Raw genomic sequence first — 135,070 nt, 5'->3', positions numbered from 1 at the left:
TATCAAACAGTGAAGACATAAATGTAATATAAAAATCTTTTTAAAAAGCATATTAAAGAGAAATGTACTTATACTGCATGGATATATTATTTATCTGTCTATGAATATATTTTCAGTAGTTGTCTACTACAAAAAACAAGCAACTGGTGTTTTCATGCATTTCAAAACATGCGATCGACCTTTTTTAGAGTTTTTGCTTACTGCATATTTAATTTTTTTGTCTTATATTCGAAACATATGTTAAACTAGTGAATACGTGAACTACACATTGCTAAAATTTTCATATGGCATACAGTTGAATTTCGGTATCCTGAACATCGATATCTCGAAAACTATCGATATGTCGAAGTGAGTTAAAAGTCAAAATAATTTTATTTCTAACTTTTAAAATAAAATAGCTCGAATCCTCAGGTATCTTGTATTTTCCCTTGATATGAGTTCCCTGTACATATTAATTATGGATTACCTAGAACTGTAATACAGTGAAAACTGTCTAATCCGACACCTGAAAAATCCGACATACTGTGAATTCCGACATTAAATTTCTTTTTTAGTATTTTCCTTATTTTCAAGACTGTGCAATCCGACACACTGTCTATTCCGACACAAAATTTGTCTCCCAGTGCATGTCGGATTAGACAGGTTTCACTGTACCTATTTATAGTGACGGACAGAAAAAATCACCATATACTGGTATGACTATCTCTTTTTAACCTCTTGAGATTGAAAGGTCATATTGCTGGAGGAAGAAGCACATATAAATAAATTCATATCTAAAAACTTTGAAAAATTTTTAAAGAATAGTTTGATCATTTATTTGACGACCTTAATTTCATAAATGTAACATATTGTATAACGATCAAACCAAATATGATATATTGAAATGAAACATTCATTAACACACTAAATCACGCACAGCCCTTAATCAGAAGTCTAGATTTTTTAATTTTAATGATAAACTCTATCTGTGGTATTTTTATAGCGATTTCTCGTTGCGAGGTAATCTCTAAAGATTTGAATTCCAATAAAGATATAAGGTGCAGTTATTGATTTTACTGATCACTTTGGACTTCCTCCTTCAAACATTACAATATAGTGCGAGTGTTATCTCGATATGATAAGCGATATTTCAGGGGCCACATACAGTTATTTTGTTTTATCTTTTAATGGAAACTGTATTTTTTCCAATATATGAGCTCCAATCAAATTAATTATTTATTGCTTATCGACGTAAATGGACGTTAAGTTTATATTATCAAAGATTCTAAGCAAAAAATATGCATTTTCCCTTTGTGGCCCCCACAAACATTACGACATATCAAATACATTTTTGATTGTGAAAAAGAAAGAAGGAGTACTCTTTGGGAATGTTGCTGAAATAATCATTTACTGTTTGGATTACTTACTCTAGAAAAAAAGATCTTTATATTTTTTTTATTATATTGTGAAGGATTACTCAAAGAAAATGCGACTTTTGTGTTCCATGCTGATTTTACATTTTCTCACGGTATCATTTATATCGGTCTCCTCCTCTACTACAAGCACTCTGTCGTCAAGAGCAGCAGCAATAACAACGACTACACCACAATCTACAGCAACATCATCAACAACTACTACTGTCACGCCAATACCACCATCAACAGGACCAACGTCTGATGAAACATCAAATACAACAACAACAGAATCATCGTCTGATACAACGACGTCTCCGGCGACAACCTCTTCATCATCCACTACTTTGTCGATTACAACAGAAAATGCTACAACATCCACGACTGTGTTGACATCCCCCTCCACCCCAAAACCAACAACGACACTCAACTCGACAGCATCAACGCAAAATGGAACAGAAACAGAGAGTTCTTCAACGCCATTAAATACAAGTACAACAGGAAATTCTACGTCATCCCCAAGCACCACTCTTAATTTAACTGCAACATCCACAACTACATTAAAACCAACAGCCATGACAACAACGGTGGGCAAAACATCCACGGCAAAGTCTCTGTTGGAGAAGGAGACAGCTGTGGGCGTGGCGTCAGTGGCTGTACTCCTCATAGCTGTTCTATTTATAGTGATTGCCGTATTGTCCAGCCGACTGGACCGACCCAGTAAAAAACTGGACGGACAAAAACTTCAAATGGGAATGCAAAGAAATATGGGAAATGGAGTTTAGTGTTGATCAAACTGATTTCTTTTAACTGTGATATAACTACTTCAAAATACAACAAACTGTGTATATACCGGTATACTCGGTTTGTATGATATATTCTGGATTGTGTACATTTTTTTTTTTTACTTATTTCTTTACAAGTTTTTTTCCTCATCAAAATAGATTTTCATGCATATTCCTGTCTTTGATTTTGAGCATTTTTTTTTACATTACAAAAAGAACACTCATGTAAAAAGTGCTGAACCGCTTTGTTTGATTTGCGAGATAACCTTGTGTCACCCATGTTTCATAGTAACTGTCGAATCGAGACATCGTGGGTGATTTACACGTATATATTTATAACAAATTGAACATATTTTTTTTATACCAAAAAAAAAAATCGGTGGATTTCAAATTAAAGTGAAAAAAGATAATTTTAAAGAAGGAAATGAATTTTGCATTGTATTTTTGGACAATCCTTAACATTATTTCAATATACATCTACTTTATAAGACACACCAAGACTATAGTACATGTACATTTCCAAGTTTTATATCAAATATATTCCAGTCTCTGCAACAGGTGAATCAGATTTGCATGACTGTATTGTCAAGGTTTTATATTAAATAATTCAGCTCTTATTATATAGATTTCAATAGCTTGCAATAGTTTTGGCCTAATGACTTGATGTTTCTGAAAAAATATATAATTCAGTGTTAATACTTGTTTGAATTGATAAGCTTGACATGTATATACTTATCTATTGTTCTATGCATGTTTTTTTTTAAACAAAGAACTTTAAAAGTTATTGATATTTATTTGAGGATTTGAAATTCAGTAAGCAGCAACAAGATCTAAATAAATTCTACTTTTGAATAATTGTTCAAGTTCACGAAAAGTTTTGGTTTAAGTAATAGCAGCATTTGAAAAAAGTCCAGGTGATACTTCCTCTATGTTTTTAATTTACCTCTTACTTGTTTTTCTTATAATTTATTTAGTAATAATTTTCATTGTTATTAAATTTAAAGCCATATATTTTAAAGATATTGAACTTATCCTGAGTATTGTGAAAATTCCGAAATTAAACTTTTTTTTTCTTAAAATTTTTTACACAATTGTGCCTTGTTGCATTTCTTCGTACCTTTCAAACATGGATAAATTCTAGAGAAAAAAAATGAAGTGTTTCATTATAAGAATGGTAAAGTGATGATTTCATTGTTCTATCTTGCAATCCCTATTAAAACAACTTTATTTATAATATATGATGCAATATTTTGTTGTTGTTTTTTTTTTTTTGCAGAGCTAGCATTTTTTTTGTTAGAATCAAAGTACTTGACAGTGACAGAAGAGTTCGTTGATGTGGCTTTCTTATCAGGTCCTGTTTCATGCCATTTCTTAAGTACATCTGTGTTTGGTTTAAAAAATAATATATTTTTACAATGTGTTTCTTTCCTTTTTCTTCATTAAAACAGTCCTTTAAAAAAGATAAAGTAAAAGGGAATGACACAAAGATGACACTGTTGGGCTACAGGACAAAAATACTTTATATAGGTGTAGAAAAATATAAGACCATATTTGTTTTATAACTGTTCATATCATTTATAAAAATTGCAATAATATGATCATTTTTTTAAAGGAATTCTTAATCATTGTTGTCATTATGACTTTTGAATAAGTTTTTATTTTGAAAAATTTTGGAGCTTTAGTATTTGCTTATAAGGACTAAAAGTTCAAGTCCTGAACCTAGATATTGAAGCACATGCATTTGGCTTTTTAAACCTTTCTATGAACTTAAAATAAAAGATACAACAGACAATTTTATTTTTTATGCAGATATTTTACTACAAAAGGACGTTAATGGAAACTGATCAACAGCACTTCATGGTAAACGTGATGACTTCAACCTTTCTATCGTAAACTTCACTTATACTTATGTAGCAATATACTCATCAAATTGAACATAAGCTTTATGTCTTCAAGTTCAATCTATAAACAAGAGCATACTCTACGCACGAACAATTCCAAAAACGACAAAGACAAAGAACTTGATGTATAAAAGAATACTAATTATTAGTTAGACCATGATCATGATTATTTACACAATTGTCCACGGATATTTACGATGTCCTGATCATGACAAAGAGCACACGGCAGATTGTGACCGGTTGACAGAGGATGCTTACTCCTCCATGGCACCTGATCCTTCAGAGGTCCGTGTATGCTCTGCTTCCGACTGTATTGTTTCAATGAACTTTTTGACTATTGTTTATCTCCATATTTCTTTGAGAAAAATATCACGATAATATTAAGTATGTTGATATTTTTATCAATGAAGAAAAAAGGTTTAAACATCAAGTGCTTGTGTATGGAAGATATTCTTTAGAAATAGGTATTCTTTAGAAATACCATTTTTTGATAATGAATATATCTCTCTTTTTGAAATTTAGCTAACATATACATGCTTTAAGTCATAATATGGACATAATATAGACCTATGATTTTATATTCCAGTTTAGATATGAACCGTAAAACTATACATTTTTAAAATATATGTAATTTGCCAATTGAATTACTTGGGTAATAAAAAATATTTAGTATTTATTTGATAATATATGCCGCTGGCTACGAATTTGAACTTGTGATCAATTTGTAATATTTTATCAATCTTACATTCACCTTTAAATATTTAAATCATTATAAACAGGCTAAAAATAAGTTGTTTTTGCATAATTGGAATTGTAATAAAAATATTAAATCAAAGATGATTCTGAAATATATACAAATTAGTAACTAGCCTACCTAGGGGGAATTAGCATCTTGTCGACAGTTCAAACCTGTTGTGAGCCCTACATGTATGCACTAGTCAAGTAGACGTACAATTTATTTTGAGTTTGAACTAACAATTGCTATGAAATATATGTCAGTCAAAATAGGATCCAATGATAGGTTTTATATGTTAACAAGATCATTATAATAGCCGTAAAATTTACCAAAATGCTGACTTTTAACCAGGTTGCTGAAATTTCTGTGACATCAACTTATTTGACGGTAGGTCTCGTTTTAAAAATTGATCGTTCTCAAAGCATGCTCTTGAGTATCGAATAAATACGACACATAAGCATCTTATGCAGGTGGGAATATAATATTTATCAAAGACGATGGGAAAGCAGAAATAATCTCATTTGTCATTCATGTTAGTTATTATTTGTTTGTATTCAGATTTTGTCCAAAACCTTATGCGTGAAAAGAAGAAAACACTTGCTGTGGACTTCAACTCGACATTTAGATATATCGACGACGTATTGTCAAATAACAATGATAAATTCTATTCTTGTGTCGATACGATATATTCTGGTGAGCTGGAGATAAAAGATACCACGGAGTCTGACAGATCTGTTTTATATTTGGATATTTTACTTGAAAAAGACGTAAAAGGTAATCTAATAACCAAGATGTATGGTAAACGTGATGACTTCAACTTTTCTGTTGTCAACTTCCCTTACTTATGCAGCAATATGCCTTCATCAACTGCACACGGAGTTTATATAGCTCAGTTGATTCGATACACAAGAGCATGCTCTTCGTATGGACAATTTCTAAAACGAGGTAAATTATTGACAAACATGTTGATGAGACAAGAATGTCAACAGTCTCGTTTAAAGCCATCGTTTCAACGGACGATATGTACAATTACCTTGTCAGCAAATACAATTTTATCATCGAAGTAAATGCTGACTGACTTTTTTCATATAAATTGATAGTCCATTATTTATACATTGAATTGACGACGGATTTCTCTGTTATTTCCCGATCATGACAAGGACCACATGGCAGGTGTGACCAGTCGGCAGGGGATGCTCACTCCTCCAAGGCACCTGATATAACCTCTGATGTTTTGGAGGTTCATATTAGCTCTACTCCTATTTTGAATTGTTTTATGGACTTTGATATTGAATATTGTTCGTTATCTCCATATTCTTCACTCATTTATAAATGTCAATCACATAGCTAAAATAAATTGTATCTTATTTGTCAGTTTGTGTACTTTACTCCTTCATATTTTAATTTAATTCTTTTTTTTAAACCAAACGATTGTGTCAGTGAACACAGATTGACATAATTATATGTTTATTTGATAGTCTGTTTGTCTGCCGTATTTAATGGTTAAAATACGGTTATAAGAATGACCAACTGACGTTATGGAAAATTTCTTTTCTGGTGTGAAAATAGTGTTAATAATTAGAACAGACTTTAATATACACCATATGAGGATGTTTCTACATACATGTGACTGATCATTGCTTTGCTGTTCTTGAAAAGATATTTTTTTTTAGATTTCCAATGTATTCCTAATACCGGGTATTCAAAATATTGATTGTCCATAGTGGCCCCACCCTACCTTCAAAGTTAATATTTTGAATAAACTTTAAACTTGCTGATGATGTTTTAACACAAATACGAGTAGTGACCAAGACTATACCGTTCCTATTTGGAAATGTTTTTCTAAAATTCATTTTCGTTTCCCTATGTAAGACAATGGTATGTGGCAACGCACTTTGAAAAAATTACGCACTTTGAAAAAATTTTTCAAAGTGCGTTAAATTTTGGGACCAGGTTAACGCACTTTGAAAAATTTTTTTTTTTCGAAGTGCGTTAATATCGACCATATTAACGCACTTTGAAAAAAAAAATTCTGCATGGCTTAGTCAATATTCCTACAAATTATCATTTGAACCTGATTTGATACTTTTTGTCCCCCGCTTGAAAAGTGGGAGATATTAATTTGGGTCATTTCTGTCAGTCCGTCCGTCTAGCTGTCCGTCCATCCGTCTTTCTGTAACGCTTTCGTTTCCACACGATTTCTCGCCAACCCTTTGAACATTTGCAATGAAATTTAACATAACAGAATCCCTGTGGCCTTAGGAAGACCCCTTTTGAATTTGAGGTCAAAAGGTCAATATTCAATGTCGTAAAGAACTACGAACGATAGTATTGTTCTTCCGCCTATCTCTTAGTCAAATCTCAAAAGTTAACATATTGGAATGATTCTAACAAAAATTATAGATATTTATATGAATTTTCATAAAACCTTACTTATTTGGGATACCAAAGAGAAATAACTCTATAATTTTGGCAAAACTTGTGTTTTTAAATACCTGGAGTTTAACAGAGAGATTATCAGATATGGTATCAAATTAACATCGAAAAGCAGACAGGTACTGTAGATTCCTTAATATAAGCGAGGAATTAATTTCTGCGTAATTTCGCGGGAAGTATCACTCGCGAAAAAAAATATTACTCGCTTTTATTTTTCTGATGCTTAAATCTATGTAAAATCTGTTCATTAACCGTTCATTCGCGAATTATAATTTTAGCGATTTGACGTTTGAGAGCCAGTTCGCGATAAAAAACACTCGCGAAAAATAAGGAATTTACAGCTAGTAATTAATATTCTGATTTTCCTGAAAATGAACAAAAATAGACTTTGAGATTTAAAAGAACAAAATTTCGATTTACTACAGACTTCCTTGTACAGTGCTTATACTGTATTTAGAATGCTCTTTTTTTCAAATATCATTGACACTTAAGGTAACGAGTTATAGATATATCTGGGTGGGAATGATAAAGAGTTGAGCAGATAGACCTTAATTCAGCCAGTCTTTTCTTGTGTTTTCCGTTTCTTGGTTTTCTTCAAAAAATCAGTTTTTAAAAAAAAACACATCAAAGTAAGGGCACCGCAAAGCGGAGCATTCCTTCCCAAAAAAGCATTTTCAGTAAAATCATTTGACATCGATCCCGATACAAATTACGTCAATTCCACACAGAAAAAACTAACATACACATAAAGTTATAACACACATAATCGCATCACTATATCCCATCATACGTTGCGAGGGGATAATACTGTTGTCTATTTCTAAAATATAAGTCTAATTCCTTTTGTTTCATGAAAATTTTTTCAAAGTGCGTTAAATGTTTAGATGGTGTAAAATTATGATGTACAGATAAAATTGCTATAACGCACTTTGAAAAAATTTTTAAAAGCTGCGTCTATTTCAAATCAGACAAAAAATTCAACGCACTTTGAAAAAATTTTTCAAAGTGCGTTAACGTGGTCCCAAAACTTAACGCACTTTGAAAAATTTTTTCAAAGTGCGTAATTTTTCAAAGTGCGTTGTAACAATGGTAATTGTGGCACCATCCTAACCTGGGCCATAATTTTGAAAAACTTGCTTATATACAAAACAAGGTACTTTTAGATAGATGCGACTTGTCATGGATTTGCTTTTGAAGAGATGTTTTCTTACATATATCCATGCAACACTGATCCCAGCTGCACCTCAACCCTACATCTGGGGCCATTATTGGAACAAATTTGAAACTATATTACCTGAATATGCTTCTATATAAACATGATTTTATCATTGCTTTTTTGTTCTACAGAAAGAAAAGTATATTAATCCTTCCAATGTATTCCTTTGTAAAACATTGATTGCTGATTTTGTCCCCGAGTGCATGCACCCAACTATCCCCAAGATATCATAATTTGAACGAAAATTAATCTTTACTAACTTCCCACAGATGCATTAATATATAAATATGATTAATCATGACTTCGTTGTTCCCTAGAAAAAAGATTTCACAAGCCGTTTCCTATGCATTTTATCACCCATGCTAGGAAGCTTTCACAAGAAAGTTTCATCTTTTCTGTCTCTGTGTTTATTTACAGAAATAAATTGTGATCCAATTTGGATCCCATCTACCTAAACATACTCTGTGTTCTGTGTGAATAGCATTGGTCGAATTGTTTTGGAGAAGAAAAAACAAATCAATACAAACAACTTGGTAATGATATATTTCATGTAAGTAAGCATTTTATTGAACCTTCACTACATGGACAATATTCCACTTAAGCAAGCTACTTTAAAAGTTTTTGTTTTTTATATTTTGCAGATTTTATTTTTTCTTTCTCATGATCAAATCATTTTTTTTTTCAATTTAAAAGTATTTTTTAAAAACATTTATTTTATCTAAAATATACAGCATTTAGCAGAAATTGTGAAATATATTTCAGAAACCTCTTTCTCTATTACATTATCTGATGACAAACCCAAGAATTCCACTGAATTTGTTCAACCAGTGGAATGTGAAAAGGTAAATGTACCCTTTCACCATAAAATCGTCTGCTATCTATCACGAATGAAGAAAAGTAAGATTTCGGCACAAATAAATCTTGTTTTGATTTTTAAACGATAATGAAATGACATGTTAGCAGATAAGAGATTTATTAAGGACATATACATATAACTCAAAAATGTATGATTAATGAACTTTCATGTTATTTAAGACAGATGATACAAACAATTTTTTTCTTTGGAGGAGACTAAGTATCATGTCACGAGTTTAGAAAAGTGGATAAGTCTTAGAATGTTTTCTTCTGAGAACTGGAAAATGAAATAGACTAGTAAAATATTACTAATATTTCAATATAAAAACAAATATTAACGAATCATACTCAGTAAAGGTTTACAGGTGAAAACAAATTTCAGAATATGTTAGCTTGGTGCTAAAAATGTAATATAAGCATTAGAAAAATATACTAGTACCAAGCCAGGTGAATTTTATTAGGAAAAGCTAAATGGTATAAATCACCCTATATCATATGGACTGATTTTTACCATTTTGCTTTTCCTCATAAAATTCACCTGGCTTGGTACATTTTTCTAAAGTTTATATTATACTTTTAACACCAAGCTAACATATTCTGAAATTCATTTTCATCTGTAAACCTTTACTGAGTGTGTTTTATCCATTTTTATAATTTTATTGAAATATTACTTATATTTTCCAAGTCTATTTTATTTTCCAATTCTTAGGAGAAAAAATTCTAAGAATTATCTACTTTTCTAAACTTGTGACATGATATTAAGTCTCCTCCAAAGATAAAATTTGTTTGTATCATCTGTCTTTAATAGTAAGGAAATTGTGTTTGTCAAATTGTTTTAGCAATGCTTGAGAAAGTGGTGCAACATAACGTTATGCAATAATTAATCCCAATGCCAAAATCATTACAACTTGATAGTGGCTGTGGCCATTTTCAGATTATATCTATTTCATTTAGAAGAAGATCTCCATATCAAAACATACAATTAAAATGATCAAATTTTGGAATTGATCAAATAATAAAATTTATGAAAACTAAAATGTATGAAAGTTTTCTTTGCCAAATGATAATTGACAGCTCAATAAAATATATTTGAAAAAAATTAAGTAATATCTGATGGCTAATTTGTTAACCCCCTGCCTCCTTAATTTCAATCCAGGTCTCCACACAGTGACCTGATGTCGGTGCAGCTCGCTGTGAGCTTGATCTTGTTGATCAGCTGTGGAAGTTCGTGGGAGGAGGCAGGGCGCGAAGAACCACCAGCTCTATTTGTAAAATAAACGTTTGGGTCTATTTCAATATCATCACTGTCAGTGTTACTACTGCTGATCTCAATCTTTAATTTAGGTGACTTCTTTTTCTTCTTTCTCTTTGGTTTTGATTTCTTCTTTGGCTTACTTGTATTATGAGCTTTTGGAATTTTTTCCTGTGCATTTTCTTGATATGTGTGATTTTCATAACTTATTTGGTCATTCGCATTGTCATTATCCTCTATCATATTGTCTATCATATTTACTACTTCGGGGAGTTTCACCTCTTCTTTGGTAACTTCATTTGAGATAGCTGTTACTGTCTTCAATCCTTCATTCCTTTCCTTTGCTTTAGATTTCAGTATTGTTGGAAGTTGGTCGAATCGGAATTTGTTTGGTTTCTGTTTCCTTAATTTCTCCTCCTTCTCACCGAATTTATCATAATTAATTATAATCTCTTCTTCCTTTTCTTCTGATTCAGGTTTTCCCTTTTTACTAGACCTTGTGTTTTTATTACAGTTGGAGGTCTTAGTTTTCTTTGATTTCTTTTTAACCGGCTTCCTATCTTTTTTCGATGATACCTCTTTTGGTCGTTTATTTGTTCCCTTTGTTTCTTGGTTCAATTTCGTGCGCGATTCTTTTGTAGGCAAAGTATACTTGACACTGTCTGACACTTTCGGTAAAGACATCGAGTCTGATTTCGCCAACAAGTTGGATATTTTAGTTGTCTTCGGCAACTGCTTGGTTTTATTTTGATTTCCAGTGCCAGGCAAAGATGCGTAACTGATGTCTGTCTTTTCTCCCATTATAATATCAGGTAAAGTTACACTTTTCTGTAAATGTTCTATAGAAGCGTTTTCATTGCTTTCTTTCGTACTGGCAGCGAAATTTTCAATATTTTCATCTGTTACATGATCAGAGTTCTTTATATTGTATTTCGTTGCAGAGCTAATATTTGGATCTTTTGAGCGATGCTCCTTTGTTTTATTTGCTGGAAATTTTGTTTCATAATCTTTCACAACATTAGTCTTTATGATGTCGCTTGTGGGCAAATGCTCTTTCGCCATCATTCGTGATTTGTCTCTATTTCCTTTAACTGGCTCGGAGGAATCAGCCTTTGAACTTATAGATTTTAATGTTTGATTTGGGGTTGAAATTTCATCCGTCTTATCATCGAATTTACTAATACTTAAATTGCAATTTCCTGATTCATTTGTATTTTGGACGACTTTGCTGTCTGATATTGATTCATCGTTTAGAGAAGGAAGGTTTCCTTTAGATTTTAAGAATGGCAGTTCCTTTGTTTTCTTGTTTTCTCTATCGTTTATGTCCTGTAACGGGTCTTTATTTGGTTGTTCATACCGTACAGTAAAATTTTTCAGCTTCTCTTTGTATCGTTTTCTTTTATAGTTCCTCCACGGTATTTCCTCTTCCTCTCTATTCATTTCAAGTTTTGTTGGCATGGCAAACGTAGCCAAAGACCACGTATCATCGTCTGTGTCATCCAAGGAAAACTCTTCTACTCGGATTTCCTCGTCCTCTGAACTCGAGTCCAAGGAATCAGAGTATTCCGAATTTGAAATCATTTGAGACTCGCGTTCTTCTTGATCATTTATACCCGGAACATCCGAAGGATCTTCTCTTACAGCTTGTTCCTTCTTCTCTGTTTTGATATTCTCGGAAACATCATCAGATTTTCTTGTTTGGCACATCCTTGTTGGTATGTTTTGTGGCTTTGACAACCTTGGTGTGGGTTTCTGTCGTAAAAGATCAGTGTTTGCAGTTATTTTGTTTGAAATCATCGGCTTTTTATGTAAGACTTTTGAATCTATCTGTAGACTACTTTTTAATGAAGGTATATTTGATTTCAATTCAAGTATTGTTGAAGATTTTTCATTTGACATCGTTTCATTTTGTCTTTGTTTGGGTATATCTATTTTCAATTCAATCACTTCATTTGACCTTGAAGCCACGATTTTACTTCCGTGTTCATCAACTTTATTTGGTTTACATTCAGTGCTATTTGTTGTAGATTGTTCTGTTTCTTCAGTTTTCTTTCCAAGATCATTTTTCGGGCTTGCATTTTGCATGGTGAGATATTTAGTATTGAAAGAATGAAAATTTGGAGGGTTTTGGTTTGGTATACTTGTGAGTTCTTGGCTGAGAATATCTGGAATTCCTATGACTTTTTCGTTTAAATTTGAGGAAATGTCCATGGGTGTTCTAGAAAATATGTTTTCAGACTCATCTCTGCTATTTTGATACGTCTTATTTTCATCACTACACGATTTATCATTTTCCTGTAAACACAGGCTGTTGTTTCTATTTTGAACAACTGTCAAATGCTGAATTTCTGGCTCATTGTTTAGTAAGGGAGTGTGATGTTCGCCACTTTTCACTACTGGTATCATGGTCTGGGTATTTTTGTCTGCTAGGTCTGGCACATCAGTGTTGATCTCTCCGGTGTTACTATAAGTAACTTTACTGCAATCATCATGATCAGATACAGTCTTCTGTTCTATTCCAGACCGATTTTCGGACAGACGTAATGCTCTTTGTGAATACTCGTTTCCCTTTATTGCATTACTCTCTGGTATCTCTGATTTTTCTTGAGAATGTTTGCCAGAATCTTGATTACTTGGACCTAATATTCGAATTTGATTTTGTAATATCTGATGTGATAAAAATAAATTGTCAGTAAAATGTCCTTGATTTTCACCGATTCCTTTGTTATCCGAACTACTGGACTGAGTTTCCAATACTGTAGTCGGCAGCATTGAACTTGATTCGATAATTGGAGATTTATCAAAGGGCTTCGCGCTTACGGATGTGAAATAGGATTGATTATTCGTTACTTTCTCGGAACGTGTCATTGTATTTGACTTATAGGTCTCATCCGTCTTCTCAGATATCTGTAAATCAACATATTTATCGTCCTGAGACTTTTCCGCGAGGATTGAATTTGTCGTATTGTCGATATCATTGATACATGGCATACCAAACGTTTTGTCATCCGTAATGTTTTTCTCTTCATTATCTCTTTGAACTGCGTCGTTTTCAGGACCTGTTTGACTTTCTGACTCCTTATTGACACGAAGATTAAGATTATTTATATCGCTATTTACTCCTTTGATTTGTTCATAATTGCTTGGAGACGCTTCATTATTTTTGTCACTATATATACTTTCAAAGGTGTTCGACAAACGTGTAAATTCTAACTCTGTATTCTCTGGGGCTACACTAATCTTCCTAGACTCTGTCTCGTAGAAATCAGCTTTAATTGAGTCGTTATCAGAAATATGATTTAAAGATTTTGTAGTGAGTTGAGTTGGTGCTTTAGATGAAGAATATGAGTGTGCCTGTAAGCAGTCTTTTACAACCTTGTTAGTTTCACACAATTGAATTTCAGCAGACGGTGAATTAGGGAAGTGATTGTCAGTTTTGTGCTTCTGTGTTGAAGAGGGAGTGTCGATTTCATGTGTAGTATCGTTTATGCACCTGTTTTCTGCTTGTTTTCTATTTGCAGTTGATTGCTGAGCACAAGTGTTTATATTGGTTTTGCAAGTTTCTGACTCTATGCTAAATATGGTTTCAGATGTCATAGAAATATTAATGTCTATTACGAGTTGCTTCTTAACAGATAGTGTTGCCTTGTCAGCTTGCTGTTTGACGTTGGAACCAACACAGACATGTCGGGTGACGTCATCTGACGTGTCATGTTTCACCGTCTGCACATCTGAATCCACATCTTTAAGTGAATCTTTCACTTGTTTCTCTACATTCTTTTCTGCACTTTTTATCAACAATTTACATGTGGAATCGGGTTTCTTAAAGCTGAAAAAAGAAATCAACTTTGCAACCATGCTGGTCTTTGTTTGGTTTCTTTGTAAAATACCTTTTCCTTCGTTTAATACTTCACTCGGATTTGATACGTTTTGGCATTGTTTAGCAAAAACCATTCGAGACTGACCCATTATACCGTCGTTTTGGAGAAATGCGTTGTCAGCACAGCGATGATTAATGCAGTCGTTTTGCTGAAATACGCTGCCATTATCTCCGCTTTCTTGACCAATAGAAATCACCGATACATCACTGACCATGTCCTCATGACCTGTCGGAGAAAAGGACATGATCAGTTTACAAATCTCTCCTGCACTTTGAAATGCATTAAATGGCACATCGTTTTGTGCTCAAAGTACTCAAATGTATTAGTACTTACTGTCTAACTAAAACGGGATAGAGTTGGAAATGAAATCTTCTGGTAATTCACGGTTAAAGGCTAATATGCTATGATGAGAAGGATATAGGAAGGAAGTAGGATGTGGGTAGGATCTCAATAAAATACGATGTGATATAGTTCGATGACGATGGTGTGACGTCATCGACGGTTTGGTGTTTTAATACTAGGTAATTTGGTCAATGGCATTCCTGTGTAGGGGAGAAAAGTTGGAGAAAAAAGTTAATGAAAACAACATCAGAACAAGTTGGAATTTTATTTATAAAACAAACGATATCACATATTATCAGTTGGCAAGGTTTAGAGATTAAATGTAGACGCACATTAAACAAATTCACAAAGTAGCACTTAAAAGCTAATAAAGCACTTTACACTACAAATACATGCTTAAAATTATCCATAACAGCACTAACTTAAAAAAATAGTTCTGGTTCCAGAAACTCGAAGCAGCATCAGACTTACTTATGTCTTAATTTACGTTAATCATAAGATGAAATTTAATACAAACATACATTGAAAAATAAATAAGCAAAATGAATAGGAAACAATTTAAATAACCTTTCAAATTTTTACATTTTTTTAATTTAAAAATTTTATGATAATTTTTTAAAAAATTACGTATGAAGTCTATAGCTTCTAATTGTGAGGCCAAGTGTGAAAGTAGTCCGCACTATAACAAATGCATGGATCAGGCAACAAGACAAACAACATAATAAAACAAAATGATAAGCAACGAAATTCTGCGCAGTCTCATGCGCAGGGAAATATGAGAAAATATACGAAACACATCTCGGACATAATCCATTATTTATCAATTAAAGTTATATGGATTTTCATTTTCATGATCAGGTATCGAAATATCATCGTTTTGTTTTAGCGCCCTTCTTTTTCTTTTTGGTATTTCCTTTTGACGCATGTTTTCTAGTGCTATTCAACATCGACTCCTCATTGCGCAATAAGCTCAGCTGACTTCCGTTAAGATCATTCAATGGAGGCAAGATGCTCTTCTTAGCATCCAAAGGTACGGGAATTTCCACAGCATCGTGCTTATTAATGTAGTTAGGGTGCAATGTACTTGGGGTAAGAATCAAATTTGTACGACTGTCTGAAAGCAAAGTGCTATTGGAGGGTTCGCGCTTCATTGAATTGAATCCCTGGGGTTTTCCGCTGTCCATGTGATGGGAAAGAAATGTCGGCATACCTGTGCTGGTTGGTGGAAGTCCTTTCCTCGGTTCTACTTTTTCTTTCTTACATTTGGCCCTCCAGCAGAAGTAGCCGATGAGGAGTCCCGCTATTGTAAGGACCACTAAAGCGGCCAGAACTCCAGCCACTATAGCGGCCGTGGCAACCGTCGATGTTGTCGTTGATGGAACTGTAAATAAAAATCATTTTTAAGATATTCCGTTAAAAAAAATCTGCTTACATGTTGAATTAAAAAAAATGTTCATCTAATTTCTTTTCTTCATTGAAAATGGTGAAATATTTATAAACAATACAAGTCTGTGAAGAGGGCGCAAAACACGAGCCCCTGGAAATTCAGAGCTGGGATCAGGTGTCTAGAAGGAGTAAGCATCTCCTTTTGACGGGTCACAAGACTGAAATCCCTTTAGCATCAACTTATGTACCAGTAGCTTGAAAATTAACCATAACAGTATTTTTCTAAAGACGAGCCAAATAAGAAAAAATACTTGCTTCTTGTAAAAGAATTTCAATCAAGGAACAAAATGAATGGATGCCCCGTCCCATCATTCAGATAAAAACGTTTTTGAAAAGTATTTAAAGGTAAATTAATCATGGAAGGTAAAAAAAACTGAGACCATTTAAAATGATTTAGCTCCCCAGGTAACTAAAGCGGGTTGTGATTTTTTTTTAGTTAGATAATTCTAACAGATAGTTAATAATGCTATGTTGTCCCTTTTTTGCAAAGACATTGTGGGATCAGAGCACAATTAAAAAGTAAAATTCTTCCGTATATATTGACTGATTTCGAAATCATTTTCCCTATATTACATGTAAAAACTTTCCGTCCGTCACCGCAAGCCCTTTATAAGAATAAGAATATCTTATTTTCGACTTCTGATTCAATATCAAGGTATATGTTGTAATTTTTATTCTCGTCTTTTTTTTTAATAATATAGTTTTCTACAAACCAGATACTGTAATCGAAAGCGTCATCCTGCATGTTTCTACAAACATTGAATTTATCCACAGAACAAAGACCCTGGGACTAATCAGAGTGTATTACCGGTCGATTACCGATATTTATCTTTAGAACAGTGCATGGTACTCACCGCAAGTGACTGAAATGAAATAGAAACAACTATATTAATGATGATTATACATTTCTTAATAATATTGAAATTATGAAATATTGTTCTGTATTAAAAATTGCCACAAACTTGGTGTTCAGCAACATTGATTCAAGATTTAAGATATTACAGTGTCTTGCTTTTATCATTTCGGAATAAGTGCTGATCCTTCGCGATGATTTCATTCTTATCCCGTCACAAATTCAGATTGACGAGGGTTTGACCCTTACCGGAAGCTGTCATGTTGATTGTTGCCCCTGGGGAGTCGACTGACGTCGTGGTCTGGGTACTGAGGCAGTCCTGGGGGTGCTGTGTTCCAATCACTCGGTCTCCAGATTGCTCCAACATCTGAAACCACGTGTTTGGTTCAATGCCATATTATTAGTACAATTCTCAGTTATCCTTGGACTTTTAGTAAGGCGTGGTATTCTCGATGTTACATAATTAGCGCCTAAAATTTTCAGCCTTTCATTCACTGTTGAAATATATGCATGGGATAGAAATTCGGGCAAATGTCAACGAGTGTAGCAATGATCCAATGATAGCGTTTCGCACGGGAAAGTGTCAACAACAATTTAAAGTTGCTGATGCTATCAATTTCTAAACCAATGAGGATCTATATATGGCATTTGAGAGACGCTAATTACGTAGTGCCGAGAATGTCACGCCTTACTGAAAGTGCAAGGACGACAGAGAATTGTACTAATTGTCTTCTTTTAAATCTAAGAAACATTTCAAAGTTCGAAAAAGTGCATGACGTTCACCGCTATCCCAAAATTATAGTTTAAAAATATCGTTATCGCTGATAAGAAACATCTCATCTTTCTTTCTACTAATTGTACATCTCTGGTATAGATATGAAATCAGCACATAACGAAAAAATTGAATAAAGGATGTATTCGCTTTGACAAAAGAATTGACCTATAGGAGAGAACAATTTCCCGGAAAAAGTGACATTGAATAATTAATCTTTATTTGTTGTTTTCTACCGTATATATGTCTAATTTTTTCAAATTTGTATTTTATACCTAAAATTTATTATTTATAACTTTACAATACACCTCCAAAGTTGGCCTAAACACCATTTTGTCCGAAAAAGTGTCGATTTTTGCATGAATTTTGGCCTAGAAATCCTTCAGGGCAGGCCTGCCCCTAAATAAAATTGTGATATTTTGATAGGTTTGGATGTAAGGATTAATTTAAGATAGGATTTTTTTAGGGGCACCCCTGCCCTAGGGTCGAAATTCACAAAAAACCTACAAAAAATAAGGAAACCTGATTTTGATAATCTGCTTCAAATTTATACCGGTAAATGGTATAGTCAGACTAGCTCAGTTGATATATACGATGATTATTACAGTGTGCACACTAACATTTTAAAGTCGGGGGTTCGAATCCACCTGGTACTACACTTTTAAATTTTTTAATGTTCGCCTTTTCAAAGCCAATTTTATATTTTTTATAGCCTTGTGTATTATCCTTTATGCATGCCCATTCTTGAGATAAGAAACACGAAAGAGATATCAAATCGTGAAAATCCAATATCAGTCAGGCGGAACAAACCTAAGTATAAGCACACTTTCTCCGAGGACAAGAATAACTCACTCTGTGTTACTTAATACAGGTTTTTCGCAGCATTGAGCTGCGATGAATGTCAATTGTATATATTCCTTAGGATTTAATAACATTGATTTTGGCTACATGTAACTGTACTCCTCGGATTTGATTTAGGCCTATATAATTTGCATACATTAATGGAATGTTTTACTACATTCACGGATAAAATTGCCTAAACATAAAGAATAGAATTTCAGAGGCAGTAAACATTACCATTATGCTTATTGAGAAGTTATGACTTAAGATAACAAACTCAGGAAATCAATAAAAGGGTTCCTCATACCTCTCCTCGCTGAAAAAAGATTTAGGAAAAACAAATTTTTATATGTATTCAGCCTAATGCCATTAATCAGAACGGAAATCGACCAGGTTTTTGTAGAGAAAAAACCAAGCCCGGTCCTATAGGTCAAATCCCTATTTATAATGAAGTGATCCTTTATTCAAGCATAATTATCATAATATAAAAATTGTCAAAACGCCCAAACAATCGCTCCACAAAAAAATACCCCACTATACATTATAAGGGAGAAAGGCCTATTATATAGTGGGGTATTTTTTTGTGGAGCGATTGTTTTGGGGTTTTGACAATTTTTTTTCATATTGTACATATAATGAATAAGTGTAATAAATATAATTTGTGGGGAAAAAAATGTCCAATAAGCCCCGGGGTTGAATATCGAGGGGGGGGGTCCTGTCCACAAGTACCTGTGAATTATTCAACTTTTTTAGATACTGTGGAAAAAAGAATATAAAGTAAAAACTAAATGATTTTACTTACATAACACGTAAATCTGTAGTAGGTGGATTCATCTGTGGTCGTGTCCAGATTATAGACATGCACTCTTTCGGCAGACCCAACAGTCGAGGTGTATATGCATTGCACATTACCATCCGCTGTACCATTGATAAAGGAACGTGTATTACATATCTTGTATTTTATATATTTCGATTATTCAAATTATATTTAATATTATTAATATCAATTAAAGTTTTAAAAAGAGTACTTATTTCGAGGGTATTCATCAAGTATTTATAACATGTGTATAAATAGGATATGAAATATACCTACATGTAGTTAAGATTGTTACATTATTACATTGAAAAGAAAGACAAAGATACGATTTTTGTGCATGTATTTTTCTTAACCACCCCTCTCTCTCTCTCTCTCTCTCTCAAATTCGCTCACTGATTTCAAACATAAAAAAGTTGCAATCTACACAGTTGTTTTCAATCAAAGTACTGTTTAAGGTCAACAAATTAATCACAAACAAACCACCAGATTGAACTTAATTTTTTAGATATGAAATCTTAAGCTGTCAACTATCATTTGGCAAAGAAAAATTTAACACATTTAATTTTAAAATTTGACCATTTTTGTATATCTTCATATGGAGCTCTTCTTTTAAAGGAGATCAATATAGTCTAAAAATGGCTGCGACCGCCCCAGCCCTCTTAAACACATGTGCAATTTAAATTTACAATAAGTAATAAAAAGGATTGATTTTATAGCTTGAGGAAACGTGACATGAACTGATTGTTCGCACATGTATATTCATAATTTATAATGGCGATAAAAAAAAAAGAAAAACTTCTGTAAGTGTTAATGTTTTATTCTCTAATTTAAACAATTAGTATTCGATGTAAATCACAAAGATCATTATTATAAAGGAAATATCAATTTTTATAGAAAGAAAAAAGTTAAAAGCTAGTAGAAGGAACATATGACCCCCCTCTCAAGAAATGTTTGCGAGCGAGTGATCAAACCGATTAAACGGGTATTTGACGGGATTAACGGTGATTTAGTGTAGCTTTCAGCAAATCGATATTCTCAATACATAACACAAGTTATTGCGACATTTTTATTTACTTTATATAGACCTCAATACATTGCTTGTGGTACTGTTAGGTGCATTTTTATGCATTTCTGTTAGGTGCATTTTTATGTATTCAATAATACGATGTTCTAGGAAGTTATCCAATGCACATAGCATTGTTAAAGAAATGAATGTAAACAAGGAATGAAAAGAAGTTCTAACAATTTCTCATAAAGTATATTTTCTAATATTTTCTCTACTAGTTTCAATAGCACAATTTTAATTTCAATTTCATTTGAGAAAAAAAACAATATCCTGGAATGGAGACATGAATTTCCAGTTTTAATACCGTTTTAAGGTGCACTGACCCTCCCGAAAAGAGAGATAACTGTAATTGGGATGAAATTCTATTTTGAAAATTGTCAAGACAAAGCGGCCATTTATGAGAATTTTGCTCTGCAAAGGATGCTGAAATGGACATTTTATCAGAAAATATTAATTTTTCTTTTGAAAAACAGTCAAAGGGTAAAGCAAAATTTTATATGAACATAGAGTTGAAGAACCTTTAAAAATCTGACTTCCTTGTTTTGCTTACAGCAACTGTATATACAGGAAAAATTACATATATTTTGAATAGAATCTTGCATGCAACAGTATCATATTTATAGGTTTTGGATATCAAAGACCATCTTCTGAAGATAATGATAAACTATATCGGAAAGAGAAATAATGGGAGACTATATTTCAAATATACTAATAAAAAAAAATTCTTTGAAGTATCAGCAGTTATGAGAGAGAGAGAGAGAGAATGATTACCAAATTATTTGATTCATTAGCTGGTTTTTAATAGTATTTAAAGATGACAAATTTACCTGAATAGGCCTGTTCTGTTGAACAAGCGGTGTAATTAAAGGAAAGAGTATCTAGACTGGTAGTACCACAGGTATTTAGAGAGCCTGTGTCGTTCACACATGAAGTCTCGTTGAAGGTATACACAAATGTTCCAAGGAGAATATCCGGACATTGTATAGCTACGTCAGACAAGGATCCTGGAAAACGGCACCAAAATTATCATTATATACATGGATAATTGGCAGTGCTGTAAACAATTCCATATAAAATTGTATTGGTTACACATATAACATTTAAAATCTTACCGTTTTTAACGAGGAGATGAAATTCTGTATTTGCTGAGTTGTCACAAGCCACTGAATCCGTCACGGTTGTTGAAGTGGTAACATACTTTACCCTCTGGTAATTAGCATCAGCAAGTTTACCTGTGAGGAAATTTTACAGCAATAATATTATTTTGCGGTATAGTTTTAAGTTTTATGTATTTAGTTAAGCATTTGAATTCTACTCACTTGTGTAGATGTTCATTTGATAGAGACTGGTTTTTAATTCGGTTAACTCCACACACAGTACAGCCACTGCAAAGCTGCTGAACAATGGGAAAGTCTCCGACCTAAGAATAAGAATGTTGTTACTTTTAAGATTGTTAGAAATCTTGTCTGGATGTTATTTTCAACATTCACATTTAATTATTAGAGAAAGGTTCCGCAAAGGTTCGGGGAGAACGATGAACAGACATATCAAACCACAGAGATGAAAGTTTACATAAAAATAGAATATTAAGGAAAAAGATAATATAAAAATAGTTAATATAGATTATATAGTTAGCAGCAAATTGAAAAAAAGACTACTATACTGTGACATAACTCACCTCAGAAGATATTTAGTCCCTGTTAACTCATAACATTCGAAAAGGAGGTTTCCCCCTGTGGCCTCCACGGGATATTCCACGTGGGTGGAATTAAAGGTCAAGTCTCCATTGTGGCTACTCGTCCAAAGACCATCCAGCGTCCCAGGAAACGTACACGTGCCATCTAGAGAAAATAGACACGTGTTTGAATATATTACTTGGAATTAAGAATGTTGCATTTGCATTTCTGGAAGAATTGATGAGAAATCAAATTCATTTTTGTCAACTTTCGTGGAACCATTGTTCCACAATTTTTTTGGTTATGTGTTTTTCGGAGGCGCCCTAGGACTGCATACAGTATGTTTTTTCGCATTCAGAAATAGTCTTGAAAAAAAAATCCATTCTATAACTGTATAGTTAAGGAATCACTGTCTAGTTAGTATAGTATGCCAGGGCATCAACGATAGTGGGAAACATGGGATAATTTGATGTCCCTGGCATACTATACTAACAATGATTCCTTATGTTTCCATTTCATTGTGAAATAAACTTGTAGATTTATACTTTAAAAATGTAGACATAAATTTAAATTACACGAGGACTTCCATGCCTATTTCAATAGTCCTCGCCCACTGACGTCTAACACAAAGACAGCCGCTCGAGATTTACATGCATATTTGGCCTCCTTAGCGTCTGACACAGAGACAGATGCGCACGAGATTTGCATGCGTATTAGGCCTCCTTAGCTTCTGACCTATCGACTTGCCTAATTTACATTCCGGCGGAATTATCAAGAAATCAACTCTGCTAATTTGCAAGGAGTTATCACAGGAAAAAAAATTAGAAATGTAAATATTATCATATACATTCTATACTGCAGTGGGGGTTTAGAGGTGCAACCCTCCTCCTTATCTTTCCCACCCCTAAAAAATTAACAAAACTTTTTGCGTTGTGAAAAATTGACAAAGCCATAGCTAAAATCAATGCAATTTGAAATACTGGTTACTAGAACACGAAATAAAGGCATAAAGGCCAGGAGAAGGCTAATTCAAAGGGACTCGATCAAATGCTTTCAGTTTGGAATGACACTAAAACAATAAAGCTTACAATATATACCCCGTCCCCTCTCCTTGATTACTATGGCTATGAGATATCTTTAATTTCCCTTTACTTCTATATTTGTTATCAATCCCAAAACAGATATCCTGGATCATCTATTTGAACTTTTGATTTTCTATTTACGTTGCAGACCAGATCGTGTGTAATACGATACGCTTATTTTGTAAGAAAAAAGTTCAGGAATTCATAATTATTTAATTAGATATTTGAATTTTTTTCGATGTTTTGTACGCATTTTATACTTCCCTTCACTCTTAAGATTTTTTTTATATATACACCCGCACTAGTGTACAAAGGGGGAAACATATTAAAACATTGCATGTGAAGATATTTTTTTTTAATTTAGTGGTTAAAAACTTTTATGCAGTTTTGGGAAATTCCTGAGTAAAACAGGATGTTTTATAACTTTGTGAAAGCTATTTGAATATCTAAAAAGCAAATGATGTGTTCGTCATTTTCTTCTTTTGCAAACATGATTTTCTTTAGCACAATTTTCGCAGAAAGTTTTTGTTATTTTTGTACTCACCTGTTAAACTTATAATAGAACAAATCCCTAAAAATAAGAATATCATGTTTGGATCCGCCACAATATAGACATATATTCCAGTGTACCATCCATTCTAAAATCCCTCTGTACTACATGATTCACTCTTGTTGATGCTAATTGAAAACAAATTGCGATAAAAACTTTACATTTTTCTCCCACCCGATCCTAATTTTTGTCTTAAGCATGCGGTAACCAAGATTAGAAAGGATCATATTCATTACTGAATATTTTTAAAACCAAGCCAAAAATCGGGATCAACCGTTTGATCGGTGTATTTTAGCCAAAAGATTTAATTTGCGATTTTTAAATATCTTTTTGTTAATGTTTTAGAAGGGATTATCAACAGTTCGTCCTAGTATACAAGTAACTTAAGGTTCCTGATCTGAACATTATAGAATCAAATATTAAATGGGGGATTGTTAGCTTTATTTTTTGTGACCGATAGTCGTGAAATTAATTTTTGAAATCCTTATCGTCCTATAATGAACGAAATAAACAAAATGAAATTATAAATGAAAATGAATAATCAACAATATGAGAATGTATTATTTATATTGAATCATGCATGTATATATATTTTTTTAACTTATATGTTACTTGAATATATCACAAGTACTCCTACCCCCCCCCCCTTCCAAAGACACTTACATGCATTTATTATCTATATCAAAAGACAAAGCGGAGAAAATTCCAAATTATACATTTCACTCAAAAACACTCCATAACTGCACATTATACATTTAAATATTTACACGTATATGTGTTAAGTAATTTTGTTATTGTATGTTGAACGATTAAATTCACAGGTGCATGGGTACGGGATTCCCCCGTGCTCCGTACCCCAAGGGTTCTTTGACCTTTTTAATTTATAACTATATAAAAACTATTTGTATATCTGAAATGCAAATGTTAAATCAATTCTTTGTCTTTTGTTTTTCCCTACAAGTCTCGCAGAAAACTACATACATCATATTATATGTGCTTCATTTTTAAAAAAAAAATCTTTTTGAGAAATCTAAAATTTAAGTTCAAACTAGCCTTTTTTAAAAAAAATCATACTCTCTGATAATAAAACAATGCAGTTCTGTTTCAGCTTTAAAAAGTCAAAGGACCTTTAGGTTACAGAACACGGGGGGTGCCCAGTCCCCAAGCACCTGTTATTAATTTGAGGAGTTTCCCGATTTTTCTTATGATGTGCAGGATAAATAAGTTACTGTACTTAATAAACATGTAATTTGCTAAGAAATATCAATAAAGACTCGGTGTTGAATGTCCATGAGAAAGAAAGGGTGGGTGGTGACTGACAGGTCTCGTCCGCAAGTACCTGTTAAAATCATTAACATCGGGTTCGACATTCACACCTTGTTTGTTTGCAGACATTTGGCGGGAAGATGTTCCAAGAAATGGGGAAAAGATATCTCAGAAAATGGTAGCTTTTGCGTAAATTACGAGAAGTTAATCATCCATACAGAAGCTTTTTAAGGTATTTCAATGTTTATAATGTAATATCTGCAAGATCGCCCCATAGATCGACTTGCTGTGTAGATTACGTCAGACCAGGTCTGGTTCAATCAGTCTGTCAATCAAAATGTAGTTTCTCCTTGAATTACCACATATATTTATTTCCTATTTGAAGTAGCTCTTTTTAGCTAGTAAATCAAAAAAAAAATTCTCAAATAAGCATTTTTCTCAGGATTTGCAGAAAATAACACTTTCAGTGATTATTTTCAACTTTTGAGCTTGAACTCGATCTAGAACTAAGAAGATGGGTCTCTCTCACAGTTTCTGTGCAATTTAAATCGAAGTTCGAAAAAGTTATGGGGTTATATACAACAGTACTAGTTAATTTGTGACCAAAAAGTTCCTTCTTGAATGAAATGACAGAGAACAACAGTACGTGTTGGCTTACAAGATGATTGATAATTAATGCAACAAAATGTGTGAAGTAATCTGACATGTATGCCTATCCCTTCCTCACAGTTTGCAAGGTGGTATGCAGTTATACATACAACAAATTATATATTTGCCTACAAGTGTTCGAACACATTAATGTTAAAACTATCTCTGTCTTGGATTGCCTTTTAAATAAACTCCAGGATATATATTTGTAGACATTTGCTTTTGATTTTTTGCATTTATTAAAAAATTTAAAAAAAAAATTACATGTGAAAAGTTGCATTGAAATAGCCAAATAAAGCTACCTGAAGTAGCTAAATAAAACCAAAGTTTTAACTCTAACCAATTAGCTAAATATAGTGATTATACTGGATTTGAAGACAGCGGGATTGTCACACAAGCCAGGCTTTACTACATGTGTATGCTGAAGAGATATAGACATGCCTCTAACACTCAACTAGCAGACTGCTGCAGGGGAGCAGGGAGTCGGCCCATGGCAATAACATACTGATCAATGTTTGTAAATTTTGCAAGTAAATACTGGTAAAGAACCCTGAAAGACTCTAGTGGTGGCCAACCCTTGGGGCTAGGGACACTTCTTGTACTGCTGTCAGTCAGATATTTATTCTGACATTGTTTTAGCCTCCATTTTATTAGTTGCTACTTGCTAGATACTTGAGAATACATGATGATTATGTATGCATTGTTCTTGAATCTTTAAAAATCTTCTTAAAAATCTATGATTAATCATATTTATATGGAAGCATCCTCAGGTGGTGCAGATTCATATTTGTTCAAATAATGACCACTGGGGGTAGGGTTGGACCACAATGGGGGATCAAAGTTTTACATAGGAATATATTGGGAAATCTTTTTATCACGAACAGTAAAGCAATGATTGGTCATATTTATTTGGAAGCGTCCTCAGGTAGTGTAGATTCATCTTTGTTCAAATCACGACCCCCGGGGGTAGGACGGGGCCACAATGTTTGTTCAAACTTGCTGGGGAAAAATCCACAGTTAGCCAAAGAAATATGCAGGCATCCTTAGTTAGTGTAGATTGAAGTTTGTTCAAATTATACCCTCCTCCTCCCTTTTAAGGATAGGTCACCGTCAGGACTACTTATTGATTTAAACTTTTCAATACTGAACTGATTTCTGCTTTTCTCCTAGCCACAGTGCTCAGGTGAGCAATGTGGCCCACGGGTCTCTTGTGTATTTCATTAGAGCCCTCATGATCCCTGATTATGAATGCACAGACGACAATGATTCATTCAATACAGAAAGAGGAATGATGGGTATTAAATTAAAGATGAAGTAAAAATATGCAAAAACTAAAAAAATATAAAAAGCAATGTTTAAGAAAAAATTGTGCTTGACAAATTTAATATATAAATTTTGAGGAAAATGAATTGTATAAGTAAGTGTAGGACAAAAATCAAAATCTGAAAGAATATTGTCAATGTATGCAGTATTTTTTTATTATTTTATTAAATGATTCAATGTCTTCCAGCAGAATTTCTAGACAAGGAATTGCCAAGTCATAATTTTTATTCTAGTCTGACAAATAGTATAATCTTTTTTTACAGGCTTTCGCGTAAGCAGACGTATTGGCTTTAACAAGGTTATGATGGTATGGTATTGGATGCAAATGATAGTGTTGTCCAACACTGAATTTCTTGGCAATAACGGAACAAGTCATATATAAAATGAGATTGGTTTTATTTTGCAGATTCGTGCGTTTACTTGATGTATATTGATTCGGTGTGCATTATGTAAGCCATAGCAACAGTTTTTGTGTGCAATCCTGACTCACAATACCAGATCACATCTGCATCAATTTCTTGATTAAAGGTTGCAACTTTAGTGGTAAGTTGCCATATTTTCTTTTATGTATTTATCCTCTTCATAAATTGAGTATTAGTTTTAACTCATGTACTGATTGAAAATTTAAGATTTGAAATTTCATGTGTAATTTTTACCTATTTAAAAGAAACATTTGACACTCTTGGCTGGTTTATCAAAATTAAGTTACGATAAAGAGGACATTATTAGCTCAGTGCAATTTTTTCAAAATCTGATTTTATCCAGTATCAGGTGTCATATTGTCTGTGGTAATTTTTTTTTCAGTTTCTTCTTTGGAACCACAAACCAATTTCAACATATTTTTGCAAATAACTTCTTTGGGTAAAGGAGAACAATATTTATTTACTTTCTTGGTGCATGACCCCCTGGGACCTGAGGCTAAAACTAACAAAGTAGTGCAATCTTAAAAATCTGCTGCTTAAATTTACTCTTGGACTTCAAGTTGGCTGGATTAAAATTAGTAAGCATTGAGTCCTCTATGAAAAATTGAATTCATGTCCCTAGGGTCAGGGGTTCTGAAGTTGGGGATGGGTCTCTATTGATTATATAGTGAAAGTGCATAAATTCTTTAAAAGAATCTTCTCTCCAACTGAGTATATATAGTATAGAAAGTAAACTTAAGGTTATGTTGTCCCGAACAGTGATTCATTTTGAAAATTGATTGAATGGGTACAGTGTACCCCTCTGTCAGAAAGCAATGGGTCAGAACTCAAAATCGATGGGTCAGAATTTTAACATCAACTAAGAATGTGATATCAAGCAAAGTTTTTTTTTTTTCAATTATCTTAAATAACAAACTGTAAAACTTAACACAAGTTGAGAACATCAGCTATCACTCAGTAATGTCTAATTACTTGAACATGAGATTGAATAAGCCCTACGGTTTTTGGATTTTCTCCATACACCCAGAGCCCTCTCTACAATGTCACCTCTCTCTAAATTGCACAGTTTTACCCTCATCAGTTTCGACTGAGTTTCTACTGTGAGCCTATTTCTCAGTTTAGCCAGGAATAAATTGACAGCCATCTTGATTGAAAATTTCTCTGTACTTTTCTCTTAACTTTTTTTGCATCTGAACTCTGAACGTCATGTTGATCATTTTTGTCATTGTTGTTGTTCACATCACTAACTGTACTGACGTCCTTGTTTGGGTAAAAAAAACTATTCAATTTACCTTGATTTTGGAGCAGTTCTATTACTTTTTTGGGAGGCATAGCGGCGTATAGCACTCTTAAATTGTTACCATGCTTACTTTCGTTTTGTATACGATTCTAGGAATAATGGACGATTTCATTGGTTACCATTTATTGCAGCCAATTGTAATATTTGTTTTACCCTCGTTGCTATGCACCCTGTTCGGTACCCCTCTAAACGCTATTACAAAAGATGAAAGAGGCAGTTCCGAAAAACAGAATGAGCAATAAAAATAGAAACTGGAAACTTCGATTCTATTTTATGTGGGTTATCACTTATGCGTATTCGTGATGCACTGGACAAAATTTAAACCAATGGGTATTTGATGAATGTAATGCGTAAATTATGCAATACGCAGGGTAAAATGAATCACTGCCCGAAATTTTGAAATATCGATATTCAGGTGTCTTGCCAAATGTCTAATATTATCTATACTGACAGATTTACTAAAAGTCACAATCACAAAATAAGCCATGATGCACAAACAGTTACTGTGGAATCATTTTTATTCGTGGGGGTCGTTGGTAAGAAAAATGTGACCTGTTCATGAAAATAATTTCATGGGTTACTCCTAAAATACGATAATTCAATGAATCAAAATGTTTTAAAAAAATAAACTTACTTGGGGATGTTAATTAATGGGTAAGGATGACCGACGAAATCCACGAACATTGGTCAAACAAACAATGATGATTCCACAGTAAATCATTTTGATTCATGTAAATGAGTAAATACTCATTTTGAAATTTTTGTGATAAATTTTTTCTCAATCCTTCAATTTTTAGGTGAGATTAAACATAGAATTAATTTTAGCCAGACTTAAACAAAAATTGCCATTGCCTGAGTGTAAGGAGAAATCCTGGATACACTCAGAACCCAGATCTTTTTCGAAAAGTCAAAGCCTAGAGGGTTTTACATTCAGAAAAGTGTTTATATATACATGTTCATTTACAAGAAATTATTTATTTTGCTGTAAATAAAAATGAAAAGAAGTACATAATAATGGGATGCAGCTAAACTGCATCATATAGATAACATGATTGTACGTGCAACATGTCACATTTTTCTTCACCATGGGACAAATTTACAGTCACCAACTGTCAGATTCTTTATTGTTAATCAGTTTAAAGCAATGTAGAAGTCCTTGCAATGTCAAATTGATAGTAATAGATGATAAAAATAATTCCGTCTGAACTTGGGTAGTGTGCATCTGTCCTGATTTTATGGGAATATAATTGTGTTAGCTCAATAAATCGTAGATAAAGTTATGCTGAAGCAATACAAACCTTTGGGCACTGCAACATTGAGACTGTCGGGTCAGTTCCGTACAAGTTTTAACTGTCATCTGTGATAATCTTTTTAGCGGCCCTCCAGGGGGTTATATCCATAAGCAGATGAGACCCAATTGTTCTTGGACTGGCTGTACATTTGCGAGTTTATGCAATAGACTGGAATCTCATCTCAATTGATTTTCTGCCGTCTTAATTTGTTTAGAATTACTTGATTGCTCTGCGGAATGGATTTGTCAAGTACAATGCGTTGCATATCTTAAATGTTGATTTCAATGGTTTATGGCAATTAGTTCACGATGGAAAGATCATTACAGACATTATTGCACTGATTAACCCTCTCTTTTTACCTTTGATGAAATGCAATACATCTTCATGATCATGCAATACTTGCATTTATTCACTTAATTAAAAGCAAAAACTTAATACATTTGTTAATTGATCCGTGCTGTTTAGAACTACATGAGGTCTTTTGTGATAATGCTCTTAAGTAATGTAATAAGAGGAATTTTTCATTAAGATAAAATTTTTGTAAATTTGCTAATGTTCCTTGAATTAATTTTTAAATATTGATGGAATTGGAAGAGATTCATAAAATATAATCTCCTGAAATTGTTTCAGATTGTGACCTAGGCATCCATGAAGAAAGGGTTTATTTAAATGGTACCTAGGAAAGGAATGCAATGTAAGTAGATTTTTATGTAGTTGTAGTTAATTCTAGACTATGTACATTTGAAGATCAATTTTTGATTGTCTTTATGTTCTCTGAATCAATGATGAAAGCAACACAGTATATTGATCAAAGTCTGTGACTGTCTTCATCTTGAACCTTTCACTAACTTTTGAACTATCGAGGTGGAAAATCATTATAATTAAATGAAGGTGAAGGTCTTTTATGAGGGAAAATGTCCTTTAGCACAAAGTTCAAATTTAACTACCTTGAATTTTCTTTGTCACATATAAGCTTCTGCAGATTCCTATTTATACAATGTCATGAGGATTTTTTTTGTTTAATTTCGCAAGAAGCATCACTTGCGAAATAAAATTATTTGCTTTTATTTTTTATGGTGCTAAAATCTACTTAAATTCCTAATGAAATGGGAGGGATTTGTTATTGCGTAATTTTGCAAGAAGCATAGCTTGCGAAATAAAACTACAGTGAAACTCGTTTAGTACGAACACGTATGTAGTGATTTCACGGATAAAGGGAATTTATTTTTCTCCCCAAGTATATAAATTTAACTTATTCCTTATACGGATACAACAAATCATGGATATATATAGGGAAGTAGTTCAATAGGTCCCAGTGAATTCATTATAACCGAGTCTTACTGTACTCACTTTTAATTCCAAAGTTGCTAAAATCCATGTTAATTCCCTTGATCAACCGTCCATTTGCGAATAATTATTCCTGTGATTTGATGTTCAAGATCCATTTCATGATAGTAAGTACTCGCAAAAAATAAGGAATCTACAGTATGTAAATTCTCTTAATCAACCATTCATTGGCGAATAATTATTCTTGTGATTTGACCTGAAAGAGCCATCTGACAATAATAAGTACTCGCCAAAAGTGAAGAATTTACAGTATGTCTATTACACAAACACATTTTGTACCTTTTAAATAAAAGTGAAGTTAAAAAATTAATGCATTATTTGTTTCCCCTTTTGCTGCCCTTCCCATGAAAATATACATTAATATAGCCCACTTTTAAAATATTGTATGCCCTTTTATTTCAATTTTAATTTTTTTAATAAGCTCACCTGAAATGAATCTCAAGTGTGAACTTTTCTGATCACATGAAAAGATTGCATATGTAAAATTTGTTTCTTGGGCATTTTTTCTTCCTTTAGCTCCATTTGGCTTAAACATCAACAAAAGTGCCCTGGGATTAAAGGTCATCTTTCTTCTTAGGGTCATTTGCTAAAAAGTTTTGGTCACCATCTCAATGATGTCTAGTTAAATTTAGCAAATAATAGAAGAGGTGATCCATTAAAAATTTATCATTATGATAGTTACTTAATCTGAAGAGCCGTTACTGGTATAACATCCTGTGACAAGCACAGAACGAGATGAAAAGCTGTTGATCAGAGCCTGCATGTCTAGTCAGCGTGATATGGCTTTTCAAACCAAATTATTTTAAAAAAGATACTGTATAAATAGAAATTTTAGCGAGATGCAAATTTAGCAATTTCTCCTTAAAAAGTGGTATTTTCTTTTAAGCGAGAAGTAATTTTAGTGATTTTAAGATGCTCACTAAATAAGCAATTATGAATAAAACACAACTAATTCATAGTGATGTTTTATTTCAGTGATCTCAGCACCCTCACTAATAGTGTTAAAATTAAATCTGCAATAAAAATTCTGCTTATACGGTAAATGAACAGCATTGTTGATCATATGTCATGCCACAAAATTTCATATTAATGTTTTCATGTTCTTATGAAGAAATTTATCATAGAATATCATAGCTAGTTGCAGTAAACTTCAGATGTGTCTGTTAACTCTGTATACCTGCAGTTTTCATATTAATTGACTGTTCAGCATAAGGTGAAAGAAAGCTGTATAGTCTCAGTAATGAAGCACTATTTATGGATATTAATTAACTCTGTTTCGTTTTATATGCTCTCTTATTGCTGAATGTCGCATTTAGAGAAGAATTGTGTAGTGCACTTTGTCCAGTAAAATAAGATAAGGCGCCATTGATTTTTTTTTTCAACAATTTTTTTGCTTGTCATCAAAGACATCATAAATCTGCTGCACTGACCTTTTTCAGCTTTTTGCAAGACAAGAATCAATGGAAATTCCAGAGGTCTTGCAAAATGGTCTGAAAGTATTAAGGACTTAGCAAACAATAACTTACCAAAGAAATCGGCATGGACTTAGACAACCAGCTGCTTCGTCGATTTGCAATTAGATTTATCAGAAAAATGAATATGTCAAAAAAAAAAATTTCTGTATGAAATTGGTTTGTATAAGCTTTTGATTTTTATGTATTTCATTTGATGAATTTTTATTATATATCAAAGTAATTTCTTTTCTTGTTTTTGATCGTAAGAGGACATATGATAAATTATCAGCGAAAATATAGGAAAACTATATAAATATATTTTGTAATTCAAACATTGTTGATCGAGTGATGATTCAGAGATCTAGAATACAACCCTCCCTTTTTTTTACAGCACAGATTTTAAAACATTTTTTTTAACAAAATAATTTGTGAACTGATGTCTAAAACCAAAATCATGAACAATTCTTTCTGTTTTCTAAGTAATGATTTCCAAAGAAATGAATTTCCAATTCTAAATTAAAGTACAATCAAATCTCTTTATCTCAAAGGGACTGAGAAAAAACTTCGGGATAACCGAGGGTATGAGATATCCAAAGTAAAATATACTTAAGGAATAAGTAGTTGAGACTTCAAAATGACTTCAACATATCTATGCTATTTGACGTATCAGTGTTCGAGATACCGATAGAGGTTCAACTGTATATACAAGCACAAGCAAAAAACCAGAAATTAGATGTCATAGTGTGATTTAGAAATTTCAATTATTTATTAAAAAAGGAGTTTCAGAAAGGAGTTACACTCCTTGCTTTCAAGTTGGAAGTCATTTTTCAATAAGAAAAATGGTGTAAAAGCCAAAAATCTCCAGCCTGATAGTGTAAGAGTTCAATCCCGAAATTTAAAGTCCATGAAAGGACTTGATGACAGCTATACATAAAATTTCACATTTCTTCAAAACATGTACTTACCTTAAAAAAGGGAGGAGAGAAATTCAGTTATATATCAAACAAAATAAAAATCTTAATGAATTTTGCTCATTTAAAAAATGATTTAGATAAATAAATGATATGCCTGCATGGACATTTTAATATATTCAAATAAACCAGCTTGCGAAAAACAAATCCATTGGACTTTAAGTCTATAATCACCAATATGCAAGTTATTGAGTCAATATTTCATACTTTATAATGTTTTATAAAGGCTGGTGACTTTGAATTAGAATTATGTAACTAGCACATTTTTTTTAACCAAATAAACTGTCATAAAGCTGATATTAAAATAGCTTTTCGTATGTTAATATATAGTGCTTGTATATAGTAATAAAATCGGAATTATCTGTGGATAGTTAGTATACATAAGGCCAATATTGATTATATTTAACTCATTTCTCAGGTGAGCTTCAAACAAGAAGATAAAATTTTGGAAAAAAAAAATATCAAGGCGATGAAAAATGTTCGCTGTATTCTGATATGCTGTTGATTGGCTGTATTCAGAAGTGCCGTCGATGTCTTTCAAGGATTTTCTTTGCCCTTTTGTGATTAGAATTAATATTGAGTCAGATAGCCTTTTAATGATTGTCAATTTTCATCGTTGCATCAAGGTTAATTATGAGGAGTTGCTGTGAGCCTAATGACACGATGTTGGTTGTTTCTGTAGTGTATAATGAGGCTTTCTATGAGGAGCGGAGCGGCTGGCGTTTGCGGTAGGGGACCGGGTATGGACGATTTATTGGGATTTAAAATGGACGACGCCAAAAGGAACAGACCGTCCAACATCACCTCTGCTCTGGCTGATAGGAAAAAGGAACCTGCCACCTTAATTGCCTGCACTGTCAATTTCAGTCCAAGTGAAATTCATTCACCTCAGGTATTTTTTTTTTCTGATTTATATAAATTTTTATGTAATATAGAAAATTCTGTTCATAACTAGGGAATTTCTATACTTGTTTCACCTGTAAGTCAGGACAGGTATAAAAAATCATCAAGAATGAGCATTTCAATTTTGCTTTAAATGCTTAAGACTGCAATTTTATTATTTTTAAAGAAAATTGTGCTGTCATCTTTTTTTGCATGTCTGTTGTTATTGGTAGGTCTTAAATAAAATTTTAGTAAGATGTTTGAAAATTTAAAAAGTGATACTCTTCTGAGTAGGAGGAATCGTACAAGGTTTTACAAAATTATTTTGATTGTGCTCATTCATTTATATTTGACGTTGGATTACAATGCATCAGACTGAGAATTCCTTGTGAGGATGTCTTTGACTTGCATGTTTTTCACTAGACTAGTCCTGCATGATGACTTTAATTTCAAACTTGATCACTAAATGGTTACTGTCATATTGGTGATTAAATGGAAGTCTTAGGTTACTTATACTCTACATATGACGAAAATTTCAAGTTCTGCAGCTATCCAAAACATTTTAGAATCAATAATCATCAAGTTGAATTTCAAAATTCAGATGCCACTATTCAAACTTGAATCAGTTGCCCACATGGAGCAGTAGTTTTAGCGTCTGCTCTAGAGTCACCAAGTAGGGAGTTGATCCTTAGGTCATGGGTTTGAATTCCACTGTGGGACGTGGAGACCAGTCCTTTGGATAAGATCATATATATCAAGGTCTGGTGTCACAGTAGGTGCTGACACAAAAGATCCCTCACTGTTTAATGGCCATAAGTGCCAAGTATATATAAAGAACAAAATTTGCAGCTCTCCGTTTGCAAATGGTGGCCTCTTCATATGAGTGAAATATTCTCAAGAGGGACATTAGACAACATGCAATCAATCAATCAAATTGAATCAAATATTTTAAAAAATACAGAATCGCCAACTACATTAATACTGATATGACATAGTGCCAGGTTCAGGCAATTTTGCTTCATAATATAAACATAATTCATGTATCTATTATTTTTACAATATGTTTAAAAACCATGAGGACTGAAAAAAACACTTTGCCATAAGTGTCAATTCTGTATAAAAGTGTTCGCTCTAAGCATGTTTTACTGTGGTGTTTCTTTTTAAAACAAAATTCAAAATTTTGCACTTTCTGAGTTAGTACAGTAATTGGTGAATAGGTGACATATAGTCACTAAATTACTCAGGTTACCAGAGTAAAGTGTATATTACAAAGCTTTTGCTATATTATGTAATTTCTGTATTTATCTGAATATTACTTTCCTGGGATGAGCTTTTATGTCCTATTAATGCTTTCGCAATGCAAATGATTTACACAAAGGACCCATAGATACCGAATTACATAATTATACTCAGGTCGCTATTATACAAATAAAGTATATCATTGAGGGAGTCGGCAAGATTTCATTTCCCCTCTAGCAAGCCTATTTCCTGAGGCTTTGGAACATCTCAGTCTGTACTTTTCAGAAGATTAAAAGGAATCACAGGGTGTTCCGAATAGGTGTGTATCAGTTCATCAAACTGACACACCTTTTTGGAGGGAATTAATCAGTTTTTTTACGTTTATTTTTCAAGAAATGAGCAAAATATATCAGTTTACTTTTATGTAGTGAAAAATCAGTGAAGGTAAAATAAATATTAATAATGGACAAAACAGAAATATGGTACTGTTAGTGTACCAGTTCAAAATGACTAAATAATTAAAAGTTGTCAGGTGTAGGTGGAGATATTCAGTCAAGGTATAATTGTCAACATGAGGTCACCAACAAAAAGTTCAAATGACAGAGAAAAACCGTTAGCATTACTAAAAAGTGCAAAAAGGGACCACAGCTCTTGAGTTTTATACTAGTCTAATGGGGCTGTTCAAAGACCCTTTACCTGCAACTCGGGAAAAAAGTTTGCATTTTCCCCATTTAATGTGATAATTTTCCCAATAGTCATTTCTCCTCAAATTAAAAAAAATATAGACTTGCTATATTATACTTGTATTCTTCTGTATTTCAAAATAGAAAACAAACACCAAAAAGCTAAGTTCATATAAAGAAATAGTTTGATTTAAAAGGATTTTCCCCAAATTCCCTAAAATGGTGTTAAGGTGGTTCATTACATCCACAGTTTATTTTAGATTTCATTACAGCATCACATATACGTAGATGTCAAATATCCGAATGGAGGTATTGATATCATAAATATTTATTAGAGAATTTTAAAACTTTTTGGCTCACCTGAGCCGAAGGCTCAAGTGAGCTTTTCTGATCACATTTTGTCCGTCGTCCGTCCGTCTAGCTGTCCGTCCGTCTGTCCGTCTGTCTGTGCGTCTGTAAACTTTTCACATTTTCGACTTCTTCTCAAGAACCACTGGGCCAATTTTGACCAAACTTGGTACAAAGCATCCTTGGGTAAAAGGGGAATTTAAATTGTTAAAATGAAGGGACATATCCCCTCGCAAGGGGAGATAATCAAGAAAAGACAAAAATAGGGTGGGGTCATTAAAAAATCTTCTTCTCAACAACCACTGGGCCAGTAAAGCTGAAACTTATGTGGAAGCATCCTGGGGTAGTGTAGATTCTAAATTGTTCAAATCATGACCCCCAAGGGAAGGGCGGGGCCACAATGGGGAATCAAAGTTTTATATAGAAATATATAGGAAAAATCTTTGAAAATCTTCTTCTCAAGAACCACTGGGCCAGAAAAGCTGAAACTTATATGGAAGCATCCTGGTATAGTGTTGATTCTAAATTGTTCAAATCATGACCCCTGGGGGAAGGGCAGGGCCACAATGGGGAATCAAAGTTTTACATAGAAATATAGAGGAAAAATCTTTGAAAATCTTCTTCTCAAGAACCACTGGGCCAGAAAAGCTGAAACTTATGTGGAAGCATCCTGGTATAATGTAGATTCTAAATAATTCAAATAATGACCCCCGGGGGATGGGTGGGGCCACAATGGGGAATCAAAGTTTTATATAGAAATATATAGGAAAAATCTTTGAAAATCTTCTTCTCAAGAACCACTGGGCCAGAAAAGCTGAAACTTATGTGGAAGCATCCTGGTATAGTGTAGATTCTAAATTGTTCAAATCATGACCCCCAGTGAAAGGGCGGGGCCACAATGGTGTATCAAAGTTTTACATAGAAATATATAGGAAAAATCTTTGAAAATCTTCTTCTCAAGAACCACTGGGCCAGAAAAGCTGAAACTTATGTGGAAGCATCCTGGTATAATGTAGATTCTAAATTGTTCAAATAATGACACCCGGGGGAAGGGCGGGGCCACAATGGGGAATCAAAAGTTTTATATAGAAATATAGAGGAAAAATCTTTGAAAATTTTCTTCTCAAGAACCACTGGGCCAGAAAAAGTGAAGCTTATGTGGAAGCATTCTGGGGTAGTGTAAATAATAAATTGTAGGAATCATGACCCCCGGGGGAAGGGCGGGGCCATTATAGGGAATCAAAGATTTACATAGAAATATATAGGAAAAATCTTTGAAAATCTTCTTCTCAGGAACCACTGGGCCAAAAAAGCTGAAACATATGTGCCCATGGAAGGATCATGGGGTAGTGTAGATTTCAAAATGTCTAAATTATGATCAGTGGGGTAGGGTGGGGATGCATTATGTATAACAAGGGTGAAATCTGGTAAAGAACAGAATGGTCAAAGCTTCTCAAGTGAGCGATGTGGCCCGTGGGCCTCTTGTTTCTAATTTTAGTTAAATGTTTTATTGCAAGTTTATTTTTATCAGAATTTCAGAACTTTTAGTGTCAAATGATGGACATCTTCTCTAGACAAATACATACAATGAAAATACCTCATAATACCTAATATTAATTTTATTAGAAAAAATAGTTTTCTCCTAAAAAAACAATAAATGCCAATATCTTTTTAATCTGTGCATAAAATATATTAAGAGAATGAGTTCTGAAGAAACAAGGAATGTGTTTTAATGAATTGAATGTGAAAAATTGAATGAAGAATGTTTTAACGAAATGAAAATTCCAGTTTATAAAATATTTGGTATAAAAAGTCCACTATCAAGAGTTATCTTTCCTAATTACTCAAGACTCAAAACACTTAAAGTAATATACGCTATAACGTGCGCCATTTTAAAATACGGCTGGAAATTTATATATTTTGTTTACCAATAAAAGTTAGGAAAATGCTGTAAATTACACCATTTAAATAAAATTCGTTATAAAGTTATCAAATTATAATTATTTATTATCCTGCAAGGAGAATAATGTCTATTTTTAAGTAAATCCACCACGTGACGCCGTCGCCACTTTTAGATTGATAAACAAACACGGCGTCAAGAAAACGAGGTAAGCCCTTTGAGATACAACTCACTTTTGACATGGATGGCGTGTTACTATTAATATAACTTATCTTTAAATGTAATCAGTATCAACCATCTATACTCTGTTATGACGCATATTAACCTTTTATTAATAATCGTCAAAATGCAACGTGCCTCGTTGTCTATAATTTCCCGTGGACATACGTGTCTATATTTAGACCTACTGTTTACGCACTTCCTTTATCAATATTCATGAAAAGACTGAATTCTTGATTGCAGATATTGCTTTATTGTTCTGTTATTAGAACGAGTTTTATAGTTAAATTTTGTGGAAATATTATTTTTTCATTACACTTTATGTGTTTCAAATCATTTAATCATTTTGTTTCACATACAAATCGGCATCCATATGGCGTATATTACTTTAAAGGAATGTTTAAACATTACATCTAAAATTCAGAACAGAGCTTTAAACTTCCAGAGTATATGTTTAAATCAATAAAGCAGATATATAAATTAACACCAAAACAGTTAATAGTGCAAGTAAATAACATTTTTAATTTCAACAACATTGTAGATTTTAAGTCTAATTTCCTCCATACAAACTTGTCATTGATTGATAGAGCTCAATTGCTTCACTATGAAATTGCACATTACTTGTTTGGCAAAGATTTGGCTGTTTTTCTTTTGTTTCTGTATAAAAGCAACCCTTCTTGGTTTATGCATAATGAATCCATGACTTTGTTTTCACTGTTTATTTAACACCGCATGTTTCTCCTATTTTTAAGATGTTTTAAAGGTCAGGGTCATATTATAGAGATACCTGTACAATTCGTCCTGAGAGGAAAACGGTCGAAACAATGGAGGTTTATTTTTTTGTGTAGTACGTCTTCAAAAAGTGGTGTAATGAGCCTCCTTAATTATCCCTATTTTTATGGCCATGACCCCATGCAGTCCCTAAAAGTACAGTGAAACTTGTCTAATCTGGTTGTTGTGTATTCTGAAATCTTGTCTAATTCGAAGTTATAACTTTAAGTAATTTTCAGTGAATTCATTTGTTTAGAATGTTTTATCCGGAATTTTTTCATATCTGGCCGATTTCTATGGAACAGGGAGTGTACAGATTAGACAACTTTTCTTGGGCAACAATGGGTGGATGGGAGGGGGGATGAAAGTTTGTATGCATTTGTATAGGTGTATGAAAGATCTTTCAAATATCTTCTTGTCATAAAGTAAAAATTGCAGGGGTGTGCAATTAGAAAAATCAATAACTAGCCCACGGACTAGTGGCATCTATAAAGTTACTAGCCCCAAGTGAAAAGTTACTAGCCCAAATATAGGGGCAAAAATTAAAATAAAAAACTATACGTTGAAAAGAAATTAATTGTTGATAAAGTCAGGGTACTGAGGTCATTCTTTTTAAAATTAAAGTTTAATTCTCACTATGAAATTAAATCATGTATAAATTATAATGAAAGAAGATTAAAATGAATTTAAATATAAAATTATCTTTCGTTTTTCTGAACAATGCACTAGCTCATTTAGAATGAAATTTAATTCATTTTGTTTTCATCTTAAATCATTAAATACACTATAAATATATTTTATGTGAGTCATAAAACACTTATCTTTCAGTTGATTGAGTGATCGTAAATAATTTAATGAGATATCTGCATGTATTTACCATAAACGAAAAAATAGAGGAAATTCGGATTAGGAAAAAACGATCGTTTTTGGAAGTAAATAAGTCAGGTAGTGCTGCAAAACAGATAAGATTATGGAGATTTATTGAGAGTAGGAGCATGTTTTCAGAAAAATTTTCACTGGTTGGGAATTTGATAGCAAAAACGAGTGAAAATACAGGTTGTGCTTTTCATGTATTGCGTGTGTAGTTATAATTTTTACTAGCCCAACGGGCTACCTCCATGCAGAAAATCACTAGTTCGACCCCAAAAAGTGGTAGCCCCGGGCGTCGGGCGATGCTAATTGCACACCCCTGAATTGATGGAATATGTCAAAACTAGTATTGCAAGCATCTGTATTGTGTATATATAGAATACCAGAATTTCTGGTATGTTGAAGTCGTGATCGAATGGCCATGAGGAGCCACTAACAGCTAGGATATTTCAAAGATTTACACAGAATTTTTACAAGCTTAAGGAAATAGAGCTAGGGATCAGTCATTATAGTGTATGATAGAATTCAAAATATATAGAGAATATAATCTCAATCTATACTCATAAAGTCTTTGATCAGCATAGTTGTACACATTAAATTGCTCTATCCTTGAATATCTTTACAGAAATGGATGTAAGATTGATTTACATTAAATGTATATTTATTTTCAATTGAACCTAATTGAATTTTAAAGAGCTTCCATAGTATAAAAAACAATGTACCCAAAGAATATGTTCCAACTGGATTATCTTCTTTACAGTACAGAGATGAATTTTATAGGGCTTCATTTTGGCATGAAATGCAAGATCTGGAATCAATTCTTATAACCTGATGTATTTTATGTGTATGCGTTGAGCAGAAATCTTCTTTAAAAGAACTTTGGACCCCTTTTATTGGAATTGGAGCAAAGGCAAGCGAGCAGCTTGATCTTTTGGTCTTGATTTATTGAGAAATTCATATTCGATGAACTTGCAATGTTTTGAAAAATTCTGTCGTAGAAATTATCTTGTATCGAATGCATTTTTAGTGTCAGGAATGTTAATAAATGCAATTACCAAGTTGTAATAATTTTCTCCAATAACGATCGTAAAAGAAATGGTTTAACATTAATTGAATCTATTACTTCATATTGATATTGGATAAGTCTGTCTGAATCACTGGTTAATGTCTTAGTTTGGTTTGCAAAGAGGAATTTAGGGGAATAAGGAGATAAAAAGTGCTTACATTAAAGCCATTACAAGGAATTTTTCTCTGTATAATTAAAAAAAAATTCTATCATGAAATATGACTAGTAAATTGAATTAAATCTATTCATGCAGTTAAGTGTGGTAAAAACTATATAATTCTGTTAGAATATTATGGAGTTTGAAATCCAGGATAACAATTTATTACTAGAATTTTATCCTCTTTAGCATTCTATTTCTGTGATAAAGAGCAGCACGAATGATGACTTTATCACACCTTAGGAATAATGTTTGATTTGCATCAATATAACTCCCACAAACAAAACTATAGGATTCAAATTACTTCGTCCATCTGTCTGTTTCCAAATCATTTCTTATAGATATCAGTATGTGACTCAAGGTTAATATTTTTGTTCTGGTGCCCAAACTTTATTATCCCCTCGCAACAGATTGGGGGCCGGATATAGTAATGCAAAAATGTGTGTTTATTTTTGAGTGAGTTAATTCTGCATGTACTTTGTGAAAAGGAATTAAGTGATTTAGTTTTTTGCTTAGGAATTGATGTTGAGTGCTGCCTTAATTTATATACATATTCTCTTTGTGAGGGGATGCTCCATATTGTTTAATGAAAGTCTGTATATATGCATCTTGAATTTATAAAGTGATTATTGGAAGTACTTGTGAACATTGAAGTTCGTTCAGGCATAGCAACTTTGATGCCTGCTTGGGACAAGGTTAACTTCCTTACAAAAAGTAAGAGAAGAAAACAAATTTTAAATCATTTAATTTATTTCAGGAGCAATCAAAAACAGTGAAAATTAAAGAACACATTTCGGAAACAAAGTCTACTGTATTTCAGTTTGGTGTCTTAATAGCTAACATGGTAACTCAGATATCTGGTGTGTAGAAGTATAAATTCGGCCATTGATGGGTGAAATAAAATTTCATGTAAATGTCAATGTTTTGAAGATTTGTTTTGACTTTTTACAATTATGTTACTGACAGGTGAGCATTTTGGTCCACAGGTTTCATATACAACTAAGAATAAAAAAAATTGTCTTAATTTGCATGATGTAGATGCAAACCCATGTAGACGAGATGAATTGTTGTTTTGAAGAGCCTATAATTTCATTTCATGAGTTGAAGTCAGAATTAATAACCATGTGTCACTGAACATACTGTAATTTCATAAAAGAATGGATGATAAAAAGTACATTTTTACCTGTATCAAGTTTATAGCTTGGTTAACCAGTTAGAATGAACTCCATTTGATACTATATGATATTGAATCCTTTCATGGTGAGTACAGTTAGCCTTTTTATGTCACTTGAGTCGTGTGACTTATATGTTATATATATATATATTTTATCAATCCTTTTGCATTGTGTAATATCCCCATAACTATTACATATATAGATATTTAATTTATTCTCAAAAATACTACTATAGTTTCAATAAAATGTATTTCTAAGAGAGTTTATTTTTGAGGAGTAGCTAGGGGGACAAGAATTATGGATACTGAGGACTCCTTGCCATTGAGACTTTAATAAGCATGATAAAGGTGGTATCAAAACCTGAAATAAGAACCTTGGTTAAAGTTCAGGTCCTCTATATGTCCCTCAATACTGAGTACATTTGAGTGGGTGGGGCTATTGCTTTTATATTTGACTGGTATATTCTTTTTTGGGTACCACTAAATGACCTATTTTCCTTGACCTTCTTTTTTCAAAAACATCACTAACTTCATTGGCCATCACTTTTGAAAAGTTGGCAGTAGGTCTTCCATACTTCACTTGTGTATTCTCTGTGATAAAAACTTTCATTGGGCATAAATATTATGACTTTTTTGACCTTGACCTTAGAGAGAGTTTAACCCAATTTAAAAAAGAAAACTTTAACCTTGGTCATAACTGAACAGATAGAACTAGGGCTTTCATACTTCACCTGTGTATACCTTTTGACAACACCTTCCTTTTTATACCAACAATTTTGACCTTGACCTTTGGAGTTTATTAGACTTCAGCCCTTGTCATATGCTGCCATACAGGGACACACAAACACATTTTGTTTCCTGTATATTCCTATGAAAAATTATCATTTCTATTGTGGCAAATATCATATTCTAAAATCAACAATTGGTCATGAAGTCAATTTAAAGCTCATGACCTTGAGACATGCTTGTAGGTCAGTCAAAGTTGGTCTTATCCCTTGTGAGGCAATGAAAGGTGATAAACCAAGAGGCAAATTCCTAATTGCAGTTTTCAATTAATCTCACAGTCCACTTGGTACCACAAGACAAGAAAATCTATACACAGACAAGTGAGATTGATGTCTTGCCTTTTGAATTACACTGTACAATATAAACAGGGCACACATCAAATTAAGATGTCCCAGGAGAGGTTAGTATTTCACCTTATTTTTGTGAAGTATAAACTTGCCCTTATTGAGACATTGATAAATATTTGGGATGCTGAAGGGGGGAACTCACTAAGACACAACTGTTTCTGAAGTATAAGACTAAAAGTGTCCCCAAATTAAGACTGATGGAAGTTTGGCAAGGTATAGATGAATCTTCCTGAAACTTGGCATTTGGACTGGTACACCCACAAGGGCACTAATAAAATGTAATCTTAAGAAAGGTATAGAGAAAAAGAAAAACCACTCCAAGGTGTCTGTTGAGTGGGAACTGTCTTAAATGATACTGATTTTTATGTTTGGACGGATCTAGCTGAAACTTGGCATTGGGATTTAATAAAGGAGGAATTTGTGATGAGTCTGACTAGGTGTCTATGTTATTATGTTCTATTTATGTGTTGATTGGATTATTGTGGACATGCTTGACATCGATACAGCTGTTTTGTGTGGATTTTTTTTGGAAAGATCAGATGCCAGAGTATGCAACATTATTGTTATTGCTGTACATTTTCATTAAACCCCGGGCAGCGGTAGTCACTACCGCATTTTCTATGGGAGGAGCTTATCTAGATAACACAGAGCAGCTGGATATATTTAGCATCACTTTTCCTTATCAGCTGATAAGCACATGGCTTATCTGATAATCTGTTGACCATTGCTTCTACAGTTTACCAGTGAAAAGGCATAAATACTAACAAATAATTTATTAATTTAGCTTTCAGTTAATTAAATATAACAGTGAAAATGTTTACTAATAAATTATGCATGCAAAAAACAATTAATTAATTATGTTTACCATTTAAATTATAATTCAATATAATGTATTAACAAGATTGCTCCATGGATTTGTAACAGTTAAAAACCTAATTTTGAATCGGACTAGCAATCAGGTACGCAAACACACTATCACACTCGGTAGAGTGAACTGATAATTTTATCCCACAGCATCAGTGTAAATTTATTAGTTTTTGGCACAAGATTTTTATGTCCAGATCTAGCTCTTGGTCGTCTAGCATCCTCATAATTACTTATTGAAGTATACTCCCGGTCTACATTCTCATTCCAGTCTAGAACAGCCATGTGAGATCGTCGTTTGTACTCCTCATCACCGAATTTTATACGCTTATCATGGTAAATCTAGCTGCAGATCTGTAGCTCTCCGAAAAAAAAAATATTAATAGACCGGAGAGCTACAGTGCCACCCATTGAAAAAACTGTATATTTATTGCGCACAAAAAAATGCGCTCGGTTTTCGATTTATTTTCCCATGTTTTTAAAACTGCAATCTTAAAATATTACTAACCGTATGTTCCTAACACATTCTTTCGCTGTTTCCAAAACCAAACATTCCTCATAATTGTTGTTAATAGTCCTCCTGATCCTGATATTGTAGTCATCGAACATATCTTTTATTTATACTGCCATTTTGGTTTCAAAGATAATTCGGTCGAATATGCTTCGTTCAGATGTCAACTACGAGAGTAATTGATAAAGGAGAGAGGAATTTTTTGGAATCTTCCCTTTTTTGCAGTTGAGGTAAGAATTTGGAAGAATTTATCAAGAACCGAGCGCATTTTTTTGTGCGCAATAAATATACAGTTTATTCAATGGGTGGCACTGTAGCTCTCCGGTCTATCAATATTTTTTTCGGAGAGCTACAGTTCTGCAGCTAGGTAAATCAGAAGAGCATTATTAAAAGATTCCACATAATTAGTATCAATACAATTCACATAATCATTCGGAGTTTTGTAAATTCGTAGTTTTCTTATTTCATTTCTTAAAATTCTTTCTGCATCTGAATCCTTGAGAACATGTTTGGATGGTTCGTAGTTGGGATCACATCTACATCTCGATTCTGTGGAACAATTTTCATGATTATTCTTATAATGTTCAACAATGTTGTACAACAATTCTCGCAATTTTTTTTGATGATCCTTGGCAGTTTTTCATGGCATAATAAGTATGTGTTTTAATGGATGCAACTTTATCTGACAGATCTGGATGCCATGTAATACCTCTGTATTTTAATGGGCCATTTGCAATTTTCTTCATTTCTTTGCTAACATTCTTACTAGCATGCCATGTATCGTTTGCATTTGTCACAGATGGCTTATTTACAGACAAAAATTTGTTCACACTTGCATTTCTGTCGTGACCATGGACATTGACAGAAACATCCCTCTCTTCAAAATGGCTGTAAAGAAGTTCAACTCCTTTCATCTCATGTCTTTGACTTACAGGGTCGTCTTGCCTTGTAACAACCTCCAGTCCAACAACCCGATGGTGGGTTTGGCCTATTGCAACAACATCTGACTGGGCTGCATTTCTTCTCCAACCATAGCGGGCATCTGTCATGATATTTATCCCATTATATTGAGTCCCATTCTCTTCTGATTTTAGAATTTCTGTTGCTACTTCTTCATTAATTGCGTCACTTACGGACTCCTCGGCCATTTCTTTAGTCAAAGAACAATAAAGATCATGCTGGCCTTCAAATGCGCTTTCTGGTATGGTCCCTATATTGCCAGCCTCACAGAGTCGCTTATACTGGCTATACCGTAATCCTGTTGCATAGACAGAATGCATCATTCTCAGGTTTGCAAGAAAAATTCCACCTGGCAAATGTTGTGACGAATCTGCCGAAATCAAGTGATTTTCCTTGCAGGTAAATGTCACCTTAGCGGTATGACCAAACCTTTGTAATTTCTTTATGTCCAAAAACTCCTGACAAGTTTGGCTATGATGTTGTATTCCAGAACAAATATTTCTCATTGCAGAATACGATGTTAAAAACATATCCTCATTTGTTGCCTTTTGGTCACATGGTAAATACGGTTGAAAGTTAAGGTTTTCCTGTTGCGGTGCAGTATCTGTTAATCCATGCATTTGGATGAAAAAGTCAAATACATTGTTCAGTAACTGCTCATTTGTTACAGATGACACTCTTTCAGCCAAAAAAAAGTTTTATTTTGTCCATCTTGTTAACGTTGTAGACAGAAACTTTTTCTTCTTCAGATTTCACGTAAAATCTTATACATCCTGTAACAAGTGGGTTTTCTGGGACTTTTCGCCTTTCATTCCTAACTTTCATTTTTTCTCCAGCATCAGATCTTTCTCCCTTGCTGTTCTCTATTCTCATCTCGTATTCTCTTTGTTGCTTGTTCATCCATCTTTACTTACTTCTTATCATGTAATAACAGACTTAGTAAATATGCAAGGAAATTGTCTATAAAGTCAGCAGGTGGTATAAGATCTACTTTGGTCAGTATGGGGTGCGATGGGGTAGTCAGAATTGAATATAAAATTAGGAATTTATACAACATGCCATCATATTGTGCGTTCCTTTTTTAATCTACATATTTTTATTGATATTTATAATAAGTATACATTTATTGTTATGGCTTACTTAAAATATATTTACAAAAGTGTGTAGCTTTGTGACACAAAAATGTGGCCTCCTTTTTGTTACTCAGCATCTCTAACCATAAGACAAGAACACTTCAGAAGATAGAGGGTAATGTAATAAAAACAGTGCATGTCACTGCATGATCTAGACAATGTTATAAACAATTCGGACGTAACATTTTAATAAGAATCGGTAGTATACAAAATATCTAAATTATCAATAAATAAGTTTAGAAAAAAATCTTTGCGGACAGTAATATGCACTACATTTTGATGCCACCATACCCTTGACTTATATCAACTCTTCCAAAGCACATGCTGTGAAGTTTGGCAGGAAGACTTCTCAATGGTCAGTCAGTTTTCTTTGTCTTGACCATTCCATTGGAAGCCATATCAGTGAAGGAGTTATCATCGTGTTTTGCTAATTTTTTGTGTTATGTCTGAAACAAGGAGACAAGTTTGTTTAAATCTTACAGAAGTTGAACTCAATTCCATCCAAGCTTTGTTTTCACATAGTGAATGGGATTTTGATTCTTGTGTTGTTTTCAATAACTAGTCAGAGGGAAATACTGATGAAGAGATAAGACCTGCTGTAAACCAAGAGATAATAGTCTGCAGCACAAGTGAAAATCCTGGCCGGAATGAGGAGCAGCAAGCAGCGGATGGTAATCCTGGACATGGAGATGATGATGTAATCCCACAGGTCAATGGCCAGGAATGCATACATTGTTTTTGCCATCCATGTGTGACCACAAACAGACAGAGCTGGCTTGGAAATGGCGCACCACCCCATGACCGGAATTCCGCAGGAAAACCAAATATAAAAAGTTTTGGACAATGATGTCAAGAAGATATGCATGGAATCATCCGCGATACATTGCCAAGAAAGCAGAAAAACTAAATCAAGGTGGCAATGTGACGGACAATACAGTGTGGACACTCCGAGAAATAATGCCCGAATGTGTTTTGTCTCTAGTGAGGAACTTGTATCCTAATCCTTCAGGGAGACCGTACATGGGACACAAGTGGACATGAAAACTATATTAAAATTATGCAACTGATGTGAATTAACAAACTTTTTTCAGTATTTATTAATTATTTTTGTTTAATTATTGATTGGGCATGGATATATTCAATACAACATGGAATATCACTGCAGTAAGTGGCTAATAAATTTGTTTCTGTATTCACATGGCTCTGTTTGTTTACATCTCTGCTTTGTTGATTACAATTCAGTATGACCTGGGGTCACCATTCCATATAAAGAGCAGAGGTAAATTTGAAATCGGTTCACTTCAGATGTTTTGATGTATATTTTGGCAAATAAAAAAATTATTCAATGAAGATTTTTTCATACAGGGATAGCTAGATAGGAAATGTGTTACTGTGCCAAATTTTGAGACAATACAACATAATAAGATGTGATTACTTTTCAAAACATCTCTGCTCAGCTGAACATGTAGGAGAATATGTGATTTTCAAAATTTAGCTCCTCCCATTTCCTTTTATACTCCAGGCCTGGGTTTAAACCCCGGGCAGCGGTAGTCACTACCGCATTTTCTATGGGAGGAGCTTATCTAGATAACACAGAGCAGCTGGATATATTTAGCATCACTTTTCCTTATCAGCTGATAAGCACATGGCTTATCTGATAATCTGTTGACCATTGCTTCTACAGTTTACCAGTGAAAAGGCATAAATACTAACAAATAATTTATTAATTTAGCTTTCAGTTAATTAAATATAACAGTGAAAATGTTTACTAATAAATTATGCATGCAAAAAACAATTAATTAATTATGTTTACCATTTAAATTATAATTCAATATAATGTATTAACAAGATTGCTCCATGGATTTGTAACAGTTAAAAACCTAATTTTGAATCGGACTAGCAATCAGGTACGCAAACACACTATCACACTCGGTAGAGTGAACTGATAATTTTATCCCACAGCATCAGTGTAAATTTATTAGTTTTTGGCACAAGATTTTTATGTCCAGATCTAGCTCTTGGTCGTCTAGCATTCTCATAATTACTTATCGAAGTATACTCCCGGTTTACATTCTCATTCCAGTCTAGAACAGCCATGTGAGATCGTCGTTTGTACTCCTCATCACCGAATTTTATACGCTTATCATGGTAAATCTAGCTGCAGATCTGTAGCTCTCCGAAAAAAAAAATATTAATAGACCGGAGAGCTACAGTGCCACCCATTGAAAAAACTGTATATTTATTGCGCACAAAAAAATGCGCTCGGTTTTCGATTTATTTTCCCATGTTTTTAAAACTGCAATCTTAAAATATTACTAACCGTATGTTCCTAACACATTCTTTCGCTGTTTCCAAAACCAAACATTCCTCATAATTGTTGTTAATAGTCCTCCTGATCCTGATATTGTAGTCATCGAACATATCTTTTATTTATACTGCCATTTTGGTTTCAAAGATAATTCGGTCGAATATGCTTCGTTCAGATGTCAACTACGAGAGTAATTGATAAAGGAGAGAGGAATTTTTTGGAATCTTCCCTTTTTTGCAGTTGAGGTAAGAATTTGGAAGAATTTATCAAGAACCGAGCGCATTTTTTTGTGCGCAATAAATATACAGTTTATTCAATGGGTGGCATGTAGCTCTCCGGTCTATCAATATTTTTTTCGGAGAGCTACAGTTCTGCAGCTAGGTAAATCAGAAGAGCATTATTAAAAGATTCCACATAATTAGTATCAATACAATTCACATAATCATTCGGAGTTTTGTAAATTCGTAGTTTTCTTATTTCATTTCTTAAAATTCTTTCTGCATCTGAATCCTTGAGAACATGTTTGGATGGTTCGTAGTTGGGATCACATCTACATCTCGATTCTGTGGAACAATTTTCATGATTATTCTTATAATGTTCAACAATGTTGTCCAACAATTCTCGCAAATTTTTTGATGATCCTTGGCAGTTTTTCATGACATAGTAAGTATGTGTTTTAATGGATGCAACTTTATCTGACAGATCTGGACGCCATGTAATACCTCTGTATTTTAATGGGTCATTTGCAATTTTCTTTATTTCTTTTCTAACATTTTACTAGCATGCTATGTATCGTTTGCATTTGTCACAGATGGCTTATTTACAGACAAAAATTTGTTCACACTTGCATTTCTGTCGTGACCATGGACATTGACAGAAACATCCCCTCTCTTCAAAATGGCTGTAAAGAAGTTCAACTCCTTTCATCTCATGTCTTTGACTTACAGGGTCGTCTTGCCTTGTAACAACCTCCAGTCCAACAACCCGATGGTGGGTTTGGCCTATTGCAACAACATCTGACTGGGCTGCATTTCTTCTCCAACCATAGCGGGCATCTGTCATGATATTTATCCCATTATATTGAGTCCCATTCTCTTCTGATTTTAGAATTTCTGTTGCTACTTCTTCATTAATTGCGTCACTTACGGACTCCTCGGCCATTTCTTTAGTCAAAGAACAATAAAGATCATGCTGGCCTTCAAATGCGCTTTCTGGTATGGTCCCTATATTGCCAGCCTCACAGAGTCGCTTATACTGGCTATACCGTAATCCTGTTGCATAGACAGAATGCATCATTCTCAGGTTTGCAAGAAAAATTCCACCTGGCAAATGTTGTGACGAATCTGCCGAAATCAAGTGATTTTCCTTGCAGGTAAATGTCATCTTAGCGGTATGACCAAACCTTTGTAATTTCTTTATGTCCAAAAACTCCTGACAAGTTTGGCTATGATGTTGTATTCCAGAACAAATATTTCTCATTGCAGAATACGATGTTAAAAACATATCCTCATTTGTTGCCTTTTGGTCACATGGTAAATACGGTTGAAAGTTAAGGTTTTCCTGTTGAGGTGCAGTATCTGTTAATCCATGCATTTGGATGAAAAAGTCAAATACATTGTTCAGTAACTGCTCATTTGTTACAGATGACACTCTTTCAGCCAAAAAAAAGTTTTATTTTGTCCATCTTGTTAACGTTGTAGACAGAAACTTTTTCTTCTTCAGATTTAACGTAAAATCTTATACATCCTGTAACAAGTGGGTTTTCTTGGACTTTTCGCCTTTCATTCCTAACTTTCATTTTTTTCTCCAGCATCAGATCTTCTTTTCTTTCTCCCTTGCTGTTCTCTATTCTCATCTCGTATTCTCTTTGTTGCTTGTTCATCCATCTTTACTTACGTCTTATCATGTAATAACAGACTTAGTAAATATACAAGGAAATTGTCTATAAAGTCAGCAGGTGGTATAAGATCTACTTTGGTCAGTATGGGGTGCCATGGGGTAGTCAGAATTGAATATAAAATTAGGAATTTATACAACATGCCATCATACTGTGTGTTTCTTTTTTATTCTACATATTTTTATTGATATTATAATAAGTATACATTTATTTTTATGGCTTACTTAAAATATATTTACAAAAGTGTGTAGCTTTGTGACACAAAAATGTGGCCTCCTTTTTGTTACTCAGCATCTCTAACCATAAGACAAGAACACTTCAGAAGATAGAGGGTAATGTAATAAAAACAGTGCATGTCACTGCATGATCTAGACAATGTTATAAACAATTCGGACGTAACATTTTAATAAGAATCGGTAGTATACAAAATATCTAAATTATCAATAAATAAGTTTAGAAAAAAATCTTTGCGGACAGTAATATGCACTACATTTTGATGCCACCATACCCTTGACTTATATCAACTCTTCCAAAGCACATGCTGTGAAGTTTGGCAGGAAGACTTCTCAATGGTCAGTCAGTTTTCTTTGTCTTGACCATTCCATTGGAAGCCATATCAGTGAAGGAGTTATCATCGTGTTTTGCTAATTTTTTGTGTTATGTCTGAAACAAGGAGACAAGTTTGTTTAAATCTTACAGAAGTTGAACTCAATTCCATCCAAGCTTTGTTTTCACATAGTGAATGGGATTTTGATTCTTGTGTTGTTTTCAATAACTAGTCAGAGGGAAATACTGATGAAGAGATAAGACCTGCTGTAAACCAAGAGATAATAGTCTGCAGCACAAGTGAAAATCCTGGCCGGAATGAGGAGCAGCAAGCAGCGGATGGTAATCCTGGACATGGAGATGATGATGTAATCCCACAGGTCAATGGCCAGGAATGCATACATTGTTTTTGCCATCCATGTGTGACCACAAACAGACAGAGCTGGCTTGGAAATGGCGCACCACCCCATGACCGGAATTCCGCAGGAAAACCAAATATAAAAAGTTTTGGACAATGATGTCAAGAAGATATGCATGGAATCATCCGCGATACATTGCCAAGAAAGCAGAAAAACTAAATCAAGGTGGCAATGTGACGGACAATACAGTGTGGACACTCCGAGAAATAATGCCCGAATGTGTTTTGTCTCTAGTGAGGAACTTGTATCCTAATCCTTCAGGGAGACCGTACATGGGACACAAGTGGACATGAAAACTATATTAAAATTATGCAACTGATGTGAATTAACAAACTTTTTTCAGTATTTATTAATTATATTTGTTTAATTATTGATTGGGCATGGATATATTCAATACAACATGGAATATCACTGCAGTAAGTGGCTAATAAATTTGTTTCTGTATTCACATGGCTCTGTTTGTTTACATCTCTGCTTTGTTGATTACAATTCAGTATGACCTGGGGTCACCATTCCATATAAAGAGCAGAGGTAAATTTGAAATCGGTTCACTTCAGATGTTTTGATGTATATTTTGGCAAATAAAAAAATTATTCAATGAATATTTTTTCATACAGGGATAGCTAGATAGGAAATGTGTTACTGTGCCAAATTTTGAGACAATACAACATAATAAGATGTGATTACTTTTCAAAACATCTCTGCTCAGCTGAACATGTAGGAGAATATGTGATTTTCAAAATTTAGCTCCTCCCATTTCCTTTTATACTCCAGGCCTGGGTTTAAGCGTCTAGATATACACTATGTTGTCCTTTACAATGTATGGGTTATGAGACAGTGATTCCTTAATGCCCTGTCTTTTACAAGTTTTTTTTGGTGATATCAGGCAGTTTTGTTCAAGGCGGAATTTCTGTTTAGATCAAATATTTGTGTTCATCAGTTAAAGCAATATTTTGTGTTTCGTGGGCTTAAAATTCTTGGAATGACTTTATATACAATATATGAGACTTATGGAGAAATATATGAACTCTGTGACAGAGAGGGAAAAGAGGAGAGAATTATTAATTATCAGGTAAATTTATCTTAATTATTGAGGATGAAAAAATGACTTCTTTGGGGAAAATATGGAAAATTGTATATATTGTATACAGTGGAGCCTCATTTATCTGGACGCTTTGGTTCCTAGTCAATTTGTCCGGATATATGTGAAGCGTCCGGATACCTGAATTAACAGTTAAACAATACAAAATAACGTTAAAAAATTTTGTTCCAATGAAAAATCGTCCGGATACTGAAGCATCGGGATATCTGAAGGTCCACTGTATATGTTCTGTGTAAATTTCATTCAATAATGAATTTTACCTCAGCATGTACAGTTTATTTATCCACTAGGTGCATTTAGTTGAATTAATAAAATAATGCTTGCAGTTTCTATGTATATATTAAATATAAATGTATAAATTGCGCAGAAGAAATAAATATCAAGTCTTAATAATATTTGCAGTCATGGATATTTTTAGATTAATCATGTATGCAAAGGGTAATTTTGCAGCCTTGCTATTAAAATTGGAAAAAGTTTCTTTGCTGCTGCAGTTTTATATTCCATGATAAATGTAATTTTCATTGCAATCCAATTGGGTATCAGATTTAGCTTCTAAAGACTGAAAATGACTTCAATTTCCACTATTCAAGGGCAAAATTCCTTGAATAATACTAAAAAAATTTTAAACTTGCATTATTTCAGTGTGGTTGGAAATTTAATCATTTCGCATAAGAATTTGCTATTCTTTGATTTTGATTCACTGATGTAAGCTAGTTCTCCCTTTCTTCGATTGTAGACTAGTTTGTGGATAAAGTTTCTTGATCATCCTTGTTAATTTTTTTTTTTTGAGATGACAACAGAATCCCTAAAACTAATTTGTGGATAACGTTTCTGATCATCATTGTTATTTTTTTTTTTTAGATGGCCACAGAGTCCCTAGAACATCGTGAGGAGGAGGAAGAGGAATGTTCGGTGGACGGTTACGACCCGGGTCTAGAGAATACGGCCCGGTCCTCCCCCCTCCATCTCTCCGACACCGCGCTGTCGGGTCACACAGAGGAACACTGCTCCTGGGACAGGCAGCTGGAATACATCCTGGCCTGCTGTAGCTTTGTCAACGGCGTGGACAGCATTCTGTGGTTTCCAAAGATGGCTGCTTCACATGGGGGAGGTTTGTAATAAGTGAAGAAAATTGCACAAGATGTTAAGTATGGTCATATTTTTGGAAAATCAAGAAAAAGGAAAAAATTAACATGACTTTAAGTTAATAAACTGATTGTTGGGTAAGCTATATAGGTGCCAAAGTTTTAGAGCCATTCAATGTTACGTAGATTCAGAAGTAAAATAAACAAGAGGAGTTTGCTTGATCACTCTCTCTCCCCTGACTGAATTTGACAATCTTTTATGAGAAAAGTGCAAGCAACTGTGGTTTCAGATGATTTTCAGTTGGAAAGTCTGATTCTATAGTTTATGTAATTGTATTACAAATGTAATTTAGTTCTGCTTAGCAATATAATTGTAAAATAGAAATGGAAATCTTCCAAGAAAAGCAATAAATCTGCAAAGCAGAGGAAACTTTTCATTATCTCATCTCATATCTCATTAAACAAAGTACATTAAGTTATGATTAGAATTTTTTTATAGGTGTGTTTTTTGTGATTTACCTGTTGCTGACCTTGACCTGTGGGTTCCCTCTACTTTATATGGAGACCACTCTGGGTCAGTATGCCAGAGGGGGACCAGTCATAGCCTGGGGCGTGGTGCCTTTATTCAGAGGTAAGCCCCAATTCCCCAGCGTTATAGCTTATACTCAGGTTAAGCCCAGATTCCCCAGCGTTATAGCTTATACTCAAGTTAAGCCCAGATTCCCCAGTGTTATAGCTTATACTCAGGTGAACAGTGTTCACACAGTCTGCTAGCTATATAGGCCTGATTTTAAAGCTTGCTAGGTTGTGAAAGGGGGGATTTTGAAGTTAATTTAAATGATTAGTGTGTCATTTAACAATTAAATATAACAGTTACAAGGCATAATAAAACATACAGTATAAAAGTCACCACTTTGACAAAAGTAGGTATATAAACATGTAGAGAAACCTGCCCCCAAAATGAACTTTGTATTCAAAATATAGGAAAAGATATTTTCTGAAGAAAAAATAGTAATGTTTTTCCCCTTTTAAAGCTAGATTTTCAAGGGTTAGAATTTTCAAGTTAAATAAGCCAGTTGATACATGCAATGTCCTTGAACAGCATTGGATTTTTTTTTCAAAATGGCATCCTTTCCGATGGCTTTCTCGACAGGATGAGAGAAGATAAAAGGAGAAAGTAGGCAAGGCATTCTTCGGTGTTCCTTTATAATGTAATGATGAAACGATGCCCAAATGACCGTGATAAAAGTTAAAAGATTTAAATTATCAGAGTGCAGCGTCATCATCATCTCTTAGCCTTTTTTCCTCCATGATAATGCATATTTCAAAAGAATAGATCTTCCTTTGTAGGGTATTGACTCCGCCGCTTCTTTAAGTTAATTCATTGTTTTCACTTTTATTAACCTTAACCTAGTTTTTTTTCTCCTTGACTTGACATCTGTGTCAAAGCATCTGACCAATTCAGACAGTTTGTCTTAGATTTTTTTTTTCCTGAGAGCAGGGACAGTACAATAATGTCCCTGGAGAGCAAAAAAAATCATTAATATCTATTACCATTATAGCATCCTTATAAAAATGTATGTTTTGAGTGCTTAAGTGAATTTTCTTTGTAATATTTACATCTGTCTCCTGAAAGCAGATAAATGAGGTGCATGGTCATGAAGAGCTTGAAGTGTGCCTCTTCTGAAGTATAGAAATTGAATTCATGGATCAGGGTTTCCTGTGTAAGGGTTGGACTTTATTGATCATGCATTTAGTAAAAATACATGAAATTTGAAAATCTTCTGTGATCCAAATATTATATTAAGCAAGCAGACTAAGAGCATAGGGCATCTCTTCCAAAATCGTGACAATCATGGCCCCTGGTCAGGGTTCTATTGACCACTTCGTGAAAATGCATTAATCTTTACAATTCTTCTCCTCCTTAGTATTAAGCAAACAAATTAAGTTCATGGATATAGTGATAAGCAAGGGTGCCTTCTCTGAAATTGAGAAATTTGTGGTTCCTGTGGCAGGGGCTGTGATTTTAGAGCAGGGCTCTTCACCATATAGTGAAAAAGTATTTATTCATTGAAAATCTCTTCGCTTCTCCTGAGAATTTAGCTGATAAAGTAAATGCATATAGAGTTATAAGCAAGTGTGGCATCTTCTAAATTAGTGAATTACATGGCTAATTAATTACGGAGGTAAAATTGATATTTGCAAAGTTTTTGTACCAGATTTGTGAAATATATAAGCCTATGACTGGGTTAGGGGTTCTGGGGTTACTGGAGCAGAGCTTTTTGAATATGAAGGGAAAATTCTCAGAAGTTATTTCCCTTTAGGTTGATTATTCACCGATGAAAATTAATAGGATTATAATTAACCACTATTTAAGGTCCTTATGCTACTTGTTAAAATGAACACTTGAAATCACTTCATAATTAAACTTGAATCTAGTCCGATTGTACACATATAATCATTGAAGGAAAAGATTAACACAATAAAAAAAAAATTATATTATATCTTACTTAAATATGCTGGTAATAAGCAATTTATTAAGCACCCTAAAAGTTTATTATTTTTACATTTTGTTTATGATTGGAAAAAATTATTAGCATATCCAGTATATCATATTTCATTGTTTTTTTTTCACATTAATTAATAGTTAATTAATTGATATGTCTTTAATTAATAATACAACTATATTAAGCTTCTCCTTTAGAATAAAAAATAACATATTGTACCAGGTAAATATTTAGAATGTCACAGTAGGAAAAGATTAAAACGCTGTGTTAGATTATAGAACTTATCATGAGGTATTAAGATTATGATATACAGAGGTCGACCTCTGGCTAACTGTTTACATATGTACGTACTGTATGACTCACAGCACAAATATCTACAATATGGGCAAGATCATTGTAGAAGGCGATATATTTCCTACAAATACACACAAAAAACTCAGCTCTTAATAAAATAAGATTGTTTTTTTCTTGCTTCACATATTTCTGTCCACATGTTAAGACATTTAATCTAGTTTCCGGATGAGCGCATTCACTACTTGAGAGTTATATAGATTAAATATTTGTGTACATAGTATTATGGAAATGCTCAGGTAATTTTTCTGTTAAAATTCAGTACCTGACAGAGTCAAGTATAAAGGAATGAACGAGATAGAGTATGTAGCTCCATTAAAGTATTGATCTGTTTAGCCTCAAGCCGTCCTTTACGAAGTAACGCACGATTTTGTTAGCATATAGTACTTGTCAGCCGGAATAGCTCAGTTGGGAGAGCGTTAGACTGAAGATCTAAAGGCCCCCGGTTCAATCCCGGGTTCCGGCACGGAACAATCCGGCGGCTGACAGCCACATTTTTTTTTCATTTATACGGATATTAAAAATATTTTTGGGTGATCTTCCGTAAGTTTTATGATCATATATTAATTAACCTCATTTAGTATAGAAGCCTTCAAAGCTTAAATTTAGTGTAATGTATTGAAAAAATATTTTCAAAATAAAGCCAAAATAAAATTGTTGTTTACTGGAAATTGCATCTCCTGAGGTTTGTCCTTGAATTTTTTTTTATCAAACTTGTGATGTGTATTTATCACCCCAACGAGGCTAAAGATAAAAACACAAGACTCACTGGATTAAAAAATCCTTTCCAACGTACTACAATCCTGGGACATCCTAAATTTATAGATGAAACTATATATATCCGAATCAAAGAAATCGGACTAAAACTAGATGCTGTATTTTGGACAATGTTTTGCATTCCTTGCCTTAATATGACTTGACGTAAATAATGAAGTAGATGATGCATGTCTTTAAATTAAACCGCGCTCCCCTAATGATTTGATAATTTAAAAATAAAAGAAATTAATTCTAAAAATTATTAGCCAGATATATTATCCCGGTGTGACTGGTTGAAAAGCAATTAGCAAGGGACTGTCCATCCATTTGTCAAGTCCTCAAAATTATGTTTTGGAAAACAATTATATTAAAAATCTTATTCAATGTAACTACTACCCGAAGAATTAAAAAAAAAAACAAACAAACAAAAAACACTGAAAAAAATTTGATGAAAAAAAAAAAAACAAAAAACAAAAACAAATATTGCATGTGATTGTTTTTCAAATTATTACATTTTGATAAATGTTAGTTTTAAAACATGTTTTTAAAAAATGAATTATATCCTCAGCATAAGCATAAACTTTATTTCTCTAAATTAATCAGTTAATGACTATATACCGTGTATCACTTTTACAATGAAACGCATACATGTTTCATAAATATTCGATGGATGGAAGAGCTAGATTTCTGAAACATGTTTATAGGCAGTGTGCAGTAAATCTCTCTCTCTCTCTCTCTCTCGTATTATTATTTGTTTGTTTTTTTTTTTAATCGGCAAAATTCATTTTAAGCGGCAACGCATTTCGGCTTGAAAGCATACAAGTAATTTCTTGTAAGTACGAACAATGTTCATGAGAAAAGCGTGTTAACTGAAAACACTGAGTAGTAGAAATATTTTATGCAGTTTACAGTGTTACTTAATTAATTAACTCTCAATGTGCAAATAAAATAAGAGAAAGCTTAAAATTTTCTTTCCGCAATAAAGATGAAACGGGGTGCTTTGTTGTGCATACGGTCGTGCATAATAAATTGACATATCGTCCTTTTGCTATACATGTATATGTAAAAGAATTAATATTATTTCTATCATTTACATGTACACCTCTATAGCCTACCCTGTCAACGTATAGGATTAACTACGCAATGAAATATATTAGCTTGTCGTAATTTTGTAGTAACATGTACACAGTACACACAAGGAACAGCCCTCGGTGTTAACATTCCAATTTTTTGTATTTGTAGAAGACGAAGCATATACAGGGAAAGTCATTTTAATTTATTAAGATCAGTCTTTTTTTGTGAATTTAAATGTAAAGTTAATGTTTTTGAAACATACAACATTATGTTTAAAAAAAAAGGGAAGTTCATGCAGACGGCAGTAGGAGAATCTTTGGGGCGGGGGGGGGGGGGGGGGGGGGTGTCAAAAATTATAATCCACCCGGTTTATGATTTTATATTTTAAAACTGTCAAAATGTTGCAAAAATCCAAATCCTTTGTCTTTCACAAAGGTGTGAAATTATACCCAGTACAGTGTCACTGTAAGACAGGAAATCCCTCTCCGCTTGAATGCGCACAATACACAGGAATCCACCAGTTACTAAGGAGACCACGATTAGTCCGTGCAGCTACATGTACACTGAGTATACATGTACTAGATCTAACAAGGACAAAAAAATACTTACCAATGAAAAATGCACATAAAATGTTCCGATATTGTTTGTGGTGTTTATGAATTTCTTTTTCAGTAAATTTTTGATAACGCGCTGTAAATAGTCCGAATAGAATTTTGCAGTAATAAGCTTGGTTTTTTTTTTTTTTTTGCACTGTTTGGTTGAATTTTCATACATAAATACAAAATTTTCTAAATCAACTTAGCTTCTATCTACTGATATTTGGAAAATAACCCCCCATCCAAAGTTGTGATTGTGCTGAGTTTTGTGTAAGACACATTAATAGAGTCCAAGTAAATAAGGGGGAAGGGGGGATGAAGGTTACATCAAAATTGACTTTTTACACGAAAGTAATCATGGTAATCTGCATATCGTAAATTTAAATAATTAATTCAAATTTGTATTAAATTATATGATCAATGTAAATGTCATTGTGAAGTATGTTAAACATGTACGACAGTTGAAATTTACTGGCACGGACGTGTACACCAGGGGTAGGGCTGCTGCAGGGGATCGCACCTTGTCCAGTGTACAGCTGTGAGGACCAGGTATGCGTACCAGGTCTAGCTCTAGACATTATGTAATTTTATTTTATCTTCTACGGATTGGTAGGCCATCAAATTACACACACATACACACCCTACTGATTTCAAGAACATTGCCCCAGAATAAAGGAATGACACTTTACAGACGACTCGGAGAATGATGATTACATAAAAATCTTCTGCGTATTATAATATTATATTAATAATTTTAAAACACTTTCATTTATAGACCCACTGAAAGTGACACTGCGATAGATCGTTTCTTTAATCAATCCACTATTAACATTAAAAAAAAAACACGCTACGAAAATATAAATTAATATTGAATATCATGAATAGCATACTGGGTGTTTATCTTCCATTGTCGTATAAATATATCACATACAGCAATTTATATCGAAAGTCCTGGATCTAAATATTAGAATGAATGCATTTAAAAAAAGTAATTCAAGAATTAGTAAACGCTATTTAAAAATTGCTTTGACGATTGTTATAATTATTTAGATACATGAGAGTATATTTTTAAAAAAAAAAAAAATTTTCATTTTGTACTTGAAATATTTTAACGACTATGAATTTTAAAATATCATTAATTTCGTTTTATTTTGTTTTGGTTGATATTTTCAAAGGTAGGTAACTCGCGTTTTAAATCAAGACTGTTTTTTCACCTGTAATCGGTAAGATGCACCGCGACGGTGTGATCTACCTGGATTACTGAACCGCGGGGGCACGCGGTTTTTACCTGAGACACCTGTACTAACCGCGATGAAATTCGCACCGCGGGGGTGCGCGGTAAATGCATAAACCGCGTTGACTGTACTGTAGATGATGCATGTCTTTAAATTAAAGGGAAAAACTAATGATTTGATAATTTAAAAATAAAAGAAATTAATTCTAAAAATTATTCAAGTATCATTATCCCACTGGTTGAAAAGCAATTAGCAAGGGACTGTCCATCCATTTGTCAAGTCCTCATTATGCTTGGGAAAACAATTATATCTCTCTATTAATTCTGCTACTTCTGTACCGGTATCTACATAGTATAGCACTGAATAAAATTTGATGAGGTTTTCTTAGAATCTTTATTGCATGTGATGCTAATGTGCACCTCCTTTACATTTTGATGAAATATTTTGCGTTTCTTATAGGAAAACATGGATAATGCCAATCTTTCTGTAAGATTGGGGATACGCATCTATTATGCGGAACTCCTCCTATATCACTAAATGAACTTTCTCAGAATTTTTATCACAAAGTGGGATTGTGCTACCCCAACTTCATAGTTTGATGAGACACATTTTGGGTTTCCCATTTTTACCATCAACATTAGCATGTTTTCAGAGGGAAAAAAATAAGTAATCAATTAAAAATTAATTTTGATTTGTTTTGTAGGCCTGGGAGTTGCTGTTATCATGGTGTCTACAATGATAAACCTATACTATGGAACCACTACTATCTGGGCAATGTACTATCTGGTCCAGCCTTTATTTTCTGCCAGTACCTGTAACAACACACAAGGTAAGACGGCTTATCTTGGAGGACTGACAACATGTGCACGTTCCTTGATTATTGGGTTTCTATCTCTTTAGCGACAAATTATCCAACATTATCTTCTGATTTTTTTAAAATTATTTTTCAAAAGTGCTGCATTTCATTTCCAGAATTTTGCATTGCATTTCCAACAATTTTTAGTTTCATTTCTGACATTTATATATCACATTTCAGAATCTGCAATTTTTTGCAGGTACATTTCCAACAATTTAACGTAAACAAAACAGATGGAAATCAAAATTATTTTTTGAGAAATGTATCATTTGACCTTAACATTATATTCAACTTACAGATCATTCTGTTAAACAGAAAAAAAAACAATGTTTGGAAGTACAAACAGAATGCTTATTCCAAAAGTCTTTGACCTTGGGAATTCAATTGAAAGAAATTAATACATGTATTCACAAACAGCATAAGTACTAATAACATCTGATATTGAATGCATATTATTACTTTTCCTCCCAATTAGGCTAGCTCAATGAGAATAGATTGTTATATAGTGTCAGGTTCTTTTTTACCTTTCATTATTTTCTGAATTAATAATCATGTTTCTGAATGTCTCCTATGTCATACTTTCATTCATAAGAAAATCATAGGGGTACCATTTTCATCAAATCCTCATCATTATAATTTACTTTTTTGCACTGCCTGATTATAAAGCAGAGACAGGTTGTATGAATGAATGGTACCATGCAGCCTTGCTTTGTGACAAAGGATTGGCTTGTAATGATTATGCTCCAGTTTCCATTGGTCAATTAGACAAATTCAAGGCAACACTTGTAATTAAGGTCCTTTGTATAAGGATGTACTTGATTGAAGAGACCATGAGATTTTTTCTAGATGGTAATGTTGGATCAGGTGTGGTCTTTGCCAGACCTCTGTAAACTGAGCAGTGTGATGGTCCATAATTAAGGACTTCATGTCTAACCCGCATATACGTGTACACTCATATACATGTAACTGAATACGAATAAGGAAATAAACTGGAAGTAAAATAGTATCAAGCAGAAAGCAATATTTCAGGGAGGAATTTTGTACCGTCCCAAGTGAAAAAAATCCTCAAACAAATCACTTTAAGAAATCACTTATGAATCAGTGATTTGAAGATGATTTGTACGTGATGCAAATTCCCATGCAAATGAGCTAACAAATCACTCCTAACAAATTGTAAGCAAATCACCCTGAAATCACAATGAAATCACTTTGAATAAATCGTGTAGAAATCACTTCTGTTGAACAAATCGCAACCAAATCACTCCGAATAAATTGCAAACAAATCATTTCAAATAAATTGCAAACAAATCACTTCAGTTTAACAAATCACTTTCAAATCACTCCAGGTGGATACACACTTGTATGCATGATGCTCATGTAACCATCCCTCAAATATTTGAAACACACATGCATGCATACCGGTATATTTGTTGTACGGTATATTAACAAAAAAAATTTTGGCAAGAGTATTTTAAAATACAAACTTTTACATGTACTAGGATGCGTCCTCATTAAGATAGCATCATGTATTTTAGATACACACATATGTACTTTCATGGCTCCAAATTCAGAATATGATGTAAGCATTCATTAATGTTGACTTTTAGAAGTTGGTAAATGTTTTCTTATCTGAAATAAATATTTGTCTAGACACTTTGAAAAAGCCAGTACTTTGCTGAAGCTTATAGCGTAATTTACATAGATTTTGTTTTAAACATTAATTGCCACCGACTTTGTTGTTGGTAGAAGAACAATAAATTGCATGTAAACATATGGAATATTAACTGAATCTAAGGAGGAAATGATAGCATAGTACAGTTAAACATACCTTGAAACTATATTCTGCATGGTTATGGAAAAAACATCAGTTTCAACAAAAGAAGAGAGGTATGAATCTAGAACAGCACAATCTAGCTCCTTTCATTTCAATTCAAATCTGATGAATGAAAATTGGCGGTAGAGTTTCTAATACTGACAAATCAGCAAGCCAGGCGGAAGTTATGAAGTAAATCATTCTCAAATCACTCTGAAGAAGGACCATGAGATCAACAAATCATTTACAAATCATCCAGAAGAAAGACTAAGTTAACAAATCATCTTCAAATCACTTTGAAGAAAAACTAAGTTCCAGAAATCATTTTCAAATCACCTTGAAGAATGGCTAAGTTCAACAAATCATGAAGAAATCACTGTAACAATTTCCTAAGTTTAACAAATCACTCAGAAATTGTCTGAAATGGGAAAGAAATCACAAACAAATCACCCTTTTAAAACAAATTGTAAGCAAATCATAGTCATCATTTTAGTAGAAAGTGATTTAAGCATGATTTGTTAGATGAATTGCTTTCAAATCACTGAAACAAATCACTTTTAAGTGATTTTAAAGCAATTTGTAGGCAATTTGATAGTGATTTGTTTCAAAAATTTTTCACTTGGGGTCATAATTTCGTGGGAAAGAACACCCCCAAAATAAACTATTCACTTTTATTTGTACAATGCTGAAAAACATACAAAATTTCTAGTTGAGCATCCAGTTTGTGAATACATATTTTTTTCAACTTTCACATCTATGCTTTTCTAATGTGTTAAACTGCTATATTATGACGAAATTCATGTATGAATCAATAATTTTTTTCCTCTCTTTACAGATATTCTTTGCTCTACAGACACCCCTACAGACAGAGATCTGACTGGTGCCAATATTAGTAACTTATCCAGATTCCCCTATGTTCTTACTTCCGTAGAAAGCATATATCTATAGTAAGTATTTAGACATCTTTTCAGGCAGATAAGATAATTATAGTTGTTTAAAATAATTAAAGAGAATAATATATAGTAAAACCCTTATCATATCTTTTATTATATACCTAATGTGTATTACTCAATTTTACTGTTGATTTTATGCAATCACGTGACGTCGTGATCTGACTTTCCGGATCACCACACTGTGGTATTCTGAATCCATATCACCACTCTCTGAAACTGATGACGTAGTACGCAGAAACATGACGTTATTTTTCTTGCGTATTAAAAAGTCCTTTGTTATTATGCTTTATTTTTATGGATAAATGTTGTATAATTGATCTCTAAAGTTTTCTTTTGTTATCTTTTGCTTGTTATGCAGTGGTATGTAATAAATTTATCATTATAACAGTACCCATACCGAAAAAAGTTATAACTAAGTTATAACTAAAGTATAACTTAGTTATACCTAGTACAAAAAAGTTATAACTAAAATGTAACTTTTTTGGACTTTGTCATTTTCATGTATAACTAAAATGTAACTTTTTGGACTTAGCCATTTTCACGTGTAACTAAAACATAACTTTTCTGGACTTTGTCATTTTCATGTATAACTAAAATGTAACTTTTTGGACTTAGCCATTTTCATGTATAACTAAAACATAACTTTTCTGGACTTTGTCATTTTCATGTATAACTAAAACATAACTTTTCTGAACTTAGCCATTTTCAAGCATTACCAGTATAAATTTACAAGTTTTGGGGGTTATTTAATGGATACTACTTGACACCGACTTTTTTTTTTCAAAAATAACATTATAACTAAGTGTTATTACAGTTAATTTGAATGAATTTTGATCATGTTCAAAATGGTTTTTTTTTTCAAACACTGCAGCAGAAAACTTTGTCAATTCCTGAACAATAATTTTGTTTACTACCAGTGATCGACTTCTCATTCATAATAAATATGCTGTCCACAGCCATGTCAAGTTCAACAGAAGGGATGTGAAATAAAATCTTGTGAATTACATCTATAAATGAGAAACTCTCTCTCTCTCTCTCTCTCTCTCTCTCTCTGTGGTGTTTGAGGGTGTGTACACAGTACATGTCATGTGTGTGTAATAAATATTATTGTCTATTTAAATTGATATTTGTCATGTAAGTTTCAACTAAAGTTGAGAATAATTAATTTCTCTCTCTCTCTTTCCCTCTCCTTCTCTCTCTCTCTCTCTCTCTCTCTCTCTCTCTTAGAAAATACGTATTTATTGAGACCCTGATGAGACATAATATTTGTCTTGTAAATTATAATAATGCACTTACATCTGAAGTTGGGAATGAATATATTTCATAATTCTGGGGAAATATAAATGTACTGCAAGAGATATAAACAGTATGAAATGTAATCTCATGAAGTCATGTGAATTTTGCACGGATTCTTCGTGTGCAAAACTGTGTAAATTTCCCTATTGTTTTCTGTGAGACAGGTGTTTGTACTAGGTGACCTTTGTGGCCAACACATCGTAAATATTTCAGCTTGGGTATTACACAATCTCTGAATGGTACAATTCTACACAGGTTGTTTGAAATCTGAAGAAAATCAGTCATAATATGGGTGGCTAAAAAGATAAACAACAGCATAGAGTATGTGCATGTTCATATGTTGAACAGATATTACGATGTTGTGAATAAAGACTGCCAGTTATATTAAGATCTAAGCAAATGACTAGTACATGTAGATTTTATTGTTTGCATAATTAAATAACCCAGTTATAATAGTTATTTTCACAAATAAACAAATATTAAATTCAAAATGGCGGCAACAAAAAATATGGCGGCCTCCGATGTCCGTTTTGTTGATACTAAGATAAATTCAAAATTTTAACACCAACTGGTATTTATATTTTTAATTTAAGTTTAAAATTACACAATTAGGTTTATTTGCATTTAAAATAAATTAATTATGAATTATTTATTTATTTTTTTCGATCACGTGACGTTTTTGAGTTCTATGATTGGTCAATAACAGAGCGCGGATTTTTCCATGGACGATTTGAATGTTTGGATGTTGAAAGTGTTGATAGAAAAAAAGGAGATAAAACCAGTTGGTAAGGCGATATTTATGCTAACATTTTATTGATTTTGGTAAAGTATACTTAGTACCTCTGGAATAACATTCCAAAAAGAAGAAATATTGGGAATGAACAAAATTCTAGGCGTGTGAATCTTAGATTTCTTGTTTGTTTTGATTGGTATGTCGAATGACAAAGACTGAAGTAAACAAATTGAAAGTATTTGAAACGCATAATATTTTTCAGCATTTAGTATATTAATCAAATATGTTGTTCTTTGTCATAACATGATCTAGCTGCAACGTTAATTAATGCAATGAAATGAGTAATTTAACATTAATTTTCTTTTTTTTTATAAAGCGGAATATTGGTACATGATGTTTCCATGAGCTGAATCTGTCCTGACCTGGAGTACATGAAATTCTTCAAAATATTACTTGTTTAAGGTAAAGTAAATTTTTTTTTCATTTCAAAATTCAATAAATCTTTCAATCTAAAACTGATTCCTGTAAGTATAGATCTTAAATTAGTCTTGTATTTTCCATGTTTTGGATGAATTAATGAATTTGAATTAATTGATATGGAAGAGTGTTTTCAATTTGATATGCAAATGAGTGCTGGAAATATACTATCTAAATATCTATAATCTAAATTTTGAACCTTTACAATTTTTTGCAGAATTGAAGAAAAGGTTAAAATTGCAAGCATATTTCAACGAAAACTTAGCCGACTACCAGTCACACTGCCCGCCAGCCAAGACGTCTGACCAGCTAAAATGAGGGACGCAGACCACCAGCCAAGTCCCTCGGCCAGCTCGGCTGACCCAGTGCGGCCTGTCAAGGGATGACCAAGTCCATCAACTAGCTCGGCTGACTACCAGTGCAGCCTGTCAAGTCCTTCAACTAACTTGGCCTATTACCAGTGCGGCCTGTCATTGAACAACCAAGTCCATCAACTAGATTGGCTTACTACCAGAGCGGCTTTTCAAGGGATGGTCAAGTCCGTCAACTAACTTAACCTACTACCAGTGCCGCATGTCAAGAGATGGCCAAGTTCGTCAACTAGCTCGGCTTACTACCAGTACGGCCTGTCAATATAGGGACGGTTAAGACCGTTGACTAACTTGGCCTTCTACCAGTACGGCTTGTCAAGGGACGGTTAAGTCCGTCAACTAACTTGACCAACTACAGATGCGACCTGTCAAGGGATGACCAAGTCCATCAACTAGCTCGGCTGACTACCAGTGCAGCCTGTCAAGTCCTTCAACTAACTTGGCCTATTACCAGTGCGGCGTATTAAAAAGTCCTGTCATTGAACAACCAAGTCCATCAACTAGATTGGCTTACTACCAGAGCGGCTTTTCAAGGGATGGTCAAGTCCGTCAACTAACTTAACCTACTACCAGTGCCGCATGTCAAGAGATGGCCAAGTTCGTCAACTAGCTCGGCTTACTACCAGTACGGCCTGTCAATATAGGGACGGTTAAGACCGTTGACTAACTTGGCCTTCTACCAGTACGGCTTGTCAAGGGACGGTTAAGTCCGTCAACTAACTTGACCAACTACAGATGCGACCTGTCAAGGGATGGCCAAGTCCGTCAACTATCTTGACCAACTACCAGTGCGGCCTGTCAAACGATGGCCAAGTCCTTCAACTAACTTGGCCTACTACCAGTGTGGCCTGTCAAACGATGGCTAAGTCTGTCAGCTAACTTGGTCTACTACCAGTGCGGCCTGTCAAACGATGGCCAAGTCCTTCAACTAACTTGGTCTACTACCAGTGCGGCCTGTCAAACAATGGCTAAGTCTGTCAGCTAACTTGGTCTACTACCAGTGCGGCCTGTCAAACGATGGCTAAGTCTGTCAGCTAACTCAGCCAACTTTCAGTGCAGCCTATCTTCAAATAATAAAGATAAACAACTGTGCACCTGCAAGGATACCTGTGCAAGGAGGGTGGTATGCAGCTAAAAACTGTAACTGAAATCACTGTTTAGAACCTTTCTTTTTTTTGAAATACAGCTAGATCAAAAATAAATAGGGTGTTAATATTTAAAAATTAGTGATGTCTGTTTATACAATTAGCAAGAGTAGAATGCAGTTTGCTAGGTAATTTTACAAAGACCCTAATTGCTATATGCTAAAAATGTATTATTTAAAACAACCAGAGAAATTTCAATCTGTTGTAGATGACATGATGAAAAATAAGGTACACTTGAATTTTGAAAACAATTGCATGTGCATTCATTTAGTTGTATTTGACAATAAACCAAGCTATCTTTATCGTGTTTGTTAGGTAAAATTGTTATCCTCATTCTAGGACCAAGATCTCTGGGAAAAGTAAGATTGCCTTTAATATGTTTTAAATAATCTTTTTTGTATAAATTTCAAAAATCTTTTTTTTTTTTTTTAATTTTAATGAGTAGCTTTTTAAAAGCTTATAACTGAGTAAATCCACAACAGGTTAACATACAGTGTATAATTTCACTGGAACTTTTACGAAAGTTTTTATTAATAGGTATAACTTTTTATAGTTATAACTTTTTGCAGTTATAACTTTTTTTAGGTATAACTTTTCTATAACTTTTTCATAACTTTCTTGGGGTATAACTTTTTTGTAACTTTTTCATAACTTTATAATAGGTATAACTTTTTTTAGTTATAAATTTTTAATGGGTATAACTTTTTTGTAACTTTTTCATAACTTTATAATAGGTATAACTTTTTTTAGTTATAACTTTTCCTGGGTATAACTTTTTCCGGGTATAACTTTTTTGTAACTTTTTCATAACTTTTTTTTTGGGTATAACTTTTTTGTAACTTTTCCACTGTTTATTTGGGTATAACTAAAGTATAACTTTGTAACTATTTTATAACTTTTTGTGTAACTTTTAATAAATATAACTTTTTGTAGTTATAACTTTTTTATAACTTTTATTTACTTGCTGTATTTATGTTGAATAAAAGGTGAAAAGTTATGCAAAAGTTATAACTTTTTTGTAACTAAGTTATAACTAAATTATACCTCACTTAAAACATGCCATTCCAAACTCCGATAACTTAGTTATAACTTTTTTGTAACTTTTTTTAGTTACAAAAGTTATAACTAAGTTATAACTTTTTTCAATGGGTAACCTGTTCGTATCACGTCGATATGACAGGCGCGGAGCATCAGATCAAACGAGACGCTTTGCGTCGAGTTTGATCTGATGATCCGCGCCTGTCAACTAACGTGACGACCCTTTGGATCAAGTTACTGTTATAATAATATATATTTATTTATCATAAGTGTATTGTAACTCAGTAGTAATGCATCTAATTCTGCACTGTGCAATATTGATGATGCTACAGTACCCCATATAGATGACCAATGCCAAAAGCCACATCACATTTAGACTGTATTTCTTTTTATGCACTTTTATTTCAGTTTCTATTAAATTCAATGTTTCTAAATCAAGGTTTCTCAATATGATGTGAATTGTTTTGCAGTCAGGACGTTCTTCAGGTGTCTGCTGGGATAGGACAGAGCGGCCATCTTGTGTGGTACTTTGTGGTGTGTCTTCTGCTACTGTGGGCTGTTATATTCATCATCCTCATTCTAGGACCAAGATCTCTGGGAAAAGTAAGATGTTCTATTCAATGCAGAATTTTATGAATCATTTTCCATATACTAGTGATATATTATATTCCTTTAAAAAGCATGACCTGATCTTTGTCATTATGTATACTTTTCTGACCCCCTTAGTAAATCTTCAAATCTGTTTGGAATCTGCTTGGAGAGTGACAAAAGTATAAATGATTATAGCTATATATGATGCTTGACTTACCCTCATCCTTTTTCTGTTTTATACAAAACTGTAGACTGTTACAATATTTTTTATTTACAGGCTGTGTACATAACGTATGGACTAGCACAAGTGTTAGCAGTGTCACTGATGGTCCACCTCTGTACAGAAGAAGGCGCTCTCCGGGGGATCAAGGGATTCCTGAACATGAAGTGGGACGTTCTAGGTAATCTGGAGGTTAGCTCACTTTCTGTTACGCTAGGCTGAATTACATAAGGATTCTAAGTATAACTACCCTCTTTTTCGAGATTTTGATAATGGTCAGGCATATTATATTCAAGATGACATTGTCTGATTTAGAGTTGATTGATCTTCAGTATCTCAAACACAGATGATCTTCATGCAGTAACTCAAACAGATATCTAAAATACCAAGGATATTTTAAAGTGATCTCGAGTTTACATCTAAAACACATTTTTCGTGTACTTTAACCTCAGTATCTCAGATCCATGGATATCTCAGTTTGCCTCATTAACTCTGAGATAATGAAGTCTGACTTTTACACTCATAATACAATCAAACTCGGCAACTTGCAAATAGTTTGCTTAATCTTGGTTATCAAGTCAGAAATCTTTTAAGAAGCTCATAGCAGATTTTTCATTTCTGAATAAAGATATACAAAATTTTACCTACAGTCAAATCTTGTTATCTCAAACTCAGTGGGACTGAGGAAAACTTTGAGATATCCGATGATTCGATATATCAAGGATAAAATACTTTAGGAATAAGGGGTTGGGACTTTTAAATTACTTTGACATATCCATGGTATTTAGAATATCAGTGTTAAAGATGATACAGAAGTTCAACTGTAGTTGTAAGGAAGCAAAGTTCTAGGTTCAATTAACTACCTTACAAATGATGAACAATTAAAGGAGGTTGTAAGGAAAAAACACCTCTTCAACAGTGTATACAGATTGTAAAGAATTAGATCATTTGCTGCTGTATAGAAAACAGCTAGTGTATAGATACTGATAAGAAGACACCACCCTTTTGCTATGAATCTGAAAACATTTCACCCACAAGCACCTCCAGGCTCAAAATGATGATAACAATATATAGTAATCTTTTACATTGAATTTCTTTTGATGCTTGTTTGCATCTACATGTAGTTGAAAATTGTATTTACTTTAATTTTGTGTTATGAATTTTGGATATTTAAACAACTGAAGATTTTCAATCATTTTGTGAGGTATAAATATGTTGTTATATGTTTTCAATCATTTGTCCCTTTTGTCAGGCCTGGGTTGCTGCTGGGATATTGATGTTTAGCTCCCTTGGCTTGGGTACAGGTACCTTAACTTCTCTGGCTGGCTACACCCATTTCCATAGTCACTGCTTCAGGTTTGTTGAAAGCAGTATGCTTAATATCTATTAAACAAAATAATGTGAATGTTCCAAGCTTCTGTTTTAGTGTAAAGGGGGGAGAAGATTAAATGAAATCAAACTTCTGTATTAGTGTAAAAAGGGTAAAGATTAAATCTTTGAATAGCTCTTCTTGCATATTCTGATTATTTTCACCCTCAAAATAAATGTAGGATTTCATTACTTCACAATCACATTGGTACAGACAACATTATGTAAGCCAGGTGCAGAGTATATAATTATGTTTTAAGGAAATAACAGCTAGTATTTCAGTGCAGTCTTCAAACTCTGTAAAGAATTATAACCTGAATACAGATCAAAGCTCTGACAACAGTTAAAGTTTTCAAAGATGATGTCATAAGATTTTATCAGCAGTTCAATGACGATCAAGCTCTGTCTTTTATTGTAGAAACTGCCTGCTGGTCATCACGGCTCACCTGGCTGGTATGCTGGTCAGTGGCTTCACCATCTTCGCTGCTCTCGGAATCAATGGCCAAGAAGATGACAACTCGATAATTAGTCATAATATGACAGGTTTATACTTTCTTATGAATTTTGTAATACAAATCTTAAAAAAAAAAAAGAGGAAATAAAAGTATCGTGCTTGCTTTTGTAACCTCCACCGGTCTGTGCATGGATGGGTTTTATTGCAGCAGGAAAAAATTTCCCAGCAAGAAACATCAGTACATCAGTGCACATTAGTAACTCAAATCTCATTTTGCAATTAACTTAGGTACATTTGAGGACTGGATGCTGTCTTAAACTTGATCAGCCTGATACCTTAAACTCTCAGATATCTCGATACTGTGAAATCACTTATTTTCAAGGGGACAGGGTGGTTGATTTTAATTGTTTTCATTGTTGAAGAGACCCATGAAATCAAAACCCCCGGAAAATGTGAACCTGCACACTGCAGTAAATTATTTCTGCTTTAACCAAGAAATCAAATCCTGTCAAATGATTAATTTTTTCTTACATCATGGAAATTTGGTTAATAAAAATAATTCATTCTACTTTGGTTTTTCTGCAGTCCTGCCATATGTGAGTTGAGATTTGAAATTATTTGAATTTTTCATTATAAGAAAATTCTGTCATTGCAGCAATTGACCTTGTGTTCACACTGATGACCTCTGTCATAGCCAGAACTAACAATGCCCATGTATGGAAGGCAATCTTTTTCCTGACCCTGATTCTAATGGGCATTGGTACCCAGTGTGCGTACATACAGAACATTGTGTCGGCACTCCTTCACTTCCTGCCAGATAGGTGGCGCTTCAGATGGAAATTCAAATGCCCAGTGCTGGCGGCAGTCTGCTTTGTTGCCATGGTACTAGGACTTCTGCTGACTTCACAAGTAAGTTTTTGTAAAATATAATTTTCTTAAATGTAGAGCTGTCAGAGTGATAAATTGACAAAATAGTCGCAAAAGACCCAGTTGAATTGGAATGGAATTAAGTTAACATTGTATTTAACAAGAATTTGAAATATACAACATCTGGATTAGACAAGTTTTTCTGCATGATGTTTGTTGAAATTCAAATACATCTATTGATTTTATTAAATTGTTGCATTTCTTGTTGCGGCATTGAGAGTTATCACCCTTTCCATATCTTTTTTTTTCTTCCATATATCAAAATGTTTTGATTTTAATCTTTAATGATGCACATGAAGATCATAAAAATACTTTGTAATGTAAGGTAGTTGTGTACCTTTGTAGGGAGGTTTGTACGTGTTCTACTTCTCCCATCACTATGTATGTAAACTGTCCCTGTACCTGATCGCATTCTGTGAGTGTGTCTCCCTGTCCTGGGTGTACGGGGCCCAGAGACTCTGGAATAATGTGTCAGACATGACGGGAACCACGGACAGTCCCTGGTGGAAACTGACCTGGAAGTTCCTCACACCTGTCGTCGTGTTTGTAAGTTTCTTTATGTTGTTCATTTTCAATTGTTTTAATTGATTAGCAGGGGTAAGTCACTTTTAAAGATAGTTTTCTTCAAGAAGTTAAGTTTGGATTATCTGTCTTGAAAACATTAATTAAATTAAAAAAAAAAAAAACTAATGAACTGGCTTTGTATACTTGAGCAAATTTTTATTCAGTTATAATGAAAGTAATTTTCCAGGTCCCAAGAATTCCACTTAAACCACTCACAAGTTATACTGCATAGACTGTGTTAATATTTTACAGAGTTTGGTTATTATGACAGTGCTCTATGTTAAGCCTACAGTATGTTCCTACTTTACAGGGTTTGATCGTTGTGACCCTCATTTATTATGAGCCTACAGTATGTTCCAAATTTACAGGGTTTGATCATTGTGACCCTCATCTATGACGAACCTCTGTACTACAGTACTTACCAGTTTCCTGACTCCTCCCACACCATTGGACTGATGCTTACCCTTCTGCCCGCCGTACCTGTACCTGTATTTATTGTCTGGTGTGTGTGGAAAAATGAGGGCAGTCTCAAACATGTAAGACATCTATATTATTTAGTCAAATTCAGCAATATTTAGTCTAATATATACTGTATACAGTGTTATTTTCGCCCTTTTTAACTTGTGAACAATTTTGTCCCATTTTGAATTGCCCAGTCAAAGTTTTTTTAAGAAATTATGAGATGTAATTTGAATTCGTCCCGTTTTAAATTCGCCCAATCAAAGAGAGGACGAAAGGGACGAAAATAAAACGGGGGCAAAATTTTCCCTGTATACAGTATTTTAAGGTTATCGTGTATGAGAAATGAAATTAAAAAAACAGCTACATATTTTTACATCCAGACTAAATCTTTATTCTGTTTGAGTTTTTGCACCAATAGATAATTACTCTTTCCGTTAGGAAATGACCTATTGATTTTTGAGGTTAGAGTGTTAAAGGTCAAGGTCATCAAATCAAATGTGATCAAACTGGTCAAGATGGTATGAACCAGTACAGTTAATTTGTTTTTGGATAATTTCTTTTAGTCCAACAAACTTTTAACTTCCTTTCAAACTTTAGCATACCTTTCTATGTTTTAAAGAAGAAATCTATTGATTTTTGAAGTAAAAATGTCTATTGATTTTGAGGTTAAAAAGTTTAGGTTAGAAAAATTTTCATCTTCCATTAATGAAATAATTTTTAAATGATAACATAAGTTGTATTTAAGCTCTTGCAGTGAAGTCATAATTAACTTTTAGAGGAAGAACCCAGTCCATTTGTAGGCACCAGGGTCAAGAGAACTTATTCAATGATAATGATATATGAAATAGCCACCAAATTTGCTACAATACCATCTGTAACTAAAACATGACCCCTATTGATTTTTCAGATGGAAGGGGTAAACGTCAGGACCAGAAACATTTATTGTCACAAATTATGTTCAGCTAATATCATAGATAATCTTCTTTCTTTAGGTTGGATAAATAAATTCCACAAATTATTGAGTTTCTGAATTTAAACTAAAAAAAATCAGTGAAAATTAAGATATTACCCACAAGGTGAAATATGTGATGAAAAACTATTGAAAAATGGGAAGAGAAAAAAATAAACAGCATGCTTAGACTAAAATCCTTTAACAGTTGATGTTCATTGCAAACTCACATGTGTCAATTTACAAGTACTTTAAAGTATTTAAAGTAGACATATATGTTCTTAAATAAATGTTAGTTATAAATTCAACTTGCCACTGGATAAGTGTTGTAAAATGTCTGCATGTTTCTAATTATAGATGTTGGCACCATATCAGAATTTAGTGACAGAAATTTCAAAGTCAACATTGTTTTTTTTTAAACTTTATCAACTTATAGAACACAGCCAAAAAAATTATCTAACTTGTACTATGTAACAATATAAATTAACCCAAAGTTTGTTTATCTTTAAAATAAATCTTTTTATGGTCATGTATACATGTACGGGAAAAAAAGCTATGGCATAAATGGTTAAGATTCTGACACCTGTAAAATGATTATTCCCTGTTCACTATCCCCTTTATAAGTTCAATACTACTTTAACAAACATTATAATTACTGACCCTGTTCTTATACTTTCTCATCTTGAATGCAGTTTGCTTCAGAAGTCAACGTATCTGTAACTTCAGAGGGAGACATAGAAAGAAAATAAAATTCATTATTGGATGCAAATTGATAAATGGAAATGAATTAAAAATCTGAATGACATTCTAAAGGAGTTGATCAATATGCTTTCTAGTAGAGAAGCAATCAGTGTACTTTATATAATCATTTCTCACATAAATATTCCCAGTAAGCGTTTATAATTAGTTGTATTTTTACATTTTAATGATTGGGCGAAAATGGTTAAACCATTATCATTGATGAAAGATTAAATCCATATTTGAACTTCATAAATCAACGTCTGTCTTCCAATCAAACTTGAATAAAACTGAGGAATGTTTTTGAAGCTAGAGAACATAATACTGATGGATTAACACTGATTCTGTATTTTTCAGAGAATTCAAGCCTCGGTTGTTACATCCTCAAGCTGGGGGCCAGGTCAATTAGCCAATCAGGAACCAGGGATTGAACTGCCTGACTACGTAATATGTACACCGGACAATCACAAACCGGAAAATGCCCTGGCTATTTTGACAGCTAACCTGTATATCCCGAATCTGACCAATCTCATATCAGCACAGGTAAGGGGCTCAAATCTGACCAATTAAATACCAACACAGATAAGGAATTCCAATCTGATCAATCACATGAGCACAGGTAAGGGACTAAATCTGACCAATCAAATATCAGCCTAGGTAAAGGGCTAAAACTGGCCAATCAATTATAAGTCCAGGTAAGGGGCTCAAATCTGACCAATCAAATGTCAGCACAAGTAAGGGACTCAAATCTGACCAATCAATACAGCATGGGTAAGAGGCTCAGCAAAAGTAAGGGACTAAGACTGAGTAATCAATTATCAGTGCAGGCAAGGGACCCAAATCTAACCAATCAAATATCAGCACAAAGAAGGGGTTCAAATCTGACCAATCAAATATCATCATAAGTAAGAGATTAAAATCTGACCAATCAAATAGCAGCACTAGTAAGGGGCTTAATCTGACCAATCAAAATAAAGCAGCACAGTAAGGGACTCAAATCTGACCCATCTCATTTCAGCATAGGTAAGGGGCTAAATTTGACCAATCAAGTAGCTCAAGTAAGGGCTAAATCTGACAAATCAAATATCAGCTCAGGTAAGAGGCTTAAATCTAACCAGTCTTATAGCAGTACAGGTAAAGGGTTCAGATCTGAATTTAAAAGAATGTGTAGTTTTATAAATAAATTTCACCCCAGCAAAAATTGATTTGAATATTGTCTTGTAAATGTCAGTATTCTTCTGTGTATGCTCATTTTGACAAAGCAGTTATTAACATGCATCTCTGTGAATTTTTTTTACATAGAGGGACCCTATTCTTTTAAGGGGAAATAATAATTAGGCAGGGTTAATTGAATCTTAGGACAATTCTTTTGCCAACGATGAAGTAATATAAGAGAAGAATATTAGTGATAAGGAGTTATATATGTAGTGCAATCCAAAATATTGTGGTGTTTCTCAATAAAATCTTAATTGAAATTGTATTATGCATAATTGTTCAAAATCTTTTTATACCCCACACAACTAGTTGCGGGAGGTATAATGTTTTTGAGTGGTCCGTCAGTCAGTCAGTCAGTCAGTCAGTCCGTCAGTCAGTCCTCTTTTTTTGTCAGCGCAACTCCTCATAAACCGCTGCACAGAATGTCGTCAAACTTTGCAGGTATTTAGGACACAATGTGTAGATGTGCATATTACCAGGAAATTCCGATTCCTTTATTTTTTCCGGGAATAATTTTTAACTTAGGCATTTGGCCATACCTTGAATATAGAGATGAACAGTTTGTCATACTCCTCATAAACCGCTGCACAGAATTTCTCAAACTTTGCAGGTATTTAGAACACAATGTGTAGATATGCATATTACCAGGAAATTCCGATTCCATTATTTTTTCCGGGAATTTCCGCACTTTTAACTTAGGCATTTGGCCATACCTTGAATATTGAGATGAACAGTTTGTCAGTGCAACTCCTCATAAACCGCTGCGCAGAATTTCGTCAAACCTTGCAGATATTTAGGACACAATGTGTAGATGTGCATATTACCAGGAAATTCCGATTCCGTTATTTTTTCCGGGAATTTCCGCACTTTTAACTTAGGCATTTGGCCATACCTTGAATATAGAGATGAACAGTTTGTCAGCGCAACTCCTCATAAACCGCTGTGCAGAATTTCGTCAAACTTTGCAGATATTTAGGACACAATGTGTAGATGTGCATATTACCAGGAAATTCCGATTCCATTATTTTTTCCGGGAATTTCCGCACTTTTAACTTAGGCATTTGGCCATACCTTGAATATAGAGATGAACAGTTTGTCAGCGCAACTCCTCATAAACTGCTGCACAGAATTTCGTTAAACTTTGCAGATATTTAGGACACAATGTGTAGATGTGCATATTACCAGGAAATTCTGATTCCTTTATTTTTCCGGGAATTTCCACACTTTTCAACTTAGACTTTTTTGCCATATTTTGAATATAGAGATGAACAGTTTGTTAGCACCACTCCTCTTAAACTGTTGTACATAGTTTCGTCAACCTATGCTGAGATTTAGGAGATATTCCATTATTTTATCCCAAAGAGTTTTGCCTATTATTCAAGAAAATTTCTAACCCCCCCCCCCCCCCCCACTTCAAATTAATGTGTGGATTTGTATATTGTCAAGAAATTTTGATTCCATAATTTATCTAGAAACTTCATTCCACATTTAAATGTCCTCATATGCAAGACATTTTGATGTAAAGATTTTTTGCAATTATTGTCCTTTTTTATCTATACTATGTATTTAAAGTGCACTGTGCCTTTCATTAAATGTGTTTCACCGTCAAGTTATGGGGGAGCGTGGGGTATGTGAGCTAGCTCACTTTTTCTTTCATTTTAAAATGAGATAATAAGCAAGCAATGGAAGCAAGAAAATTTGAAAATGAAGAAATGATAATTTGGCAATTATAATATGTCAACTTAAAGATCTATATTTACACATCTTTCATTTTCAAGAGGCTGTTATTTGCATGGTTTAAGACCTCTTGAAAAAATATTTATTTGTAACTGTTTAGATGCTTATGTGCTCCATGTTTGAATAAGTGAATGTGCCCCAATGACTTTCGTTTCATAGATCAACACTAGGGGGACTATAGAATAAAACTTTCTACCTGCTAAAGGATTTGTTCCCGTGTATTGATTTAAATTTCCACAATTCAGTGTTAAAAGTACCCACTGCGTTTCACATTAATCAGTATAGAATTAAATCTCAGGTGGATGGCAGGTATTCAAATGAGGAAGATCAGCCAGGAAATTTTTTTTAAAAACTGTGAGAATAAAAGATGTTGTTTTGTTAATTTGTTCGAGGTCGGAAAAAAGATTACCCTAGGTCCTGAGAGATCTTTAACTTGTGATCAATGTGATTTCTTAATTCAGATTCTGCTAGGTAAGATTTTTTTTAATTTTCAAAAAAAGCATCTAGTCAGTAGGTATAAATAAAGTTTCACCTTCATTTGGAAGAGAAGAGAAGGGGGTACAATGAATAATGATATAAGTATGTCAATTATAATTTTATATCTTTGTTCAAAGAAATTAGTTTTCAAAAAAAATATTTTTTAGAGAAAAAAATGAAGTAATAAATATTTTCAATTTTATTTAAATTTGCATGAAAAAATTTGTAAATGACTCAAAGTACAAGAAGTAATATATGTTGTGCATTTAGACTAAAATGAATTTATGATCATTATATAAATGATTTTTTTTTCAAATTTTACTAACTGGGTTTTTTGCACCACTGATAGTAAAATAATCAGCCATTTTCAAATAATGTTCGAGTTTATAAATAAAGCCTAAACATAGCAGACTCTGCTCTAAATCTTTAATTCCATGGGGAGTCAGTCCAATGATTTTAATGTGGTTGAAAAGGTCAATCAGCACTTGCTTCAGAAGATGCCATGGGTATTGAGTAAACTTGAATATAAAGATAAATTACCTCAGCAACATTAAATTTTATAATTTTTTAGCCATTATATTTTGAGCACACAATGAATTCATTCAGTCTGAATAGAATATTCAATATTTAATTACCTAATATTATGACAAAACTCAAGTTGAATGACACCATAAATATCTGACAAGTTTACCTCCACCAATTAAAAAAAAGGGACAAATTAAACCTACTTGTGTTTCTTTTAAAAGCATTAGCTCAGAGTGGATTAACTCAGGTTCATCAATAATATAGGAATGTGTAATATCGATGATTATCACTGAAATATCTAATCCCTCAAAGGTAATTATACTAAATTGTTATGCTTTTCCCATTTTTGCTATTTCATTAAGTTGATTATATCATAGGGAGATAATTCTTTTTCTTTTTGAGGTTGGTTGTGAAGTGAAAGAGTGGAAGGGGTGTGTTTGGGGAGGGGGGGTATGAGCTATTTTATTTTGCAGAAAGTTACACAATTTTAAAAACAGTTTATTAGGATTCAGAAACATACCCTGGGTCAGTGATTGAGACCTTATTCATTCAGTTAAATGACTGCTTTTCACATTTAAATTATTTTCTTTTGGAATTGTGAGGATTGTATTGACACAAAACATGTTTAATTCTGTTCAAATATGGTTGTTAATATTTACATAAATTATAGAAATGGTTTGTCAAAAGGAACTCAATCAAAACACTTTGTAAATCAGAATAATAAACAAGTCCATTTAAGATCTCAGTTTTTGATAAACTTCATTTAAAAATGGCAATGGCCTGTAAAGCATGTTTTCAGTTATTCCAAGGAAATGAATAATTAAAAGAAAGATGAAAAGCTATTTTAGAGATCTATTTTAATTTGAATTTTATCATTTTTTCTTCAGCTGCAAAAGAAGATCATTTGTTTGGCAAGAAGTATCCCCCCTTGTTAAGTAGTTAGTTGTTCCTTTGTTTTGTCTGTGACGAAATTATGAGGGCCCTGCTCTGAAGATTCCTTATATTGATCAGTCTGCTGGTTCATTGACTGTTCCTCCCATTTCATTTTTGTTCAGAGCATATTTTCTCCCTTTGGTCTGTTTAGACCAAACTAGCCATCATGGTATGCATAAACATTTATCCAATTTTTCTAGAAGAAGGATCAATTTTAAAAAAATGTCTCAAAGATTTGTTCTCTGTCCTTGGTCCAGTTGGGCTTATACTTTACCCATAGTGTAGTCCATAGCTACTTGTTAAGGGTGTACACTATACAATGATCTTAAACCAATTAAAAAAAAAATTAGATGAAAGGTCAAAAAATTCTGTGCATTTTAAATTAATAGGTAAAACTTGCATGATAATGAAATTGAAATTCATCAACCATTCTTTTATTATAACATGCTCATTCACTTGAACTGAATATAAGATAGTTATTATTACACATCATAGGAACTTGCAGTATTCACAATCTCCCAGATTATAAAATTATTCAATAAAACTGTGTGGTATATGTGTTTTTTTTATTTTTTTGTGCAGTAGTGATAAACTGTTGTGTAATACTACTGTAATCCATATAAGTGAAATGAACTTAAAGTAACTCACCTGCAATATGATGCTTTGTTTGTACATGAGACTGTTTATGATCGCCAATTTCGATGATTTTGTGATTACTTCCGTGTTGCAGCAGCTGATGATAAGTTGAATTGTGTATAATTGTATGGTACATGTACTTAGTATGATCCAGTATTTTATGTTTGGAATATATATATTAAACCGAGATAGAGTAAGTTGTTTTTAGTTTATGATGAGAAATCTGGTTTGGTCAGCAGTCACTCGAGAACTTGGCCATTGCTACCTGTAACTGCATGATTTGTCCTTCTAGATCATAAAACTTTAAGATATTCTTTGTATTAAAAATACTGTGTCAGTTTAACAAAATCATGCTGCCACAAATCATCATTAGGTGATGGGAATTGGGATTTTATTTTAAAATAAAGAATATACTACTCTTTTCTAAGGAAGATAGTTTTTAAAAAGAGGTATAATTTAAAAGAAATAGAATGGGAAAGTTTAAATTTGAGTGGGTTTGAGCCAGAAATGACAAATTTAGGTTGTAAGGAAGAAAAACTTTTTATAATGTTGATTTGAAATATAACACCTGTTTGCATATCAATTATAAAAATTAATATTTTAAAAAAAATTACATAGAAATATGTAGGTAGAAAAATTTCATTTATTATTTTTTTAAAAAGAGAAAGGAGGGTATGGGTATAGAGAGGGTGGATATACTTTGAAGCATGTGGTAATGTGGATCTGATAGTTACTTAAAGGGATCTGTGAATAAAATGTTCCATCTTCCTTATAGGAAAATGGACTGCAAGCTATTTAAAAAAATGTCCTCATCACGAAAAGTTGATAAAAATGCAAGTACTTTGTGCAGAACATGGGCCTTTTACCAATGATTGAAACATGTTGAAGAGACACATGAAAGAATCCTGTTACTTCCTTCTCATTTTAATTAGGGACAATACACTTAATCTCATTAGATAAGAACTTTATAAAGACAAGTACATGTACTCTATAGGGTGGCTTTTTTATGTGCTTGAACATGCAGATGTAATTTAAGGCTCTAAGGCTAAATAGCTAGGATATTTCTCACTTATATCTGTGAAATTGATTATTTTCTAGAGTTCCAACTGTCAACTAAATAATTAATAAAAGCTAGGGTTTAAGTCTGTTCACTTGATGCAAGGATCTTTGTTGACTAGAGCTTAAATGAAACTGATACAGAGTACACTGTTATGAAATGATAATTATGTTTCTCCCTTTAGGGGTTTTAATATTTTAATCAGTGCAAAGTAAATGTTTACTTTGTTTTCCATGAAAAGACTAGCTGCAGTTTTATTATTTGTCAAGTGGGATGTGTAGAGCAAACAAAAACATTTTTTTTAATTGCATGTAAGTACATTAAAACTGACAATAGGTTAAACGAACTCATTTTTACTTTGCTTTTTAATGGATAACAAGAATTGATTGAACAGAAATTAATTTTGAACCAAATTTAAAATGATTTTTTCATTCTTTCTTTTCTTTGTTAGATAACTTCAGTCTTTGAAACACAGTCATAAAATGTTTATATGTAAGACTCCAAAGTCCGATGGTGACTTTCTAACGCCAATGTCCGATGGTCATGCCAAAGTCATGGCTCGTTTCCTATGAATAAAGTGCGATGGTGAACGCCAAAGTCCAATGGTGTGGATTAACATTTATAACGTCAAATTTAAATTGATTTTTTTACGGATATTGCTTTTTGTTTTCTATTTCTAATCCTTGTACACCAATGGAGTGATAAGGGTTAGTCCTTAAACAGTCTTTTTAAGGGTTAGTCCTCTTAACTACATTTAGTCATAAAATTAGTTTGATACATTGTTCGACTGTATATATATATTTTGTATTTAAAAGAAACTTTCATAGACGTTAATTGTTTTTTGTGCCATAAAACTATATTTTGGCGTGACCATCGGACTTTGGAGTCCCATCGCACTTTGGAGTCCTACATATATATTTAAAAAGAGGCTTTTGAGAATATAAAACTATATTATGTAGAGTCCAAGGAATGCATGTGTGCATTGATTTATAGCCTTAATAAAGATGAAAGTAAATGTAAGGGTATTGGCTTCTAGCATTAGAGTTATGGCATTTGCCTGCAATGTAAATTTTTAAGAAATCCACTGATCATAAGACTGAATGGAACATGAAGAATGACATATACTTAATAAATTCCTTATCTCCCTGTCGAGAGTTGGGCCTTTGATAAGCTTAGAATCATTGAACCCTGTTATTTGATATATCCTATTTGGGTTGTGATATGTTAACCAAAATGTAGGTCATTTTGACCTCTTTTACGGTGTTTTTTAATATCAACATTTAAAAATATCAATAGTGTTTACATTAAAGGCTTTTTTTTATTTAAAAACATGTGTCAATACTAAGAGGCTTATAGAATTATAAAAGTGATAGGGCAGTGCAATTTATAAGAATAGCAGTTCTAGACCTGTAGGCTTCTTGCTTCAATCCACATTGATGCAGACTAAAAAAAATACATTTAAATCCAGGTAAATCCAGATGATGATCCGGAGATGAGTGGTGGTTACCTGACTGATCTGATGGCCGTGGACAATGGGGAGAGTGATGATGAAGACGACACTAATCACCGCGGTAACTGGAGCAGTCGTATGGACTTTGTTCTCTCCTGTCTGGGTTATGTGGTGGGTCTAGGAAACGTCTGGAGGTTTCCCTATCTTGTATTCAGAAATGGTGGAGGTAGGTTTGAAGGGCACAAGTAGACAACACTAAGATACATAATTTAATGCATCAGATTTCGATTTTTGGTGAATGGTGTTGCCTTGGTTACTAAAAATAGAAATTTCTGTGAAATTCCTTTAAAAGGCTACTCCTCCTACAGATTTCAAAAGAACTTGGCACACAAGTAGGCTACATTTAAATACATAATTTAAGGCATCAGATTTTAATGAACGACATTGCCATGGTTATTAAAAAGGAATTTTTTTTGTTAAATTCTATCAAAAGATTACTCCTCTAACAGTTTAAATCTGATAACAATAAATCTTGCGACAAAGCAACTAAATGGAGGACTATTATTTTATTTATTGCTGTTGCGTGATCTTAGTGTTAACTCTACTTAACTCTTCCTCTCTTAAAAATACAAAGCAGTAAAGCTTAATCTTGTCTGGTTTACATCATGATGTCAGACATGATATCATAATTGCTGAACTTTTATTGTCTATCTTACTAATAAAACAACATTTTGAAGACTTAAAGCAGTATTTTGAATCAAGTTCATCAAAAACTGTCATTAGGTGATTCGAGGAAAGTATCCAAATAAAAAAATGAATCAAAATTGGATTTAGCACCATTTTGAAAAAAAACACACCACAAAGTGAAAGGATTTTTGCTGCTTGTATCAGATTTCAGACCGAGATATTGCATAAAACCTTTTAATCAAAAGAAGGAAATAATCTGTAACACAGAATATTTTTGAAGACCCATTTAAAGGATTATGAAGAAAACAGCGGAGAGCCCAGATTTCCTTAATTTAATTCTGAATGAGAAAGGTTGCCCTTTAGTTCAGGGGTTACAATTCAACAGTCACAGAAAACTTGGTAATTACATGTAACAATGCTTGCTACTGTCTTATACTAGAAGTAAGTCGTACAACTCTGAGCAGTTTCTGAGCCCTATATTTCTCTTTCAGGTGCCTTCTTTATTCCCTATACTATAATGTTGATTTTCTGTGGTATCCCCCTGGTGTACATGGAGCTGGCCTTTGGACAGTACGCCAGTCTGGGACCAGTCACTGTGTGGAGGGCTGTACCCATCTTCAAAGGTTTGTGGAAGAGGCGTATAGTGGAAAAAAGGATGCAATTTTCATGTGCAAAGTTTAGTTATAGTCAAAGTACATGTAGATGAAGCACAAGTTCTATTCAAAATAATATGTTAATTCAGGTTATAATTTTACATGCTTAGATATACAAAGAGAACTTGTAGGTTATACTTGAGAAAAGTTGCTGTGACCAGAAAGTATCCATTTACCTTGTTATATTACAATGAGTCAGTGTCACTGGTTATAAGATCAGCTAAAATCTTGTCCTAATACCATATAACTTGTGTAAAAGAATAACATAAGAAGATCATTGAATTTCATTTTTCAAAGAGAAGATAATATTAGATCTCATCTGAGGTCACAGCTAGAGTATGTCATTCGGACAAGCCATGCAAGGTCGGATGGGGGTTAAATTAGTGTAGAATTCTAAAAAGTTCTGAAATTCTTTTATTATCAAGGATTATGAGAGACATAACTCTCTAACATCAGGAGGTAGGTACTTATCACAAAGACAAATTGTGCTCATTGAGATTCCTGTCAAAGATCTTAATCAGGATTGTTTTTATATCAGGTTAATCTTACACAGCTCAACAGTTGAAATCTTGTAAGAGACGTAACTTTTTGATGCTGAGATTATATATATGGAGGTTAAATAGTACTTTCATGCTTGAAACAATTTGATTGTTGTTCATAGTAAGAAGAATGTTACATTCTTTATAACCAATTGCATTTCATAAGGTTAAAAGCACGGGAATCTTAAGCTATAGGTGTCAAAGTATGCCTTTTATTTGAGTGTCCCACATGTCATTTTACGTACTAAGTTAAAAGAATTTAACAGTTCTACTTGAATATATTCACTGATCTTTGCATTTATTACTTTGGAATGCAGGTTCTTTTTAAAATAGTTCTAATATATATGACACAAATTTTAAAAAAACCTCTGTACCAATGAAATGTTTCAGGGGGAAATTATGCCTCACATATAGACATACATAAAAAAAAACTCATGTTCAAAATATATGTTGTTGATATCCAAAATCTTGACATAGAACAATTTGAAAGATTTTCAGATATACTGACAGACAGATTTACAGCTAGTTAAGATGGTATGTAGGCCAATAACCTTTAAAGGTAATTTAATCAAGCAAAAAGCAATCTGGCCATAAAACATCAATGACACGTATTACAGTTAATTCTCGATAAACCGCCACCTTTTGTAATTTAGAAATCATTGCGGTATAACGAATTTGGCGATGAATTGAATTTCCCATCTTTTATAGGAAATAGGAAGTAAACAGAAATACCATTTACATGTAGCATTTCTATTCTTATTATCACATGTATATGTATATAAAAACATATTTCTAAATTTGAAAATACTTCAAGTAATTTTTATATGTACAATTTCGCTAAAACAAAATGTGCAGTTATAAAATAATGACGATTACATGTGTATGCATGTAAATCTGCACATCTGATATTAATAAAAAACATGTTTAACTTATATATAGCCGATAGTACATAAAATGAATTCTTGAATAAATTAATTCTTTATGGCATCATTGTTAATGAAAAATTCACAATTTTTACCGTATAGGCCATAATAAATAAATAGCTTTATATTTTTTTCAAAATCGAGGCGGGCGGGCGGCTTTTATTTATATTTTTTATTTTTTCAATTTTGCAGATTTTTTAAAAGGATGTAATTTTATAAATATATAGTAAAGGTTCAATTATCTCATACTTCACATCATCACCGATCTTTTTCAACCATTTTAAAATATATACGCATGTATAACAGCAATTAGTCAATTACCATCTTTTCAGCTGTCAAATTCATGTCGACTTTTATAAAACGAAAGTAGAATTAAAATGGCACACACAGAAAAACAGAAATAAAAAAAAAAAAAAAAACGAGGCGGGGGTATAAAATCGGGGCGGGCGGGGATGAGAATCTAGGAATATTTTTATTATGGCCATAATTATTTTTAAGCAAACTTTGCATTGTTTAAATCCGAGATCATCAGAATAATATCGTTATTGGTGTTCTTTAACAACGGCCACTTTCCTGGCGAAGCAGTATATATTTTTATTAAACAGAAAACAAAATTATTATAACACTTTACGTTAAATTAATTCTTATTTAATTATTTAATTGCATATACCTCGAATGCTTTAATTAGTGTCAACCAATTAGCCGCGCTTCACTGACCACATCCACCTGTGGCGGTATTATCGAGATAATTGACACTCATAAATGGACGTTTGTTTTGAAAACAGGGTGGCGGATTTCTTTGGCGTTATAAAGAGAATTTTATATAGCAGAAAAACGTTCTTGGGAAATCATGGCGGTATTGCGAAAATGGCGATGAATCGAATGGCGATAATTCGAGAATTGACTGTACTTTTCTCCAGAGAGTCTTAGAGAAATTCAGGTCACAAACAGACATAGTTGGCTTACTTCTTTTTTCAATCTCCATCTTTGATATTGCCATATTCTCATATTGCAATTGATAGTTGAGATCTCCCTTAATAATTTTTAAATTAAAAAAGAAAATATTTCTAAGAACTCTCCGGAAATTGATTTATTAATTTCTTTATATTTCTAGCCCCTCCCCTTTTTTTCCAGAAAAAAGCTTAGTATAGACATTTAGACATCGAACATTGCTTCGTACGTCTAGCCCTGGAATTTCCTTTTTTTTTTTTTTTTGCTTGTCAAAGAATTTCAAATTTCACACATTTATTTATACTACGCCTCTGTTGCAGCTCATTTTCATTGCGTTAATAGCTTGAAACATTGATGAAGCAATTTGAAGAGCAATTCATTAAAGGAAATATTCAAAGTGGCTTGTTCCAAGGCTTTTCTTTTCATCAAGGTGAAAAAAAGATTGAAAAGATGATATTAAGGAGATTAGAAAGAAGTAGTAATTTAGTAAATTGTTCTACATTTCCCAGGAGTTATCTACTAAAATATTAATTTTGGAATAAATATCTTTAGATATTGAGAATTATCCTTTAAGAGATATATCTTAACTTTGCTACACATTTTTTCCATTTCATGATTCTTACCCTTGTGTTACAAACTTTTATTGTGGTTTTATTTGTTTACTCAACCTTTCTGCACTACAGTAGTATCGTAATATTTCAAATTTTACACATTCAATCATATATGCATCTTGAATTTTGGACTGATTTTGGTGAAAAGGAAATAGATTTGACTTAATATACTAAAACTCAGTACTACTTGTAGAAGGTTTTCTTTTGGTCACATATGCTGTAGAGGCTCACTAGTTGACAGTGTGTGGTCTATCAAACATATAACAGACTTCACTTGTTAATGCAGAAAGATTTAGGAAAAGAGAGCCTGAAAGCAGTTTGAAACATCCTTTATTGTATCATTATCTTCTTAAGTGATCTTGTCTACAGTAAAAATCTTAAAATCAGTTTTAAATGTTTTCTAATCCAGAGTGTTGCCTTATCTGGCCAATTTCTTTGGAATCACTGGTGTTAGATAATTTTCTGTATCAATATGATTAAAATCAGATCCTTTGATCCGCTCACATAGATTACTACACAAGGATCTGAAGAAAGCCCATTCAGCGTCATCTCCTGGTGACCTTTCTAATAAAAATATTCATTAAAATTTTGACCAATCAGAGAGATCATACTTCAGCGACATTTGGGAAAATGAATGTAGAAGTGAAAGTAGGTGTGGAGAAGATCGACTTATCGTTTCGTACAAAACAAAGAGCTAAAAAAACAGAACAAAAGCAAGTACTTATTATATTTCTGTACATAAAATACTGTGGTTGTTCTCTTGGCAGGCTACAGAAACTAGGTCATGATTTTTCGTTGGTGTATCATCTGGTCTTTCACTTCTGTAACTGAATTCCGAGATACTTTTAAATTCTCAGAAGTGAACATTTGATTGGATAATTCAAAGGTCACCAGGAGATGTTTTTTCTTCACCTTGTGTAGCTATTTATTTGTGGTATAAGGATATCTAATGGTGCTATTTTACTGTATTGAAATTGATTATATAATTTCTTTATAATTGTGTTTTACTGTAATTATGTTTGACATAAAACAGCTCTACTATAAGTTTTGGTGATATCTATAGTGCTAGTATTTATATAGTAGTTTTGCTATTTATAGGTATAGGGATATCTATGGTGCTATTTATAGGTATAGGGATATCTATATGTTGCTATTTATAGGTATAGGGATATCTATGGTGCTAGCCTCTACACTGGTGGGGATCTACTACAACATGGTCAATGCCTGGGCCTTCCATTATCTCTTCTCCTCAATGATGGCTACCCTTCCCTGGCTAACCTGTAACAATGCGTGGAATCAGGACAGTAAGTGATCGTCCAATCCCAGTATCTCAACAAGACTGGGAAATAATCGGAGATACCCAAGTGTCTGAGTTAATGAAATTGGAACATAAATATAAAATTTTGCAAGCATGGACTCTAACAAATATAGTGTATTTTATTCTGTATGGTCAAAATCTATTCAGCTATTTCTTTTTTCCCTACAGCATGCAGTTTGAACAAGTATGAAATCACCAACTGCTCCTTGTTGAACACTTCCTATCTGTATGAACCGGTAGTGAGGAACATCTCCTGTGTAGAGACCTTACTGAACTGTTCAGACACAGGCCTTTCCCCTAGGCTCTCGGATTCTGTCACCTCCTGTATCAGTGAGCTGAGGGACAAGGTGGGGGACGAGATCTTCCTCAATTCCTCCTGGATCAACTCCCGCAAACTGACCAGCCCCAGTGAGGAGTATTTCTAGTGAGTAACGAATTATCTCAGCTTTTGTAATACTGTAATGATGTACAGTGTTGCTCTAAAGTTATGGAAATTTTGTCATATTTTATTTAATAATTATAATTATAAAATGTTAAGTTTTCTGTCATTCCGTATTTAGTCTTTGTCTAAGAGTTTTATTACATGGAAATGAGAAAAAACCAGGGTTTTGGATTAAATGAAAGTTTTTCTTGGGTGCTTGGTTTGGCATTAAGTTGCAATATGGCAAACTTTGTATGGCACAACATTGTTAAAAAAATATCCAGGGAATAATCATTCAAATACATTTACAAGTTGTACATAAACTGATTTGCATTTATTATTCCATCTTGCACCGAGTTGACAAAATTTGAAGAAAAAACATTTAAACATAAAAGGCTTATTCAAAAAATTTGAAAAAAATTGATTTTGTATATACAGAATATATTTTTACATTTAAACAACCCGTTTGATGACAAGGTTACTTATTTAGAAAAATTTTATGGAAAGGAAAAATTTGCAGTATGAGGAATGTGATATATACAGCAATAACCCAAGTTTTTAAAGATATTACATTAATGAGAGGTCAAAAGCCAAATATTGATGACATGAGCAGTCTTTGAATAATTGTGTCTTGTTTTACTTTATGAAACATTTTACAATGTTATTCAAAAGAGGGTCTTTACAATGTATTTGAACATGTTAGGCATAAAAAATCTTATCAAGAACCACTGGGCCAAAGAGTATGACATTTTTTTTTAAAGCATTAACTTCCAAAGATCATACTCGCAAATGCCCTAAGGGTTATTTTTCATTGCAAGGAATTTGAAATATAATTTTAAGTATGAAGGCAGATTTTTAAAATGTATTTTAAAGCAAGTTTCTTCTATTTCTAGTTGTCTCACTGGAGGTTTTAGTCCTATTAGGCCAGTTATAGTTCTATTTTCTTTTACTGAAAGATTCCATCTACAAATTAAAATGCTTTTAACCATAGAAATGGAAACTTTGTTACCAGATTTATATGTGTGAATTATAAGTCCCTGCTTTTGCAGAAAATTATCTGAATTATTATACATTTAAACAAATGAATGATTTCAACTTAAATAAATGATGAAGATCAGATAATATTCCAACTTGTCTGAGTGCCTCAATTGTCCATTTAGAAAAGCTCTAACCATGCCAACAATTGAATCATTTGAAACTGGCTTTGATTTTCATTAAGACAATAATGTGGGTCATATAGTAAATATTATATTTTTGGAAGGATATATCTTTATAATATTTTTCAAATATTTAGCATTGTCACACATATAATCCTGTATGGCATGAAATTCACAAAAATGGATAATCATAGTTTCATTAAACTAGGTTTATCTGTACATCAAACCGTAAACTTGAACATGTTTCACAACCGTAAACTATAAAAAAAACAATCATTTGCGATTGCAAAACATAGATTATCTGATAAATACAGCTTCACGATTTGTAAACTATAGTTTACAAACAGTTAACTATAGTTAACTTTTTAGTTTCATGATTTGTGAAACATTAATTTCCAAAAATCATACTTGCAAATGCCCTAAGGGTTGTTTTTCATTGTAACTAAAAAAAATTGTAATATAATTTTTAGCATGATGATAGATATTTTGTTCAGTGTTCACTTATTTTAAGTCCATAGTGTTCAGTTTGAGGGGATATGATTTTGTTGTTGAAAGATCCACTTTTTGCTGTAACAGTTGTATTAAATTTCAACATTTCATGGGATACATGAATTTGTGGGTCTCTTTATACAAAGAAATCAACAACAACATAAAAGCCTCAAAAACTAATGATAAAGGCATGCACTCCAATTTTGCTTCTTGACATTTGCAGCAATAAAGTTCTGAAGCGTTCAGGGAGCATGAACGAGCTAGGCAGCGTGCAGTATGAGTTGGCTCTGTGTCTGCTGCTATGCTGGGTCATCGTGTTCATCTGCCTTATCAAGGGCGTCCGTACTTCTGGGAAGGTCAGTAGTCAGTGATTCAAAAATGTCAGAATTCTTTGAAACATGATCAATTATTAATCAAAGGACTGAGTGTACTGAGAGCACTGAGTCCAAATTTAGCTGAGTTGTTTACCATTACGACTTCCATTAGGAACGGATGCGTCACTTGCTTATATAGGAGCATTAGTTAATGATGCAAATAAATCAATGAGATTGTAGTTCATGCATTTGCCAGCTAAGAAAAAATAACAGAATTGCTTCACTAAATGTGACATTGAAATAAAAATAATTCATTAACATTCAAAATTTAGATTTTTAAGTGTACAAATTAATTTGAATAGAATTACAATCTTTCCATCCCCCATTATATCTCTTGCCCTTACATTGATACATGTATAATCCAAGTTAATCTTGAGATGCAGTTCTCACAATTTTATAGGAAACACTCTATTTTTCCTTGTAGAAAATAGTTTCAAAGGTATATATTCTTTTCTGCTTTTTTTCTTCTTTCATTTTCTTGTTATATGTTACTAATGATATGTTCCTTGTTGAATTTTTTTATCTAATATTTTCTTCCATTTTTTCAAATGGAAAAATGGAATTAATATTTTTTGCATGGAGTTCAAGAATATGCATATGGTCATGTATTGTACATCACTTAATTTTGGCACAAACTTATTTTTGCCAGATTTTTATTTGGTAAAGAAATTCTCCTGAAGTTTATTTATTGTGCTACATTTAATATTTGATTGAAGAAATATGAGATAAAATAAAATTTTATTAGCAAGCAGATGGTCTTGCAAAAGATAAAGTTCTCATGAATAAAAAGTGATTTTCAATTTTGTATATGAACTATAATCAATGGCATGCATTTAATTACAGTAACTGCCTAAATTTTGCAAAACGTGCATATGAAATACGATTAAGAATTATCTAGATATTTTTGCTACATAAAGATAAATTGATATAATAATCAATTTATAGATGTTGACAGTAATACATCCACACATTGGCATTTGACTATGGATTTGACCAAACCTCAGTTGTGTCTAACCTAAGTTGATAAAAAATAGAAAGAAACTGTTCCTTTGCTTAGCACTCTGCACTTCCAAGTGAATGTTGTGGGTCATTTTGATGAGGCCTTACAAATTAAGGGCATCATTGTGGCAGGCATTGGCATTTTAAAGATTCATCCCTGCTCGTTGGCTCTAATTTGTGCTGAACAAAGGTCTAAATTTGAAGCCCTTCAGGGCGGTGTCTCTAATTTGAGTGAAAATTTTTAAAACAGGATTTAAAACAACACACAATCAACCAACCAATCTTAATTCATGCCTTTTACTATTTATTCGAATGGCTATATTCTCATCAGTCCAGCAACTTACTGAACACCATCTCTCCGTTATAGGTAGCTTACTTGGTTGTGATATTCCCGTTCCTGATCATGCTGACATTACTTGTACGGGCCCTGACTATGGAGGGGAATATGACGGGTATTAAATTCTATGTTGCACCCAAGTGGGAGAAGCTTCAGGAACCCAGTGTGTGGGGGGACGCAGCGGTGCAGGTCTTCTTCAGTCTGTCTGTGTGTATGGGAGGTCTCACTACGCTGTCTAGTTACAATAAATTCCATAACAATATTTACAGGTCAGTCATTTACATAAAATTTGCATAAAATTTATATTAATTTTACAAAGGAAATATGAATTTATGTAGCAATACACAATTAAACTTTGAAAGAGATAAAGTATAGACTTAACGAAAAGGATGTTCTTTGATAAATTGAACAAAACGTTTCTTTCTCTAACTTCACATTTATTTGGATGAATTTTGATTAAAAAATTTTCTTTCATTTTTTTTCACAGTGATGCAATACTGGTGTGTTTGGGTGATACACTTATGAGTTTGTTAGCAGGTTTTTCTGTCTTCGCCATGATGGGTGTTCTCAGCAACGAATTAGACACAGATATAGAAAAAGTCATTACTTCAGGTATAACCAAGCTTTCACTTTCTTCCCTCATTGTAATTATACATTTCAATACCGTAGGTGGATTTCTTACTTGTGGGATTAACTTACACAATGTAACTATGTAATCAAAAATTTTGTGTGGTTTGATGCAAATTGCTTGTAAGATGTAATGGCTTGAACAGAAATTGAAATTCCACATATGTGTATCCCCAAGGAAAAAGGATCATCATATTTCTGCAGAAATGAATGCATATGGCAGTGGAGAAGTCAAAAAAAAATTTTGTCTTTACTTTCTAGCCAAAAAATAAGTTTTCAAGCAATGCACACAGTGTAACGACACACCATTCTCTCTCTTGCAGGAATTGGTCTAACCTTTATAGTCAATCCTGCCGCCATGTCCTACTTCCCTGTAGCTCCTCTCTGGTCCATTCTCTTCTTTCTGATGATCATCATGCTGGGCCTCAGTACCCAGTTTGTTCAGATCGAGACGATCATCACCGCCATAATGGACGAAAACTTATCCGTCTTCCGAGGAAGGAGAATCGTGGTTCTGTTTTTAGTCTGTTCTGTTCTCTTCTTTCTGGGATTACCTCTCTCCACACAGGTAAGTCGTTCAAATTCTGTGAAGTGGTAATTTTGATACTGTTGAAGAGGCATTTCAAACCAAATAAAGGGAATAAATTTACTGTCCATGAGAATAGAATGGTGTCCTTGTTTAGGTGAAAGAGTGAGGAAAAATAGATGGTAAGCCAGAATAAATAGAAATAGATTTTACAATTTAGTGAATTATTCAATGTTAAATACCTCGTTTTAATTATCAAAGATACGATATCAATATTTTTTTTTTCGAAATGCAGATTTTCTTAGATTTGAAATGAATGACTCCATTGCTTATAGGGTGGAATCTATGTACTGACTCTGATTGATGAGTATGCAGCAGGCTTTGCCACTATGGTGAATGGTGTGTTTATGTGTGTTGCCATTGGCTGGATTTACGGAGTGCGACAGTTCTGTACAGACATCAAGCGTATGATTGGTCACTCTGTGGGATACTGGTGGAAGGCCCTCTGGTGTGTCATCTCGCCTATCATAATCACAGTAAGTATATACTGTTAATCACATATTTTCCTGGGGTCAATTTTTTTTATTTTGAGGTTGGAGAATGTTTAGTAGTATTGCATATGAAAATTTACATTTCATTGTGGTCATAAATTCATGGGATCTCTCTATGCCTGGAAAACAATGAAAACTAAACCCCCACAAAAATTAGTGATTTCACAGTAAATGTTGAGTCTCCAGAATTTTTTTTTTTAATTTTAAATCAGAAGATAATATGTTCAAATTTTAACCAATAATAAAGTTTTGATTTATTACTGTGATTTATTCTTTTCAGTTTATCATCATTTTCTCCTGTATTGGATACAAGTCCCTGTCAGAGAAGTATAAATCCGACAGTTATCCCCCTTGGTCTGAGGTCCTGGGGTTCTTCATTACAAGCATTCCTGTGTTAGCCATTCCTCTGTGGATTATCTGTAAACTGGCACTCAGCCAAGGGGGACTAGTCAAGGTAAAAACTTTGTTTTGGGAGTTGCTTATAGCTCAAGCTGATTAGTCATTAAGGTTTTAGAACTGTGTACATTCTCAAGCAGTGATATTTCCATTGCCAATATGCAGTTCTATCGTGCACACTATACAAATATATGCAGAGAAAACTCTCTATTAAAACTAAATAAATCTTATCACAAGAAAATATTAAGAGTGACAGGCAGTCTACATTTTTTGATGTCTTGCAGAGGCTTAAGAAGCTGTGTCAGGCAGAGTCCAGCTGGGGTCCAGCTCTGGAGAGAAACTGGAAGAATGTGGAGTACTATCCAGCTGTAAACACTAATACCCTGGCAGTGGATGTAGAACACTCCCCTCTCCACACAGTCACAGGTATTACTTGGGAGTATTATTGGTATAAGCACTAACCAGAAAATAAATAATGTGCTGCAGAACATGTTATTATTATTTAAATGCCATTCACAAAAAAAAGTGCATTTGTTGTGCAAGCAAGTCGAAATAGATTATGACAACTGCATAAAAAAATTAATCACCAAAATTCTGATTGCAAATTTATCTTGCTTGTATACATTGTATGAGTTCCTGATTTTTTTTTTCAGACCATGTAGATTTTACCACAGTTGGTGTAAAAGTGCCAAGTCTTTCCTCCCAAGCAAGTTTGTTGCCCAAGTCCCTCTCCCCCAAGAAACCCAGAGACATGAGAGAGCGGGCCATACTGAATCATGCTTACAGCAATCCTCAGTGTCATCAATCTATTGGTAAGCATGGACTAGATACTATCCATGTACTGCAGAATGTTTACAACTTAGAGGATATACAATCATATATATAGTTTGTAAAAATGTTGATATATCTGAGGGGTGGAGATACTGATCTAAATTACCTAGAGGAAAATCAAACAGACTTTGACACATCTGATATGGTATCTGAGGTTTCTATGAGATACTAAAATTGAACTGCAAATATTTGTCACAAAAAATGTAATTTTAACACCTTGGGTATTTCTTATGAATTCTATTGGGTCTTTGGGATTTATATGACAATGTATATAGTTTGGAACATTATTGTTTCCATAAAATATACTGATTTAATCATAAGAGTTTTATTTTTCCTGTACAGTATCAATAGAGAAGGCAGTAGCCTGTGGTCCCAATGAGCCGCTGTATGCTGACACGGATGTGTTGATTGTACAGAAGTGTTCCAAGAGATTCATTGAGATGAAGGACGTGGCAACTCAAACAGAACCCATCATCAAGAAGCCTCCATCTACCTCCATTTCACTTGTAAGTCGTTGTTTCTGTAATGTGTTCAATAGCTAGACAGACTTGGGTCCCTAATGATTCAGTTTTGCAAAATCAAGTAACAGTTTGCAGAGAAATTTTTGCTGTACATTTGCCCTTTGTCATATTGCTGTACACCTTTCTTCTTTACCTTTTTTATAGAGTGTTATCCACAAAAAGCCAGAATCCTTTAACGAAACACGTCCATCTTGTTCAACTGTTCATAATGTCGCCAATTCCACTGATTCAACAGTTCCAAGTAGTTCCACAAGTCCACCAGTTCCAAGTTGTTCAACAAGTCCACCAGTTCCAAGTTGTTCAACAAGCCCACCAGTTCCAAGTAGTTTCACAAGTCCAACAGTTCCAAGTTGCTCCACAAGTCCAGCAGTTCCAAGTTGTTCCACAGATCTTTCAGACTTGAGCTGCTCCACAGATCAAACAAATATGCATTGTTCCACGGAACAGCTTGACTTAAGTAGTTCCATTGATCAAACTTTTTCAAACAATTCACCTGTTTCCAATTGTTCCAATTTCCAAATGGACTTGAATTGCTCCATGGAATCACCAATTTCTTGTTCATTCGTTGACCCTTCTGATTCAGCATGGTCCACTGTTCAAGAAATCCCAATTTGTTCCATGGACCAAAAAGTTTTGGCTCCTTGCACTGATAAGACATGTGTTTCCAGCAATAGCCCAGCAGTTCTACAAGTGGAGGTGACCAAATTTTGATGATTTGTTACTGAATCAGATGTTGGATCATATGAACTACAGTGTAGCATCTAGTGATGGCAATCTAGTTATCCAGTGATTGCGACAATTGATCCAGTAATTGGGATTTAGTTACCCTGTGATTGGGATCTAGCTATTCAGTGAAAATGAATAGCGATCCGATGATTGTGATCATGGTGATCTATTCTTCCAGTGATGGGAATCTAGCTATCCAGTGATAATATATGATTTGTCAAATAGTGCTTCAGTCTTCCAAGTTAGCTTTGTATGTCTTTCTTATGAAAGAAGATGCAAAGTACATGAGCTGTATTTGAAATTTTTTCTGTGGATATTAATATTGATTGCGTTGCAGTTGTTTATATTTTGTGCACATGATTGTTGGCTTTCTTGGTTGTAAAATGTGCATAAGAATGGATTTTATTTGTTCACTTGATATTCATAAAAATATCATATACATGCAAACACTACATATCAGATAAATGTTTATTTTAACACACCTCCTTTGTAATTTTTAACAACGTGTGCAATGTGAAATTGATGAAACAGCTTGATCATCTTGGACTTCAGGTATAATTTGAATAACAGACATTAATGTACAACATCTGCCCATAAATCAGGTTGCTTTGTTTCTTTTGTGTCCATTGACCAATAATTTTGTTACAAAATATTTAGTCTAAATTCTTGGTGTGATCATGATTTGCTTTGTTCCATTGTATTTGTATGCCAATGATGATAAAGTGCAGATTGAATAAGCTAGGTCACTACCTGAAAAAAATTAATCCCACAGTTCAAAATTCCCTGTGAAATCCATTGTATGTGTAACATGTAATAAAGCTTATGGTGATACTTCATTATGTTTTATAAACACTTGTTTATTTAAGGTGAATCGTACTTTTTGGTATGATCACTATGTTGATATATGAAATAAAGCATTTTAAAGAATGGTACTGTTTTCTTTGTGATTTGGATAGTATATATACATGGTATACACTGTGATTGAAATGATGAGTGTCCTGTGGTAATGCATATTGTGAGTTTGATTCAAACTGGTCACCAAGGACAGCAGGGGCCACAAAACACAATGGGAATATGGTATACTGGTTTAATTTTGCCTCGGTATATGTTATTTTTGCCATTGCTTATGTTTTAAATATCCCCAGAATCGGTTAAGAATAGGCTACAGTGACCCATTTTTCCCAACCAAGCTTGTCACAAAGTATCCTTGAAGGATGCAAAATTAACCCTAACATAACCCTAACCCTTACCTTACCCTAACCTAACCATAACCTAAACTTAACTTTAACTTTACCTTTACCCTAATCATAATCCTTAATAGGTGTCACACAGTGACCCATTTTTCTCTACCAAACATCACAAAGTATCCTTGAAGGATGCGGAATTAAGTTGGTTCAATAGAATGACACCCAGTTTCAGGGGAGATGATGAAAATTGATTGTATCTTTTAAATTCTCCTGAAGAATCTGCTGAATTATGATCAGTGATAGTGTATACAGGGTTATTTTGTCTGACACTTGCAAACAATTTTGCCCCATACTAGTTTTTGTTATTAGTCCAATCATATTTTTTTTTTCAGAAAACCTATCCATATTTTTTTATTAGTTTAGTCACAATTCCATTTCAGAAATTATACTCTTATTTTTATTCAATTTGCTCACCTTGTATTTTATGGGATATAAGGTATAATAAAGATTTAATTTTGCCTTGGTATGTTTTTTTTTTGTCATTTTACACATCTAAAAGTAATTAAGCCATGTTTTAAATATGCCATGAATAAGTTGTGAAAAGGCCACAATGAACCGTTTTCCCAAACAACCCTCAACTAACCGTAACTTAACCCTTACTAACCCTAGCATAACCATATCCCTAACTAACCCTATCTAACCCTAGGATAACCCTTACCCTAACTAACCCAAACCCTATCTAACCCTAGGTTAACCCTAACCCTAACTAACCTTAACCCTAACTTACCAAAGCTTAACCCTAACTAACCCTAGCTTAACACTTACTAACCCTAACCTTAACCTAACTTACCCTAGCTTAACCCTAACTAGCCCTAACCCTACCTAATGCTAATACTAACCCTAACCCTAACTATAGTCCTAACCCTAACTAATCCTAGCCTAACCCTAATTAGCCCGAACCCTTACCTTAACCTTAACTAACCCTAACTACCAGGGTATAGCCCTAACCCTAATCTTCCCTAACTAATTATCCTAGCCTAATTCTAACCCTAACCCTTACCTGACCCTAACTAACCCTTATCATAATCTAACCTGAACAAAAACCTGAACCTGAAGAATCTGCTGAACATGATCAGTGATACGTACACAGGGTTATTTTCTCTCTTTCACACTTACAAACAATTTTGCTCCCTATTCTTTTATTTGTCCAGTCACAGTTCAGTTTCATAAATTATGCTTTAATTTTTTTTTTTGCCCCATTTTAAATTCATCCATCTTGGGGTAGGACAAAAATGAACGACTTCCATGGATACAGTATTAATTGCCAAGCATCTGATGAATAACGTATGTTAAATCATTGCTTCCAGGAATTGATGTGCCACAGCAAAAGATACACCTTTACATACAATTTGATGTCAAAAATATTTCCAGGATATTGGCATCAGACCATTTATAAGCAATAGAGCATTAGAATGGAAGCATTCTTGGATGTTGCAGACTATGTTTGACGAAGGCCATGGGATAGGATAGGACCATAATCTTTCATGATGATTGACCAGATTTTTTTTTTATGCAGCTCCACTCCCAAGTAGCTCCGCTCTATACTTGGAGCAAACTTGCACAGAGATGCATGTATGCTACCAGACTTGCAGCAGATGCAGAAAATGAAAGTACATTCTCTGAATGAGTCACAAAATTATGGTTTTTGGAGCAGGTCCATTCCCATTTAGTGAATTTAAGTCCTTAAAATGACTAAACTCCCCTGGATAATGCAGCTCCATATCATATTTTTAAATAAAACAGATAAAAACAAAAACAACCAAAAAAAGCACTTCTTGTTAAATTCTTTGGAAATATTATAAATACAAAATAAAAACTGAATAAATTTTACCAGAAAACATATTAGTCACATAAATATACAGTAAAGAATAAACTATCAATTAATTGATAGAAAAAAAAGAAAAAGAAATGTACTACATAAAGTGTACATTTATTTGATATACAATTTGTTACGATATTATCAGCAAGAAATGTACTACATACAGTGTACATTAATAAACAATTTGTTATCATATTATCAGCACTCTACCCTTGAGACAAATACTTTCTATGTACAAATGTGTCTGAAATTTTTAACCATAATTGTGTATCAAAATAGAAATACATGTAGTACACATCAAATTTTGATAATATGATGCATATATATCAAACTAGTTGTAAACTGACATCTTGTCAGTTGTTTGTTATGAACATGAAATCTTTAACCATAATTGTGTATCAAAATAGAAATAGTACACATCAAATTTTTATGATATGATGCATATATATCAAACTACTTGTACAGTGACATCTTGTCAGTTGTTGGTTATGAACATGAGATTACATTCCACCATTACAAAGCTCCGTGAGTGTACATTGTTTTTCATATTTACCAATGAAATGCAAACAAGTTGTTGCATTAACATCCAAATAATCACACAGTTGTATCTAATACTGTTTTAAATGGCAAAGAAAATTAACAAAATAAGAAAAAATAATAACAGAATAATTCTTTTTCAATCTCAAATAGCACTTGAGGTGATAAAAACATTGGAAATGCATAAATTTCTTGCACTAAGAGAATTTGCAAACTCTTACAAACTAATTTCAGGTAACTTTGCATTAATCACCTTGATATGAGTGGTCTCGCATGAGAAAGTTTCACAATTATTTCAAGTTACATGTGTTTTAATACCTGTATTATAACAGTTATTCATATCATGATTTATGGATAATTACCATAAAAAAAGAATATTACTTTTATTTTGGAATTAACTCAGTTCACATTCTCTAGAAAGGGGGGTGGGGGTATGAAAAGATTTACATACTACTGAAAAAAAAAATACAAGGGCTAATTTAGTTCTACAAGAATAACACCAATACATGTACATAAATCTCTGTAAGGAATTTTATATATAATAATGTAAAATTAAAACAAGTTTCAAAGAATAAGTAAGGTGATCAATAATGTCAAATTATTGTTGCAATATGAACATAGATATGATCAAATGCCCTCCCTTCCACTTCAAAAACATAAAATTTAGAAAATGTTACCTTGATAAAGCATAATTCTTGAACAATAAATGACAGTCATTTTTATCAATATGAATCTTTTTCTCATTCTTATAATGCACATTGAGGACAACAAATATTCCTGATTTGGGATGGTGAAGAGAAAAACACCAACATTTATAAATTCCCTTGGACTTTCACACCAAAAATATATTTTTATAAAACCTCCTGAATCAAAATAGTAAAATGTTTTGAGATTAGTTAAGTAAACATGCATTTCTTGCACACTGCTTAAATTAAATAATAGCTATACATGTATAAGAAACCATAAAAGGACCAAAAGTATTCATTATAACTAGAAAACTGACCAGTCAGCAAGGGCCCCGCCATGGGGTAGAATTAATAGGGTGCAGCTTATGGAATGATTAAAAAATGTACGAAGAATAAGCAACAGCAACAGCAACTGTATTCTTAAAATTTCAAGATAATTCCTGAATATTCAAAAACCTGAAAATAATACCCTTGTATTTACATTAGGCAGTAAAGAACAACTTAACATTGAATGTATATTTAAACAATTATGAAGCTTGTGTTATATAAAATGCCAGCCTTCAATGAATGCAAATATCATGAAGGCTTGACCTTAACTTCAAACAAACAGCAGTTGCAGACAAAGGTTTTCATTAATCTTAAAGTGACAGATAAAGAAAAGCCTACTAAATTTTCTGCAGCAGGCTAGATAATTAATCCCAAAGGATTAATTGTACCTCTCTCATCATTTTCTTCTAAAGTTACAATAAGAACTTTTTCAGTATTAATGATAGAATGGGGTTTTTATACAACTACCCTAAAAATTAATAATATTCTTGAATTAACATAAAGTGATGAAAAAGTAAATCAAAAAATCTTCTTTAATCTATTTCTTGTTATTAGAATTTAATGAAATCATAACTATTAAACAAAAATAAATTATAAAAATTTATATTTAAATCCACATTTCAGAGTGTTCATAGCATTCCAAATTGACTTAACTTCAAAACAAACTTCATTTAGACAGAGGTGGTAATTCATCTCAATTTGACAGATAAAGATAATGCTCTGGATTTTCTTCAGGAGGAAAGCTAATTAATCCCAAGGGACTCATAGCAGCATTCAGTTTACAATGGGAACATCTTCAGCAGTTATCTCTCTTTGCCAATGCTTTCATATATAAAGTTAAGGAATCTACCCCACCACCCCAGCTCCAAACCAGGGGACATAGAGAACCAAACTTAGCATCAAAATATGTATTTCTGCCTACTGAACTACCATACCAAATTTGTACTTGATTGGGCAACCATAAAAAAAGTTGCCCATTCATTCTTATGCATAGTTAAGGAATCTACCCCACCACCCCAGCTCCAAACCAGAAGACATAGAGAACCAAACTTAGCATCAAAATATGTATTTCTGCCTACTGAACTACCATACCAAATTTGAACTTGATTGGGCAACCATAAAAAAAGTTATTAGAAAAAAAAACAGAAAATTTGTGGATGGAAGATGGACAGACGGACAGACAGACAGACGGACGGACAGAGTGATTACTATAGGGCACCCGCAAATCCTTGCGGGGCCCTAATGAAAATGTATGCATTCTTTATAATCAGGCAACTAATTAAGGTACTAATGAGTAGGGTTTGGCACAATCTCTGATGTGCTTAATTTATGAAACATTACAAAGTTTCAATTTTCACTTTTCTTATAAGTTTTAAATACACTTCAATATAAATACACATACAATACATTGTACAAAATTTTCATGAAAGACATAGAAGAAAGCCATTTTTCACATGCTTAAAGAAATGAAACTGGAAAAAGCTAAATGCCAAGCAAATGACAAAAAATATTTTAAAGTGAATAAAAAAAAAATGACATCTTTAGTCATCAGAACTTTCCTCCATTTGATTCTCTTCTTGGGAATTCTTCTTAAAAATTTGAAGACCAGCCAAGACTTGTTCTATCACAGTGTGCGCTAATTTCTTTACCTCACACAATGCACTTGGATTGGCTTCTAGAGACTCTAACATTTCTAAGCCTCCTTCACTTTTCAGCAATCGGCAGTATCTTTCCGCTGTCATAGAGAGAAATACAGTAAGTCCTCTATTTACAGACTGAAAAATGCACACTGAAGTAATTTTAAAAAATCTAACACTAAAATAAATCAGAAAACTAATCAACAAGCAAAATGATGGAGCTTTTCTGATCAATGCCTGTCCACCTCCTTTTTAAAAAAACAAGAGGCCCAAGGGCCTTGAATCGCTCTTCTGATGAATTGTACAATCAATAACTTCTATTAGAAGCCTCCAACTCTATTAGAATCATAAGACCCAAAATGCATCAACTTACAAAGTTTGATAATATTTAGCCAGTTAAGACTGAAGATATTATAATATTATTATAAAATGCCATAAGTAGGTCACAGTGACCTACCTTTTGATTGAAATTTTCTGAGGACTCAAGATACATTAATTGACAAAGACTGATGATTCTAATTAAATAAGTACCTGAGATATTCAAAAGTAGGTCATCATGACCTACTTTTTGGTCAACATTCTCTGAAAACCCAAGATGCATCATCTGACAAAGTTTGACGATTCTAAGCCAATTAGTACCAGAGATAATTAAATATAGCCATCAAATGTCAAAAGTAGGTCACGGTGACCTACTTTTTGGTCGAAGTTATTCAAAAACCCATAATAATGCCTAAATTGACAAAATTTGATGATTCTAAGCCAATAAGTACCTGAGATATTCAAAATTAGGTCATCGTGACCTACTTCTTGTTGGACATTCAATGAATCCCTAAGATGCCTCAACTGACAAAGTTTGATAATTCCGAGCCAATAAGTACCAGATATAATTAAATATAGCCATAAAATGTCAAAAGTAGGTCACAGTGACCTACTTTTTGGTTGACGTTCTCCGAAAACCCAAGGTGCCTAAACTGACAAAGTTTGATGATTCTAAGCTTATACTTACCTGAGATATTCAAAAGTAGGTCACTGTGACCTATTTTTTGGTCGACATTCTCCGAAAACCCAAGATGCCTCAACTGACAAAGTTTGATGATTCTTAGCCAATAAGTGCCTGAGATACTTAAATATAGCCATAAAATGTCAAAAGTAGGTCACTGTGACCTACTTTTTGGTCGACGATCTCCGAAAACCCAAGATGCATCAACTGACAAAGTTTGATGATTTTAGGTCAATAAGTTCCATATATACTTAATTATAGTCACAAAATGTCAAAAGTAGGTCACCATGACCTACTTTTTGGTCGTCACTCTCCGAAAACCCAAGATGCATCAACTCACAAAGTTTGATGATTCTAAGCCAATAAGTACAGGAGATACTTAAATTAAGCCATAAAATGTCCAAAGTAGGTCACCGTGACCTACTTTTAGGTCGTCACTCTCTGAAAACCAAATATGCATGGACTCACAAAGTTTGATGATTCTAAGCTAATAAATACCTAAGATACTTAAATATAGCCATAAAATGTCGAAAATAGGTCATCGTGACCTACATTTTGGTCGACATTTTTCAAAGACCCAAGATGCATCTGCTGACCAAGTTTGATGATCGTAAGTCTTAAGGTAATCAAAATATGCGTTTTAAACAATTTGAAAACAAATGTCGGCGAAATTCAAAAAGTAGGTAACAGTGACCTACTTTTTCATAAATATGTTTGAAGGTCCCAAGATGCATCAAAGTACAAGATTTGATGATTCTAAACCTCCCAGTGTCTGAAATTATGGGATTTAATGTTTTCAAAAGGATAAGTCATAAAGTTCAAAAAGTAGGTCATGGTGACCTACTTTTAAGTTGACATTGTTCATGGTGACCTACTTTTAAGTTGACATTGTTCGAGGACCCAAGGTGCATCAACTGACAAAGTTTGATGATCATAGGCCTTAAAGTGTCCAAAATATGCCTTCAAATCAATTTGAAAACAAATCCCCGCAAAATTTAAAAAATAGGTCACCGTGACCTACTTTTGAGTTAACATGATGCGAAGTCGTAAGATGCATCAACTTACAAGAATTGATGATCCTAGTCCTTATAGTAAGCAAAATATACACGTTTTTATTAATTGTAAATTTAGGTCAACTTTGAAGTGACCTTGAGACCACGCCCTTTGCCCCAGGGTAATTCCCCGTGCAAATTTTTATCTTCGATATATCCTGATCCTTGTAAGTAAGTTTGGTGAAAATCTGCCTGGTGGTTATGGAGAAGAAGATTTTTTAGCAATCAGTACTTTTGGTTTTGTTTTCCTAATTATCTCCCCTTGTTTAAGGGTCCCAACCCTTATTTTAGTATAAATGGTAGCTCTTGGGCCAAGGATACCCTGTGACAAATTTGGTACTGATTGGCCAAGGGGTTCTTGAGCTATGGCCCATATTCTAAAAAGTTTACTCACACCACACAAATGGCCATAGCATTAGCTCTTTGAGCCTTTGGCTCAGAAGAGCTAAAAATTCTGCAGAACCACTGAGCTGATTTTGACCAAACTTGACACAGGATATCTTTTAATACAGGGTTTATTTATAAATCTGTCTAAATGAAAAGTCATGTTCCCTTTCAAGAGTTTTTATTTAAAATCTCATTTTCAAGAGCCAAAAATCTAGGAAACATGTGAAAGCTTCTTGGCTTCAGATTTCAAGGAATACTCACGATAAACCCTGGTTAGGTTGCATAGTGCCCATACAGCCCAGTACTGAGCTGCGGGGGTACTGGACTTCAGAAGATTTAGTATTGGGCCAAAGGACCTGTAAGAAAAATACAGATTTACATTCAAGATGAATAAAAAATAAGAATTCCTATACCACACCAACTATACCACAGACGCTTGCTCCTTAGTTATTTGTATCAAATACAGTCAAACCTTGTTAACTCAAACTTGATGATTTGTCAAAGTTATTTTGCAGTTAAAGCCATGTTTTCTGAATATTTTTTGCACTTTTTATCTTAAATTTTTCCAGTATACAATATATGGGTGTTCAAAAAGCAAAGTTTATATGTATATATTTGGACAGAAAGAAGACAAATTATCTATATAATTATCCACAACATCATGACATGGAGGATTTTACCTATAGTTTATATTCCTCTTGCTGTCCAATGGCCATCTTTCTATGGCTTTGAACATCCTCATTATGACTTGATCCCTGGTAGGGTCCATGACCGTCCAGGCTTCCTTGCCGTCTGCCATGATGTGGGAGAATATTCCTACAGCATTGTAGCTCACTTCTATTCCATCCTTCTCCGACTCCATTAACTCGCTAGAAATCAGTAAAACTTGTTTAGTACAAACACAGATATTGTGAATTCACAGATAAAGCGATGTTATCTTGGATCCCAAGCTATATGAATTTTAAGAATTCCCTATAAGGATATAACAAATTATGGATATAGCAAAGTAATTTAATAGTCCCAGTGACTTAGTTATAACCAAGTTTTACTGTATTGCAGCAAGGTTTTCCATTTACTTTCACATCATTTATGTTTATCTTTGATATATGAATTTTCCTTTCTTACTTTTTCTTTCTCAAATTTTGAAATTTTAAGTACATGTCCTTTTTAAAAGTATATTTTGTTTGTTTGATAAAACTGATCTAATTAAAGAAGACTTACCAGAAAGTGATCAAGAAATCTCCTCTCATCAGTTGCTTTCTAAGTTCCTTAACTTCAGCTATATTTCCCTGAAAAGATCAAGCAATAAAATTCTTTGGTCACCTCTTTTCATATGTTGTATTTCTTTATAAATGACTGACACTGATTGTATAAATAATTTCTTATATTATCAGATTATCATGTCAAGAAAAAATTACAAAGACCAAACAGAAAATCACAAAAACAACATACTAGTAGTCAATCATGATGATTATACTGGAAACCAATGAAAAAAATAAATTATCGGAGCATAATTATATAAACCTTCAACAGTTTGTATACTTTATCTTACCATTAGACCCATCATGTTTCTGAGAAGTTCTTCATTGTTGGGAAATTTCTGCAAAAAAATATTTTAAATTTAAAAATTATCAAGATTACATGTACGTTGGTAGAAAAACTGAAAAACACTATTTTGTTGTAATGCTATATTTAAGATGATAGGGAATTTAATCTAATAATCACTCATGAAAGAAAGTACACCACCATAGCACATGATACACTCATTGAAAATACATTCCATCTTAAGATGGGCGTATAAAAAATCTTTGAAAGAATGAGTCAAGTCATCAATTCTCTTACCTGTAAACATTTTTTGAATAAATCTAGACCATCATTGTCTATAAATCTCCTGCAATTTTCAGCTGTCTCATAGCTGTGTCAAAAAATCTTCTAAATATGTGATTAAAAAAACCTATTTGAACAAGAGGTGTTTGTACCATAAATAATAAACTCCCAACTTTATTATTGCTTCTTAGGGGCATAATCTCTGAAAAAAATTAGATTTAATCTTTTTTGACCTAGATATTCATCTGATAAATCTGCATACCAAATTACGTTTCAGTATGTGCAACCTCTGTGAAGAAAATTTAATTCTCGCGTTTAATGATTGATTTTTTTTTAAGTATTAAAGGGCAATAACCACAATTCGTGAAAAATGGCGCAATCGCTAATCAAGACAAATGATTATCTAGATATGTCTGATAAAGTTTAGTGATCTACCAAATTTCATTTCAGATGACGCAATCTGTGAAGAAAATGAATGGAAACACGTGACAAATAATTGGCTTTTTTGCCAAGGGTTTATGGGGCATAACTATTCCAAAAACCCTTTGCTAGCGAAGATGCAATTCTCTTACCTGTAAACATTTTTTGAATAAATCTAGACCATCATTGTCTATAAATCGCCGACAATTTTCAGCTGTCTCATCTGTTAAAAAAAAGACTTCTAAATTATTGTAAGTCTCTAAAAAAAACTTTTTTTGAAAAATTCAAACTATGTGCCATTGTATTTAATAACAAGGATTTCATGTTTACTTATTTGTAATATTAACACTGACTATCTAATATTGGAACTTGAGTATCTAAAAAAGAATGATTAAAGTGCCTTACCAAGTGAGACAAAATCTTAATATATGCTTCTGTTGAAAATGAAATCTTCCCATTTCTCTTAATATTTTTCATGCCTACATACATTTCATGTTTTGGTAAACAATACAACCTGTGAACAACAGTAGTTTTGTACTTTTACACACAACCGATGTTCAGCAGCAAAGCAATATGCTCTCCCTTCTTTGAATGGTGGCAAAAAATTCAAACTATGTGCCATTGTGTTTTACGGTGTATAACAAGGATTTCATGTTTATTCATTAGTAATATTAACACTGACTATCAAATATTGGAACTTGAGTATCTAAAAAAGAATTATTAAAGTGCCTTGCCAAGCGAGACAAAATCTTAATACATGTATATGCTTCTGTTCTCAATGAAATCTTCCCATTTCTCTCATTATTTTTCATGCCTACATGCATTTCATGATCCAGTATCAATACTTATACAATACAATACACTCACCTGTGATGTTCCACATCATGCTCCAGGCCACTTCCATATTTTCATCACACTGCTCCAGTGCCAGTTTTCTTTTTATAATTTTCAGCATGGCCTAAGTGTAAGTAGAAAACAATTAGCCATTATCTTCTGAACATTACTTTATCATTATCATGTTCATAATGAAGCATTTTTCACTTCTAAAACACAAGAAAATATTGAATTTCATCAAAATACAAAACTTTTGCAATGACTTTGTAAAAAAAATGTTATTGATTCTTGTGTGTAAGAAGCTTCTCTTTTTTTTTTCTTTATATTGATTTAAAAAGTTCTGAAAGGACAGTATGACCAAAAACAATGAAACAATCCACTCTATGCTTTGATGAAAGATGCTAATACATTATTTTCTGTTGCAGACAAGATATAACTCTTTTTTCAAACCTCAATAGCCCCCAGCTCCCCGAATGTCAGTTTTTCTTCGCCGTCCACCTGGCAGGCGATACAGTTCAACAGGATTATCCCCAGTCTCTGAATGAACTCCTCCTGTGAATCTGAAGCGACGACCTCCATCAGATTCTTGGTCATACGCCGATGACAGAAGGTCTGGAATTAAAAACAATGGGGCCAAGGATTTAACAGTCAACGAAGTGATGTATTATCAGAGGTGAATATACTTAAAGGGAAATAACTTCTCTCTAGAATAGTCTAGAATATAGTTGTCACTGTTTCCAAATATTAATAAGTAAACATACCATGTTGTCTGGGAGGTTCATGCTACAGAAATTCAGCAGTACATTTCTCAGCACCTTTAAAAGAGAAAAAAATAATAAACATTAAAAATAAGTCCAGTACATACATGCATAAGCATTCAAAATTCCCTCCCTGCCTCCCAGAAATATTTATTTATTAAGATTTATCACAAGATACATTTTACCTGGTGTCGTGTCTGAGGTATATAAGGAGCATAAAGATGTTCGCCAAGACTTACTGTAAACAGAGTTATTTTCGCCCTGTGTTATTTTTGCCCTTTCAAACTTGCAAACAATTTTGCCCCATTTTAAATTTGCCCAGTAATAGTTTTGTTTAAGAAATTATACTGTTTTCTTTGAATTCGCCCCCTTATAAAATCGCCCAAATGAGGGTAGGCCGAAAGGGATAAAAATAAAACGGGGAAAAAATTTCCTTGTACAGTAAAACTGGTTTAGTACGAATACGGATATTGCAAATTCACGGATATAGCAAAGTTAATTTGGATTCCCAGCTATATAAATTTAATGAATTTATTATACGATTATAACGAATTACAGATATAGCGAAGTAATTTCATAGGTCCCAGCAACTTTGTTATAACTGAGTTTTGCTGTATACTGTATACTTGTAGGAGAACAATAAAACTTACTGTTTTATCCAATCTATGTTCTTCCATAGCATCCAACAAAGTCCAAATAACTCTCCTGAAATGACAAAATACTCTCTTTGTACATAGTCACCCCGCAAACAGCAGAACTAAGTGTTATTCAATGTATCAAAAAATTGTCCATCTACTTGATTTGTATTCGTGTGCAAAATATATCCACAAGTTCCGCAACCTACTTTAACTCACAAATAAAAATCGACACAAACCAATCATTTTGCTTAGTATTTGTAGAGAAATGTTTCCTCAGTCGTGAAAATTAATTGTCACGGATTGATTTCAAACTAACATTTTGCAAATAAAAGATGACATGATTAATAGTTGGTTTACAGTATATCATTGCTTCTTAAGTTACCTCTGCACATGTACACGTATATATTCTGTATGGTGTTTATAATGTTTAAATGTTAACCAACCATTTGAAATTAATTATTGTACATGTATATATAAATTTCTCACTGACAAATCTACTAAGATTCCCCAATTTCTGAAGCCCACAGTGTTAACTGTAGATAACACAGTATCAATTGTACATGACTATATCCTGGCTTTATTTTACCTTCTCTGAAGCTGTGTGACCTTTTCTCTGTTCACTCCTTTGAGTATATAGAATAGGGCAGCACTGTAAACAAAATCAATCTACATTAAACATTGACAAATTTTAATAGGGTCTTGAAACAACATACAACATTACCTTTAACTGATACATGTACAATATTTTAGTTCATATGAACCAAAGGCTCAGGTAAGTTTTTCTGATCACATTCTTACTGGTTTCTGTCTGTCTATTAACTTTTCATATTTTTTTCTTAAAAGGGAACCACTAGGCCAATTTCAACCTATCTTGCTGAAAGTATCTTTTGGTAAAGGGGATTCAAGTTTGTTCAAACAAATGGCCATGCCTTCTTCCAAAGGGAGATGCTTATGAATTAGTGATAAATTATTGACATTTAAAATTCTTTTTCTCAAGAACCACTGGGCTAGTCAAGAGATTAAAGTTTGATTGACTGAGAGTCACTTCTACACAGTATCTAAATTAAACATGAACTGACCTTCCAGAAATCTGAACCTGCTTATTCTTCCAGTTATGCTTCATCCCGGCCACAGTGGACTAAAATGAAACAAGAAAAATGCTTTTAATTGCTTTAATCAAACAATATCTTCACAACTAGACATGCCTCAGACAATTTTCCCAATTAGTTTTGATTGATGCATATTGCTTACCGAGGGGACATGTATTAAATGCTTCTCTCTGTTTAAAATTAATGACACTGTTCTGGGACATTAGCAGAGAAAAGTCAAAGAATGAACTACCATAGACATATAACATTTGGCTGTGTATTATATTTAGCTCCTTTCGCAGAGAGCATCTTCCGCTAAATGAAGTACATTTCTTAGTGTCTTTTTTACATATATTCATATAAAACACATTCAAAAGGCACTTATTCAAATCTCCAACAACTTCCTAAAATATCAATTTCCGCCAAATATCATACACACCAAATAAAATACATTTACAGTTAATATCAATCAGTGCTATATAAACTACACTAGAGCTAGATAATTATGTACAGTGAATGCCCCAGCCATTTCTGGAGATGTGAAAAGTAACAACAGAGATCAACCAGAGATCCCCTTAATGACTAAATATAATTAGTGATCCTACCTCTAATGCCTGGCACTGATCATGCACTTCTTCATAACGAAGCATTTGGAAAAGATGATTCAGGGCTGAAGTGAGAAGATGTTCCTTGTCTTTATAAAGTCGCAGGGCTAGCAAAATCTGTTCTTCTGTGTGGCTACCGGTCACCTGAAATTTCAACGCAACAATTACTTTTAAATTAGTCATTAATCACTCAGTTCTATACCCCAACATTTCAACAAATTACTCAAATTTGAATTGTTCATTGTTTAATAAAAGCAAGGACCTTAATTTCTAGGTTTTTTCCCCTATATTTAACCTTTTTTGCTGGTATATATTACTCTTTCTGTTGGTATATATTACCCCTTTCAACTGGAGTATACTGTATATAGGAAAATTTTTGCCCCCATTTTATTTTCGCCCTTTCGCCCTCCTCGCAATTGGGTGATTTTAAAGCTGGGTGAAATAATAGTAAGAAAATGGCATTAAATCTTAAACAAAACTGTGTCTGGGCCAATTTTAAATGGAACAAAATCTTTTGCAGGTGGAAAAAAAAGCGAAAATAAGACACAGCAAAAATAATCCGGTATACAGTACATGTATTACCCTTTTGCTGGTATATATTACCCTTTTAGCTGGTATATATTACCCTTTTAGCAGGTATATTTGCACGTTCACATGGACTATCAGGACAGTCCAGCAGGCCCAGAAATTCCAATTCTTTCCCTTCAAGTCCTGGGATGCAACAATCTCTGTATGAAAATAAAAAGATTAAATGTATACCTATAATAAAATCTCTATTCTAAATGGGCATGTACGATTTCATGAATTTAACATGATAGTAGAACATGTTGTGTGCAATGTTTATCATTGATAAAACAAAAGGTATACATGTACTTCCATGCATATCAAGTAACTTGAAATATATATTGTAAATGGCAAGGTGGCTAAGCATGACTTTCTGAGCCAAGTTGTGCTCATAGCCATAATTGCATAGAAAGGACAAGGAGAGGTAATGGCCGAATCTGGCCCCCTATTTGATGTAAAAATCAGAACACTGGTATAAATTGTGAAAGTTTATAGTTAAAGAACTTAAACTGATGCTTGCTTTAAAACCAGCAATAATTTGGATTCAAAGGTTACATAGAGGTCACAAGAAGGTGCAGAATTAGGATATTTTCCCAAATTTCCTCTAAGGCTGGGACGATATATCAATATATTGATATATCGTGATGTATGTGAGGACGATACACATATCGATACATTTGAACAAATATCGAAATATCGCCCAAAAAAATCTTACTTCTGTTTTTCTTTGTTTATTTAACATTTGGCCAGGGGTTTAATATATAAAATAAATAAGTTAAATATAAATATAGAAATGAAATAAATAATAATTAACACCACTTGAGTAAAATATTTTTGTTTTACAACATATAAACAACTGTTTTGAATAAATTATTGTCATTTGCAAAGAAATAATTTGTTTATTTCAATGCAACAAAAGATTTTATAAGCAATTAAACATATCGTGATACATATCGCATTGTGGCTCAAATATCGTGATAAATGTATCAATGTAGAAAAAGTTGTATCGTCCCAGCCCTAATTTCCTCAATTCTTGTGGAATATCATCTTACTTGAGATACTTTTCTCTTCGGAAAAAATAGAGCACATGCAGTCTTGCCTATCTGAGATTTTTGCACATATCCTTCTTACCCTATCTTGTCCTTTCTTAACTAAATCTGTGTTCTTGAACATTTTTCAATTCTTTTTTACTTTTACCTCTTTTCTGCTTGCATTCTGAAACTCGCCAAATTTGTTCCTGAAATATCCAAAGAGGTTAGTTTTGGTAAGTTTTCCACGATGTACTCCATGCATTCTTCAGGGTTGTTATGGAAACATGGATTCTCCTCTGTTCCTGATAAGTCTAGGTGTCTACAGAAATAAAAAAAAAATAAATTTCTACACTGATAAGATAGCAAATAAAAAACAACATTTTAGATATACACAGCTTGAATGTTAAATTATTTAAAATATATAATTATATAGGTATGTATATAAAATTTTTTGAATGTATAGTATACCAATGAAGAAAAAAAAATCAAAAAATTAAATTAGATAGTACATGGTTTTAATGAAAATAATTAGCTTACCTCAATTTCTTGGCTTTGCAAATATTTTTTAAAGCCTCCTGCAAATCATTGATGCTTATGCAACTTAAGTCGAGGGAGAGTAAATTTTCCAGTTCTTCGAGACAGTCCATTAATTCAAGGTCAATGACACATGATGATAAATCTAAATAGGTCAAATTTTTTAAGGGACACAAAATGGCCGCCAGTACACTGTGTCCACTACTTGGGTCAGTTTTGTTGTCGTCGCCTTCAAATAAAGCATCCCGTAATACTAATTTTCTAAGGTTTGGACATTTGAAGATGTAATCTAGGCAGAATTTGTTCCCATCATTGCAGTCAGGTTCTGAGTCCAATTCACTCATGTCCATTAAATACAAATAACCAATCAAATTCTGAATGAGACTGTAAGCATCACCAATGATCAGTGATAAAAGGGTTCCCCCAAGTTTATTGATAACTCTTACATGACCTTCGTCCAGATTGCAATGAGACAGGTTTAATTCTCGGATAGGGTGTCCACATGCAAAAGACAATGTTTCTGCATCAATTGAACGCCACGACAAGTCCACTCTGTTTAGTCTCGTAAAAGATGTGTCATTAAAAATTGACAGCCATGCTAAATCATCGGGGTATTCTTCATACATAGACTGGAATAATTTGTCACACAAGCTGGGGTGCTGCAAGGAGATGCCTTCCTTCAGTTTATAGCCATTAGTTAGTTTGTCAGCAAAAGAATCAATATTTTTCACAACTACTTTCATACACAGATCTTCTAAACATTCTGGATTGTTGTCTGGCCAAGAACAAGCCATTTTTACAGTCAATATAAAAACTTGGTCTGAAAAATGAAACAAACTAAAGTTCAGGTTCCTGTACATGCATTATTAATTTTAAAAAAGTGTAATTTCTACAGTATATGCTACAAACTCGGAGATGAACTGTAACTACATCTTTGAAACATGTCAGTGGAAATTTTAGTGAGACGCAAATTTAGTGATTTGTCCTTAAAAACTGTTAATTTATTTTTAGTGAGATGTTATTTTAGCAATTTTGAAATGCACATTAAATAAGCTATCACAAATAAAACGCAATTAATTTTTAGCGATATTTAATTTTAGCTCAACCTAATAATGCCAAATTTAATATATTTCTGTTGACAGTCAAAACAAAGTTACACACAAATACATGTAAGTTATTAATTTTCTCAAGGACCATCAACAGACAAGCATTTAGCATATGTGCCTCCAAATATTATAAAAATAATTCAAGGTTTAGCCATGTTGAATGTGTTGAAGGATACAATGTATATAATTTGTCATCTGTTGGATATAGAAATGCAACCAGCAGTCAAGTTAATTTGAAGTCAATCGAGAGTGTTCTCATATACATGTCTAACACTTGTATTTATACGAAAATGTCCAATGCTATATTAACTAATGTGTTACACTGAAATCTGAAAGTGGCATACAAATTACAAGGTATCTGTTGAGCAAATTTTTGTGTGAATCCAGAATTCCATCTCAGCACTCCATGCAACAATGGCAAATAGACCTATGATTATAAACATTTAACATTTAAATATCTTTGTCCGAGATAAAACTACAAAATAGTAATAAATCTTTTCAATGATTTCTTCATTAAGTTACTGGTTTGCGAAAAGGGGGTGGTTAAAAATAATCATGAAGGGGCCAGGGAAAAAAAAGGAAATTGGGCTAGGCTAGGATCAAGCAATTGAATTTAAAATAATTTAAATGTAAGGAATAAGCACAGGCACCTGAAGTGAAAGCAGTCAAATTCTCTGGTTTTATGATGATGATAAGCTATTGGCTTGCCTGATAATTTTATCCATGGACGCCTTCAGAGTTTAATATAGCTGCAGATCCCTTTAAGTCGTTATGGTTTTATTTATTTGGTTTATATCCATAATGTTTATTTTTTATGGCTGTTTGCTATTCATTTAAACCTCTGATGCTGCAAAAAAGGTGCAATTTACGACACAATAATTTTTGCGCATTTTTGGGGAGAATTTCTCCTCTTTTTAGCATTGGTCAATCAACTACCTTTTACTCCCTAATTCTAGACACATTCTGTAGCAATATGTATATTTTATCCACCTCCCAACCATTTATAGCTGTCTTTACAGTCAAACTGGCTTGAAGTGAATTTACAACAATCTAACAAATAATTTTAATCAAGTGAGTTTATCACTTGTAGAGACTATACTATAAAAGCTTGGGAGATTTTTCAAAATTTAATAAATGGAATCAGCTGATTCATTAAACGAATTTTGCCGATATATAGAAAACTAAAAAAATAATTCGTATATCAAAATACAATGTTGGAAGTACATCATTAATGAATTCATTTCATTATTTTAAATAATTAATATACATATTTAATGTTCCATTTGGATCCATTTGATTTCCTTTTGGGTCCATTTGGGTTCCATTTGGGTAAATCGACGTTGTATGGAATTGACCGATGTTGAAAAGTGGAGAAATTCTCCCCAAAAGTGCGCAAAAATATGGCGCTGAAAATTGCACCTCTTTTGCATTACAGGATCTGTAGCGTAATGGTCAAAGACAAATATATAAAAAAACTATAAAGCTACATATCTGCAGCTAAGTTTAATATACAAACTATCATGAAGGCCAATCACTTAAAATAGACAGTTATTCCTTTAAAAAATTTAATTCATGCAGATTCTTAAATTTATTTTTGCATCTACTTTGAAATGCCTTTCATTAAAAAATGTTAGACTATCTCTTACAGTCTTGTATGCAATAATCTGTAGATTACACAACAGGCACTGCGCAATTTTACGAATTCATTTTGACGATATAATTTCGCCATGCTGTATAAATTAAAAGCTATTTTCCTAAGGAATATACACCAAATATTAAGTTGACCTACATTATTTAAACGGTAATTTAAGGCAAAAAGTGCTTAAAAGTCAGGTTCATCTTTCAGCTCCTTCGTGATAACCGGAAATTTACTTGCAGTGGATAAATAACAAACTTGCCTGGTGACGGAAATGTATTTTCCGGTATGAGAGGTAATGGCGAGACGATCATGAAACAAGGAGGAAATTATTTGTTTGTTTTTTTTACAACTAATTTATAGGAACTCCGTCTATACAGTACTGAATAAAATTTGAACCCTATTAGTTAGGGGTATAACAAGAGACAGAAATAACTATTGACAACATGTTGATTATGATATATTATATAGGCATTGAAAATTGGGGTTTATCTTTTTCTTTAGCCCCATTCCCACTTTCATTTGTCACACCTTTACCTTATATACAATTTGCTTCATAGAAGTTCTGTTAGAGATGGATTTAATTTCTATTTTTATTATTGAAAGAAATACAGTTAACTTATTCTTGAAAAAGAAGACAAAACACAGATGTGTATGGTCAGTAGATTTGATAGGTGGTAATCGTGCCCCAGAATCATGAAACAGACATACACTTAAGTCCATCTTTCAATCACCTGTGAAATATTTATTAATTGCATATTAATTAGTATTTAAATTAATCTCAATTTTTTCAGACAGCAACTCTTTTGTTAAGCAACTTTGAAAAACCTTTTTATTTTGGGCTGCTTGCTTGTAATTTTTACATTTTAGTAAAACTTAAAGATTATGACTTAAGCTACATGTAGGATGTTTCATCAGATCAGACAGATAGATGGGTTGGTTAATCATGACTGGAGATTTTTTAGGTGCCTGGGTTTGGATCCCAATCTGATCCACTGCATTTTCTACTTTCCAATTACAAAAAAATGTACTTTTATCAATTGTCATGCCATGTCCTTCAGTTGGCTAGAAATGATAGGTGAAAGACCTGTGAGTGTGAGGGCAGAGCTTTGGTTGGTGACTTCCCGGGCAAAGGCCTAAAGTAGAGAGGAATATGGAGATCAAATGGGTTCCTTTGCCATGACAAGAATGCTCAGTTGTTAGCCAAAGCAAAACTAGAGATTCAGGGTGTCTGGTTTAGAATCCTGAACCAGTCATTTTCATGTTTTTTCTCTCCTGTTACATAAACAAGCCACTTTTGTAGTTTTCATCTCTACTTTAACAGTTGGTGTCTCAAAAAAAAAAAAATACACATGTATTATAACTTAACTTGTTTGGAACCAAATATAAATCCAGCATATAATATTTTTTGTCCTGTTAATTTTATGTCTACTGAACCCAGAATTTCTTCCCATGTTCTCTTTTATGTCAAGTTGCACTTTGCACAGAAAATGAAATTAATTGAATAAGTAATTTATTTTCAGTAAAACAAAATATGAAGACAGAATGACAGATGATTGTTTTCTGAAATGTGTTGAATATTTCATAAACATTGAACATACATTGTATGAGACAAACAGCAATTATTAGCACTGTCCCAGAGAAAAGAAAGAATGGATGTAAATAAAAGTGATACAATTTTAAGAATTGTAACAGCTTTAGGAATGATAAACAACATAATCATAAATCTTTCCCAAATTCTTCAAAAATTATACATGTCATGATTTGTTCTTTATCACAATTATGTTTCTTCCTCTTTCTCTCATAAATCCAACCATCTCATTTTAATAATGTACAGCTGAAATATCTTCCCAAAAAATTTTATGTATTAATATAGCTCTGATTGGGTATTGTATAAAAAGTCTGGCATATGACATCATGATGACATCATACATTCTTCCTGTCAGTCAGAACTCGGATGATCGTGCCTGATCCTCCAATTGCATACACCTGTAATGGAGAGAATTTTATTAAGCTGAATTAATTTACTGAAAGCAAAGCAATTGGGCCTTTAACTATAACCCCACACAGATCTAATACAAAGCATAAAGCAGCACATAAGGAGGGAAAAAAATCATATCATATCTTACCAAACCTAATTACAGCATTGTATTTTCATAATATTTAAAGTCAATTTTTCTACAGAGCTATAACTTTGGTGCTATTTATTGCATGATATTTACAGTTTCCTGAATTGCATATTTAAGAAATAAATCATGCACCATCCGGACATTATATAAACTGAGAGAGCATCCACGAACTCCAAAATTAATTCGAACATCAGCAGTATGTATCAGGTACTCACTTCAAGGGACTCCTTTGAATAATTCATAATTTAAAAAATACAAAAAAACTTTCAAATACCTTTTCATGCCATGTCAGAAGTGCTGCACTGCTTCCTTCCGATGGAAATTCAAATCCTCTATAAATATATTTCATGAGAATGTCCAATGATTTACTGTCAAGGGCATTAACTCCCTTTTCAATTTCACTTGTTTTAAATGCAGTCAAAACTCGAACCACCAGCTGCACTACTTTGTCCTTAAAATTAAAAAAAAATCATTTCTTCAAATCAATTACCTCTTTATATGGAATTGGTTTGGAATCACAAACATGGATTTGATAAATTGTTTTAAATGGTATTATATACTTAATAATAATGAAAAATTATCTAGCCATTACATTGTAATATAAACTCTAAGTGCTTAATAAAATCATAACAATTAATCTACTTAAAAAGCAAGACTCTTCATAAGCTTACATACCACTATAAAAAGAGGAAGAAAATCTTTAAGCCTTACCTTCATTCTTTTGTCTTTACTACCCTGTAGAGGATTCTGTAAGACAGCTTTCAGAGCTTCCACATTTTTAGCTTAGAGGTGTTAAGGAAATAGAGGATTTAAACATTGAATCTCAAAATATGATTACATTATTATTAAATGCAACTGTTTTGTCAAGTTTATGCTCAATAAGCTTTCTTTTAACAGTAAGAAGCATGAAGTGTAGTTTGTGAAGCAAGCTTTACAAAGAGCAATGCAAGCTCAGTAGGGATTAGGAACAGAAAATTACAAATAAAATTGGTTTATGAAGCAAATTTTGATGGAAAACCTTCCTAGAATTTCTCTGCTACCAGCATTCCATGTGATGGCAAATATAACAGTCCACCAGTTACTGGTTTTATCAAAAAGGCTGATCAAACTTTTTTTTATGGTATCTAGTGTAACAGGAAAGGAGAAAATAGCTGGACCAGGAATTTAACCCGGGAACCCTGTGGCTGCATCACTAGTCAGGTGCTCTACTGACTGAGTTATCCAGGTCAATATCCACAGCCCATTACATTCCTCCCTCCTTAGACAATTTTTGCCCTCGAAGATACAACACAAGTCCTTATTAGCCCCTGGCAGGACTTTCACCTGCAATTCCAGGGGTGGTCAAGGGCACCAAATCTGTTACTGTAACAGGAAAGAAGAAAATTTATGGCTGGACCGGGATTGTCCAGGAATCGAACCCCCGGACCTCTGCATCACTAGTCAGGTGCTCTACTGACTGCCTATCCAGGCCAATATTCACAGCCCACACCATTACACTAGAAACCAAAAGCAATATTAACTAAAATGCACTGAAAATGTATGTTTATTTTGCTACATTGTGAATACACGACCGGGATTGTACTATTTTAACGATAGAACATTCTATCTACCGGGACCTCTGCATCACAAGTCAGGTGCTCTACTGACTGAGTTACCCAGGCCAATATTCACAGCCCACACCATTACACTAGAAACCAAAAGCAATATTAACTGTCCTGCTTGTAAATGTAGATGTAGGCTTGTATGACTACTAGTAATCTCAGCGAAAATGTTGTGCGGACTAAAAATTTTGGTCTGGTATCCTACCAGACCAAAATTTTTAGTCCCTACGACTCGCTGAGATTAGACTACTGGTACTTCTCTGCAAAAAACCTACTTCATTTTCTAAAGTTTCTGACTTTATTCCAATAAAAATATGACACAACTTGCTGCTATGACACACGGAAGAAAATAGGCACAGCAGTCAAAAAAAGGATACATTGGTTTAAATAGTTGGTAACTTCGTTTTCATTGGGACCAACTTCACCAACATCTGTGTCTTCGTTATCTTGAAAGTTTTCTTCATCATACTCGTCAACATTGACCTTTCTAAATTTGCTAGCACCAGTATTTTTTGACATTGTTACTAGTTTTCCCTTTTGCAACACACCCCGGAAGTTATTTTTCTTTCCGGCTTACTACGTTCGTAAATATACGTATTGTGTTAGGTAAGTCGTTCCATAAATATGACCTCAGTGCTGTTGACTTTGTAAAATATGTAATGTAGATCAGAGAGATGCATGTAATACATGTATATATCTTTAATTAAGTTTTAAAAGTCATGTACTTGAATGGTAAAAATTGTAATTTCAATCCATAAAATCTGTATCATACATTTTTTTTAATAGGGCAATCGTTTTTCTTCTTAAAAAAACACAGGTACGGTGCTTGTTTCGGTAATTTTTTAATCAACAATATACCATACTAAAACAAAAATTGCATTTATAAAAACTATACTGTGTTATAGGGTTAAAAATTATTTCTGAAACAAGTGCCTGTGCAGGAGCGGATCCAGAATTTTTTTAACAAGGTCCACCCCAGTCAAAAAATCTCCAACCCAGGAATTTCTTAACAAACCAAAAATACATATAAACAAACTAGCAAAAACATAACAGCAACAACAACGGAAACTCCTTTCCCAAACCCATTTCGCGTGTGTGTATGTGTGTGTGTGTGTGTGTAGTGGGGGGGGGGTATTGTCGCTGCCCTGTCTTCCCAAATTTCATATCTATATAATTATGATTTTATATCAACGGATCCGCGCTTTATAGTCCGGGGCTTGATAGGTGGAGGGAGTTCCAACGTCACATTTGATTGGTTAAGTCTGCAAACCCCGTGGGTGGGGATGGGGGGTCCGGGGACCCTCTATAGATCCGCGCTTGTTTTTTTTTTATTATTTAAAAATATTTAAAAAAAATGCCATTAAATCTTAATTTTTTAACATATGATATTTTGTCGACGGAATTTAAAGGAAAGAAAATTTATAATTATACAGTTTTCTTTTTATTCAAAGTTTATATTCATTTCCTGATCCGATCAATTTTCGATGTAATAAAAATGGAATATACTTTAACACAGTAACCACTAACCACGTTTTGTGCCAAATTATAAAATTTTCTTGCATACAACGATATCGATCATGTTTTCATTCCGAAATTCAAACCAAGAAATAAAACTAAACATTTTGTGTTTTAAAATCATGCAAGCTATATGGTAGGCTATTATAAAATAGAAACACTTCTCTTATAAATAAAATTTAATTGCATGGTAATTCTTTTTTTTTTAATTAAATATTGTAAAATAGTTGAAACATATCATACGTATTGTGTTCTACAAGAATAATTAATGAAGCAAATCTCTCTTAATTATTCCCTCTCTTCATCTCTCTCTTTCAAAGGTAACATAATTGAATTTTCTGAAATAAGATTCTTTCTTTTAAGGTGTGTAAATTTCTACTAATTTTTTTTTTATCTGATTAACATGCCCCCATTCTATTTTTTTTTTTAAATAAACATATTTGGGGGTGGGTTAACCCCCCCCCCCCGTTTTATTTAGATATTTCGTTCGGGTTCGTTCTTTAATTCCAGTCGATGTTTTGAGAATGTGGTATAAAAAGCGCCCTCTATCGTCGCCATAATATTTGTCAACATGGTAAAAATTTTCGCTCTGTACAAATCCATCATCATCTAAGCCAGAGTTTATTAATCTGAACCCTTGTCGATAAATTTGGATAAAACAATAATAAAATATTTAATTAAAATATCAGATTTCATTTTGTGATTAATAATATTAGTATGATCGTTATATGTAAGCTAGATGTGTCTCCATCAGAAAGAGATAGTGGCAATTTTTGAGTTTGAAGATGCAATTGTAGTTAAAAATATATATGAATAAGATTGTAATACTAATATTTGTTTCATGGATTTATAACTTCTCGGAATCGTAATTTAAAATGAAGAACTTTCTGCAAACGAACGAGTTTCGTTTATTCTGCAAACCGAATTTCCTCGATCTAATTTAGGCCTCTTACAACAAACACAATGAACTAATAAATGACGTATTGTTTCCAGGCAAAAGTTAAGGCAAAGGATCTCCGTGGCAAGAAGAAGGAGGAACTAACAAAGCAGTTGGATGAACTGAAAAATGTAAGTTTGGAAACAAGATAATATTGCTAACAGTTTGCTGTCGACACGTAAAAAATTAACTGTTTCTTTGGACAAACCTTCGGCGGAGTTTCCAGAAACCATTGGTCCAACCAGCAAAAGTGATAGAAAATTTAAATATCCATTGCAATTTACTATCTTACTGAAGTTACAGAATCATGTGACTGATTTTTATCTGCCATCATTCAGTGACGGAACTTTGATTCTCGATTTTTTTCGTGAACACCATAAAGTTTTCTTCTCTTCACTGTAATGACTTGGCAAAAAAAAACCTGGCAATGTATCAAGTAAAAAGGAGGGTCAGATGATTTCAATTTATGTGTTTAAATTCTTTAATAATAAATGCAACTTTATGTAATCTTCAAAAATTGTTTTAGAGGGGATCTGCTATGATTTGCTACATTTTAGTCTGTAACATATTTTACATGTAACTGTGGTGAGAAATATGTCCCAATTATCAGTCTTGAAAGTATGAATTGTTTTTCAGGAACTTGGTTCATTGAGGGTTGCTAAAGTGACTGGTGGTGCAGCATCCAAACTGTCTAAAATGTAAGTTATTCTGATGATAGGTATGAATAGTGGATTGAACATTCTGGTTCCTTGCTGTTAGGGCTGTCACGGTTCCAAAATTTTTCGGGTCGGGTCGGTTCTGATTTTTTTAGGTTCGGTTTCGGGTTTCTTGGGTCGGGTAGGTAATGGAAGAAAAGCTCATGATTTGTATTATTTTCAACAATAAAAAGAATATTTTCATTTAATCTTAGAAATTGCAACATTATAACTAGTTTAAAGTAGCCTCCTGACTAGACAACAATTGTACCAAATTATTTAAATCACCTTATAATGACAATGTACTAACCAATCTCTCGTTTTTTATAGTAAAATCTACTCTATTATACAAATTGGAACCGAACCGAATTCCGGAAAAACGGAACCCTACCAAACCCGAATTAATTGTTCCGCGGTTCCGGGTCATTTCGGGTACCCGTGACAGCCCTACTTGCTGTTCATTAGAAGGTACATAGAATAATTAAGCTGCAGAAACTGTAGTATTATCATGGTTATGGTTTTATATTTTAGTGTTTGACCATAAATATTGTCCAATTTATGGCACAAGCTTTTTTTGGACACAGACGAGGTTTTATCATTAATGGGATATAAAACAACCAATCAAATACTGCATCAATTAAGCCGGCAGACTGTGATTCATCACATCTCTGTGACATACGATGCAAAGAGAAACTTTTCTCAATTAATTACATCCTCCAACTAGTGGAGGAGGTTTAATTGGCAAAGAACATTTTTTTTCAAAACTTTTTAAACAGCCAGGTTAATATGAAATGCACCAATAAAAGGTTTAAAATGCCACCCCAACCGCTGTTTGATGATTCCTCTTTTAAGTCATATGAAATATTTTTGATAAGTTCAATTAATCAAAATAAAAAAAAATCTAATTTTTTTATTACTTCATATATAAAAGATATGACTTTTCTCTAAGTTGCACAATTTAAATCAATTATGATTCAAAGCTATCAAAAATTTAAGTCAATTTAATAACTATAAAAACGTGAAGATATTCAAGTTCAAAATTCGTTATATAAAAAAAAAAAAAATAAAAGTATCTAACATATATCTACATCTACACTCAATCTCATAAAATTGTTTTTTAACTCTTTTAGGCTATCTAAATTTAATTCCTTGGTTCTCAGGCCAATTTTCTCCAAAACAGATGCGGGAGGGCAGCATTTTATTTTTCATTTTATTGGCAATAAAGTAGATGAGGGAGGTATTTTTTTTATTTCAATTTCCGAATTTTCTTTAACATAGAGATAATTTTTTTAATCACAGATATACTTTCCATTTCTGGTCAAAATTTCTGCTTTATCCATTGCTTAACAGCGTGTAAACATCGTAGGTAATGTCCTCGAATGTATTTTCAAACGAAGTAGCCAAAATCTCATTGTAAATGGCTACCGGAAGTGATATTTGAATACTAAACTACGAAATAAATGAGGTCGGAATTTTTTTTCCCGGATTGGTCTCCGCAACACCAACTTTTTATTTTATCAAAAATACAATAAAATCGGCAATGCGGCTACCTCAAAACGGATGCGCGCGGGCCTGAGAACCAAGATTTCAATTTTATATGGCCTTATAGCTTTAAGTTTGAAACTGAACATGGGCATACACCATGTTAGATTGTACTATCTACGATATCAGCAATGGGGTATACCCTTCACATTCTTTACACCAGCCTGCTTTATTGCTGCAGATATCAGCATGGAATGATGATCCATGTTCCTACTGGTTATCGTGCATTTCCTTTGTTTACATGTCATATAAATATAACAGTAAAGTGTGTTTGTGTTTATTTGTAAATTGCTGACCTTTACAACTGTTGTAAGTTTCTTTGGTATCTTTCTCTCCTGTCATGGAAAAAGTACCCAAGTATACAGTCATTTTTGTTGCTGCTGAGTGCTTTGTAGCAAAAATACTAGTTCAATCAAGTTTAGCTTAATAAATTCAGATTCCCATTTAATGTCAAGTCATTACAGATGATGCAAACTTTTTGGCCTGAAAAATTATGAAGTTTTGCCATTGGATCGATAGGACTGATGTAATGACAAAAAGTATTCTCATTAATATTATTTATATGATGACATCTTGTTTAAAAGAAGAACTTAAGTTATGTCTGGTAATTTTATTTTCAGCCGTGTGGTGAGGAAGTCTATTGCCCGTGTGTTGACAGTGATCCACCAGACCCAGAAGGAGAACCTTAGGAAATACTACAGATCAAAGCGTCTAAAGCCCACAGACCTCCGTCAAAAGAAGACCCGCGCCATGAGGAGGGCCCTGACACCCTACGAAAAGTCCATCAAGTCACGGAAACAACAGCGCAAAGAAAGACTCTACCCCTTGAGAAAATTCGCAGTTAAACAATAAATTATATGGTGTAGAGTTTGTTCGTAGTTTGTTATTTTTTTTAAAAAACAGACTTAGGCCATGAAAATTAATTAATAGGTTCTGAGGTCAAAAATTTCAAACTTTACCGTGGCAGTCATTTGAGGGGGGAGGTATCTTTTTTTTGATAGTTGTATTAACTGATATTCATACTTTTTTGTTCTTTTAATGCATGTATTTTAATTGTAATGTGGTCAACTCACTTTGAAAAATAGGAAATTATTGTGATTTCCCTCTTCAGAATGTCATTAGAATTGATCAATGCGGCAGTATTTGACCTGATGCGATGGTGCCTGAGAAATTGTCATTGACCTTATCCTTAAAAGACGGTAATTTTTGAAATTGGAAGTGCATTGTATTAAAGGGAATTGATTCATTTTGTTTATTCTCTATATTCTTTATTTGCACCTCTGAGCTGAAGGCCTGTCCTCTAGTGCCCACGCGATTGATGATTGGTGTTTTGCACCGAGTTGCCAATATTTCATCCATATTTGGGCGGGAACGATTGGAACCTTTATTATTCTCGAATATTCACTCTGTCTGCTCGATTGGTTTGGTAGGGTAAACTTAGAAGGCCTTCTCAGAACCATATATGGCATGCATATCTTTGTTTCTCTCACACAGCTTCTGATTGGCTAAAAATCTGTTTCTAAAACTGCATCGAAAAAATGTGTTTTTATGGAAAATGAGTCCAAATCGATTTTTATTTATTCAATGCAATATTTAAAATCTGGAATTGAATTTTTTTTAACCCACGCATTTTTGTAAATTTGCTCTTTGCAAGATTAGCATCTACCGTTTCATGGTTGAATTCAACTTTCCATTCGACGAGCCGAGTTTTGACGTTGCTTACGGAGATAGAAGAAAGCAAAGACATGCATGCCATATAAATATGGTTGTGTAGATAAATTATTGTAGAAGACAATGGTAATAAACAGTTTGCCAGTGCATTTCACCCGAAAGTGTAAATGATTGCGTTTCTGAGGAAAGGGTTATTGAGTATAATTCGGAGTTCTAAAGATTCCTTGTGTTATTATTATACTGTGGGTTAAAAATTTATTTCCGAAACAAGTGCCTGTGTTGTTAAGCCATTATTTACACACCTGCTGGTCCCCGCTGCCGTTGAAGAGCAGAGCAAACACAGACCTCCAAAATATAAGAGGTGGGATCAGGTGCCATGGATGCCTATACACCCGCCGTGTGCTCCTTGTCATGATCGGGAGATAATGGAAAAGAAGGCGGGCAGAATGCCTATAGCGTCAGCTATTAAGAAATCAATGAGTATTTAAATTATCTTCTCTTTATTGAAATTTATGAAATTATGAGAAAAAAAGCCTTTTCTGAGAGAAAATAAATCGCGTAATTTTTTTTTATAAAAAATATTAGATGGTAATCCCTAGCAATAAAAATCAAACATATCAATATCGTACTGCTTTGAAACTAACGCGTTAACCACTATGCAACATCGTTCATGGTGATTTTGGGCATTTAAATCACGTTTTTGATATGACCCTTGACTTAATGGACTTGAAGTACATCTCGGAAAGATGCGAATGTTTTGTCATAAAAGTGTACTTTTAAGGTATAGTGGGTCTTCCCTCCATGTTTTTGTAAACCAAAAAATGTATATTTTATTGCAAACTGTTAGGATCATCTTTAAAAAAAAAAATAGAGCGAAGACCCACTCCTATTGAAAAATTTTGTTAAAGTACACTGAGAAAATTATCGTTTTTGTTCTTTTTAGTGTGTGTATGCTTTTTCATAGGCTAATATTTTCAGTATTTGTGAGATTTTTGTAAACTGTAGAGATTTTACATTAAGTATACTTTAATATTAGATGAAATATCAAATATAATTTGGATATAATCGAGATTAAATTTTTCACTTTATCCGCCTTATCCCCCCATCTTCTGTAGTAGACGATTCAGTGTGTAAATTGTGGACTAACAATTACTACGAAAAACGTTGGTCAACATTTGACTTAAAATGATAGATGGTATTAATTTGCTGACAAGGTTATTTTATTGACAATAGAACTTACGAAATTCGACTTTTAAAAGGGACTGCTGATACACTGTTCTTTTTCAACTCATACGTAAAGCGGATCTTGCGATTTTCGAATCAGCTGAGAGATATATAAACCTGGCATACATAAAATATCCAAATATGAAACAGATGTGTCATGCAGACCCTGTGTATGGTTTCTATAAATTCAAGCTGATTTTTGTTCGAATTAATAATTAATGAAGTTTTTCAAATTACTACTACAGGATTTCTGCAAAACATCAACTTATGATTAAAAAAAAGTCAATATTTGTGCGTACATTCAAATTTCGAATGAATTATAAAAGCAGAATTTTCAATTTCCATGTTTTTAGAGATATATAAACCTGGCAAACAATTTTTCAAAATGCTACTCCTCCTACAGTTTTGCATTTCAATATAATTTGGCACACAAGTAGACTACACTAAGATACAGAATTCTGTGTATCGGTTTTTGATTTGGATGAACGGTGTTGCCATGGTTACTAAAAATAGAAATTTCTGTGAAATTCTTTCAAAATGCTACTCCTCCTACAGTTTTGGTCTGATTTCAATATAACTTGGCACACAAGTAGACTACACTAAGATACACAATTCTGTGTATCGGTTTTTGATTTGGATGAACGGTGTTGCCTTGGTTACCCTTTCCCCCCCCAGTTTTGGTCTGATTTCAATATAACTTGACACACAAACACACTGGTACATAAATCTATTTATCATTTTTGATTTCGATGAACTGTGTTGACGTGCTTCTAAAAATAGAAATTTCCGTGAAATTCTTTTGCTACTCCTTTTGGTCTGATTTCAATGTAACTTGGCACACAAGTAGACTACACTAAACATACATGTAATTCTTATGGTTTTTGATTTCGAAACGGTGTTGCTGTGGTTAAAAAAAAATTTCCGTGAAATTATTTCAAAATGCTACACCTCCTACAGTTTTGGTCTGATTTCAATATAACTTGGCACACAAGTAGTCTACACTAAGGTACATAATTCTCTTTATTAGTTTTTCACTTCAATGAATGGTTATTAAAAATAGAAATTTCTGTTTAATACACTCAAAATGCTTCCAAATACAGTTTTTTAATGTGGCATGCAAGTACTATATAAAGAGACTAAATATGCTGTTGAAAAGTTTCAATTTTTTTTTCTCTTCTTTTGCTATAAGTACAAACCACCAACTTACTATTGTTAATTCTTTATGCCACCATAATTGATAATTTGTGACTTGTGTAATACAGGTGACATCTGCTAATTAACTGTTATTCACAGCAAGTCTCTAATGATGTATCAATGAAAGTTATGTATCCATATATATCTGAGGTATTTCACACATCTTGAATAGATATGGAAAAAAATTATGTATATTGCCAAAAAAAGTCGACATCGACTTTGTTAAATCGTTGTTTTTTTTGCTAATTTTACGGAATATCAGTTGATCGTTGACTTCTAGTTAAAAAAAGAGGATAAGAAAAACGGTGAATCCAAAATACATTATTAGCAAAACCTAATTACTAGTATCAATACATGAGTTTGAAAAAAGCGTCACAAGATTGCATAACTAGTAGCTACCTTTTCACGCATCCTTTGTTTGAAATTCTGGTAAGATACATCATTAACCAACTATTAACAGAATCTTTTGTTAAAAACAGGTATTTGTTTGGAAAAAACGACAAATTGCTTAGAAAATCTAGTGATTTCCATTTTTTGTTGTAAAATCAGGTGTTTTGAGTTCAACATGCAAAAGCACTAGTATATAAATGTTCTTATATTTTAATGTACTCTAACTTGCTGACTTCTGTGCACGGATATTTTTGATCCAGCAATGACCACTTTAAACTGTTTGACGCCGAAGATATTTGTGCTGATTGGGGCAGCAGTTGTAACCACTGAGTCGACCAACGTGACAAATTCTTTAGGCTTGACGTACGAATGGACACCAACAACCACGTCAAACGAATATGAAAACCATACAACGAATCGGTCGAAAGATGAACCTAACTCAAGAAGTCTGTCTAGAGAAGAATCAACTTCACCACACTATGGACCAGCCAACAAAGTCACAGAGTCGACAGAATCTACGATATCTAGATCAACCGAGCCAAGCAGCACATCGAAGGACTATCTGCAGATGACCACGTCTAAAGAGATGGCAAAAATAAATTGGTCCGATTTCATGAGAAGTAACGAATCTCAAAACTTATTCCAGAAGCCGACGAACAGTTCTTTCTCACTTCTTGAGGAAATCCCTCCATTTGCTATTCCTTTAATGTCTTTTTTCATAGGTATTGTTGTGATAACGTTCAATTCTCTGGTGATGGTAGCATCGGTCAGGAACCGCGAACTTCGACAGAATACAAACTACAGCCTCGTTATGGGATTGGCACTGAGTGATTTTTTGATGGGGGTATGTGCGATACTTGTTGGGGTACGATTAAATTTTTCAAAATTTACTCGAATATTTGATTTGTGCATCGTAACAAATATTTTTGCTTTAGTAGGTATGAACATGTCGCTTTTTCAAACTTTATGCATCAGCCTTCATCGTTATCTCGTTCTCTCAGAAAATGACTGGGCAAAACACATTTTTGATAACAATCGAAAATATTACTTGTGCATCTTTGGGTGGGTTACATCATTCACTATGTACTCTTCTTTTATATCCCCCGAAGAGGACCGTACAAACTGTTTCTACAGAACTATTTTTGGTCCAAATATGATGACTATACGACTCATAACGTGCGTTTTCATTTCATCCTTCATGTTTCTGATAGCAATTTTTTATTCGCTTGCTATATACCAAGTACGACGACGATACGTGGGTACTTCGAATGTCTCCAGTACAGGACAAATGGAAGACCGCAAGAAAAAGCGAATTATGAAAGCTACTAAGTTGGTGAGCATGATCCTTTTGGCCCTTGTCGTATTTTCTGGACCGATGCTTATTTGCTCCTTTTTTTCTACTACCCCTCGATCTATCGTTGTTGCTAGTTTTGCAGCAGCCAATGTCAACTCCCTTCTGAACCCGATCATATATTGCTCTCACATTACCCAACTGAGAAACGAATTGAAATCCATATTTTGTTGTAAGGAAAAAAAGTAATGTGATTGGATATATATGTGAATCCAATTTCGATTTGCAATTTTTCTTGTCCATAATCAAAAGATCTGCGTAGCTGTCCATTACCTGCAAACGTTTTAAAAGATGACAGCTTACTCTAAAGACTTAAAAGAGTATCTTCTCTTCTTTTTACAGTGACATTATTAACTTTACTTATAATTTGTTTAGTAATAAGATCTTTTTTAACTCTTAAATAAAATAGATATTACCACAGGTTTGTCACTAGCGACAATATGTACATGTACATGTATACCTTTGCAGCCTGCAACAAATATGGATATATTCAGATTAGTTAAGAAATTCATTAAAGCCATATATGTGTTTATGTACGTAATGCTGACAACGAAAGATTTAAAGTTTTCATTGAAAATATGAGTTGAATTTTCAATATTTACATGTTTAAAATATCAATTGAACACAATTAAATTGAAAAGGGTTCTATGAATGTCATTTGAACACAACATTCTAAACTCTTGTAGTTAAACATATTCTTCTATTTTTATGATGAAGATGGACGTTAGTTCACAAACTTGGGGTTTGTTGGTTAATGGATAATGGTTAATATTTAAAAAAAAATAAAAAAAATAATGCTGAATACTATAATGTTTATTATGTATATATATTTTGAATATATTCTTATTTGTTCTAAATGTATTGTGTAAATACATTTTGGTCTGATCCACTATCATGTTATGTGCTATGTACATGTATATATTTTATTTGTTTCAGCAGAAGAATTTAAAAGATTATTTCCCTATGTGTTAGTATTCCTATGTATACTCTGATCGCTTATTGTGACCACGCCCTACCCACCTTCAATTTGAACAAAATTTGATATACACAACCGAGGATATACTTATATAATAACTTTTTATACATTATTTTTGCTCCTACCCTTAGCTTTCTTAATTATTCAACGACCAACTTTTTCATCCATCTTAATGCCCCATAACCATTTCACCGATATCTCCTATGTAAAACTCTGATCAACTGTTGTGACCTTACCCACCCCCGGGGAGGCATGAGTTGAACTGACAAACTTAAATGTACACAACATGAGGATGCTTCCATATAAATATGACCAGTCGTAGTTTTGCTGTTCTTGTAGAAATTTTTTAAAAATATTTTCTATATATTCCTATAGTAAATTTTATCCCCTGTTGTAGCCCTGTCCCATGAATTGGGTCATGATTTGAACAAAAGTCCATTTAATTGACAAAACAGGATTGATTGAACACAAGAAGTTGTAATCAAAAAAAAAATGTTATTAAAAATGATTTTAAGAAATTCATACAATAGACACGTACTCCATTACAAAAATCAATTTGGAGTCTAATCCATTGTTGTTGTTGTTGTTTTAATTTTGAAGCTGATATGCTGTATGCTTGCAAGCTACATTTGATTTTTTTTTCTAAATTTTCATAAAATGGGTAGATTGAAATAAGTGGAAAACTATAAAGACATACTATAAAACTGATGGAATTGTTAAAGCAATATGAGCTGCAACTTTGATGTCGGAATTTTTTGTTGCAAAATTGTAAATAACTATTTCAATAACAGAAAAATAACGTTAATAAACTTCTGTTGTTCATTTTTGCGATGGAAGAACTATTTAAAGGCTTCCATAACCAAAATTACATTATTGTTGTCTCTGTAAGATAATGAAGATTATATAAAACATATTGGAGATATCGAACAGTATTTTAGTCTATTTGATTAAAAGGTTTAAGTTACATAAAAATCAATACAAAACATTTAAAGCAGCAAACACAAAATTTTAAAAAATGCATCAGAGGCTTTAGGATCAGGAAACATGGAGGAGTTATTTTTATCCTAAACAGCAATAACACCAGGTTGTGTGCTCCGTGTCATGATTGGGATTAAATGTTACTTTTTCAAATGCATAAATTATTCAACTACAGTATTGTAATCTAACATTAACACTTATCTTTAATCAACAGATAGCCAAATTCACTTTTGATTTTGACTAATAATGAGTGAATAAATTTCATGTTACGGTACTCCAAAGAAAATAAATTTTTATGTTTTATCAAAATTTACCTCATTTTAGATATTGCTGAAGAGATAAAACATAAAAAATTCATAAAACATTCCAAAACATCAGAGGTTATATTGAATAATTCCTCTGTGCTCATTGCCATAATGGTGAAAATCATTAATTAGTATTTAAATAACAAACTAAAAATTAGTTTAAAAACGTCACGCATATAAATGATAAATTGTATATAAAGGTCATTGATCGACCTTAGAACTTACGAAATGACGAATGTAAACGAGACTGCTGATATTCTTTTTTCATCAACTTGTTTGTCAATAATTTAACTCGTTTTAGAGATTGCTGATTGAGAGATGAAAACATAATTTCATAAATATTCCAACAAATTTATATAGAATAATGCCTCGTCCATAAATATGATGCAATAGTTAGCATCTTAATAAAGCACATTTCTTCAATAGACGCATATAAATGATAAGATATAAAGGAGATCAAATGAATACTTTACAGTTACACTTAAAAAACCTTGCTTAAGA

General features: G+C 33.2%; 5 protein-coding genes and 1 non-coding gene across 9 annotated transcripts; 3 read left to right on the top strand and 3 right to left on the bottom strand.

Moving 5' to 3' along the window:
* Positions 1-15,061: 15,061 nt before the first annotated feature.
* LOC134263773 (uncharacterized) lies at positions 15,062-28,700 on the bottom strand. The gene is made up of 9 exons (XM_062746151.1): positions 28,556-28,700; positions 22,268-22,430; positions 21,909-22,009; positions 21,702-21,821; positions 21,417-21,593; positions 19,509-19,624; positions 17,344-17,461; positions 17,096-17,104; positions 15,062-16,176 (listed from the first exon to the last, which is right to left on the bottom strand). Exons 1-9 carry the CDS (start codon positions 28,698-28,700, stop codon positions 15,665-15,667), a joined length of 1,461 nt encoding a protein of 486 aa, XP_062602135.1. The 3' UTR covers positions 15,062-15,664.
* LOC134263777 (uncharacterized) lies at positions 27,429-99,257 on the top strand. Of its 3 annotated transcripts, XM_062746154.1 has the most exons (30): positions 27,429-27,677; positions 30,779-30,842; positions 34,603-34,812; positions 54,964-55,213; positions 55,687-55,818; positions 62,410-62,535; positions 65,211-65,322; positions 70,859-70,991; positions 71,257-71,391; positions 72,452-72,555; positions 72,986-73,110; positions 73,677-73,930; positions 74,294-74,494; positions 74,881-75,048; positions 77,019-77,204; positions 84,710-84,917; positions 85,870-86,001; positions 90,216-90,359; positions 90,542-90,797; positions 92,664-92,796; positions 93,239-93,253; positions 94,181-94,419; positions 94,638-94,762; positions 95,101-95,345; positions 95,639-95,839; positions 96,135-96,308; positions 96,535-96,676; positions 96,904-97,062; positions 97,424-97,587; positions 97,747-99,257. In XM_062746154.1, exons 3-30 carry the CDS (start codon positions 34,609-34,611, stop codon positions 98,311-98,313), a joined length of 5,034 nt encoding a protein of 1,677 aa, XP_062602138.1. In that variant the 5' UTR covers positions 27,429-27,677; positions 30,779-30,842; positions 34,603-34,608; the 3' UTR covers positions 98,314-99,257. The 3 variants fall into 3 exon arrangements, with proteins under 3 accessions (XP_062602138.1, XP_062602139.1, XP_062602141.1); XM_062746155.1 differs by lacking the exon at positions 93,239-93,253; XM_062746157.1 differs by lacking the exons at positions 27,429-27,677; positions 30,779-30,842; positions 34,603-34,812 and adding an exon at positions 53,829-54,072.
* On the top strand, positions 58,439-58,511 carry Trnaf-gaa (transfer RNA phenylalanine (anticodon GAA)). The gene has a single exon. It is a non-coding gene; the product is annotated as a tRNA-Phe (tRNA).
* Positions 99,258-102,662: 3,405 nt separating the features above from the next.
* LOC134263776 (protein zer-1 homolog) lies at positions 102,663-118,308 on the bottom strand. Of its 2 annotated transcripts, XR_009991355.1 has the most exons (18): positions 118,215-118,308; positions 115,323-116,139; positions 114,952-115,104; positions 113,816-113,918; positions 113,191-113,334; positions 112,577-112,635; positions 112,084-112,146; positions 111,510-111,564; positions 110,863-110,916; positions 110,552-110,713; positions 110,135-110,225; positions 109,420-109,490; positions 108,573-108,620; positions 108,242-108,309; positions 107,701-107,889; positions 107,282-107,376; positions 103,334-104,679; positions 102,663-103,291 (listed from the first exon to the last, which is right to left on the bottom strand). XR_009991355.1 is itself a non-coding variant. In XM_062746153.1 (17 exons), the coding sequence occupies exons 2-17, from the start codon at positions 116,111-116,113 to the stop codon at positions 104,486-104,488; spliced, it is 2,340 nt and encodes a 779-aa protein (XP_062602137.1). In that variant the 5' UTR covers positions 116,114-116,139; positions 118,215-118,308; the 3' UTR covers positions 102,663-104,485. The 2 variants fall into 2 exon arrangements, 1 of the variants encoding a protein (XP_062602137.1); XM_062746153.1 differs by having other exon boundaries at positions 102,663-104,679.
* A 1,249-nt stretch (positions 118,309-119,557) lies between these two features.
* On the bottom strand, positions 119,558-122,367 carry LOC134263772 (actin-related protein 2/3 complex subunit 5-C-like). Its single transcript, XM_062746150.1, has 4 exons — positions 122,169-122,367; positions 120,902-120,972; positions 120,465-120,641; positions 119,558-120,050 (listed from the first exon to the last, which is right to left on the bottom strand). Exons 1-4 carry the CDS (start codon positions 122,308-122,310, stop codon positions 119,988-119,990), a joined length of 453 nt encoding a protein of 150 aa, XP_062602134.1. The 5' UTR covers positions 122,311-122,367; the 3' UTR covers positions 119,558-119,987.
* Positions 122,368-123,802: 1,435 nt separating this feature from the next.
* On the top strand, positions 123,803-127,350 carry LOC134263774 (large ribosomal subunit protein uL29-like). Its single transcript, XM_062746152.1, has 4 exons — positions 123,803-123,880; positions 124,300-124,374; positions 124,880-124,941; positions 127,101-127,350. The coding sequence occupies exons 1-4, from the start codon at positions 123,878-123,880 to the stop codon at positions 127,330-127,332; spliced, it is 372 nt and encodes a 123-aa protein (XP_062602136.1). The 5' UTR covers positions 123,803-123,877; the 3' UTR covers positions 127,333-127,350.
* Positions 127,351-135,070: the final 7,720 nt, after the last annotated feature.

The sequence above is a fragment of the Saccostrea cucullata genome, unplaced genomic scaffold (assembly GCF_032062105.1).
Source record: "Saccostrea cucullata isolate Sc308-1 unplaced genomic scaffold, CSIRO_AGI_Scuc_v1 ctg2338, whole genome shotgun sequence".
Classification (NCBI taxonomy): domain Eukaryota; kingdom Metazoa; phylum Mollusca; class Bivalvia; order Ostreida; family Ostreidae; genus Saccostrea; species Saccostrea cuccullata.
Note: the sequence above shows the minus strand (reverse complement) of the source record. Positions and strands in the feature narration are given on the sequence as shown.

Coding starts and splice junctions, on each gene's coding strand:
- LOC134263773 (XM_062746151.1), bottom strand. CDS start 28,700: ATGGCTGTCAATTTATTCCTGGCTAAACTGAGAAATAGGCTCACAGTA. Junction 21,822..21,908: donor TCAAATGAACATCTACACAA/GTGAGTAGAATT, acceptor ATTTCCTCACAG/GTAAACTTGCTGATGCTAAT. Junction 19,625..21,416: donor AACAGAACAGGCCTATTCAG/GTAAATTTGTCA, acceptor TCAATGGTACAG/CGGATGGTAATGTGCAATGC.
- LOC134263777 (XM_062746154.1), top strand. CDS start 34,609: ATGAGGCTTTCTATGAGGAGCGGAGCGGCTGGCGTTTGCGGTAGGGGA. Junction 96,309..96,534: donor GCCAAGGGGGACTAGTCAAG/GTAAAAACTTTG, acceptor GATGTCTTGCAG/AGGCTTAAGAAGCTGTGTCA. Junction 97,063..97,423: donor TCAGTGTCATCAATCTATTG/GTAAGCATGGAC, acceptor TTTCCTGTACAG/TATCAATAGAGAAGGCAGTA.
- LOC134263776 (XM_062746153.1), bottom strand. CDS start 116,113: ATGGCTTGTTCTTGGCCAGACAACAATCCAGAATGTTTAGAAGATCTG. Junction 110,917..111,509: donor AACATAGATTGGATAAAACA/GTAAGTTTTATT, acceptor TCTCTTTTAAAG/GTGCTGAGAAATGTACTGCT. Junction 107,377..107,700: donor AAGAGGAATATAAACTATAG/GTAAAATCCTCC, acceptor TTTTTCTTACAG/GTCCTTTGGCCCAATACTAA.
- LOC134263772 (XM_062746150.1), bottom strand. CDS start 122,310: ATGTCAAAAAATACTGGTGCTAGCAAATTTAGAAAGGTCAATGTTGAC. Junction 120,973..122,168: donor TACCAACTATTTAAACCAAT/GTATCCTTTTTT, acceptor AACACCTCTAAG/CTAAAAATGTGGAAGCTCTG. Junction 120,642..120,901: donor GTAAAGACAAAAGAATGAAG/GTAAGGCTTAAA, acceptor TTTAATTTTAAG/GACAAAGTAGTGCAGCTGGT.
- LOC134263774 (XM_062746152.1), top strand. Junction 124,375..124,879: donor AGTTGGATGAACTGAAAAAT/GTAAGTTTGGAA, acceptor ATTGTTTTTCAG/GAACTTGGTTCATTGAGGGT. Junction 124,942..127,100: donor GCATCCAAACTGTCTAAAAT/GTAAGTTATTCT, acceptor TTTTATTTTCAG/CCGTGTGGTGAGGAAGTCTA.